This window comes from Arachis hypogaea, chromosome 1, assembly GCF_003086295.3.
Source record: "Arachis hypogaea cultivar Tifrunner chromosome 1, arahy.Tifrunner.gnm2.J5K5, whole genome shotgun sequence".
NCBI classification, from domain to species: Eukaryota; Viridiplantae; Streptophyta; class Magnoliopsida; order Fabales; family Fabaceae; genus Arachis; species Arachis hypogaea.
The window spans coordinates 103,662,949-103,784,308 of record NC_092036.1 but is presented as its reverse complement, the minus strand read 5'-3'; the positions used below and the strand labels follow the sequence as shown (position 1 = coordinate 103,784,308).

The following is a 121,360-nucleotide window of genomic DNA, read 5'->3' as shown; positions in this document are numbered from 1 at the left end:
TAACAGAATTTCAGTTGATGGGTTGGGACCACTTGCTTTGTCCATTCTGCAGCTTCTAATCTGTGTGTTTCTGGGCTGGAAAGTGGGTCAAAACAGCCCAGAAATCACCCCAGCGTCATTTGTATTTTTGCAGATCGCGCATGTGACGCGTCCGCGTCGTCCATGCGTTCGCGTCATTTGTGCAGATTCCAGTCCACGCGTTTGCGTCAGGCACGCGATCGCGTCATTGCGATTTCTCCATTCTGCGCGGTCGCGTGGGCCATGCGTCCGCATCGGTCTTCGCTGGTCATCTCTTTGGTTTCTTCTTTTTTCTACAGAAACTTTATCAAATCCCTCCGAATGCTACCTAAAATAAATAAAATTGCACAAAACTCAAAATAGCATCCATAGTGGCTAAAATATAATTAATTCTTAATTAAACTCAACAAATTAGATGCAAATTCACTAGGAAAAGATAGACAAGATGCTCACGCATCACAACACCAAACTTAAACTGTTGCTTGTCCTCAAGCAACAAAAACTAATATAAGTTTAGGATGTGAATTTGCATGAGAATGAGAGTTCGATTAAGCTCGTGTCTCTTTTTATAGTGGGGTTTATAACTGTAATCCTGAATAGATTTGGCATCTCACTCTCCTTTGAATCAAGAATGTTATTGTCATTCAGAATTAGAATCCGGATGATATTATGAATTCTCTGATCTTTACATTTCAGTTTAATCCTTGACACAGCAACATTTACTTTAATTTATTTTTCTTTGGTTCTTTGCACCTTGAGCCTAGCTGTGACTTTAAATGTTATGTCTCAAGAGTTACTTGACACAGAAACACCACAAGCACTTAACTGGGGAACTCTCTTTGAGTTCTGATTTTTTTTAATTACTCCCAGACAGTGGTGCTCAAAGCCTTTGGCATACTCTGTTAAATATAATTGGTCTCGACTTTAAGTGTTCTGTCTCAAGGATTACTTGACACAATCACACCACAAGCATATGACTAGGGAAACAACTCTTTGAGCTTTTAATCATGTCTGACCTCCCTAGTCATTGATGCTGAGAGCCTTGGGCCTTTGTTTTTATTTTATTTTTATTTTTTTTGCTGTTTCTTTTACTTCAAGGATTAAATTTTTATTTATTTCAGAGAAAGCATAATAATTCTCTAAATTCCTGTTCCTTATACATCAACATCCCTTGATTCAAATTCAAATATACACTGTTCATATCATGCATTCAAAAATCACAGAAAATACCACCACATTTAAGTAAATAAGACTATTCTTAAAATTAAACTCAATTTCTCATGCAATACATCACTTCTTTTTCTTTTCTTTTTAGATTCAAGTTCAGTGAGTGGTACATGAAACATCTTTTCAGCATATAAAAAAAAAAAGAAACTAAACTAGTCCTAGGATTCTAACTAATAAAAGATCATGCAATAAACAAAGCAAGATAGCAGAAAACCAGAACATAACATAGAAAAAGAAAGGAGGAATAAAAATGAAAGGAACTCAACCACCTTAGTTATCCTAGTGCTCGCTTTATTCTTCAGGTTGTGCTCCTCCGTGAAGATGATTCGCCTCCCTTTTGGTGCTAGAAAACCAATAAGCGCAGCGTCCAACAACACCAAACTTAAAGGTTTGCTTGTCCTCAAGCAAATAAGAACTGAAAATAGAAGAGACAAATATTATGAGGAGAGAAAAATAAAAGGATAAAAGCATAAGAGAGAATTAGGATTGGGAGAGAGAGAGAAAGAAAACTAGGCCGCGCAAGCGACGCGAACGCGTGGGTCACGCGTTCGCGTGATTGTGTTTTAGTTAGTTGACGCGGTCGCGTCGGTCACGCGGTCGCGTGACCCATGTTATGCTTCGGGTGCGACTGCAGCCTCGCGCCTGCACAACTCTCTGTTTGAATTTAAATATTTGCCAATTCTGGGGTGACGCGATCACGTGGGGCATGCAATCGCGTGAGTGGCTTCAGAAGGGAATGACGCGGACGCGTCGGCGACGCGTTCGCGTGATAGAGATTATGCGTCTAGCACCAAGCCAGCACCACTCCAGCACAATAATTGGTTGTGCACCCTTTTTACGTCGAAAATCAGGGCACGCGGCCGCGTGGGTCATGCGGTCACGTGGGGCGATTTGTGCTACTGGCACGCCTCCAGCCACGCTCCAGCTTGACTCTCTGTTTGTTTTTATTTTTTCGCCTCTCCTTGCGACGCGAACGCGTCGCTGATGCGATCGCGTCGTGTGGCAAATTATTTTTTTTATATATAGCTTGAGGTCTTCAGTTCCTAAGATAAAATAGCTGTATGATCAGAAAATTAGTAAGAACTCAATAAAAATAAATGCGAAACCTACTACTACGAAAAACAACTAAAAAGAAACGATCATACCACGGTGGGTTGTCTCCCACCAAGCACTTTTAGTTAAAGTCCTTAAGTGGACATGTGGTGAGCTCCTTGTCATGGTGGCTTATGCTTGTACTGATCCAGGAATCTCCACCAATGTTTGTAATTCCAATGGCTACCGGGATCCCAAACCAGGCGTATAACGCCTTTGAGCAATTTGAAGCAAGTGACAAGGCCCCAATAGTGTTGATTGTGGGAATGAATTCCAGGGTCCCAAACCTTGCTTTTACACCCGTCTTCTTGTGGATCACCATTGTTCCCACCTGGTGGCAAGCAATCTGAATTCTCACAGAGACATCCAAACAACCTTCTAGACCCATTTAAGTGAGCTCTACACCAATCCTTGCACTTCGATTTGGAGCATGCAACCATATTGGACCTTGCTTGACAACTCTTGCCACTAACCATCTTTCTCTTACTCTTAATGCCATAAAGAGCTCTAAGTTGACCATCCATTTCCAGTAGGCCATATTCAAGTGAGAAAGTAAAGGTTAAGGGTATGAATTTTACCCACTTGAATGTTGTATTGGATGGTAATGGCTTTGGGAGAGGTCTTGCAAGTTTCACTTCCTTGTGTTCTTCCTTGAATTCTTCTACCTCTTTGAAAGCTTCCTCAATTTCAACCTCTTCCTCTTGGTAGCTTTCTTCTAATGCAATCTCTTCTTCATTACTTACCAAGAGCATTGGAGGTTGTGCATCTTCCTCTTCTTCTAATTACTTGCTTATTTGGCTCATTTGCACTTCCAAGTTTCTTATTGAGGCTCTGGTTTCCTGCATAAAACTTGCTAAGATTGCTTCCAAATCATTGTTCTGTTGAGACTGAGAAGACTGAAACTGGTGGTTATTAGAATTATTCTGTTGAAAAATACCCTGAGAACTATGATTAAAATTTTGTGGCCTCTGAAGTTGTTCTCCCCACTCAAAATTTGGGTGTTGGGTGTTGATAGTTGGGACTTGCATGCCACTCATCTGTTGAGTAAGTAGACTTAATTGCTGAGTCATAAGCTTGTTCTGGGCAAGAATAGCATTAAGAGTTTCTACTTCTTCCATAGCACTCTTCTTCTGAGAAGTCTCAATATCTGATGGTGGCTTTTGACATGGTAGAAAGATGATGGTTCTTGGTAGTTGGAACATGGAGCACTGAAGTTTCTTTGGTTTTGGCTTTGCCAACCAAAATTTTGATAGTTCCTCCATCCACCATAGTATGAATCACTACTTGGATATAAATAGTAACCTATGTGATCTCTTTCCATTATTTTTCCTTAGCACAAAACACCAAAAAGGATTAAACGCACCATGTGGTAAAAAGGAAAGCAAAAAAGAAAGAACAGAATTCTAAGAATTAAAATAAAACTACTTAGAAATACCAAACTTAATTTCAAAAAATAATTTTTTTAAGAAAATAAATCAAAATATTTTTTTATTATTTTTTTTGAAAATTAAAATTTAATAAATTTTTTTATATTTTTTATTATTATTATATTTTTTTAAATCAAGTAATAAAAGAGAAAAAAAATTAAAACGAAACAAGGGAAGGGGGACAGGGGGTTAAACGAAAAAGGAAAAAAAATAAATAACGTAGAGGAAAACGATAAAAAATTAACGTAAAGTAAAAATAAAAAAAATAACCGAAATTTTTTTTTTCTTTTTTTTTTCGAAAATTTAAAGCAGAAATTTTTTTAATAAAATTAAAACTAAAATGCCTAATCTAAGCAATCAAATAACTAATAGTTGTTAATTACAATCAATTCCCAGCAACGGCGCCAAAAACTTGGTGTGGTATTTTATAACCACACTACTAACCGGCAAGTGCACCGGGTCGTACCAAGTAATACCTTACGTGAGTAAGGATCGATCCCACGAGAATTGATGGATTAAGCAACAATAGTATTTGATAGGCTTAGTTAGACAAGCAGAAATTGGTTTTGAGATGTTTAAAAGGTTTAAGTTCGAATTCAAAATATCAAAAGTATAGACAATTAAATAAATTGGGAATAAAATATTGAGAAAACAGTTAAGGTTTCAGAGTTATCTATTTTTCCGGATTAACTTTTATCACTAACTAATTTAATTATATTGGATTTAATTTATGGCAAACTATATGTGATTAGACCCTAATTCCTTAAACCTTCCTAGTCTCCTCTAAAATTCATTAACTGCCAATTCCTTGGTCAATTAATTCCAATTAAAGGGTACATGATCAAATTCTAGTTTGCATGCCACAAAAACTCTAATTACCCAAAGAATAAAAGGATTATATGTCACGTATCCCATTAAATCCAGATAATTAGAATTTAGGAGAATATGTTTTCAAGCTGTTGTTCAAGTATAGAGCTTTTCCAAGTTATACAAGAACTCAAATAGAAAGAGCGTCATACTTCCGTTCCACCCAAATTCATAAGATAAAGAACGAAAATAATTCTTAAATATAAATCCAAAACATAAATTAAAATAGAAAAAGTAATAAAATCAATCCATACAAATAGACAGAGCTCCTAACCTTAACAGTGGAGATTTAGTTGCTCATGGAATGTAGAATGTAAATTTGTATAGAATTCCCTAATGGAATCCCTCTCATGTAATCTAATGTACCTAATAGAAGAGAAGTCTCCCCTTTTTATAACTAATCCTAATTAATTTAAAATCTAATTATCTAAAAATAAAAGTAATATCTTTTCCTAAAAGATAAGATTTGAATTTAAATTCAAATTAATTAACAGAACTTCAGTCGATGGGTTGGGACCACTTGCTTTGTCCATTCTGCAGCTTCTAATCTGTGTTTTCTGGGCTGGAAAGTGGGTCAAAACAGCCCAGAAATCACCCCAGCGTCATTTGTATTTTTGCATATCGCGCATGTGACGCGTCCGCGTCGTCCATGCGCTCGCGTCATTTGTGCAGATTCCAGTCCACGCGTTCGCGTCAGGCACGCGATCGCGTCATTGCAATTTCTCCATTCCGCGCGGTCGCGTGGGCCATGCGTTCGCGTCGGTCTTCGCTGGTCATCTCTTTGGTTTCTTCTTTTTTTCTGCAGAAACTTCATCAAATCCCTCCGAATGCTACCTAAAATAAATAAAATTGTACAAAACTCAAAATACATCCATAGTAGCTAAAATATAATTAATTCTTAATTAAACTCAACAAATTATATGCAAATTCACTAGGAAAAGATAGACAAGATGCTCACGCATCACATACCATTCACATTTAAACATGCACACCTTGTATGTAGTGTGATAGAAATACTCAAATTTAATGTTGATGTGCAACACACCAAACTAATCAGAATGACCCTGCCTGAATATCCACGAACCCAAATTCTGGTGTTATCTGTTTTCTTTTCAATCAACCACTGTAAAGAATGGAACCGATATCCGTTAACATTGTATATCTGGTAGCTAATGGCCTTGTTCATTGGGCTCTAACTAAGTGCAACTAGTTCCGAATCTGTTGTGTTAGTTAGATACACGTTGATATATTCTGTGAACTAACGTGGGAAACTATTCATTGAGATATCAGCATTTGCCTCTTGGAATAACCTATATGATAGCATAGGAGTTGGAGGTTTTGATTAAATTAAGAAGTTAGTATCTTACGAATTGCAATATTTACGAAGATTTAAAAAACTCACATGAGGTACCATAAAATCTAGTCACAGTTAAGCAACACATGCAGGTGTGGGGCATCGATTTTCTTCAGCTCCAACCATTAGTCACTGCCTGCACCTATTGCAGCTCCTTCAGCAGCAAATATTGGGTACGTTGTTCCACTTGACAAGGATTCCTCCAAGTTAAGCTCTTTTTAGCCTTTTTCAATTTCGTAACACCTGTTGCATCAAACATTATCTCGTTATACTTCTCTTGGTTACCCTCCCAAGTCATTTATTTCATATTTAGTTCTCTCACCATCAGAACCCTTGTTGATCGACAATCGGACCTATTCAAATTTGAGACAGTCTGGTTAATTTCCCGTTCATCCACTTCTCTATATTCCATCCACATCCAATACCCATCTTTGAACCCGTTACGGTAGAGGTGAAGCGTTATATCCGCAGGTCCTAACCACTTACTAAGTCGACACTTTTCATACGGACACTAGAAACCCCTTCAGACATAAATGGTTTTATGCTAAAGACATGCACAACAAATGCGTCAACCTTCTTAAAGAATTCAGGTTTAAAATTTTTCCGTCCACCATTATCCCTATTATACATTCATAGACGATGACTTGGAATCATATTGAAACAAACATCTTGGAATTCAATGAACAACACAAATTATTATATATTTTAGAAATTTTGGCATAGTAGTGTACCCTATAATTACAATCTTTCGCTAAATATAATTATCATTTTCTGACAAATCAAACATGTTTTAAAATAAATTAAACAAAGTTTTGGTAGAGCTTCTCCTTAATTCAGAGACATTCATAAAAAATATAACAGTTTTCACAGAGAAAATAGCTGTAGGCATAAATTAGAAGAAACACGAATTCAATAACACATTAAATCCTAACCGTTCTAGTGCGTAATTCCTTATAACGCCACACAATTTTTCAGTAAACAAGGGTTTCGAGAAGGCGCCTTGATGCACCTTCTCCCACTTCTGTCCTAAAATGCTACCCTAGGAAAAGCAAGTCCAACATTAAATTTAAATAATTAATTATAGTTAGAGATAAAAAAATCTACCTGGAACATGGATGCACAAAATACGAAAGAAACAAAATTCAATTGATATCAGAGAAATGACACCCTCCTAATAAAAAAGAAAGCTTATTAAACTCACAAAGTAAAACTAATTAATTCAACAAACTACACAAAGTCTTTCAACAATGTCAATCGCTCTTAACAATCTCATTCTAGTTAACCTACTTTAACTTAATTTAATTTTTATTTATATTAAATTAACATAAGAAATCATAATTACAGACTTCATTACTCTAATTTTTAATCAATAATTTGATACTAAAATACATAACAAAATCCTAGATTCATAAAAAATCTAAAAAAAACTAAAACCCTAAACCAAATCCTAACCACAAATTTCATTATGCTGATTTAATCAATAATTTGGTAAAATACCTAACAAAATTCTAAACTCACAAAAAAATCTGAAAAACCCTAAAAAAATAAACCAAATCCTAATCACAAATTTCATTACATTAATTTAATCAATAATTTCATAAATTACTTAACAAAAAATTCTAAACTCATAAAAATTGTAAAAAATTAAAAAAATTATGCCAAAATTATATCTGATGGTGGCTGCAAGATGCTAGAGGCGTGGTGGTAATAGGTGACGGCAATGACAGCTACAATGTCACTATCATCGACGGCAATGACCACGAAGAATAGCGGAGGTGTTTTCGACGACTCTAGCGGTGACCGACGACTCCAATGGCGACAACATCCAATGGCAGTGGCAGCAGAGGCTTCAGCGGGTGGCAACAACGCCGACAGCTTCTCCACCGACGCGAGAGAGAGAGAGAGAGAGAGAGAGAGAGAGAGAGAGAGAGAGAGAGAGAGAGAGAGAGAGAGAGAGAGAGAGAGAGAGAGAGAGAGAGAGAGAGTGAGTGAGTGAGTGAGTGAGTGAACTCGCAAAAGTGAGGAGGAGGGGGTTCGAGTTTGAATTTTATCCCAATATTACCGTCGAATTTACTGGTGGAATGTTCCACCGATAAATCACGGAAAAGTATTGTTTCAATAAAGCGAGTTTCCGTCAGCAAAATCCGTCGATAGATCTTCTGGTAAAGTTGGCGCCACTAAAATAATATTTCGCGCTACTTATCACTGTTGGATTTAGAGTCGAAACATAAAATCCGATGGTAAACAATCCGTGAAAACAAATCTACCTTGTATTCAACACAGAGAACCACGCCAAATTCGACGGTAATTGATGCCGCTAAATCCGATGATACTGAGTGTTTTTCTTGTAGAGAAAGATGGACGATGGAATCTAAGGGTGAACAGAGAAAGAACATAGAGAAAGTGGGAGTCGCATGGTGCTGGACGGCGATGGCGGCTGACGAACAAAGAGAAAGAGGGAGTCACGACTGATGGAGGGGAGAGGAGCAACAAACTGGTTTCGGTGAGGGGGAGAGGAGGCAGCGACAGAAGGGGCAGGCAATAGCGAGGCTGACGGAGCGGCGGGAAGTGGAGGCGGTTAGAGAGAGAAAGGGAAAAGAGAGGAGAGAGAGAGAGAAAATTTCGAAATGAAGGGGGAGAAGATTCACCCTTTGAATTTTGGGGTTCATTACCGTCGAATTTATCGGCGGATAAATCCAACGGTAACTTATTTCGAGTTACCAAAATGCTTGATGGATTGTTTTAAGGGTAAATTCCACGCTAAATTTTGCACCTATTTTTTCATTTTTCCTTTATGTATTATCGTCCCAATAACAATCTGACCAAATAAATTCTATACTAAACCCGTCCATAAACTCGTCAGCAAAACTGATGCTAATATATAATATTAAATCCAATAATAAATCTGACGGTATTTAATATTTTTTTATAATAAACAATGCGAAGAAGATAATCAATTTTTGATATATAACTTTCTATCGGTGAATCCCATCCATTCAAATAGTTGACTTGCTGGTTCTTTCTGATATTGTCGTGGTGTGAGTGAGAAGAAACAAAGTCAGAGAAACAAAGAGATCAATTTCTTCACGTGGAGTGCGCCGCATCACTCGGGCGGTGGTGCTCTTTTTCTTCCTTCATTTATGAATCAGTCAAACCCTCCATTGACCCAACCCCCCCCCCCCCCCACATGCCTTCCTAGCAATGCAACTTACGTAGTTTTGTATTTTACGATATATATATATATGAAAAGAAAAAAAAATTATAAATTCAGCACTCAAACACTTATAATATATTTAGTGTGGGGGTATCTGTTACTAAGTCCATAGCTTTCAATATATATTGTAGCTTCCTATATTGTAACCTTATGGGTATAACATCTTTACTATTATATAAATAAAGGGTCACAGAGATGGTGAGAACTGAGGCACTGTGTTGATCTGAACTGCATCTTCTGGAGATACTTTATTGATGATTCATCTTCTGAATTCTCTTTCTCAGCTATCAATATTCTGCAGGTTCGAGTTTTATTTGATTATTAATTACTCTAATTTTTACTCTTATATAATAATTTGTTTCTATTTTATGTTTAAATTTTATCAGAACTTTAGAAATGGTTTTAGACTTAAATTGTTTCTATCGTCAATGATGTATTAGATCTCTTTTCTTCCACATTTTAATTCATAAGCTAGAAATTCATCAAAATACAAATTGATAATTTGAATTTTATAATCACGGTTGAGAGTATTTTTCATTTTTTTATGTATTCTTAATGTTTAAAAGTTTTATATTATTATTGAGTATTGAATATTGACATCTAATTATGAATTGTTATGTTATTAGTTAGTAGAATAAAATAAAAAATGCTCTCAACGAGTAAAAGATGCAAGAAGAAAAAAAATATGAATTTCTTTCAATAAACTTGACTTATGTTTTTAATTTTTATAGTTCAAAGCCCCAAAAAACACTACAAACATACCATACGAGATTTTGATTAACACAAACCTTAAGAGATTCATCCCATCTTTTTTGGATTTAGCAAAGGTTATAAAATTAGCTATTAATAGAAAACATAGATAGAATAATAAGTTAATAACTACTAGAATAATAACTACTAAAATTATAAGTTTAACTGCGGTAAGTCATCCCCAATTACTAGAAACATGAATCATTATGAAAGCTTTACTACAAAACCAGTGGTATGAAATTGTTTAGTATCTTTTTTTCTCAATTTCAAACCTAATCTCAGTCAAATCTAAGCCATGATTTTCGTAAAAATTTCCTGTTGAAACTAATCAGATTTATTCATGATAGATTTAGACGATTAGCTTTCCTATTATGCAGCAAAACTTTTACTAGCAATAATATTTATTAACTTGTAGAAAATTTATTGAAGCTTTACTAATAATAAATTTTTAGCTAAAATACTTACGGATATAGACCAAAAAAGAGAAAATATTACCCAATAGTTAATTTTTATATTTTTTTATTTTTTACAATTATAATTGTTTAGCCAAGAAAGATTAGTTTCCTAATAAAACCTTGGGGTGAGTATTTAACATTAAGGAGGAACTAGCTAGGGTTTAAAAGAAGTAAGGATTTTGAAGGTAATACATAATAATAAAGCATTAAGGCATAAGTAGAGAGGCGTGCGTGGTGGGTCAAAGGCGTTACTCCGCAAATTTACAAGTGACTCAGGTACAGCTACCAGTGACTGAGAACACACTATATTTGGAGAGGGAGTGTGTACGTGTTGGGTGTGTGTGGTGTGGGGACGAGCATGACGCACCATGTGACGCAACCAATGGGAACACAGAAAAATAAAAGGAATAAAAGTATATATAAAACCTTTTTTAAATAAAATCCCAAGAAATTCGAAATAGCAAAAAGTGAAGGCTTAACCCAAATTATAGGCGACCCTATAGCACCGGTCAGACTAAGTCACCCAAACTTAAAGTGAACCCATTTTCTCTTTCTCCATTCTCCCCCCTCTGACTGCGTCACTCTTTTCTTCTTTCTTCTCCACGTCTCTCTGTCCCTTTCTCTCTATATTTTTTCACCTCTTTTTTTCTTATTTATGGACACAGCAGGATGGGCTCTCACTCTTGATTCCTCTTCTTCATTTTCCTCTTCTAAGAGTTCTGCCATCCGCCACAGCAACAAAAGCCACGTCAGCACCATGTTCCCAACCTTGGGAGGGTTTTCTGCCACCGATCCATCCATGTCGTCAGATCATAACAATCGAGCGGTTGTGGGCGAAGTCGACTTCTTCAACACGTCATCATCCTCATCCGTTAAGAACCAGACTTGTACTCATGGAAGCCTTTCCGAGTTTAATCTCCACGTAAATGTATGCTTCATCCTCATCTCATTTCTTTCAATTATTCTACTCGATATGATTTTAATTTCTCTCAACCTTTCCTTGCGTGTAATAAATTGTAGACTGGTCTGCAACTCCTTACTGCCAACAGTAAAAGCGATCAATCTACGGTGGATGATGGGGTTTCATCAGACACTGAAGATAAGCGCCCAAAAACCACCCAGGTATTTCTATTTCTTTTTACGGTAATAAATTGTATCCATAGATATATAACAGAAAAAGATTAGCCCTATAAGGGAATTCTAGTAATTATTATGGTTATAGAATAGTATTTTTTATTTTTTAATATGACTTACTAAATTGTTTTTATTCTGATCTATTGAGATATTGAGATACATTTTTTATGTTTTAGCTGGTACAAGTGCAAGAAGAACTCCAACGTGTGAATTCAGAGAACCAAAAGCTAAAGGAGACGCTCAACCATATGAGAAGTAGCTACATGAATTTGCAAATGCAAGTTGCCGCATTAATGCAACACCAACAGAAACAGCAAGTTTCCGAGACCACCACAGAAAATCATGAGGTAATATTGAAGAAAACTCTCTATACCTGTTTGAAATTGATGAATCTGGTGATCGAATTGTTACTGAATTTAAATTCAGGTAGGAAAAGTAAAAGGTGATGATGAGAAAAAGGAAGGGCGTAGTAGTGGAGGTGGAGGAATGATACCAAGACAGTTGCTTGATTTAGTTGCAAGTGGCACAGCCGAAGTAGACGATCAAGTATCTAATTCTTCTTCAGAAGAAAGAACTCGATCCAGCACACCTCAAAACCATAAAAACAGCAATGGCAAAATGGAGAATACTGGAGAGGATTTAGAATCATCACAACAAGGTTGGGATAATCCCAACAAGTTTCAGAGACTGAACCCTGCCACAGATCAATCCACTGCAGAAGCCACCATGCGAAAAGCTCGTGTCTCTGTCCGCGCCCGATCAGAAGCCCCTATGGTACCTATCCAAACTACTGCCTTAATTTGTATAATTCAAAACGTTTAAAAATTAATTAATTAATTGACAAAATCATTCAGATCAGCGACGGGTGCCAATGGCGAAAATATGGACAAAAGATGGCTAAGGGAAACCCTTGTCCTCGAGCATATTACAGATGCACCATGGCAGTTGGTTGCCCAGTTCGGAAACAAGTGAGTGCTCTTATTTGATATAAATCTAAAATCGAATTGGAACAATAATTTTATTAATAACTACTTAATTTATTAATTTATTAAATAATTTTATTAATTTTATCAATAATTTTATTAAATTTTGGCCAAAATATAATTAACAAAAAAAAATAAATAATTTTATATTATTAAATCAAATCTCACACTATTAAAAAATCATTAATAACTACTTAATTATTATAAATCACATATCATTCTTCTTAGAAAATTATTAAACTTAATTAATATATTGTTACATTTATCAGGTTCAACGTTGTGCGGAGGATAGAACAATATTGATAACGACATACGAAGGGACGCACAACCACCCACTGCCGCCTGCTGCGATGGCGATGGCGTCCACAACGGCGGCGGCGGCTAGCATGCTTCTCTCTGGATCAATGTCAAGCGCTGACGGAATAATGAACTCGAGCATGATGGCAAGAGCGATTCTTCCGTCTTCAAGCATGGCAACGCTATCAGCATCAGCACCATTCCCAACCGTCACACTCGACCTCACGCACCAACCGAACGCGTTGCCTTTGCAGTACCACCAACGGCAACAACAACAACATCCTCACGCGCAATTGCCGCAAGTGATTGCACAAGCGCTCTATAACCAATCCAAATTCTCTGGCCTTCAATTGTCTCAAGATGTTGGTTCTTCCCAAGCTTCAAGGCTACCGTCGTTGCACCCTAACCAAAATAATCCCTTGCTCGCCGACAAGGTCAACGCCATCACCAACGATCCTAACTTCACGGCGGTCGTCGCAGCCGCCATTTCCTCCATCATCGGTGGGGCTCATCAAAATAACAACGCCAACAACTCCGACGCAAATCCCAATATCATCAACAGTGCTACAGTCGGCAGCTTTTCAGGAAATTAGAGTATTAAATTTCTTTCTACATACCTTTTCAAATTTTTTGGTCAGACGTTTTACTTCTTTTTTTTTTTTGGTTTAAATGTTTTACGTGGGAAAGGGAAAATGAATTAATTAGTGTTCATAGACTTTGTTGTCCACGTTATGGTGGTAGGGTTTAGAACATAAAAGTCTTCATTCTTTGTTTATTTATTTGATCTTGAATAATTTGGATTCAACATGTTCAGAGTAAATAGACATGCAAAGAAAAAATGTAATGTAAACATCATATCTTTAAATTATCGGTTTCATATTTTAATATACTGTATTAATATTTGGTCTGCATCTGTATTGATAATATTGAATAAGAGCCAGGAAATACCTACCTGTTAGTGCCTGATTGGTCAACAAATACGGCCCTTGCAGTAATTGAATTTGATAGGTGGACTAGGAGACTTCTCAGCAGTTACGTGTGTGTGCGTAGCCATAAACAACAACAGATCATATCATTTATTAGGTTATGAATAACGTATAGTAGGGAAGTCAACTGTACATGCTGCACGAAATATATGAAGAATTAGTAGGTAAGAGGTGAAATGGTAGACTTTGAAATTTGAATTGATTGGAAATTTGTAATACGTTTTTGACTTATGAGGCTGTTTTTTATTGGGATCACGTTCGTGATAGTGCCATCTTAATGGCATGAAATTGAACTACGTAGTATTTGATTATTGAAGTATTCAAAGCAAAACCAATCAATCACGTGACTGCATTTACACTAGGATTAGGGCTATTCATACATGTCAACGTTTGCTGTTTCCGCGATAGCACCGTACCCATCCACCGTACACATGGGTCTCTTCTTCGGCTTTTATTCGACTCAATCCACAGGAAGCTGATGACCCTTGTATATTTATTTTCTGTGCATTTACTTTATAGATTTAATTAATATGTCTTGTGGAAGCAGGGAAATTAAACAATAATATCCTTTGAATAGTTCACGTGCTTGCATGTGCCGGAGAAGATTAACTTGGATTTTATGTCAGCTCCCCAACCTTGGTGGAAGCAAGGAAGCTATCCTCATCAGATCAGCTAGTTTAATTTTTGGGGCAACAAGCTGCTTTATGTATACGCAGTACTTAGATTAAGATTTATAATTTTTTATTTTTTTATCAATAGTAAAAAGGAGAAAAATGTAAGTCCAACGCAATATATAAGATATAACATATTTAACTGCTAAATTGTGAGTTTAAGTGTTTAACTGAGGTTAAAATCTATATTTATTCCAATATAATGAAAAAAAAAGTTATTCGTAGAGTATTTATCTATAATCGATAAACCCGCAATATAAGTATTGCTTAATTCAATAAAATTGATGCAAGTAAAATAGACCCGTGTTCATATCTGTTGAAAGCATAAATTATTAGACTCGTCAGTATCTGAAATCACACAACATATACATCAAGAACTGAGAAATTTTGGTGGTGGTGGTTTAGCAAATGATATAACATATAACGGATGACATATTATCTGACATTTTGGTGAAAAACTAAGAGACAGGTTTGGATGATGTTATTGATTTTGTTTATCTGGTTATATTATTGATTTTATCAGCTGAAAATTATTTTAGTTAAGGATAGAAAAATTCTTAGCTTATACTAACTTTAGAATACGTTACTGATGTTAACATTAAGATAATTGCAAGGTTGCCTAGAGGAATAAAAGAGTTTACTTAAATTTTGATTTTGTTTAGGTCTATTCCCACAAAAATTAATATACCTAATGGTTTGTGTATAGGATCAAGATTGAAAAAAAAGAAAAAGAAATAATGCGATAGAATACGAAACCTAATAAGTTGCATTGTATGTTCTAATAATCCCAAAAAATGAATCTAATTAATTCTAAATAACTAAACATTATTAGTCAATTTTCAGGAAGATATATAATTTCTCTGTTAGAATATAATTAAGATCAATTAGCATATTGGATATTTATTATAGGATATTACATCTTTATTATTACGATTCTCTTAGCACTTATAAATATTCTTCTATATTGTATCCTTCTAGACAGCTTGAATAGACAACTTGAATACATTCAATAATACACTTTTCAAATTACTCTCTCAATCTCTTGTTTCTATCATGGTATCAATGCCATGGTATCCTCCTTAAAGAGAATATGTTGTTTTTCTTGTGGTGAAATCACCGTAGTTTTTGCTTTTTTTTTTTTCTATGCCATTTTTTCTTTCCCTTTTGTTATTCCTTTGATGCTTTTTCACCTCACCGACTAGCATGTTTTCTCTGTCTTGTGTTTTTTCGAGTCGAATGATCAAACAATATTGTCATCCGCTGTTTACCTATTCTCATGAAGAAATCATATAGTTTTCGCTCTCTTTCGACAGTTCTGTCTGTGTTCTCTCGTGGCAATTCCGTTTGCATTCTCTCGTGCCAATTCCGTTTGTGTTCTCCCATGACAGTTCCGTCGGCGTTTTCTCGTAACAGTTCCATATGCGTTCTCTCGTGTCAATTCCATCTGCGTTCTCTCGTGGCAGTTTCGTCTGTATTTTCTCGTGACAGTTTCGTCTGTATTTTCTCATGGCAGTTCCGTCTGCGTTTTCGTCTGTATTTTCTTGTGGCAGTTCCATCTGCGTTTTTTTCCGGCAGTTTCGTCTGCACTTCTTTCAGATAGCGGCAGTTCCATCTGCGCTTCCTTCAGACAAGCGGCAGTTTCGTCTGCGCTTCCTTCAGGCTTCCGGCAGTTCCATCTGCACTTCCTTCTGACAGCGGCAGTTCCATCTGCGCTCCCTTTCGACAGCGGCAATTCCGTCTGCGCTTTCTTCCGGCAGTTCCGTCTGCATCCATTCTATTAGTTTATGCATTTTTTATTTTTTTATTTTAAATATGTTTCAAACTCAAGTTGTCACTTGAGTTTGAGGGGGATGTTAGAATATAATTAGGATCAATTAGCATATCTGTATATTTATTATAAGATATTACATCTTTATTATTACAATTCTCTTAGCATTTATAAATACGCTTCTATATTGTATCGTTTTAGACAGTTTGAATAGACAACTTGAATACACTCAATAATACACTTTTCAGATTATTCTCTCAATCTCTTGTTTCTATCATTCCCAATTATTATGTTGTTTTGAATGACAATAAATCCTAGAGACAGGAGTTATCGAAAGTTGGAATATTGTATATTCGAAGATTAATCTTTATATATCGTTATTTGTATGATGTTTTCTAGAAAGTAAATATGGTTTACGAATATTATCATGAGTTATAAAATCATGAACACTTATAAAACGACACAATAAATATATTATATATAGAGATTTTTGAGAATTCGTCATAAAAAGGAATAGATTTTTAATTCTTAGTTATTTTTTATTTTAAATAAATTTAAAGATTTCCTAATACCTATTATTGATCCATATATAGTTATTTTAGGTACAAGTTTTAACGATAGGCACCACTAATATAGAGTTATCAAAAACAACTTTTTCTAAAGACGCCTACATGACAAAATCTAAACCATATATCTTAAAACCACACTTTTAACTACATAACACTTCAAACCGTAGCCCTTTACAAGAAAAACGTCACCTAATGAAAAAAAGTAAATTAGAAGATTTAAGAGAAGAAATAATTAAATTATCAAAATTAATAGATCAAAAACTAATGATTTTAACTAATATTAATTGTAATGACACCGAATTCTTAAAATCAATACAAAATGATTTTTCCCAAAATCTTTATTTTACTATAAGTTTTATTGAAGGACTTAAAAAACCTGAGAAAACTTATATTTCACATGGAATTTCTAAAAACTGTTACTATGAAAATGATTCTCCACATCTCTATCATACTTTCAACCCACAATTAAATTCTATAGTAGATATGTTTGAAAAAATATTAGTATCCATAAAATTTTAAAGAAATAAGGAAAAAGAGGAACCTAAAATAAACGAAATTAAACAAATATTAAATAAATATTTTCAGAAAGAAAATTCCAAAGAAGAAAAAATTCAAAATATAGACAATATAACAAAACTAAAAGTAAAACCACCATTAAAATTATGAACATTGATGAAAAATTAGAAGATTAAAAATGGCTCAAGAAAATAATATTATGGAACAAGAATTTCAAATAGAAGAAGAATTAGTAAATTCTGAAAATATAGAAAATGAAGAACACATTCTAGATTATTCAAGTAATGAAGAACCAGTAGTTCCAATACAAGTAAAAAATGAAGCTGGAACATCTAAGGATAATCAATCTCAATTTAAATGGAAACAGGTTTTGAAAATTATACTTTTATAAAAGGATTTAGTAAATAAAAATTTAAAGTATACAAAAATACCATCAAAATATGTTCCTAAAATCCAGGAAACTGAAGGGGAAAGAATGCTTGATTTAGACTGTAAAAAGAATGAAAAAGAAATTTTCGAGAACTGGTTGAATTCCTTCTTATTAGAAGCCTTTACTAATCCAAAATTTAGTGAATTATCTGAAGGAGATATCTGGAATTATATAGGGTTTCATACTAAAGGAACTGTAAGAGATTATATGACATCAATAGAAAACCAAATAATAGAAGAATTAGCGACAAAAACAACAGTTTACGATAAGATATTACATATAATGATGATTCTGTATAAAGAATTTTTTGGAAAAAATATTATAGATCATAGACAAGAAGTCTATAACAAAGAATATCAATAAGCAAAAAACCATTTAGCTAATATTCAAATATATGATTTATGCAATGTGGAATCTTACATATGTGAATACAGAATAAATTATTATAAACTAAAAGAAGAAGATAAAAACCATTATCTTAGTATGTATATAACAAAACTTTCATACCCTGCTAATGAATTTATAATGGGAAGATTTATAAGAAAAATAAATAGAGGAAAAATTGAAAATAATTTTGGCGGAGCAACTTCTGCAATAAGAGAGGAAATAAAAGAACGTTGTATGCAAGAAGCAATTCAAAAAAGATTTGAAAATATAATTAGAATTTGCTCTCAGGATAATGAAGAAATACCTCAAAAATATGGTTTTAATAAAAATTTTCAAAGAAAAAGAAAATATCAATTTAGAAAAAGAAAATACTATCCAAACTGGAGAAAAAAAAGGTATTTTAGAAAAAGAAATAACAATAAAAAACAAAAAAATAACTACTGCCCAAATAAAAAAGAAAATTGCAAGTGTTGGTATTGCCAAGAAGAAGGACACTATGCAAATGAATGTCCAAAAAAGAAAGATAAAAAAGACCTTACCAAACAATTAGAAATTGCTAAGTCTTGTTTCATGGAACCATTAGAAGAATCAGATGATAACTTAGACTATATTTTTGAATATGTCTCAGAAACAGACTCAGAGACTGAGCAATAATGCCACATTTATTACTATAAAAATAACAGAAAAGTTTATAAATGCTTTCATAGATACTGGAGCAACACAATGCTTTGCTAATACAAATATAAAACTTGATTGGAAAAAATTAAAGAAACCATTAAGAGTTAGAATAGCTGACAAATCAATACATAAAATTGACCAAAAAGCATAAATGGTTGAAATATTTATTCAAAATTATAGGTTTATTGTTCCATCCATATATATGATAGATTCTGGGATGGATTTTATCATAGGAAATAACTTCTTAAAACTATATCATCCTTTCATTCAAGAATTAACATATATAGTTTTAAAAGCTCCACACGATTCTTCAATAAATCAAAAATCAAAACGTATAAAGATACCAACTACTACTATAGATAAGATTTTAAAATTTAAAATATTTTCTATATTAGAAATATGCTATTTGAATTTATATTTTTAGATAAATATCCTAAAAAATAATCTTGAAATAAAAATAGAAGAACTTTTGGATGAAGTTTGCGCTGAAAATCCTTTAGATATTAAAAATACAAATAAGGAATTAGTAAGCATTAAATTAAAAGATCCTATAAAAGAAATAAATGTTCCAAATAAAACTCCTTATTCCGCAAGAGATAGAGAAGAGTTTTCATTAGAATGCAAAGATCTTTTAGAGAAAGGAATTATAAGATTAAGTAAAAGTTCTCATGCGGCTCCAGCCTTTTACGTCGAGAACAATAATGAAATTAAAAGAGGAAAACGAAGAATGGTAATAAATTATAAGAAAATGAATGAAGCAACTGTTGGTGATGCTCATAAACTTTCTAGAAAAGATTCTATTTTAGAAAAAATCAAGAGAGCAACTTGGTTTTCATCTCTTGATGCAAAATCAGGATATTGGCAACTTCGTTTAGATGAAGAAACAAAGAAATTAACTGCTTTTACTTGCCCAACAAAAGAATCAACAAGTGTGTTGCTCTATGAATGAAATGTTTTACCATTCAGATTAAAACAAGCCCCAGGTATCTATCAAAGATTTATGGAAGAAAATCTAAAAGAACTAAATGAATTTATTTTAGTTTACATTGATGATATATTAATTTTTACAAAACAGGATAAAGAATATCATCTTCAAAAATTGTTAATAATTTTAGAAAGATGTAAAGAAAAAGGATTAGTCCTTAGCAAAAAGAAATCAAAAATTGCAAGACAAGAAATAGAGTTTCTTGGGTTAATTTTATCCACTCAGGAAAAGCTAAAACTTCAACCAAATATTTTAGAAAAGGTAAATTTATTTCCTAATAAAATAGAGGATAGAAAATAATTACAAAGATTTTTAGGGTGTATAAATTATATTTCTGATCAAGGATTTTTAAAGAATATAACAGAATACACAAAAAACTTATTTCCAAAAATAAGTACTAAAAAAGAATGAAAATGGAAAGAAAAAGATAGTATGGAAATTCAAAGGATCAAAAAATTATGTGAAAAGCTTCTGGAACTCTATATTCCAGTAGAAAACGACTACTTAATAGTAGAAACAGATGCTTCAGACATAACCTGGTCAGGATGTCTAAAAGCTAAGAAAGCTATAAAAAGTTTAGAACAAGAAAAAGAATCACTAGATTCTAAATATTCCCCAAAGGAATTACTTTGCAAGTATATTTCAGGGACTTTTACTCTAATAGAACAGAGATATACAACTCATGAAAAGGAAACTATAACAGCAATTAAATCTCTTAAAAAATGGAAAATTGATTTATTACCCAAAGAATTTACATTAAGGACAGACTCAAGTTACCTAACAGGTTTCATTTGATACAATTTAAAAGTTGATTATAATCATGGACGATTGGTAAGATGGCAATTATTTTTGTTACAATATCCAATAAAAATTGAATATATTAAGGGTGACAAAAATATTATTGCAGATACATTGACAAGAGAATGGAGTTCGTTTACAACGCATTAAATCAAGAAATTCAAAAATATCAGCAAGAACTTGAAGAATGCAAGCATTGTCTGCAAATAAGGGCACATATCCAATCCCTCAAGAAAGCCATTCAAGCAATGAAATCAACACAACAAGCAAAACCATCAGAGTTCAACCAGTTAAGCATGGTGGACAAACCAAGTGAAGAAAAAATTTCAGAAAATAAAACAATTGCTGAAATTATTAAAAAATCCACACAAGACAAAAATATTATGTGATTTATAATGGCCCATGAAAGGAGTATATGATGTCTGGAAAAAAGCAGCACCATTTACACATCAATCAGAGATAGTTCATAAAAGAGGATTTTCAATACTAGAAGAGGCAAAAGAATCTTTCAGGGAATATGAAGCTCTTCATCCAGAACAAACCCTAAAAAGAGCAGATAAAGCTCCGATTCAAGCCCAGAGAACAGGAATAATGAGAAACATTCCTAAAAGAGCTGAAATCAAAGAAAAGAAAAGGGTCTGTAGATCAAATCTCAGAGAAACCCTTAATATAGTCCTAAATTGGACTAAAGAAAAAAGGGCAAGTTTGGGATACTATCCTATTGCCAAAGAACAGCTAACAAAGCTGGTTATTTTTCCAGAGGCTTTCCCATCTGACACTTATCAATTTTTCCAGTATGGATTAATTGATACAGTTTTAATTTTTAATGATCTAAAAATTATTAGTGAGTTTCCTGCAAGATTCTTTGATGCAGTAAAGATATTTAAAAATATGATTGACAATGTAAATCCAAGGGATATATCCCTAAAATTTACAAATAGTCAACCTATTTTTAATGAAAAAGAAGAGTGCTTAGTTCCAGCACACTAAGTAATATTCATGTCCGTCTTCCCAGGAAACTTTCAACCAATTGATCAAATTCAAGATTTAGCAATCTACAGTCTTGAAGGAAGACTAGCCAGCACATTAGCAAGGGTTTTTGAAAGAACTCAAAAAATAACGAGAAAATCTCATACAAGAATTAATTATAAAAGCAGAAATACTCTGCTTGTGTCCAGTAAAAGAAATGAAATTGAAGAAAGAGAGATGAGACTCTTGGTGGAATTTGAATCTGCATTCTATAATCTATCCGGACTCTTAGAAAAACTCCCTGAAGGGATAAAAAAGAATCTCTGCTATTTGATAAAAGACAGAGAAGACCACAAGTGCCAGCTATGTGCTTCAGAAATATCTGAAGAAAGCAATAATGAAATGGAATCCACCCACATGATAAAAGAAGAGGACAGTACATCCACCCACATGATAAAAGAAGAGGACAGCGCATCTGAAGCATCCCTCAACATTATTGTATAATGATGTAAGCGCTTAGGTCATAGAGCACCAACAATGTAGCTGGTGCAAGATAATAAAACAATGACGTAAGCAATGACGTCATAAGAAGGGTAAGGATGAGAATCGTCCATCAGACCAACCATTATAAATAGAGTGCTTAGGCAATTGAAGAAGTATCAGAAAATAGAAAGCAGAAGGTTAAGAGTACTCATATGCTAGGAAAGCAAGGAGGAAGCTGCCGAGGCGATTCTATAGTTTGACAAAAGAATTTCCTTAGGAAAAAATAGTTTTAAACTCCCCTCTGGAGTTAATATCTATAATCTCCCCTCTGGAGATAAAAACATCTTATGTAAAATATACTAAATAAAGGAAGTTTTTCTCCAGAAAGGTACGCCTTTATCCTAATCTCTTAATTATGAATTATTTAGAAAGCTTAGAATTAACAGAAGAATATGATTATTATAGATTAACTGCTTTATTAGATAATGAAAAACATGCTGTTTTAAAAACAGAACTAAATCTCAAATCAAATGAAAATTTTAATAAACAAAATCTTTTAAAAGAAGTTTTTAATAGAAAAAATATAATATACTATGGAAAAATTCAACTTGAAGCCCCTGTAAAAATAAAATCTGCTAATGGAGAACTTGAAATAGCCTTGATAAATGATGAAGAATTAAGTAAACAGATTGAGAAAATCAAGGATCAACATAAGAGATCTAAAATTGGATGGATTCATATTAGTACTATACAAGTTTTAATTAAATCTACATATATGAAAGGAATTAATTCACCAATAAGTTTAGCAATCTGTGATAAAAGAATTACTGATGACCCAATAGATCAAATAATTGGAATTGTTCATGGGAATTTGGCAAATGTAAATGTTAAATTTAATGCCCATCTTGGATATGCCATACCTCTATCAACCGAAAATCTTGGTAGATCTATAAGTTTAGCTTATAAATTTCATAGAAAAAGTTTAATGGAACAAGATGATGAACCATTTTCAATTACATATGCAATAAATTATGCTTTAACGAATAGTCATCATAGTATAATATTTAAAAATAGAAAAAGAATTTATGTTGATGAATTATTTCAGAAAATTGTAAAAACAGAAATACCAAAATATAAAGCTATTGAAAACCCAGTTTTATTATTAAAAGAACCATAAAAAAGATCGGTTTCATCAAATTTTCAAATAAGAGAATCTAAAATCAATAGTCCTTTAAGTTTATCTAAATTAAAAATTAAAGAAGAAAACTCTGAAATAAAAGAATTAACAAAAAAGTCGAAAAATTAAATGAAACCCTAAATACTAAATTATGACAATAAATAAGGAAGAAATATATGTAACTTATCCAGATAAGAAACAAGAGCTTTTTGAAAGAGAAAATCGTTTGAATTATTTGCAGTTTTCTGAAATAAATCAAAGAGCATTTAAAGCTCTAAAAATAATCTATAACAAGTTAAAAAAGGAAGTTGAAGAGCTAGAAAAATTAATAGAATCTCTGGAAAATAGTGATGAATCAATGATAGAGTTTGCAGAAATTCTAAAATAAATAAAGATAAACAAGAGAAAGTGTAAAAATAAAAGAAATTTTGAACTAGTAATAGATAATCATTTAACAAATACAAGAGAAATGATTAAATACTCTAGATTATGAAGTTGCAAATTATTGGATCTATACAAATTATAAACTTATTCGAAGAGTTAATAGAAATTTTGTAAAAAATTGGTGTCAGAGCCAAGTTAACGATTAAGGGTAACACTTTCTTTTTAAGCAACACTTTTAATGATACGTTTTTAAATCAATAACAACCATAAGATAGAAAACGTCTTTATAAAAAGTTGAAATTGGCAACTTTACCGTAGCATCCACCTTTAACGATATCAATCTTTTCATAAAAATATATATTGTTTTATTCTCTTAATGAACTTCTATTCTTATTTTAAGTTATCCACATAATTCTCTTCACTAATTATTAACACATTATTGTTTCTGGTGTATATTTTTGACATTAAATAACTATGATGAATTTTTTTTGTGATTTTAAATTTTCATATTATTACTATTTTATTTAATGGCAACAAAGTGAAACTATTGCTTCAGCAGTATATTGCAAAGTGCAAACTGATGGTTATGGCTTAGGAGTTAGGAGTGGGATTTGCCGTTTTTTGTTTTTCAAAATAAAATTAGAGTAAATTATATGGTGTCTTTTATTTTAGTATCTAAATTGTTTAAATTATCTTTTAAAGTAAAAACAAATATTTAAATTTATTAAATATTAACTAGTTACCTATTTTTGAGAAATTAAAACTTATTTATAAAGTATCATAGTAATCATCCTAAAATTAGTCCACTAGTTTGGTAAGTTTTTTTTTTATTTATTTTTTATTTTTTTGTCTACATAAACTTATTATATCCCAATTTTTTTTTAGAGAATCCTTAATTTTATGCATTATAATACCACAATACATTTACACTATACACAATTACTCACATGATACTAGAGTCTAGAGAGTTCCTATTCAAGTGTATTAGCTAAAATTTGAATATAAATACAGCATATTAAAAGATATATAGTTTACCCCTTGCAGAGAGGTTTTTATCTTTAGTTCGAATTGAAACTGGGATTTCAATTAATAGGATAATTGGGCTCTATACGTTGTATCGGCTCAATGATTTTCATTTGAATATTAAGGCCCAGGAGCAACGGTGAGCCCATGATATTATTGATTTTATAAACAACCAAATCAGATGGTGTTTCCTGACGAAAATTCCAGATGGAATTTGGGCCCCAAAAAAGATGCTTTGCTTAATTGCATTGCCTACAGGAATTTGGCGAACTTTTTCTTTTTAATATTGTATTACTAGAGGTGAAATTCTTCATTATGAACCAAACTGTGTGTTAAACACAACTATGGCCATTTACAAAACGTCAGTGACGTTTTGTATTTTTTTAATCAAAATAATATTTTTTTTAACAAAACGTCAGCGACGTTTTGTTCTTTCATGATCAAAAAATTTTTTTTATTACAAAACGTCAGTGACGTTTTGTATTTTTTTAATTAAAATAATATTTTTTTAACAAAACGTCAGCGACGTTTTGTTCTTTTATGATCAAAATTTTTTTTTATTACAAAACGTCAGTGACGTTTTGTACTACTACCACAACTGTGTAAAACACCAAAATGATCAAATACTTTTGTATTTCACATTAAAATTATTCATATATAAAAATTTTAGCCGAATTTGGCGTTCACCGCCAAATGGAACATGAGTCAGAACTCAGATAATGTGGTCGTGTCGTGTGTTAAGGAAGCCAAGCGCCCATCATTTTCTAATGAGAAATATTAGAGCACAATTAAAATTTATTATTTTTAATTATTAAATTTGGTTATTAATTTAATTTTTGTTAATTTAATAATTTAATAATATATTTATTTTATATTTTTAAATATGAATAATTAATTAATAATTAAAAATAATAAATTCTGATAATTCTTTATTTTTTTTTAGTTTTGAGGTAATTATACCGCTGAGGTACCCACGCCATCACCACCGTCTGCTTCTGCTTGTATTGAACGAGCCCTTCGTGATCCGTGATTACGTGGCACTCTCTTTATCCTTCAGATGTACGCCCAAGATTAATCCCGTATGAACGGTCCAGATTGAAAGATTGCACCGCCACCACTGCCAGTAAGCGTTGTTACGAGGCGAAAAGGAAGGAATAACAAAAGGCATCAGGAAGGTGTGTCACTCACTCTTTGCTACTGAAACTACCTCTTCTTGTCTTCGAATCTCCTTTTCTTCTCTCGGTAACCTTCTTCTTCTTCCTCCTTCCCCATTGATCTCTCTTTCTTATACTTGTTATTCTTTTTGTGGTTTTTTCTTTTCTCTGTGGTGTTTCAAAGGTTTGCATCATCTGTTACACTACTTACATCTTGATCCACTGCGTATTTATTTTTCCGATTCGTTTATTCGGATCATTGTATTTTATTCGCAGATTGTGCATGTAAGTTATAGATTATGTTAGTACGTGTATTTATATTGTAATTGTTCATGATATTCTGTTTATGCCAGCTGAATTTGAATGCATGCATGCATGTCATTTTCTAGGTTTTGTTTAGTATTAGTTCATCAAGGGATCTAATTTATAGTCTAGTTACAGAGAAGAGAAGAGAAGAGAAGAGGATTGATAATACACAATAATATTTGAAGTGTTGCACCTTTATTATTGTCTAGTTCTTTTTTTGATAATTTGAAAGTGTGGTTTTCAATTTGGATGAGCAGTTGAACATGGGCAACAAGGCGAATGCGGTTGTGTTATGGTTGTTTGTGTCATCCCTGTTGCTATCTGTGGTGTTGAGTGCGCCAAATGATGGTTTACGAAGGATTGGACTGAAAAAGGTTAAACCTGACCTCAATAATCGGCTTGCCGCTCGATTGGGGTCCAATGACGAGGCTTTACGTGCTTCTATTAGAAAGCACCATCTCCAAAACAATCTCGGTGGTGATGATGAAACTGACATTGTTGGTTTAAAGAACTACTTGGATGCTCAGTACTATGGTGAAATAGGAATCGGAACTCCTCCTCAGAAATTCTCTGTCATCTTTGACACCGGCAGTGCTAATTTGTGGGTGCCTTCATCCAAGTGTACCTTCTCGGTGAGCTTTTTAGTTTCATCACTCGTATAATATATAATCTGCACTGGTGCACTTGGATTTACTTGAATTGTTTGTGTCATTTGCTATTTGGTGCAGATTGCGTGCTACTTCCATTCAAAGTACAAGTCTGCCAAATCGACTACCTATAAGAAGAATGGTTTTTTTTTTTCCCCTCTTCCCATAAACTCTTAAGTCAATTTTGATTGTTTTGCTAGATTCTGCATTAAGTTTTTGCTTTCTGTTTATCTAACTACTCTTTTTTATTTATTTAGTTTTGGAGGAAATGATGTATTCCTTTGATCAACTAGAAAAAATGTTATATTCATATAGTGCTTCTATTTTCAGCCACTTGACATTGTGTGCCCGTATAATGGATGCTCGCATGTTCCCTCTTTCTGATGCAACATTTTATGTTATTTAGGGACTGCCGTTGCAATTCAATATGGTACTGGAGCAATTTCTGGTTTCTTTAGCTATGACAATGTCAAAGTTGGCGACATAGTTGTGAAGAATCAGGTATGCTGATCCTCAACCCCTTCTATGCTGGTAGACAAGGGTGTAATCTGCTTGGCTTTTTCACATTCTATGTATTATTAAGTGATAGAGTACCCTTTGATCTCCACCAGGAATTTATTGAAGCAAATAGAGAGCCTAGTGTGACATTTTTGGTGGCCAAGTTTGATGGAATATTGGGACTTGGGTTTCAAGAGATAGCAGTTGGGAATGCTGTTCCAGTTTGGTACTGCTAGCATCCAAATTTTGATTATTCATTTCTTCAAGTTCATCTGATCCCTGTTTCTTATCAGATATAATGTGTAACAGGTACAATATGCTTGATCAAGGTCTTGTTAATGAACCGGTGTTTTCATTTTGGCTGAACCGTAACCCAGAGGAAGAGAATGGGGGCGAACTTGTTTTTGGAGGTGTTGATCCCAATCACTACAAGGGAAAGCACACTTATGTGCCTGTGTCGAGAAAAGGATATTGGGAGGTTAATCATTAAATATAGTCTTTTCTCTTAAAAATTACAATGCATTTTTTGTTTCCCTTTTATTTTTTTACTAACTTTTATCCCTTTTTTTTTCTTTGCAAAAGTTTGATATGGGAGATATACTTATTGGAGACAAAAAAACTGGTATGTGAAGACCAAAAAATTAGTATAATTCTGCTAGTTTTTCTTATGACATGATAATAAATGGTTCATGATTTCAGTTCTAATTTACTGACCTGATCACATTGCTATCCAGGAATTTGTGCTGACAGCTGTTCAGCTATTGCAGACTCGGGGACTTCTTTGTTGGCAGGTCCAACGGTATGAATAAAATAAGTACTCTAACCATGTTGTTTCCAGTTTGTTCTTCAATTCCTTTTGTAGAATTTAGGGAGGTTAATGAAAGGTAGATAACGAATGTAAACTAGAGGTTTAAACAGCTAATTGTTTGTGGTTTTGAATCACTTTTAATTCTTATTGCTATGCTATAACACTGCTACAAGGTCAAAATATTGTCACTAGAATATTTGACAGAAAAATCATGACAGGAAATAAACCCAAAAGTTAATATCTTGCTAAATGCTAGGATTTTTGACATTTTCTACTCTCCTATCTAACTTATGCAATATATTTGTTTTTAGATTATGTTATAACTATGTGCAGACCTCATTTCTCCCCTGTATTAATTTCTTCAAATTTGGTTTTGGCCTTTTAGAGTTTATGTTTGGATTGTTTGTATTACCAAATGGAAAATGCTCATCAAATAACCAGATTATTTCTATGATCAAATGTGTTCTTGTAGACTGTGATTACTATGATAAATCATGCAATTGGAGCAGCAGGAGTTGTAAGCCAAGAATGCAAAGCCGTTGTTGCGCAGTATGGACAAATAATCATAGACCTGCTTGCGGCCGATGTGAGTGCAATTTGAAACTGTTGTTGGCATGCATTAGACAATTATGTATTTTACTTCTAAATTATGGCTTTTGTTTTCCCCTTGCAGGCACCTCCAAAGAAGATCTGTACCCAAATTGGATTGTGCACTTTTGATGGGACACGGGGTGTTAGGCAAGTCCCAAAGAGGATTTTCTTTTCACCAAATTCTTTGCTTCAGCAATCTAAATACCGTCATATATTAAATTAATGTAATTGGCGTGTCACATTGCTCATTTGTATTTTGGTTGTGGACTTGTGGTTCTTTTAGTGGGGGTATCGAGAGTGTGGTGGATGAGCATCAAAGATCATCATCTGGTGGCGGTATTGCTTGTTCTGCATGCGAGATGGCAGTTGTTTGGATGCGGAGCCAGCTCAATCAGAATCAGACAAAAGATCGGATACTAAACTATGTTAACCAGGTCAGTTAAGGTTTCTTGATCATGCTTTGTTCGCGAGTAATCTAATCTTATTGCTTCACCTCTTAATGGTATTGTACTTCGTGGATGCAGCTTTGTGATAAAATGCCTAGCCCGATGGGAGAATCATCTGTTGACTGTGGGGACTTGTCTAAAATGCCTACCATTTCCTTCAGTATTGGTGGAAGAACTTTTGACCTTTCCCCAGATGAGGTATGCCGTATATGGCATACTAAAACCTATTGGGTTCCTTTTCATGCGGGAATGGTTATCCTGTTTTGTTCTAAATATTTATTTGTTTATTTTTTGGTGTGTTCAGTATATACTAAAGGTTGGCGAAGGTGTTGCGGCTCAGTGCATTAGTGGCTTCACTGCAATTGATATTCCTCCTCCACGTGGCCCTCTCTGGATCCTTGGAGATGTGTTCATGGGGCGCTATCACACTGTCTTCGATTTTGGCCAAGGGAGAGTTGGATTCACCGAAGCAGCATAAAGGAATGTTATCATCTGGTAGTTTGGGTACTCTATCAATCCATGCTTTTGTATATATTAATGCTACTCGAAAAAAGTGTGTCCATCCTAGTTATAGGGTGTCCGTGGGACGCCGGCCATGAATGAGCCTCTGGACTCTGCATTGCACTCGGATGTTGAAGATGCTTCCGCATGACTAGTTTAAAATATGGGATGGCCAAAATGTTACGTAAATGTAAGGAAGTATCGTGTGCGTTCAAAATAACGGAATATTGACTTTATGGATAATGAATAATGATAATGAGTAGTTGATAAATTGGTTACGGTTTGCCAGTAGTGATAGCTCCTGCCTTTCTGGTATATAATATGCCTTGGTAAATAAGGATGCTACCGAACATGTATTACAGGTGGGAATCTGCCAAATTAAATGGTCATATGGCGATGGTTCCGAGGTTTGAACTTCGAACCAGTTTTTTCCAGGAGTTGAAGCAGCATGGCACGAGTGATTAGTTAGGACTTGGTAGAATTGTTTCGTTAAATGTTTTAAGTTGGAAAGTCATTAAGAGCGTGATCAAAGTCATTTAGATCAAAGTCATTTAGGTAGCGTTTGTGTACTGAGAGACAGACAAAATTTAAAATATATTTTAGTATTCTGTTTGATATAAAGGAGGAGATAGAAATTTTAGTATTTTTTTTGTGTAAAGTGAGAGATAGAAATTAAAATAAGAATGAAGTTTTAATTTAATTTGTATAAAAAATAAAATTAGAATTAATTAATTAAAATGAGAGTATTTTAGGTATAAAATGTTATTAAAATTTTAGTTTTTGTCTTTAAAAATTTTAGTTTTCTTTGTTTTTATTTTTTGAAGATAGTGAAATACTAAAATTTTAGAAAGAGAAATAGAAATTTTAATATCAATTTTTTAGTTAACAAATATGATAGTCTCTTAATTTCTGTCTCACGATTTTAAAACAAACAAACCGACTTTTTAGGAAGCAGAGAGATAAGGAAGCAGAGATGATTATTAGTAGGGAGTCGGTGATGGGTGGCACCATTCTTTCGACTTCTGCACACTTTCATTATGTATGTAGACGTCATCAAATTTCCAGCTGACATTGACCATATTAGAGAAATCCGAATGAGTTAACCAAGCCGTTATGAGTCTAAAGGGTCTTCTAGCATTGTTGGACACAGGAAATTGTTTCATAATACGTAATATTATCAAAGATATATTAATTCAATAGAAAAAAATATAGAAGTACATATTAGTTATTTTAATAAAAGAAATTATATTATATGTTGTTTATAATATTTAATAATATATTTACTAGTATAGTAGTTGAAAAGGTATATTATACCTCAAAATATGAGTTCAAATTCTATTTTACTTAACTTATACAAAAGTGAATTTGAGATATTAGCTTTTACTTTATTGATATAATAGTAAATTTTGTAATTGATTAATACTTAACAGCACATATTTTAAAAACTAAAAACTTTTTACTTGACTGAAACATGATAAGTGGGTCACTGTGAGATGCTAGTTTTTACTTTATTGATACGACACTAAATTTTTATCGATTAATACTTAACCACATCAACTTTGAAAACTAAAAACTAAGATAACCGATTAATACTTAACCACACCAACTCTGAAAATTAAAAACTAAGATAACGTAAAATTTTTTTTTCATAAAATGGAATGATATATACTAATTAATCCAGGGTACATCTGAGCTGATTGTTAGATTTATAAACGGGAAAGATGAGTCGTTTTTTAAATTCATTTTTGAAAGATTTTATCAATAAAATTACTCTTTCAAAATTTACAAATTAATTATTTTTGTCTTTCGATCATTCTATTAACCGTTTTCGTCAATAATTGATGATATAAAATGTTATTTGATAACATACATGATACTTAAAATGTCCAACAATAAATGTTTAAGAAAATTTATCAATTTAGTCGCTAAGTTATATTGGATTAAGGTTTATGTAATTAGAAAAATGGACTAAACTAATACACTTCAAATTTATTTTATTCGATGAATTGTTTTTGTTATTTTTCTAATTTTTGTTTTTGTTTTTTTTTTAATATTTCTTCCATCAAGATTCAAGAGGCAGGATTTGTGGATTATGTGGAGCAAATACAATGATATTTGATATTTAGGAATACGATGATGTGTGGATTACTGTGAGATGCTATGGAAATTGATTCCCTAAAAACAAGTTTTAACTTGCTTTGCTTTCTGCTCTTAACCTTAGCTTATTTTTTTTCTGTATGCATATGATTTCCATTCATGAAGGTCGCACTTTTTTATTGCTTCCACCAACCTAATCATACAAAGTGAGTCATATATACCATATGAAGTGTAGAAGGAGAAACACCATAGCTCGGAGCTCCATCTCCATAGCCACTACTCTCAACTCTAGTCAGGCTTTTGCTGTCAAGTCAGCGGACTTACATGACTACAAGCAACTCAAGACAACACAGAAAATTCTCTTCACACTCATCAGTCCTCAAATTGTGGCCTATAAAAGCTGTGATGTCACGATAGAGAATGGTACGTCTTTTAACAATGTTTTCATGGAGTACGCTAACTATCACTGAGGCAATTAGAAGAAACACGGGTGCTTACTTGAGGCTGTAGTGGCCCATTTCACCCACCAAATATTACTTGGACTTACCTTCACTCCTAAGGAATAATGCATGGCAATGTGAAGGGGCAGAATGACTTGGTGATAGCACAAGGAGCCAAGATAGCTGATTTCGGTTGCGCTCTTAGGTGGTGGCTGATGGTGAAGGTGTAATTGCAGGACACCGGCGTACAAGGCACGCGGAGTGAAGTAGGAATTTTCTACTTATGTGTGGACACTTGGGTGTGCAGTGTTGGAAATGATAATGCCACTATAGCACTATCTACATGATAATGACCTTGTTACGGTACTTTATCGGATTCGTTTCTGGGATGAGGTGCCGAAAATTCCAAACCATGTCTCAGAGGAAGAAAAAGATTTCTTGACGAAATATTACAAGAGAGACCCTAGTGAGAGGGGGTTGGTTGAGGAACTTCTTGTGCATGGATTTGTTCATGCCTTTAATGAGCATACTGATTATAAGCTCGAGTTGGGTAGCTTTGAGCCTCTGATTTACATACTCCCATGGGTGTGTTGGAGACTGAGCAGGACTATACACATACAGCAACATCCGATTGTTGTCATTGTTCGAAAAGTCCTGTTAATTCTACTTTTATCTATGCTTCCTTCACTGATACTCACCGGTACAAAAATAGGTGAATTTTTTATGGATTAATACTTAATAGCACCAACCTTGAAAACTAAAACTAAGATAATGTGAAGAAAAAATTTTCATAAAATAGAGTGGTATATACTAATTAATCCGAGCAGTACATCCGAGTTGATCATTGGATTTATGAACAGGATTAATAGTCAAATTAGTTACTGAAAGATGAGTTGTTTTTTAAATTTGTTTTTGAAAGATTTTATCAATTAAACTACTCTTTCAAAGATTACAAATTAATTATTTTTTGTCTTTCGATCACTCTATTAACTAATTTCATTAACAATTGATGAGATGAACTGTTAATTGCTAGAATACATGACACTTAACATGTCTAAGAATAATCGTTTAAGAAAATCTATCAATTTAGTTGCTAAGTTATATTAGTTTAAGGTTTATATAATTAGAAAAATGGACTACATTGATACATTCTAAAATTATTTTATTCGATGAATTGTTTTTGTTATTTTTTTTTAATTTTTGATTTTTTTTTTTGTATTTCTTCCCTCTAGAGATAGGATTTATAGGTTGTGAGGAACAAATACAATGATATTTAATTTTTAGGAATGCGATGATGAATGGATCACTGTGTGAGATGCTATGAAAATTGATTCCCTAAAAACAAGTTTTAGCTTGCTTTCCTTTCTACTTTTAACCTTCGCTTATTATTTTTCTCTATATATATGATTTCAATTCATGAAGGCTGCACTTTTTTATTGCTTCCACCAACCCAATCATACAAAGTGAGCCATATATACTTTATGGAGTGTGGAAGGAAAAACACCATAGTTCGGACCTCCACCACCATCGTCTCCATAGCCACTACTCTCAACTCTAGTCAGACTTTTGGGCGGACTTACATCGACAAGCAGCTCAAGACAGAACAGGAGATTCTCTCCAAACTCAACTATTCTCAAATTGTAGGCAATAAGGACTGCCACGCTAGAGAACGGAAAATGGTACATCTTTTAACAACGTTTTCATGGAGTACGCCAACCATGGCTTACGCCATTAGAAGGCACACGGGTGACTTACTTGAAGCTGTAGTGGCCCATTTCACCAGCCAAATATTACTTGGACTTACATACCTTTACTGACAAGGAATAGTGTATGGCGATGTGAAGGAGCAGAATGACTTGGTGACAACACAACGAGTCAAGATAGCTGATTTTGATTGTACTATTAGGGTTGTGGCTGATGTGAGGGTATGATTGCAGGACGACGACACACAAGGCATGTGCAGTGAAGCTGGAATTTTTTGCTGATGTGTAGACACTTGGATGTGCAGTGTTGGAGATAATAGCAGGCTAGCCACTTTGGCACTATCTACATGATAATGACCCTTTTACGGTACTTTATCGGACTAGTTTCTGGAATGAAGTACCAGAAATTTTATGCCATGTCTCAGAATAAGGAAAGGATTTCATGGCAAAATGTTTCAAGAGAGACCTCGTGAGAGGGGGGTTGGTTGAGAAACTTTTTGGGCATGGATTTGTTCATGCCTTTAATGAGCATATTGATTATGAGCTCGAGTTGGATAGCTCTGAGCCTCTAATTTACACACTCCCTTAGGTGTGTTGGGGATGGAGCAGGACTATACATAGACAGTCATATGTGATTGTTGTCATCGTTCAAAAAGTCTAGTAAATTCTGCTTTTATCTATGTTTCGTGATACTCACAAAAGTGAATTTTTTATCGATTAACACTTAATAACACAAACTTTGAAAACTAAAAACTAGGATAACGCCAAAAAAAAAAAAAATTCATAAAATAGAGTGATATATACTAATTAATCAAACCAGTACATCCGAATTGATTTAGATTTATAAACAGGATTAAGAGTTAAATTAATTTATAAACAGGATTAATTAGTATATATATATATATATGATTTCTGTTCATGAAGGCCGTACTTTTTTATTGTTTCCACCAATCCAATCATACAAAGTGAGTCATATATACCATGTGGAGTGTAGAAGGGGAAACACCATAGCTAGGAGCTCCATCTCCATAATCACTACTCTCAACTTTAGTCAGGCTTTTGCTGTCAAGTTAGCGGACTTACATCGCTACAAGCAACTCAAGACAGAACAGGTGATTCTTTCTACACTCAATTGTCCTCAAATTATGACCTATAAAAGACTGTAATTACAACTAGAAAATTGCTTAATACAGACAGATTTATAGATAGATTTGGTTTATATTACAGACGAATTTTTGGTTACTGATAAAATTACCGATGGATTTTGTCCTTCTGTAAAAGTCTTGTTGAAAATTATTTACCGACGGATTTTTTTCCGTCGGAAAATTACCAACGGATTTTCCCTCTGTAAATTCTCTATCTATTTTCCTTAGGCGTCGAACTTTCCGACGGATTTTTCGTCGGTAATTACAGACGGATTTTTTGACGGATTTTCTGTCTGTAATTACAGACAGATTTTTCAACGGATTTTTCGTCAGTAATTTGAGCCTTGGAAAACCACTCCAAGCTTTAAATACAGACAGAAAATCCGTCTGTAAATCTGTCTGTAAGATAAAATAGAATTTTTTAAAGATTTTTTAACTACAAAATAAATATAAATTTAATAAATACAAATTTTTATCTAATTTGTATTTGAATATTTATAATATTTCAAAAAATAAACAAATTCATCGTATTATCAAACTAAAAGAAAAATACTATAAACAAGTAAGTCAATATAATTCAAAATATAAACAAAATGTATTGATACATCAACTACAATCCTCAGTGTATTGTTCAACTGTACTAAATTTATCAGCTATAATTCATAACATTGTATTATATGAAAAAAATTACATTATGCAAATCTCTACAAGCCAATCAACCAGTAGCCCACGCATGTTTTTGAATAATGTCGTGTTGCTTTATATCTCTTAATGCAATTGAAAAAGGGCTACACTTCTTGCCTGAAAATATTTCAAAGTACTGCATGTCAGTAAAAGTACACAACAGTAAAAAATACATGAAAAAATGTCAATAGTGAAAGTTATTCACTTTGTTATGCCACAAAAAACTCATTACTCAACATCCTAATAAAAATTATGTCAATTGAATGCATAAGGATTAACCATGATCAGTACAATATGAAAATATTTCAATATATAATTTATTAACCCTCTGAAATAAAAGACCAAACAAACAAGTTTTATGAAAAAAAAAGGCCAATGAAAACAATTGTTCAGTCTTTTCCAGCTCTGTGAAGTAAGCATAACTGCAACATTAATATAAAGAACAAGCCAATCTAATAAAAAATCAGGAACCAAAGTCTTCAAAACCAGGTTGTTTAGATTGATAATTGAAGAAAACTATATCTTGGATTGTTCTACCCAAGCACCCAATATTACAGAAGGCTAAGAGTACCAACTATTTCTTTGAATCATCATACTTTAAGGTGCTGGAGATCAAAACACGAGCAGAATTAACATTCCTTAACGAGCCAAAAAATATGAACTAGTTAGTTAGTTAGTTCTTAGTCGTATATTAACCTGAATTGCAGCAGAAACAGGTCCAAATCATTTTTAATAATTTTGGAAGAAGGACAACAAAGTGATCAAAGAAAGTGTTCGGTTATATAAATCATTTTTATATCTCTTTGAATTATCCTAGTTTTTGAATTCTCATGTAGGTAAACCAATCCTTCAGCTGTCCCAATAATAGTGTCATATCTCTTCTCCCAGTTTAGTTCTCTTCCCTTGACTCTATCTAAAACAATAGATTGGGTAATATTAGCCTTTCATCAGGTACAAAATAAGTTTTTCACAACATTAGAAGAGTAACACCAATTCATCATGATATGCAATAATTGAGACAGATGGTTCAAGAAATGAGCATTGTGAGAGGCTTTTGAGGGAACAAATGGTTCAAGAAAGAGCAGTGGAGGTTGCAAGGGGCAATTTAGAGCAGTACTATAGGATGATTAACCGAAACTATGGGGACTTTATGAAGCGTTACCTGTAGCAACACAGGATACATTCTGATCTTTTGTCTAATTTTGGGAAGGATGTTGAGAGACTTCGATATGTTAAACTTCACCATGCTTTACAAAAATTTAATCTTTTTAGGCTAGTTTCACACTTGAACTACTGCTATGATTGACAATGAGATAAGAATAATGAAATAGAATCAAATGGAACATTTGGGATAAATAATCAGCATCACAATAAGGTTGTTAGTCTTACAGCTAATTTAATTGAGCAAAGATTAGGATCTTTTTTTTTAAATAGCAATGTAAACCTGGAGATGACACACATGGAAAGAAGAGAAGAAAAACAAAGAGGCAATAGAAGAGCTAGGGTGACAGAGTTGCAGAGTTGAAAGCCTCTTTCTTAAAAGAGGGAAGGATCCTACTTTTCCAGTAACTGGAAATTTAGAAGTCCAACAGAACACATTTTTGCACATCATTTTCATTGTTAATGAAAATTTATACAGATCTTTCGGGTGAGTTGTTGCAAACAAGAATCAACATGCGATTTAAACCATAGAGATGCATACAATGATTTCAAATGTTTTAATATCGTACTATGTCTTGAATATTAATTAATAATTACAGATAGAAAGATAAGCCAAATTATGGGATTATAAGTACGTACAGTGGGCATAGGCACTGTCCAACCCTTTTCCGGACACCAATCCAATGAAGGGCGACCAAAAGTTACAGCAAATAAATTAGAGTTTGACCATCGGAAAAGAAATGAAGTGCAACTTAAGAATATAAAAATAAAAAGAACTTGTGCTCCACAGCATATGAACGTGCAATAAGTTGAGTTTTAACTCCGAAAAGACATACTTTGGTCAGGATAGTAAATATACTCCAACAGGTAGGTCACCATATCATATTTCTGGCGAATCTCTCTAATCTGAAAGAAAAGTGGTAAAAATTAGAAGGTTTTATATATACAAAATGTTATATTCTTAATATAAACTCAATTCTAGATTTTTCTCAAGAAAAATAATGAGCATTAATGGAGAGCCTACTGCCAATTGCCATATGTTTTGGGAAAATTTGCATGCATAAGTACTAAAAATAAATGACTCCTAACATTTTTCATATACATACAGAGAGACACACACACAATCTTGTTGGATAGTAACTAAGCTCTACACCAAACCATACAAATATCTATGCATTTATTATAGATTTAACTTAATATGAACAAAAAAGTATATGTATATAGTTTACAATATAGTACTTTATCATAAGTACGAATCATCATAATATAATACTAGTACAAATACATATCACAAGAATAGAAATCATAAGTAGGTATCTTATTCGATATTGTTGGTATTCTTTAAGGGAGAGGGCCGGATCAAAGTGCTATTAATTAGACTAAAAAAATAGCACTAAAAAAACTTGGCCACGCTCCACAATAATACCAGTGACATGTGGTATGGTCGAATTGTATAATTAATTACTATATATATATATATATATGATATAAACAAAAACAAGGATACTTCTTTCAAAAAAAAAAAAAACAAGGATACTTGTACTGATAATTATGAAACTTGGCATAGTGTATGAGGGATTTAGGGCCTGCAAGGTGAATCAAAAATTCCAACTCCAAAGGAATGAATGGTTAGAAAAAGCATCATCATCACAATATTGTTATCCTCAAAAGTTGTTGGTGGTGTAGTAGTATACAGAAACTCACCTGAGTGCACATTATCTATCCCTCCATAGTAGAGGCCAAAATCCAGGTATACAGATAAGAAATAATAAAATAAAAGGAAAAAGAAAAAAAAAAGCAAACATGATAAGCTTTGTCCTTTGGATACAGATAATGTTCAGTTGCTTCAAACCTTATAAAAAAATTCCAGGTGCATGGAGAATGCAAATCTCAAATGTGCTGTACTTAAAGGCTTAGAAAATAATAGTCTCAGAGCAATAATAGAGAGAAGATTTTTCAGAAGGCTAGTTCTGCATTTTCTGGGTATTAACCATTTGATTTATAAAGCTTCTCTTGCTTTTGCTGCTATAATTATGCCAGAAATGAAGGAACCTGAAGTTATAAGTTATAATGTATTGTGATATGTGATTTATTGTTCTTTATGTGAAGCATCTAGGACTTTGAAGCTGCCTAGTGGAGTCATAATTCAAGGTAAATCAAAGCATACACAAATGGCTATAAAAGTAAAAGTAAAAGTGATGTATGTATAACTTACACACGGATCACACTATTATCATTGCTACAAGTAACATAAAACCATGTACGTGGACTGACAAGAGTGGAATCCCAGCTTTGAAGAACACCAGCAGGATCTGTCAATCTGTTCTTCAAGGAATTCAGGGCATCACCTATCATAGAAGCAATATTTAGGTGCAACATCCTTATTGTTAAATAAATTGGAGTAGAAAAATTTTCAGCTCAAATTCGGTCACAGTCACAAATATGAACCAATTAGCCAAACAATGCTAAAAGAATAAACAACAAAGCAAATGGAATTAAACATTAAAAAAGTATATGAAACCAACTAATAATCAGCCAAGAATAGAACAACATAATTAATTTAATTTATTAACTTATAATTTAATTTGTTTTTTAAATTATTGTTGACAACCTGCAAAACATGAGGGAAGATACGAGGGTCATAGGAGAGAATCACGGAAACAGAGCATTCAGTTTCAACACCCTGGGTTACTCTTTCCAACTAGCGCCGTCATTCTTTTTCTCTTCCCCAAGAAGCATAGCCGCCTACTTCCTCCACCGTCTTTACCCAATCACTCAAGCTGTGTCGCCGTCGTCACTCCTTAACCGTTGGTGCCGCTTTTCATTCACTAAGTAGCCGCCATTGATGCATCACGTCCTCGAATGCCTTGCATGCATGTCACGTTGATCATCATCACTTGCTTGAGACCGTCCACATCAAATGATATAAATCGTGTCTCTATCCTTGTTTTTCCTCGGTTCGTGCCGCTTTTACTCTAAAAAGAAGAAGTGGCCGTGGCGGCGCAAATATTCTGTAAAAAAAAAAAGTTCTCCATGGAACGCTCAAATCCGGAAGGGGAACCGAATAGCACAGTGATCAATGCTAGTGAAGGCAATGATGAATTGAATGATGATGGCGTTGTTAATCAAGAGAGTTCCTTGGTATGTTCTATGTTGTATATGTTAGTCTTGAATTGATGAATTGTTATATGAAAACCTGAAGTGTGAATGTTTCTTTTCCATGTTTTTTAGATGTTTCTTAAATTTATTTCTTTAAAAAAAATATCGGACACTGACGTTGCTAGTGGACATGTTAATAAGGTATGATTGCAATTGAATACATTGGGTTGTGGAACAGACTATAATTAGCTAATGTCATTGATACTGAAAATTTCAGTAGAGATAGACATAGATAGTGGATATGGAAATTAATTGGGTTGTGTGGAAAACATGTAAGATCTATGTTGGAAAAGACAAAATTATTAGTATTGTATGTTGCTCCTAAATGTGCGAATAGTCCAAGATCAATTTCAATCTCACTATGTTGTCCGTCTATGTCATAATGCATGCAATCAATTACATGTTGTTATTGATTCATTGATTCCTAATAGAATTTTTTTATTAAAATGTGTGTTGTGAAGGCTTCTTATTCATGGTAATTAGATTACTAGTTTTTGGAAAAATCTGGAGAAATAATTTGTTTATAGAAATAAAGTCTGATTGAGTGCTATATGTGTTTCCATTTATTTGTTGTTATGTTTTATTGGATTGCTTCATTATATAGTAATGGTCATAAGTGGATTAAACCTCTGTTCCGATTGTCTTTAATTGAAGGTCGACGAAATCACCGACGTCATGGTGACGAGAAATGATGAGTTGGATTTAAGACACGAGGTTTGAAGTATTTCTTATTGTGTGTTAGCACGTTATAGTTACCACTTTGATACTATCTTTAATTTGTATTTTGGTTATGTGAATTGGCTTTACAGTTGCTGGATCATAGTGGGCTCGGTGAAGAGGAAATCCCAGCCATAGGAATGAGATTTGATTCGCTGCATTTGGCACAGGAGTTTTATGCAAGTTATGCAAAGAAATTGGGGTTTGTAACTAAAGTCAGGAACACGAACTTTGACAAGATGCAGAAGGACGCAAAAATACGCATTAATCAATCTCTTCACTGCACTCGAGAGGGTTATCGAGAATCTCGTGTTAAGGCAGCAACTAGGTCAAACAGAATAACAGCCACGAGATGCAAAGCAAGAATGTATGTCATGCTGGACAGGGAGAAGGAATGTTGGGTTGTGTCCAGGGTAGAATTGAGGCATTCTCACCCCTGTTCGGCTGATAAAGCTGTCCACTATCATGAGTACTGGGAGCTGACCATGCATGCCAAGTGCGTCATTACGGATAACAACGAGGCTGGTATAAGACCCAACAAGACGTATCTAGCACTTGCAAACGAAGTTGGTGGGTCTTCAAACTTGAGATTCTTAGAAAAGGATGTCAGAAATTACATTATAAGAAATCTCCGATGCTCCGATGACAATGCGGACTTCAATGGGATGATGAATTATTTCGTTCGAATGAAGGAAATCAATCCCAACTTCTTTTATGCCATAGATGTTGACGATGCTAATAAATTTAGGAGCGCACTCTAGGTAGATGCAAGGTGCAGGATTTCGTATGAATATTACGGAGATGTGGTGTCGTTTGACACCACGTACAGGAGAAACAAGTCTATATAATTATTGGTGAATTGCAGGAGCAGTTATTTGTTAAATTTGTCATGTTACCTTACATTTGCTTTTTATGTATTCTCAGGCATGGTCTACCGTTTGCTTCCTTTGTCGGTGTAAACCACCATGGGAAGTCAACCCTTCTTGGTTGTGCTTTTCTTGGCAATGAGGAGATCCCTAGTTTCGAATGGGTGTTCACGCAGTGGGTGAGATGCATTGGGACTGCGCCAAAGGGTATCATCACTGACCAGTGCAAGGCGATGGCTGGTGCTATAAGGAAGGTCCTACCTGATACTGTCCACAGATGGTGCATTTGGCACATAATAAAGAAAACACAATTCAAGCTTGGTGGCTACGCTAGGTACGAAGAGTTGAGTGCAATGATAAATCACATTGTGTATAACTCTCCTTCGAGTGAATCGTTTGAAGTTGATTGGGCTGCTTTCATCAAAGAATTTGTGTTAGGCCATAACAGATGGTTAGCAGGACTGTGATCGTTAAATTAAATCCCGTCTGTTGGTTTCATGTTGCCTATTTATTCATCTAATTTTATTACTGTCGGGTGTTTCCGTTCTTCTATTTTTTTCTTAAGAAACGTAACTGAATTTTATACCTTGTTATGTCAGTGGATGTTCTTTTCAATACACATACTAATGTTTCTTTTCATAGTGTGTCTGGATATTTTTTTATCTGTTTTATCGATGCTTTGTAAGCTGTCATCCTGTTGGATATGAGCGACACTCTTATGCTATTTATTTTTCCCTGTGCAGATCTTTATGCGAATCGACGTAAGTGGGTGCCAATATTCTTCAAGAGTGAATTTTGGGCCAGCATGAGGAGCACACATCGGAGTGAAAGTATGCACGCATTCTACGGTGGATACCTTCATTGCAAGAGTGGATTGGTTCAGTTCGTCCATGAATACGATAACGTAGGAGCAAAAGGAGCTTGAAGATGATGCTGCGGACTCGAAAGGAGTCATCCCATGTATAGGGAGCACATGATTGAGCGACAGTTTCAGCAGGAATACACCAGTAATATGTTTCGGACCCTTCAGCTGGAGGTAAGGAAAAAAACCGATTGTGTGGTTCGATCAACTGAACAAAATGGAGATACAATTTCTATTAAAGTGGATGAGCAGAAGGTATTTTGTGTTGTCACATCCTTGCGATCTGGTCATACTATAGAGTTGACACAGTACCGAGCTGCTATGTTCTTCCTCGATGGAGTAAGAATATCATCCGCAAGCACACTTACATTAAGAGTAGCCATGACGTGGCTCGGAGTAATGAAAGCCACAATTTGTTTAGGAATCTGTGTTCGGAGTTCTATAATGTTGCTCAGGAGTTTGTTTCTTGTGAAGAGGAAGCAGCCATCTTGCGAGCTGCCCTTTTGGATGCAAAGTTCAAGCTGACTGATCACCGTGCCAGCATGCGTTCCACTACTCTTGATGGGACTCAGAATACGATGCCCACACGGAGCACATGCGATGTTATTTTACATGACATACAGGGACCCTCGAGGGTGAAAACCAAAGGACGGCCTAAGGGTAAGAGACTTGGAGCAGAGTTGGACAAGTCAATTAAGAAGTCAATGGAAAAAAGGAAGAGGAAATCACACCCGGTATGTGTCAGAAGTGACGTCTATGTTAAATTGTTTATATGTGATGGTGTTCCTGTTTCTCATAAGTTATTCTCTTTGTGTTGTGGATCTTGTAGGATGTTGTTGACCTTCAGACAGATAATGATTGCCAAGGTTCTGTAGACAACAGATTTGAGGATTCTACTATATGGAATTCATCAGATGGTGGCGTATTCATGGACCTGTTGAACTCTTTTAGGCATTTATAGCCATGTTTCTTGGCATGAGTAATTTGTCATACTTAGCTAGATTTCTTGTTCCTTTAGACACAATTGAATAAACTCTTCATTTTTCTGTTTTGTCACTTTCATTTATCCTGTTTTGAAGTATTCATTAAAAGAATCAAAAGTACAAATGTTGTTATTGTTCCCCAATATTTGGTTAGTATGGTTTTGAAGAAATGAGGTATCACTTATTTGTTCGCAAAAAAATAAATGTATTAAATCTGGACCGAAAATTGCCATTTAGAAAAAAAATCCATTCATATGTCAACGAAATGCACGCTGTCGTTAATGCGTAACACATGAAACATAGGAATCATATTCAAAACCATCCATTTTACAAGAAAAAGAAACATTCGTATGCCTATCAGTAGCAACATCCAATTAAAATCTTGGTTAAAGTATAGACGGATTACGCCCGAAGGCCGTGCAAAGGTTATACTTCCAGCAACGTCACAATTTTAGCAACAGAAAATAATGATAAAAAAATTAACGCCTCAACTTTGTTAACACCACGCTAGTAAATCAAATGAACTGTCACTTAAGCACAGTCATGCACAAAAGGGTTATAACAAAACACGAGCCGCATACTTTTGAATGAAGTACTCACAAGTTCAAATGACTAAGATATTATAGTTGATAAAGCAGATTCAGAATCATCCATCCTACAAGGAAAAGTAACATCCGTGTGCCTATTAGTAGCAACATCCAATTAAAATCCTGGTTAAAACTAATTGCTTGAGAATCCTGAAATACCTAACATACGAAACCTGCTGAGGAGTATCTAACAAAACACGAGCAATTCACTTCTCAATTAAGTATATACAAGTTCAAATTCCTAAAATATGATAGATCAACAAATAAATTCAGAACCATCCAATTTACAAAGAAAAGAAACATCCTAGTGCCTAGCGTGAGCACCATCCATGCAGAGGATTTGTCTTGATTGTCACAATCAACTTGACAAATTTCGCAACATGAAAACATGAACCTGCAGTGAAACAGGCTTTATTAGGCTCACACGAAACGAATCTAAGTCGGCAAATGGGTATATGAATGCCTATAACTCTATCAGGAGGCCATGGATAAACTAAGGCATGTATATTGATTTTTTCTTACCTATGCATCTGTCTTCTTCCGTTGTCTCCCTCCCTTGGCTGGCTTTCTAGTGGGTAACCCCGCACGCTGCAGCATGCTCCTCGTGCTTGGTGTTGTGAAGGGTGATTTCACAGCCTTAGTCTTTTTCCTAGGCTGGTTGCGGCGCACAGGAGCGCTGTCCAATGCCTGCAGCGCCATCCCAATTTGTGAATTATGAGGACCCAAGACTATGTCTAGTATGTTCTAATTCCCAAGACTATATTGATACGACTCAGCCAGATGAACCATGATGGCTTGCTTTACAGACCAATTTGGAACACGCCGCAAGAATCCGAATCCAATCTCATCAATCTCCGCAAGCTTCTCAACGGAGTTATTATTAGATAGCATTCTCATCATGTTATGAATGTAGCTGGGTGAGCATCGGGACTCTAACAATTTCTGTTAATTGTTACACAAACGGTAAGTCACACATACGATAATATGAATGGTAAACTGCGAATGGTAAAAATCATGTTACCTTTTTCCCCATGTTGGTTGGTTTTGCTGCAAATCAATCCTGCTATGGTCTCACAGAAAACAGCCCCTAAACCTTTAACGGAAACTGCTATACAAACATCATATGCAACATCAGAACAGTTCTCTATTAATACAATATCAAACCAACATTCAAAGTAGTAATTCTAACTACAGAAACATCCATTCGCTAGTTATAGCAAATCAGCAACATCCAACAAAGTGGTTCCTAAAGCTAATCATAGATTACAAAACAAGAATAAACGATTTCAAATTCTACGTTCTAGATATCTAATAAACACCAAGAGATGTAGTAACACCACCAACAAATATTGGCGAAGAAATCAAATTTACTTGCTAGTTGTTTATTAAATCAGTTCAGACCCAATCTCAGTTAGAAAAAAAATTACAATTAGTGTTCTTTTAATTAGCTTGAGTGACTGATATGTCAATATACATATTCTTAATTTATTAAGTGCACGTGCATATATGAAAATTGAATCCTTGCAAAGAACCATAAGAAATTAAGAAATTTGAAAAATAGTGCTTGGAGTTCAATTTGAAAAAATGCATACCATAAGAAATTTGCAGTTGTAGCTATTTCATGTAGAAATGATAGGTGCATATAGATTTAATTTCTACGATAATAATATTTGCAAACAAAAATTAAGCTGTCCTGAACAAATAAAATCATATTTAATATCAGTCATCACAGAACTCAGCAAGCTATGTCCACCATTATGATTCACTCAATGTATGTATAGTGTATAAAGCTCATCATATATAATACAAGTACCAATTATTTAATCTTTATATAGGCTTAACTCTGGCAATTGATGAATTACCTAAATTATATTAGTGAAAAAAACAAATTTTCTTGCTGGTGGTTTATAAATTCATCTCAAACCCAACTCCAGTTAGAAAATATATCACAATTACCATTGAAGTACCTATCTTATTCCCAATGAATTTTTTTTTTAAAAAAGCACTCCTTAACCAAAGATTACAAATAAGCCCATAACATAAAGCTCCAAAGAAGAAACACCCTTCAACAATAAAACATGTATAAATAAAGACACGGTCTTTAAATATATGTTCCATTTGGTAAAAAACTACATACACCCAAAAAGGTCAAAAAGTAACAATTACAATAACAACAATAGCACCATTCACGTGTTCCTCATCAGCAAATCATTTTTTGTTGCTGGTGGTTTATAAAATCATCTCAAACCCAATTCCACAAAGTAAATATATCACAATTACCATTGAAGTACCTATCTTATTCCCAATGAATTAAAAAAAAAAACACTCCTTAACCAAAGATTACAAATAAGCCCATAGCATAAAGCTCCAATGAAGAAACACCCTTCAACAATAAAACATGTATAAATAAAGAAACGGTCTTTAAATATATGTTCCACTTGGTAAAGAACTACATACACCCAAAAAGGGTCAAAAAGTAACAATTACAAAATCAATAATAGCACCATTCACGTGTTCCTCATCAGCTTCTTTGAATTATCATCAAAGTTCAAATTTTATTTTTATAGGAAACTTACAAACTCCAACAGATTTCATCTAAAATCTCGTATAAATGTTACTCAGAAAACCAAACTTTTTTGGATTGGGTTTTATCTATTAAGAACATACCCAAATTCAATTAGGGATCAAGAAAAACATATTTACCTGTGATCAAACTTCCGAATAACATGAAAAGATGCAGCTAATACTCTTGACAACCACCAGTGATGCACCGAGGTTATATTACCTGATCAAAACCAAGATAGAAGAAACACCCACTCAATTAAAATTCACCATTACCACTACACAGAAAACTACTTCCAATTCTGTTTTCAAAACATGCATAACAAATCAGAGAAAACATCTACCATACCTGATAATTGGTGAGACGATCAGAAGATGCTGGGCTGGAGAACTAGAGGAACACCGGCGGATGGTGCAGCTGCAACAGGAGGCTTCCGGTGCGCCGGGTATACTTGCATGCAGCCGCAGAGTTCCCGGAGGCGTGGAGGCGCGAGGCGGGCTGAGGCTTCAGCGCGGGATTGCGGCGGCCGTAGAAGACAGAGAAGAGGGTTCTGCGATTTTCCCGGTGGTGTGACGCGTTTGAAGATGTTTTTGAAACTTCTGGTAAAACGGTGAAAGTAGGGTTTCTGATGAGGGTTATTCTGGTTTACCGTGGGTTAATTTTTGGGATGTTGGAGCCAATTGGGCTTCCGGTTCCAAGCCCAAATGCCGTTGGCTGATTCTTGGCTTATAGAGAGTTGGTTCCCTAGCATTATTGTTAAACATTTTTTTGTCTGCAAGAATAAAAGCACTTGTAGATTAATTTGTAGAAGCCTTGGTCTCTATGATTAGGATGTGATGATGATGTCAGAGACCCTTTAATACAGTTCCATATTTGAGTCTTTTTTGTTAACCATGATCATTTCAAATACATGTCTAATTGGAGAATATAAGGTGTAGCAGAATATCAAAGGCTCATAAACAGTAGAAAAATTGTGGCATTTCCCTTATAATAGAAAAGGAGCATAAATACCTGAGCATTGGCTTTAAGAGTGAGATTTTCAAAGACGTCGCACTTGACTCTTGCATTGAGCCTTCCATCAGTCAATATTCTCCCCAACAGCATCAACTAAATCAAGCACAATAATTTCATTGTTAATGAGTGTTGGAATCTACAACAACGAAACGAAACTAAGAAAAATCAGAGGGGGGGGAAGCACCTTGGGATGATCAATGAAGGTTGCACCAAACTCATAGTTAGCGGTAGGGATCTTAATAGTCTCTGTTGACTGAGAAGGGATCTCAGTAGGCCCCATCAAAAGGCTGGTCGCAATCAGATTCCAACCAGGAACTAAATAAACAAATTAGATAAATATTTTTGCATAATTTAATTTGAAGTCAGCTAAAAGATATGAAGAGGTACCTGTGATTGAGGGAGAACTTCTGGTTGAGCATCTTGGTGAAATTAAGTCAGCTTGTAAGTCAGCTTCTCATTGATTTTCTTCACAATTTCGGGCAGAGTTTTGGATATGATCATGCCTTGAACTTGAACTAGCCTTTGTGCCAGAACAGGAACACCAACAATGGATTTGTCAATCTTTGAAAGCATTGGATGAGACTCAAAAAGCCTCTCTTCTTCAATCCTCGCCTCTTCATAAGATTCATCGCCAATCCTGTTCCTGATACAGACATAACCAAGACCAATGTTAACATCATCAACAGTTACCTTCTCCAACAAGCGTTCAGGAGACTTATCAGCCTTTGTTACAACAGCCAAGGTTCTCAAACCAGTTTTATCCACAGACTGAGACATTCTTATGGATTCACAAGTAGTAAAATCAACGGTAGCAGAAAGAACATTCAGAATAATGCTCTTTTCAGGCCTAATATACTCCATGATAATATCCTTGATCTGATCATAGATATTTTCAGGCTGGCCATGAACAGGAACCCTAGTTATACCAGGAAGATCCACTATTGTTAAGTTCTCTTCCAAACTAATACTGACAAAATATTGTAAACAATTATAATTCAGATTCAAACCAATCATAGTCCTCAATCAAAAGTTTGAATTAGAAACTAAAAAAGAAACTAAAAAAGCACATAGATCACAATAAGCAATGAGAAAGCACAGCGATTACGATAAGCAACAAAAATCATATGAATTTTGAGTTGAAGTCTGGAAAAAATATAATGCTGCCATTACGAAGATCACCTTGAATTTAGAATGCTTGAGAATAGGAGCATCGCCAGTGGCTCTCCGATGAACAACCACTGCCACAAAACCAAAACCCTAGTTCACGCATCCTATCGGTTCGAACAGGGGGAAAGAGAGAGGTGGAACCGCGGCTGACGGTGGAACCGATTTTGGTCGCCACGGAGCTAGGGCTTGCGCGAAGGTATGCGAGCCAGAACTGAGGGGGATAAAAGGAGAGAGAGGCGCGGCGGTGGTGGAGCTTGAGCTTGCTTTGTTCTGCGAACGAGAAAGAACGAGAGAGACATGGGCTGTATTCTACTGGTTCAGTGTTTGGTTCAGTGTTTAAAGAAGAGGAGAAGAAGGAGAAGTTAGCTGCGGCGGTTAGAGTGGCCAGCGGTGGCGCTGTGGGGAATGCTAGGTTTGATTTGTGTGTTGTGAATGAATGGAGCTCGGGCATAAACTTAACCCCAACTATCATAAACCTAAAATATCAACATTTCCAACGAAAAATTTTAAATTACAGACGAAAAATTCGTCTGTAATAATTTAATAAAATGCAGCATTTTGTCCATTTAATTATAGATGGATTTTTCGTCTGTAACCATTTTTCACAAAAAAAATAATTTTTTCGACAGAATTATCGACGGATTTTCTTTTCCGTCTGTAATTTATGCTAATTCATTTTTTTGTTTTCCGACAAAAATTCCTTCTAAAATTCTGTCTGTATTTTCGTAGAAAAAATCCATCGAAAATATTCGTCTGTAATAATTAGTTTTCTAATAGTGAATGTCACATTAGAAAATGGCACGTCTTTTAACAACATTTTCATGGAGTACATTAACCATCACTAACGCAGTTAGAAGGAACACGAGTGGCTTACCTGAGGTTGTAGTGGCCCGTTTCACCCACCAAATATTACTTGGACTTATCTTCACTCCCAAGGAATAATGCATAGCGATGTGAAGCGGCAGAATGACTTGGTAATAGCATAAGGAGCCAAGATAGCTAATTTGAATTGCACTCTTAAGGTGGTGGCCGATGATGTGGGTGTGATTGCAGGACGTCGGCGCACAAGGCACGTGGAGAGAAGTAGAAATTTTCTGTTGATGTGTGGGTACTTGGATGTGTAGTGTTGGAAATGATAATAGAAGAGCCACTCTGGTACTATCTACATGATAATGACATTGTTAAAGTACTTTATCAGATTAGTTTTTGAGATGAGGTGCCAGAAATTCTAAGCCATGTCTCAGAAGAAGGAAAGGATTTTTTGGCAAAATGTTTCAAGAGAGACCCTAGTGAGAGGGGGTTGGTTAAGGAACTTCTTGGGCATGGATTTGTTCATGCCTTTAATGAGCATATTGATTATGAGCTCGAGTTGGGTAGTTTTGAGCATTTATATACTTCCATGGGTGTGTTAGAGACGGAATAGGACTATACATAGACAACAACATCCAATTCTTGTTGTCATCGTTTGAAAAGTCCTGTTAATTCTGCTTTTACCTATGCTTCCTGATACTCACTGATACTAAAAAAAGTGAATTTTTTATCTATTAATACTTAATAGCACCAACTTTGAAAACTAAAAACTAAGATAACATGAAGGAAAAAATTTCATAAAATAGAGTGATATATACTAATTAATCGAAGAGGTACATCTGAGTTGATCGTTAGATTTATAAACAGGATTAATAGTAAAATTAATTACTGAAAGATAAGTGTTTTCTAAATTCATTTTTAAAAGATTTTATTAATAAAATTACTCTGTTAAAGATTACAAATTAATCATTTTTGTCTTTCGATTATTCTATTAACTGTTTTCATCAATAATTAATAATATAAAATGTTAATTTATAGCATACATGACATTTAACATGTCCAAAATAAATGTTTAAGAAAATCTATTAATTTAGTTGTTAAGTTATATTGGGTTAAGGTTTATGTAATTAGAAAAATAGATTAAACTGATACATTCTAAATTTATTTTATTCCATGAAATATTTTTGTTATTTTTTAATTTTTTTTTTTTTTGTATTTCTTCCATCTAAAGACATGATTTGTGGGTTGTATGAAGCAAATACAATGATATTTGATGTTTGGGAATGTGATGATGCGTGAATTAATGTGAGATGTTATGAAAATTGATTTCCTAAAAACAAGTTTTAACTTGCTTTGCTTTCTGTTTTTACCTATGCCTCCCAACCTTAAAAACTAAAAACTAAGATAACGGTGAAAATTTTTTTTATAAAACAGAGTGATATATACTAATTAATTCATGCGGTACATTTGAGTTGATTGTTAGATTTATAAACAGGATTAATAGTCAAATTAGTTATTGAAAGATGAGTTTGATTTTCTAAATTTATTTTTGAAAGATTTTATCAATTAAATTATTCTTTTAAATATTACAAATTAATTATTTTTGTCTTTCCATCACTCTATTAACCATTTTTGTTAATAATTGATGTTATAGAATGCTAATTGACAGTATACATGACACTTAACATGTCCAAAAATAAATATATATGAAAATCTATTAATTTAAAAGCTAAGTTATATTGAGTTAATGTTTATATAATTAGAAAAATAGACTAAACGGATAGAATTTCATAAATATATTTAATCATCTTTCAATTATTAATAGAATGACATAAGAACAAAAATAATTAATTTATAATATTTAAAAAATTAATTTAATTAATAAAATCTTTTAAAAAATAATTTAAAAAATGACTCATTTTAAAGGACTAATTTAAATTATATATAAAAGTAACCATGCTAAGTGGATGCTGATAACTGTCCTGAAAATTGAGATACTACTGCATGATAAAGCATACACAAGTGAAAAATGGAAGTGAAATTTCAATTATGGAGCAATCTGCAGACATTAATTAAGGCGTCTAAGGTACAATACATCAATACAATAACAAATTCTAGCAAAGTTAGGCAACCAAGATAACTAAAGTTACATTAAACACCATCTTCATGCATTTCTCTGTGGTCAGTCAAATCTTAAGTGGTGACGCCTAACAAACAAATCAGCACTATATTTCTGTCATCACATAAAAGTATTCACTATTTTCCAGGACTAGATTTTGCTCTGTTGTTTTTGCTGTATTTTCTTACATATTCTTCTTGGAGACTGAGTGTGACAATCTCCTATCCAAGACTTGTAGCTTCTTGCGGAGGTTGTGATTCTCCTCAAGTACACGCTGGTACTCAAGAAGAAAACCCTGAAATTGTTTTCTCAAAGCAGTTACATTGGCTTCTGCAACATCAACGTCTTTAGCTTTAGAGTTGAGATCAGATTCTAGCTGTATAATCTCCACTTTCAATTTGTCTCTTTCTTCTTCCAATGCTTTAGTTGCCTCCAATCTTTTCATTACCACAAGATTCTTTCTTCTAATTCGGAGTTCTCTCATGCAGTGATGTAATCTATCTATTATAACTGCAAGAAAAAGGACGGCACCTGCAAATTATTTGCCAAAACTGAATGACAAATAATCCCTTTGAAATTCAGAAGATTAAAGGATACTAAACACAACATAATTATGGTACTAATGTCCTTGTGAACCAAGTGCGATGTTGAAAAACCATATACCAAAAATAGCAAAGATACCAATGAGAGTAGTTTGGAGGAGATGATTGGCCATGAGAAGCTGATCGGTGGGATTGAGATGAACATGGCCATCATCATGGATTTGTCGCTTCTGAATGTTGATTATTCCGTAGACGCCGGAAAGAAGGAGGGCTACAAGGGAGGCGGCGGCAGTGTTGAGGACGAGGGGTCCGCGGGCACGCTTGAGGCGGTCAAGGGTGAGGATGAGAAGCTTTCTAAATGGGGTCTTGAATAGAAGAATTACAATCACAACCGCCTCCCAAAATATGAGGAGGAACAACACCTCAATCATCACTCCTGATTCTTCTTTGTGCCTCAGATCGCAAGTTTCATTGGGATCACATCCCACTCACTCACGGACACATCATCATCACATACTATGTGACCTAATGTTTTTTTGTTTGAATCAAGATCTATCTCTGTTTTTTGGTCAACACTTTGAGATGATTGTTCATGCCCTATTTCTTGAGTTGGGCCTTGATTTTTTAACTCTTAGTAATACATTGGTGTGTGTTGCAGTTTTCCACCTCATATTAGAGAAATATGGTTTTGATGAATAATATCGAGGGTCCATCTAGTGTAAAGATGGATATGTACAGATTTTTGTCGTTTTGTGGCTGAAAAAGTGTGTCATTAAAAGTGTTGTTTAAAGAAAAAGTGTTACCCTTAATCGTTAACTTGACTCTGATACCAATTTTTAAAAGTCGATTTTTTCTGTAATTTCTTTTTCGAAATTTCTATTAACTCTTCATATTTTGCTTCGAATAAGTTTGTAATTTGTATAGATTCGGTTGGTGGTGCTTTATAATTTGCAATTTCATAATCGAAAGTATTGACCATTCCTACTATTACTAATTCTGATTTTTATAATTTTTCAATCTTGTTTTAGTTTATAATGTTCTTTTTTGCATGGATTATTGTATATAAAATCTTTTATCTGTTTGTCTTTTTCTTTAATATAATTTTTCAAATCCTCAAAAAGTTCTTTTATTTCTACACTTTCTGTTGTTTCTAAATATCTTTTTAATTTTTCAACTTCATTCTCCATTTTTTCTTTCAACATATAATATGGTTTTCCAGGCATTTATAAATTTTTTAAGTTTAGCTCCAACTTGTTTATATTTGTTCTTATTTCTATTCTTTTTATTATAAGGTCATTAATTTCGAACTGAAGATTATTTAATTCCCTTTTATATTCCTTTATTTTACTTTTTAATTTTTTCGCCCTTTTTCTTTTTATTTTATTTTCTGGTTTTTCAATCTTTGTATGCTTCATTATTTATCTTAGAATTTCTGCAAATTCTATCATTGATTCATCACTATTTTCTAGAGATTCTATTAATTTTTCTAGCTCTTCGACTTCTCTTTTTAACTTGTCATAAATTATTTTTAGAGCTTCAAATGCTCTTTGATTTATTTCAGAAAACTGTAAATAATTCAACCGATTTTCTCTTTCAAAGAGCTCTTGTTTCTTGTCTTGATAAGTTACATATATTTTTTCTTTATTTATTGTCATAATTTAATGTTTAGGGTTTCATTTAATTTTTCGACCTTTTTTGTTAATTCTTTTATTTCAGAATTTTCTTCTTTAATTTTTAACTTGGATAAACTTAAAGGGCTATTAATTTTAGATTCTCTTATTTGAAAATTCGATGAAACTAATTTTTCTGATGGTTCTTTTAATAATAGAACTGGATTTTCAATAGCTTTATATTTTGGTATTTCTGTTTTTACAATTTTCTGAAATAATTCATCAACATAAATTCTTTCTTTGTTTTTAAATATTATACTATGATGGCTGTTTGTTAAAGCATAATTTATTGCATATGTAATTGAAAAAGGTTCATCGTCTTGTTCCATTAGATTCTTTCTATGAAATTTATAAGCCAAACTTATAGATCTTCCAAGGTTTTCAGTTGATAAAGGTATAGCATATCCAAGATGGGCATTGAATTTAACATTTACGTTTGCCAAGTTTCCATGAACAATTCTAATTATTTGGTCTATTGGGTCATCAGTAATTCTTTTGTCACAGATTGCTAAGCTTATTGGTGAATTAATTCCTTTCATGTATGTAGATTTGATTAAGACTTGTATAGTACTAATATGAATCCATCCAATTTTAGATCTTTTTTGTTGATCATTAATTTTCTCAATCTGTTTACTCAATTCTTCATCATTTATCAAAGCTATTTCAAGTTCTCCATTGGCGGATTTTATCTTTATAGGGGCTTCAAGTTGAATTTTTCCATAGTATATTATATTTTTTCTATTAAAAACTTCTTTTAAAAGATTTTGTTTATTAAAATTTTCATTTGATTTGAGGTTTAATTCTATTTTTAGAACAGCCTGTTTTTCATTATCTAATAAAGCAGTTAATCTGTAATAATCAGATTCTTCTGTTAATTCTAAACTTTCTAAATAATTCATAACTAAGATACTAGGATAAAGGCGTACCTTTCTGGAGAAAAACTTCCTTTATTTAGAATATTTTACATAAGACGTTTTTATCTCCAGAGGGGAGATTGTAGATACTAACTCCAGAAGGGAGTTTAGAATTGGTTTTTCCTAAGGGAATTCTTCTTCAAACTATAGAATCGCCTCGGCAGCTTCCTCTTTGCTCTCCTAGCATATGAGTACTCTTAGCCTCCTGCTTTCTATGGTTTGATACTTTCTACAATTGCCTAAGCAACCTATTTATAATGGTTTAGTCTGATGGACAATTCCCATCCTTACCCTTCTTATGACGTCATTGCTTACGTCATTGTTTATTATCTTGCACCAGCTACATTGTTGGTGCTCTATGACCTAAGCGCTTACGTCACTATGCAATAATGTTGAGAGATGCTTCAGATGTGCTGTCCTCCTCTTTCATCATGTGACCTTCAGATGCGCTGTCTTCTTCCTTTATCATGTGGGTTGATTCCGTTTTATTATTGCTTTCTTCAGATAACTCTGAGACACATAGCTGGCACTTGTGGTCTTCTCTGTCTTTTATCAAATAGCAGAGATTCCTTTTTATCCCTTCGGGGAGCTTTTCTAAGAGTCCAGATAAGTTGTAGAATGCTGATTCAAATTCCACTAAGAGTCTCATCTCTCTTTCTTCAATTTCATTCCTTTTACTGGACACAAGCAAAGTATTTCTGCTTTTATAATTGATTCTTGTGTGAGATTCCCTTGTTATCTTTTGAGTTCTTTCGAAGACCCTTGCTAGTGTGCTGGCTAGTCTTCCTTCATGGCTGTAGATTGTTAAATCTTGAACTTGATCAATTGGTTGAAAATTTTCTGGGAAGACGGACATGAAGATTACTTGATGTGCTGGAACCAAGCATTCTTCTTCTTCATTAAAAATAGGTTGACTATTCGTAAATTTTAGGGATATATCCCTTGAATTTACGTTGTCAATCATATTTTTAAATCTCTTTACTGCATCAATAAATCCTGCAGGGAACTCACTAATAATTTTCAAATCATTAAAAATTAAAATTGTATCAATTAATCCATACTGGAAAAACTGATAGGTGTCAGATGGAGAAGCCTCTGGAAATATAACCAGCTTTGTTAGCTGTTCTTTGGCAATAGGATAATATCCCAAGATTGTCCTTTTTTCTTCAGTCCAATTTAGGACTATGTTAAGGGTTTCTCTGAGATTTGATCTACAGACCCTTTTCTTTTCCTTGATTTCGGCCCTTGTAGGAATGTTTCTTATTATTCCTGTTCTCTGGGTTTGAATTGGAGCTTTATCTGCTCTTTTTAGGGTTTGCTATGGATGAAGAGCTTCATATTTCCTGAAAGATTTCTTTGCTTCTTCCAGTGTTAAAAACCCTCCTTTATGAATTATCCTTGATTGATGTGTAAATGGTGCTGCTTTTTCCCAGGCATCATATACTCATTTCATGGGGCCATTATAAATTACATAATATTTTTTATCTTGGGTGGATTTTTTGATAATTTCAGCAATTGTTTTATTTTCTGGAATTTTTTCTTCACCTGATTTGTCCACCACGCTTAGCTGGCTGAACTCTGATGGTTTTGGTTGTTGTGTTGATTTCATTGCTTCGATGGCCTTTTTAAGGGATTGGATCTGTGTCCTTATTTGCTGACAATGCTTGCATTTTTCAAGTTCTTGTTCGTATTTCTGAATTTCTTGATCTAATGCGTTGTAGACGAACTCCATTCTCTTGTTAATGTATCTGCAATAACATTTTTGTCACCCTTAATATATTCAATCTTTATTGGATATTGTAACAAAAATAATTGCCATCTTACCAATCGTCCATGATTATAATCAACTTTTAAATTATATCGTATGAAACCTGTTAGATAACTTGAATCTGTCCTTAATGTAAATTCTCTGGGTAGTAAATCAATTTTCCATTTCTTAAGAGATTTAATTGCTGCTAGAGTTTCCTTTTCATGAGTGGTATATCTCCGTTCTGTTGGAGTAAAAGTCCCTGAAATATACCTGCAAAGTAATTTCTTTGGGGAATATTTAGAATCTAGTGATTCTTTTTCTTGTTCCAAACTTTTGATAGCTTTCTTAGCTTTTAGACATCCTGACCAGGTTATGTCTGAAGCATCTGTTTCTACTATTAAGTAGTCATTTTCTTCTGGAATATAAAGTTCTGGAAGTTTTTCACATAATTGTTTAATCCTTTGAATTTGCATACTGTCTTTTTCATCCCATTTCCATTCTTTTTTAGTACTTATTTTTGGAAATAAGCTTTTAGTGTGTTCTGTTATATTCTTTAAAAATCCTTGATCAGAAATATAATTTATACATCCTAAAAATCTTTGTAATTATTTTCTATCTTCTATTTTATTAGGAAATAAATTTACCTTTTCTAGGACATTTGGCTGAAGTTTTAGCTTTCCTTGAGTGGATAGAATTAATCCAAGAAACTCTATTTCTTGTTTTGCTATTCTTGCTTTCTTTTTGCTAAGAACTAGTCCTTTTTCTTTACATCTTTCTAAAACTATTAATAATTTTTTAAGATGATCTTCTTTATCCTGTTTTGTAAAAATTAGTATATCATCAATGTACACTAAAACAAATTCATTTAATTCTTTTAGATTTTCTTCCATAAATCTTTGATAAATACCTGGAGCTTGTTTTAATCCAAATGGTAATACATTCCATTCATAGAGTAACACACTTGTTGATTCTTTTGTTGGGCAAGTAAAAGCAGTTAATTTCTTTGTTTCTTCGTCTAAACGAAGTTGCCAATATCCTGATTTTGCATCAAGAGATGAAAACCAAGTCGCTCCTTTTATTTTTTCTAAAATAGAATCTTTTCTTGGAAGTTTATGAGCATCACCAATAGTTGCTTCATTCATCTTCTTATAGTTAATAACCATTCTTCGTTTTCCCCTTTTAATTTCATTATTGTTTTCGACATAAAAGGCTGGAGCCGCATGAGGACTTTTACTTAATCTTATAATTCCCTTTTCCAAGAGATCTCTACATTCTAAAGAGAACTCTTCTCTATCTCTTGCAGAATAAGGAATTTTATTTGGAACATTTATCTCTTTTGTAGGATCTTTTAATTTAATGCTTACTAATTCGTTATTTGTATTTTTAATATCTAAAGGATTTTCAGCACAAATTTCATCCAAAAGTTCTTCTATCTTTATTTCAAGATTATTTTTTGGAATGTTTATCTGAAAGTATAAATTTAAATAACATGTTTCTAATATAGAAAATATTTTAAATTTTAAGATCTTATCTATAGTAGTAGTTGGTATTTTTATACGTTTTGATTTTTGATTTATTGAAGAATCATGTGGAGCTTTTAAGACTATATATGTTAATTCTTGAATGAATGGATGATATAGTTTAAGAAGTTATTTCCTATGATAAAATCCATTCTAGAATCTAACATATATATAGATGGAACAATGAACCTATAATTTTGAATAAAAATTTCAGTCATCTCTGTTTTTTGGTCAATTTTATGTATTGATTTATCAGCTATTCTAACTCTTAATGGTTTCTTTAATTTTTTCCAATCAAGTTTTATGTTTGAACTAGCAAAGAATTGTGTTGCTCCAGAATCTATAAAAGCATTTATAAATTTTTCTGTTATTTTTATAGTAATAAACGTGGCATTATTACTCAGTCTCTGAGTCTGTTTCTGAGACATATTTAAAAATATAGTCTAGGTTATCATCAGATTCTTCTAAAGGTTCCATAAAACAAGACTTAGCAATTTCTATTTGTTTAGTAAGATCTTTTTTATCCTTCTTTTCGGACATTCATTTGCATAGTGTCCTTCTTCTTGGCAATACCAGCACTTACAGTTTCTTTTTTATTTGGGCAATAGTCACTTTTTTTCCTTTTGTTTTTATTGTTATTTCTTGTTCTAAAATACCTCTTTTTTCTCCAGTTTGGATAGTATTTTCTTTTTCTAAATTGATATTTTCTCTTTCTCTGAAAATTTTTATTAAGCCCATATTTTTGGGGTATCTCTTCATTATCCTGACAGCAGATTCTAATTATATTTGCAAATCTTTTTTGAGTTGCTTCTTGCATACAACGTTCTTTTATTTCCTCTCTTATTGCAGAGGTTGCTCCACCAAAATTATTTTCAATTGTTCCTCTATTTATTTCTCTTATAAATCTTCCCATTATAAATTCATTAGCAGGATATGGAAGTTTTGTTATATACATACTAAGATAATGATTTTTATCTTCTTCTTTTAATTTGTAATAACGTATTCTATATTCACATATATAAGACTCCACATTACATAAATCATATATCTGAATATTAGCTAAATGATTTTTTGCTTCTTGATATTCTTTATTATAGACTTCTTGTCTATGATCTATAATATTTTTTCCAAAAAATTCTTTATATAGAATCATCATTATATATAATATCTTATCATAAGCTGATGTTTTTGTTTCTAATTCTTCTATTATTTGGTTTTCTATTGATGTCATATAATCTCTTATAGTTCCTTTAGTATGAAACCCTATGTAATTCCAAATGTCTCTTCCAGATAATTCACTAAGTTTTGGATTAGTAAAGGCTTCTAATAAGAAGAAATTCAACCAGTTTTTGAAAATTTCCTTTTCATTCTTTTTACAGTCTAAGTCAAGCATTCTTTCTCCTTCCATTTCCTGGATTTTAGGAACGTATTTTGATGGTATTTTTGTATATTTTAAATCTTTATTTATAAACCCTTTTTTGAAAGCATAATTATCAAAACCTGTTTCCCATTTAAATTGAGATTGATTATCTTTAGATGTTCCAGCTTCATTTTTTACTTGTATTGGAATTGCTGGTTCTTCGTCACTTGAATAATCTAGGATGTGTTCTTCATTTTCTATATTTTCAGAATTTACTAATTCTTCTTCTATTTGAAATCCTTGTTCCATAATATTATTTTCTTGAGCCATTTTTAATTGTTTAAAAAGCATTGTAACTTCTTCTAATTTTTCCTCAATATTCATAATTTTAGTGGTGGTTTTACTTTTAAATCTGTTATGTTGATTATATTTTGAAATTTTTCTTCTTTGGGATTCTCTTTTTCCTTATTTCTTTGAAATTTTATGGATACTAATATTTCTTCAAGCATATCTACTATAGAATTTAATTGTGGGTTAAAAGTATGATAAAGATGTGGGAAATCATTTCCATGGTAACATTTCTTAGAAATTCCGTGTGAAAAGTAAGTTTTTTCAGGTTTTTGAAGTCCTTCAATAAAACTTATAGTAAAATAAAGATTTTGAGAAAAATCATTTTGTATTGATTTTAAGAATTCGGTGTCATTACAGTTAACATTAGTTAAAATCATTAATTTTGATAACTTAATTATTTCTTCTCTTAAATCTTCTAATTTACTTTTTTCCATTAGGTGACGCTTTTCTTTGTGAAGAGTTACGGTTTAAAGTGTGACTTTAGAAAGTGTGGTGTAAGCAAATCTTTAAATCTGTACAGATTTAGATCTGTACCATATAATTTCCTTAATATCGATTAGCAAAGTTAATCCTTGGGCTCAAATACCAAAATAAAGAAAAAAAAAACTCAATTCTACACATTAAAAAGTAAAAAAAAAAACTCGCTGCTTCTTAATATTTATTTTCAATTTATAATAACGATTTTATATTTTTGAATAAACTATTAATTCGGCCTTGTCCATTTCTCAAAATGACAACGCGATCCCTCAAGAAAAAAATGATCCACTTTGGTCTCTATCCTTTATTTCGTGACACAATGCGGTCCTTGTGACTATTTCTCCGTCAATTCTGAACGAAAAATGCTGACGTGTCAGGTTCAAAAATGAACAGAAACTTAATTGTCTATAAATTTAAATTTGTTAAGAGTTTATTTGTCTTTATATTTTAAACGATATTTTTTTCAAATTATTTTTTTATTCATTATATTAATATGCTTTTTCAATAAATTATTGAACATATAGTATGATAAATACAAACTAATTAATAAATTATTCAAATTAAAAAAAATATCATTTATTATGAAACTAAATAAATAATTCAAATATAATTTTTAAATATATAAATAATAAACATTAAAATCAGTTAATACATCAATAATAACGCTATGATATTAGAGTTATTAATTTAATGCAAAGATATCAAATAAAATTATTAACTTAGTTTAAAGAGATAAAAAAATTAAATTTGTTATTACACAGAAAAATTTTACTATATATCAAATAATGTGTTCATTAGTTTTCACTTTATTGTAATATCTGGTAAAGGATTTATATTTGTTCTAGGTTTTTAGGAAAAGTGGAACAATTCTATTCAGTAGGAACAAAAAGAAGTGGATCTATTTTATTCTATATCCGATAAATAACAATACGCAATGGTGGTGTGGGAGGACGTTGACCAAATGAATAAAAAAAAGGGGGATAGTTATTACAAACAGGTTCTTTGAATGATAAAAAAAGATATGTTTGCATTCACGAATAAAAACACTCATATAGGAGCAACCTCCCCTTTTTTTATTTATCATTTATAAAAATTATCTAGATCATAATACTTAATTTTAAGTAAAATATATGTAAATTTAATTGAATTTTAATATACATAAAATTTTAATCAATCCACATTATTCTTATATTGATAATTCTTATTGATGCTTTGAGTTTGCTAAGTATATATATATATATATATATATATATATATATATATATATATATAGTATTAGTTGCCTATTCATAGTGCAATGCAAAAATATTAAATAGAATTATTAATTTAATTTAGAGAGATAAAAAATTAGATTTATTATTACTCAAAAAAATTATTATATATCAAATAATGTGTTTATTAGTTTCTAATTTATTGTAAAAATTATCTAGATCATAATACTAATATTATATCATAAGATTATTATTATTAATGTATTAACCGTATTTTAGTGTTTATTAAATATTTAAAAATTATATTTGAGAATTATTTATTTAGTTTCATAATAAATGATATTTTTAAATTTGAATAATTCATTTAAAAATAATATTAATATAATGAATACAAAATAATTTGAAAAAGATATAGTTTAAAAGATAAGGACAAATAAATCCTTAACTAATTTAAATTTAGAGATAATTAAGTCCCTGTCTATTTTTGAACCTAACACGTCAGCATTTTCCGTTTAGAATTGACGGAAAAGGAGTTACAAAGACCGTGTTGTGTTACGAAATAAAGAACAAGGACCGAAGTGGATCATTTTTTTCTTGAGGGATCGCGTTGTCATTATGAAAAATTGACAGAGTCGAATTGGTAGTTCACTCTATATTTTTACAACTAGAGAATTTTTTTCACCTTATATTATTTATTGCACTATACAAATGAACGGTAAAAAAGAATATATAGACTAAAAAAGCTTGCTAGCAAACACCTCATTATCACCATCACATTCATAACAGTCTGCAAACTGTGTTTGTTCAAAGCGGGTCATACCAAACTGTAGAGCCATTTTGATTTCAAACGAGTCTCTATTTTCTCTCAAAACAGGGTCTCTCTCATTCACACTCAACTCTATACTCGCTTCCTTGAACTTAAAAAAACCAGCAGTTTCTCCATACAACTTAAACACCATTCTAACTTGACTACCATGTTCCAATGTGTTTAAAACACTTGCCAATGCTCCACAAATCACACTAATCATCAATCCTCCATTGTTCACTAATGAAGAACAAGCTGATCCCAGAGCTACAAGCCGTGTTACTTCTCTCTATACATATATAATTTCAATTCATGAAGGCCGCATTTTCTTATTATTTCCACCAAACCAATCATACAAAGTGAGACATATATACATTATGGAGTGGAGAAGGAGAAACACCATAGCTCGGTCTCTACCAGCCTCGTCTCCATAGCCACTATTTTCAACTCTAGTCAGATTTTTACTGTTAAGTCGGCAGCTTACATCGCTCCAAGCAGTTTAAGACAGAATAGAAAATTTTCTCCACACTCAACTGTCCTCAAATTGTGGCCTATAAAGACTGTGATGTCATGCTAGAGAACGGTAAGTCCTTTTACAACATCTTCATGGAGTACGCTCCTCAAAATACCATCGTTAACGCAGTTAGAAGCCACACAGCTGGCTTACCTGAGGCTGTAGTGGCTCATTTCACGCACCAAATATTGGATTTACATACCTTCACTCTCAAGAAATAGTGAATGGCGATGTGAAAGGACAGAACGTCTTGGTGACGATATAAGGAGTTAAGATAGCTAATTTCGATTGCTCGTAGGGTGATGGTTGATGTTGAGGGTGTGATTATAGAGACGTCGGCGTACATAGCACTTGAGGTGGGACGTGGAGAGGAGCAGGGATTTCTTGCTGATGTGTGGGCACTTGGATGTACAATGTTAGAGATGATAATAGGGGAGCCACTTTGACACTATCTGCATGATAATGACCTGTTACTGTATTTTATAAGATCGATTTCTAGAATGAGGCACCAGAAATTCTAAGCCATGTCTCAAAGGAAGGGAAGAATTTTTTAGAAAATTTTTTTAAGACGAAATCTCGTAAGAGGTGGTTAGTTGAGAAATTTCTTGAGCATGAATTTGTTCATACCTTTATTAAGCATATTGATTATGAACTTGAGTTGGGTGGCACTGATTTGCATACTTCCATGAGTGTGTTGGAGACGAGTAGGACGATAAAGACAGCGACATTAGATTGTTATCGTCATGTTTTGGAAAGTCCTGTTAATCCTAAAGGCAGGATTAGTGAGTTGTGTGGAGTAGATAGAGAGATGTTTGATGCTTAGAAAAGCGATGATGATGGATCATTGCAAAAAGTAATAATTACTGCAATAAAGAATTATTATTATACACTATAGAAATTGATTCTCTAAAAATAAATTTTAGTTTGTTTTATTTTCTGCTTTTACCTATGCTCCCTCACTGATACTGATACTTACTAATACTCACTGATACTCATAAAAGTAAATTTTTTATCCATTAATACTTAATAGCACTAATCTTAAAAACTAAAAGTTAAGAAACGGTGAAAGAAAAAGATTCATAAAATTGAGTAACATATACTAATTTAAAGTAAAAATAAGTATGCTATTCTTGTTTTGCTCTTGTCCAATAAAAATTTGTCAATAAATATATATTTAGGTTAATAGTTAATTTAGTCATAGAAAATAAAGATTTTTTGATTTATCTTTAAAAAATTTTATCAATCAAATTGTTTTTTCAAAGATTACGAATTAATCTTCAGTTATTTAATTAACAATTTCTACCAACAATTGATAATGTAAAATATTAATTGATAGTATAAATGATGCCTAACATATCTAATTGGATATTGATCAAATATGTTTTAAAAATTTATCAATTTAGTTAATAGATCATATTGAAAAGAAGATTTATGCAATTAGAGAAAATAACTAAATTAATATATTTTCAGAAATATATTTGGTCAATATTGGATTAGATATATGAGATATTATGTATGTTGTCAATTAACGTTTTACAATATTATTTATTGACAAAAATTATTAATTAATTTGATTGAAAAAAAGGGGACGAATTTAAAAAATATCTTATCCTTTAAGAACTAATGTTATTATTAATTGATTTGTATTTACTATTTTCTTTTATTTAAACTAAATATATACCCTCTATAAATAAGTATATCTTTTATTTTTGTATCTTTTAACTATACAGATAAAACAGTTTAAAAAAAGTGAAATAGAATTAAATACGTATTTATTGAGTTGTTTTACTTTATTTAATACGTACTCTTCGAATTAATATATATTTATTAAATTTTTTTATTTTTGACATTTATTTTTTTAGAGACAAAAATCATCTAATTTAAAAAATAATAATTAGAACAATAATTTTTAAAATTGAAAAACAATTATAAAAATACCGATAATAAAAATTAAAAAATAAATAAAAACTTAAAAAATATTGACAAAAAAGTTAATTTTTTTATTTTGTTTTTTTAATTCAATATTTATTTATTTATTATTTTATTAATAAATTATTTTTTTTAAAAATGTGTACATTAATAAATTTTAATAGTAATTAATTGATTCTTTTAGTATAGATCTAAAGAATCAATAACAAAAAAAAAGTAAAATAGAATTAATTTTTATTACAATTTTATTATTTGTTTTAACTGATATTTTTTATTATTATATAATGACGTAATATATATATATATATATATATATATATATATATATATATATATATATAGGGGAAAAAACCAGTATAAGCCAATGCCATCTCAAATTGACGTATATAAGCCAAACTAAAAATCGTTTCAATAATGCGCAGGATCTTGTATATATATATAATTCGAACCGATATGATTCGAACTGCAAATGAGAGTAATTCGAATCGGGACAGTTCGAATTACTACCTGAATTTTCTTCATAAATTGAACCAGGTCAGTTCGAACCTTGAGTGCACATAATTCGAACCAGGGAGGTTCGAATTATAGAGAGAGAGTCTGACCTTAGTAATTCGAATCGGGCTGGTTCGAATTACACAAACCTTAGTTCGAACTGGGCCGGTTCGAATTAGTGGGAGAGAAACCTTTATATAACCGTTCTAAACGTGAGTTGGTCTCATTAGATGGAGTAATATCGGACAGGCACAACGGCATCAAGGCTGCGCTTGAGGCCCCTGACGGAGGTTGGCTACCGCCATCTGCGTACCGTGCATTCTGCATACGACACGTAGCGGCTAATTTTGCCCTTACCTTCAAGGGCAAAGACGCTAGGAGGCTTCTAGTGAATGCGGCGTATGCGAAAACCGAGGTTGAGAAGCTGATCGGTGGGATTGAGATAAACATGGCCATCGTCATGAATTTGTCGCTCCTGAATGTTGATTATTCCGCAGACGCTGGAAAGAAGGAGGACTACAAAAGAGGCGGCGGCAGTGTTGAGGACGAGGGGTCCACAGGCACGCTGGAGGCGGTCGAATGGGATCTTGAATAGGAGAATTGTAATCACAATCGCCTTCCAGAATATGAGGAGGAACAGCACCGCAATCATCCCTCCTAATTCTTCTTTGTCCCTAAGTTTTATTGGGGTCACATCCCACTCGCTCACGAACACATCATCACATACTATGTGACCTAATGTTTTTTGTCTGTTTTTGTTTGTGTCAAGATCTATATCTGTTTTTTTGTTTTTGGTAAAATTTGAGAGATAATTGTCCATGCCCTATTTCTTGAGTTGGCCCTTGATTTTTTGACTCTTCATGACCATACATTGGTGTGTGTTACAGTTTTTCACCTCATATTAAAAAAATATGATTTTGATGAATAATATACAAAGTTAATCTTTGAACTTAAATCAATTCTACACCTGAGCAAAATAAAAGGGAAAAAACATCAATTTTACACATTAAAAAGAAAAAAAAGTCACTTCTTAATATTTATTTTCAATTTATAATAAAAAAATGCTAATTGTCCTTTAACTTTTCGTTTTTATTCGATCTTTTAAAGAATTTATTATTATTTAATTAAAGTAAAAGTATGTGGAATCAAAAGGTTATCAGGCAAAAACTAAACAAAACCACATTAATTTATATTAATAATTAATTAATTTTAAATTTTTTAAATTCAAAATTTAAAAAATTTAAAATTAGTAACCATAATTAAAACCTATAAAAACCTTTCCCTTTTCTCTCACATTAACCTACTCACCTCCAACAATTACACACAGACCCCTCTTTCTCACCGTCAGGTCCTCTCCGCCTCCCCATCGCATACTAAATTTATTAATCAAGGTTGTCGTCTAGCAACACTCCTCAACGACTCGATAGTATGAAGTAATATATTTTTACTAAGAACCCGAGAAGAACAAAATATAAATTCTTTCCATCTTTCTAATTCTTAGTTAACCTTTAGAGTATGGTTTAATTGTCAAAACTCTAACTTGTTACCATTATTATAATGAACTGTGAATGCTTAAGAAACTCATTTCTTTATTCATTCAATTCTCATGACCAAGGTTTTATTTAACTCAGTCATTATAATCATAGAGTTCAAACTCTTTACCGAGAGTTGACAGATTCCTCATTGACTAATCATTAATTCTACAAGTATTTAAATCATACCCAATATCCGTTCAACTAGCACCCTAGAGTATTAGGTGTCCGGAATCAAAGTATAATAAATACATTTTTAATTACTATGACAGTCACAGGTCAAAGGAAATTCTATTACCATGTTCATCTTGAGAATATCCTATTGACAAATATGCGGTTATCCTATTGACAAATATGCGGTAATTATAACCATTAAGATTTCTCAAAGTGATTCAGTTCAATGGTCATATCTCTCTCTATATATATATATATATATATATATATATATATATATATATATATATAATGATCTTTTCGGATTATTAATGTCCTTTTAATAATCCTATGACCAAGAATAATTTAGATTAAATTATAAAAAATTTATCTCTCAATATTATGATCACTATCACAGTAAAAAATCTCTAAATTTAATTAGGGACCTTATTATATTAACATTTTAATATAATAACAATAACAAATTATTTGACACATGATTGATTAGATTGTGGTCATACTATTTATTCCCAACATGGAAGAGGTGGATAAAGACCCTTACAGTGTCAAGTTCGCAATAAATTTGACCACACAACTGTTAATTGTTGGTATAGGTATGATGTTGATTATGGAAATTCAAGATCTGATGTTGCTGCCTCAAGTTCACTCTCTCATGGTCTAGGAGCAAATCTATCATACGCAAATGCAATGATGCACAATAAAACTAAATTTGCAACTCCTTCAACACTTCAAGATCCCGATTGGTATCTTGATTTCGAAGCATCGCATCACATGACCGCTGATGCACTCAATTTCACATAGAAGATAGAATATGGTGGATCTGTGAGAGTAACAATTGGAAATGATTCAGGTTTACTAATTAGCCATGTTGGACATTCAATTTTTATTCCAAATTTGAGTAGAAAACATTTCTTGCTTAAACAATTACTGTTAGTTCCTCAAATTTCAAACAATCTCTTAAGTGTCTATCAATTTGTAAAAGACAATAAAGTTTTCTTTGAATCTCACAATGATAATTGTGTTGTTAAATTCAAGGCCTCCAAAGAGGTTATACTCCAAGAAATGGTTGATCGAGAGTTATACAAATTCTCCGATTTTCATCCAAAGTCAAATAATACTGTTGTTGCACTTCTTGCTTCTATTCTGGGTCCTAAAGATGCATTGTTGTGGAATGCTCGTCTTGGGCATCCATCAACACCAATGATGAATAAATTTGTCAAGTCCTGTAACATTTCTTTGAATTCAATAAACTTTGTCTGTGCTGCTTGCTGCATTGGCAAAGCACATCAGCTTTCGTTTCCTAAATCTTCCTCATCTGTATATACCAAACCTTTAGAGCTAATATACACTGATGTATGGGGTTGTGCCCTAATCACTTCCACAAATAATTCAAAGTATTATGTTCACTTTATTGATGCATTTTCTAGAATTACATGGATATATTTGATTGCATCAAAGTCTCAGGTTAGATCTGCATTTAAAAATTTTAAATCCATGGTTGAATTACAACTTGACACTAAGATCAAAACTGTACAAAGTGATAATGCAAAGAAGTTTATCAATTTGGCTAAGTCTTTGTAGAGAACAAGTATAGTTTGGAGATTTTCTTGTCCCTACAAGCATAAAAAAATGGTACAGCTGAATGCAAGCATAAACACATTGTTGAAACCGGTTCGACACTACTAGCAGTAGCCTCAATGCCAAAGAGATTTTGGGGATATGATTTCATGATTGCTGTAAGGTCAATCAACTCTTTTCCTACACCAGTTCTAGACAATTCGACTCCTTATGAGAAATTGTTCAATTGTTAAGCCTGATTACTTGTCATTAAAAACCTTTGGTTTCTTGTGCTACCCATACTTAAGGCCTTAAAATTCTCACAATATTGATGATAGGTCTGAACCTTTTGTATTTTTGGGTTACGATTTGCAGCAAAAGGGGTATAAATGCTTTGCAGCTAGCAGAATCATAGTCTCCACTCACGTGATCTTTGATGAAACATATTTTCCATTCAATTTTGGCTTTGCTTCCCCTGATGTATTCACAACCAATTCTCCACCTTCTAGACCTCAACTAGAAATTATTTTTGATTACCTGAACCTGCCACTTCACTATCTGAACCTTTAATAACCCAACCTTCCATTAATTATTCAAATCGATTTCACTCACTAGCACCCTTTGATGTACCTTCTTTTTCTTCCATAAACCTCACTTCATAAAACTTAGTACCGAAAGCCTCAACAATTAATCCTAAACCTCTTCCATGAGCTACCTTACCATAAAATCAATCTCAACACCTAATGATTATACATTCTAAAAATGGAATTTTCAAATCCAAGTTTTTCAGGCCTAGGTCACTATCACTCTTGAACCAAAGAACTACAAAGAAGCTCCTAGTATCCCACATTAGAAGCAAGTCATGGAAGATGAATATACTGCATTGATGAGAACTAGGACATGGAGTTTAGTGCCACTGCCAGAAGGGAGAGTTTCCATTTGCTACCATTGGGTTTTTTTAGTCAAATATAACTCATATGGCTCATTATAGAAGTACAAAGCTTGCCTTGTTTCCTAGAGGTTTAGCCAACGACCAGGAGTTAATTTTAAAGAAACTTTTAGCCCATTAATTTGCCCCACTTCAATTCGGTTAGTCTTCTCTCTCGTAGTGTCACATGGTTGGAATATTTATCAACTTGATCACAATGCTTTTCTCAATGGAAATCTTCATGAGGAAGTCTATATGATCTAACCATCGGGGTATAAGGGGTGATCCTAACATGATTTATAAGTTGTTAAAGTCATTGTATGAGATAAAACAAGCCCCACGGGCTTGGTATGACAGGATTTTTGGTGTTTTGCAGCATCTTGGCTTCACTACAACCAAGATTGACTCATCATTATTCACTAAATCCATTAATGATTGTGTAACATATCCACTTCTCTATGTGGAAGATATAATTGTGACAAAATTCAGACAAATGCATTAGTGAAGTAATCAGGTAGCTCAGTTCCAAATTTGCTTTGAAGAATTTAGGAAAATTCCATTATTTTCTTGGGTTAGAAGTCACCCACACTGCTGATGGAGGATTGGTACTATCTCAAGCCAAGTATGTAGCTGATATATTGAAGAAAGCTAAGATGATAGGATGTAACTCCTATGCCACCCCCATTCCCTCTTCTCTCAAGATGAGTAAAATTGGTGGTGCACTATTTTCTGACCCTACGCTATATCGATCTATTGTTGGCAGTTTTCAGTATCTAACGATAACCAGGCCAGAGCTAGCTTACTGCACCAATCGAGTCTGTCAATTTATGCAAAGATCACTTGAGGCTCATTAGAAAGTGATAAAGAGAATCCTCAAGTATATTAGTGGTACTGCAAACTATGGTCTTCAATTTTGGCCTTCTAATGATCTCAATCTTACTGTATACACTTATTTTGATCAGGGGTCTGATCCCGATGATCGTAAGTCTACAAATGGTTACTGTGTTTACATGGGGTCAAACTTAATATCATGGTCCTCTTGCAAGCAGCAACTCGTGTCTTACTCGAGCACCAAGGCAGAGTATCAAGGCATTGTTGATGCCATTGCTGAGACCATCTTCATTAGAAATTTGTTGAATGTTATTCATGTTCCTGTTACCTATCCCCTAGTGATTCTTTGTGACAATTTGAGTGTTGGCAGCCAGTCCTATTTTCTACTACAAATCAAATCATGTTGAACCGGACATCCATTTTGCAAGGGATCATGTTGTCAAAGGACATGTCAAGGCGATACATATTCCTGCTGCTCAACAGGTTGTAGACATCTTCACAAAACCCATCTCCTCTTCTTTGTTCAATGAGTTATGAGACAACCTCAGAGTTGCAGAAAAATTCACTCTTTGTTTGAGAGGGTATGAAAGAGATAAGAGTTAGTTAGCTTTAGATGAGTCGGCATAAGTTGTTACAATTTTGTTACAAAATGAGTAAGAGTTAGTTGTTAGTTATACCAGCCAGCAAGGTAGTTGAGTATATAAACTCTTGTAATAGCTGGACTTATATCCAACTTCATTCATTTTCACTCTTTATCAATTTCTCTCTTTCTCTTCTTCTCTGATCATTATTATGAACTCTATCCTGATACCTTTATGGTATCAGAGCTTTAAGTTCAGTCATGACTTCTGCAAATTTGATCTTGGCACAAATAGCGCAAGCTTTTTTAAGCCCTATAGCAATGAAGTTAGATGAAGACAATTATCTGCCATGAAAGGATCAAGTGGATTCGATGATTTTTACCATTATTAGCTCTGGCCTGATACCTTTAGCTTTCATTTCAATGGTAGCAATCCAGTTCACACACAATAGTTGAGGTGATGGATATGCACCATCTCCCTTTGGAGGCATGATTTTCAACTTGATACATTACAACTGAATTGGATACATTAATGCACGAAAAATTATGAGAAAAATAACAGCTTTTCAATCACATATTTATTACGACCAAACTTTGATGTTACAATCTACAACCATTTCTTATTACTTATATATATATATATATATATATATATATATATATATATATATATATATATATATATACACCACAGCTTGGGCCTCCACCACCACTGTCTACATAGCCATAACTCTTAACTCCAGTGGACCTACGTAACTTTGAGCAATTCAAGATAAGACATGTAACACCCTAGTATTCAAATCCTTATGCTCGAGTCATAAGTCAATGATAATAAGATGGTACGAATCAAAGAAAAATTATAATACATATATAATTGGAATAAATTATTAAACGAGAAGCTTGAAAAAGGAGTAAAAGAAAATCGCAATCGGAAACACATGCATAACGAAAAGCATCGCATTCGGAAAGAACTTGGTAAAATAGAACTTAAAGGTGTATATATATATATATATATATATATATATATATATATATATATATATATATATATATATATATATATATATAATCATATGTATAATAGTCACTAGTCATGACATGCGAAGTTTAGGTCGGCTAAGGTTATAGTAGTAAAAACAGTTGATAACAATTTCTATCTCTCCCAAATATACATCAAGACCTCTATAGACAAAGTTTCCAAAAGAATTATATATACGTATACATCATTAATTTTTCCAAAATAAAAGGGAGTGAAATCTAAATATATAAAATACAGAACAAAACTCAAAGTAGACTTCGCCGTCTTCCAGACGAACTCCAGCTCACTATGGAGCACTAGGACTTGCATTTGAAAAACAAAGAATATATATGGAATCAGAACCCCCAACCTATGAGTTTTTAGAACAGTAAAAATGTCAAATAAATACAATATAAGGTAATAGGAAACTCACTAAGCAATCTTATGCTTCCACACAATGGTCTTTCCATCCTAGATTCTCATTAATCCATGATTAGGCAAATTTCCTAGAAAATTCTACTCTAATTCATTTTTTATCATTTTCTCCACAACTCTCCAAATTTCAAACAGAACAGCCCTTAGATAGTTCAAATTCAACGATTATAAATCAACTCATCATACTTCCACCTAGAGTAAGTGGGACGAACCATTGCATCTACCTAAGGAGCTCAAATAATCTCATTCAATATTCATATTTATTATTCAATCATTTCATCATTTCATCTCATCAAGGGCAGCCCTAGCATCAACCGACACCAGAATGAAGGACCTCTCAGTTATGCAAACACAAGCAAGACAAACAAATAATACACAAGTAAATTCAGGTAAAGCAATTAGCACATAATCATTTAATATGTACAGTTAAGCAAGTCAAGACAAATAGCAAACCCAAACAAATCAAAACAAATGCAAATTATGTATGCCTGTCCTATGGCCGATGAGTTTTATCTGTCAGTTATACAGCCAAACCCAACATGTCTGGAGCAAGTGGAATCACTCCACTGCGTCTACCCAGACAAGTATATTTGGCAAGTGTAATCACATCTAGAAGCAAGTAGAATCACTCTACTACGGCAAGTGGAATCACTCCACTACATTTCAATCACATCTAGGAGCAAGTAGAATCACTCTTTTACGGCAAGTAAAATCACTCCACTGCATTTTTCAAGCAGGTACATTTCAATCAAACTCACTTTCATTTTCATAGTCATTCTCTTCATATCTCAATCATAATCAATCATTCATCACCTCTTAATATCATAATCATTCTCATCATATCTTAATCAAATTCATTCATCGCACTCTCTCTCAATATCATAACCATCCTCATCATATCAAAATCAATCATTCATCATCTCTCACTATCGTAATCATCCTCACCATACTTAGTCATCATCAACCATTCTCATTTCTCACTATCATACTCATTCCCATCATAACTCTCATTACATTTAACCCATCTTCCCACAATTCACTCTCTCAACTCACTTGGTTTCGTTCCTAACTCCTCTACCTTTTATTACACCAACTCTAGACTTATAACAGGATTTATAGAAGTTTAGAAAGCTCAAAAAATGGTTAAAAATACAAAAATACATTTTCTGCAAAATTGGATGGTTATGCATATGCATGCCTTCCGTGTACGCATAAGTCCAATTTTTTGCAGTGTCGCGTACACAGACCACAGTCGCATACGTGCCAACCCAAATCGTCATTAGATTCTCTTCACTCTCATATGTCCTCAAATTGTCACCTATAAAACTATGACATCACGCTAGAAAATAGTACGTTCCTTTACAGATTTTTCATGGAATACTCTCGTTAGAAAAATATTATGCAATTCAGAGGCACACAACTGGCTTATGTAAAGTTCTAGTGGGGTATTTCACTCACAAATATTATTTGGACTTACGTACCACTCCCAAGGAGCCAAGATAGTTGTTCTTGTCTTACCAATATAGGAGAAATGACATATTTTATTTAAAACTAAAAGGTTTGCCATGTTCTATGTGCCTATCTATATTTGTTTATGTCTTTATTAATAATGTATTGACCAATTTGAAATTGAGATATATAAATTTTGTGTATATAATAAGGTAGCAATACACAGTAGAATGGGAATGGAGTACATTGCCCAAATTGAAGTTAGATTTATTCTTCTTTAAAACGTTAAATGAATCTATGTCTTCGCTTTGTCCAAATTGAAAAAGAGTTACTAACTATGCTCAGTATATATAGTAATTAATTAGTATTAAACATATTTAATAAGTAGCTTTTAATTTTCTAATGACAACCTATCTACTACAGAAGAGATGATATAATTAAGGGTTAAGTACGATTTTGGTTTCGAACGTAGAGGTCGAAAATTTATTTCGTCCTCGGCCTTTTTTTCGCTACAAAATGGTCCCGAAAGTTTAATTCAGTTTTAAAATCGTTCTTTGAACAAAAATATCCCTCCCCTATTCTTTCCCAAAATCAACCAGAAGCAGAAGCGCAGAGGCATAAGCAAACACAGAAACAGAAGCAGGCAGAAGCAAAAAGTAGAAGCAGAATAACAACAATCAAACAACAACTAGAAAAACAACAACAATAATAACAATAGATAATAGAATCAGAACAACAACAAAAACAGAACCAAAAGCAAAAATAGAAGCAGAAGCAACCAGAAGTATCAACAACAACAACAACAATGAAATAAACAAAAGCAAAACACCTTCCTTTAAATTTGAAAAATTAAAAAAGAAAATGATAAAAAAAATTTAAACAGCACTGCAGGGACCTCGAGGTGGTGGTGAGGGAGGAGAGGTTGCGGCGGTTAACTGCAAATCGCGAGGGGAGGAGAGCTGCAGTGGTGGTGGTGGATCACGTGGAAAGGGCTACGGCAGCGGTGGCGACGCCGTGAATTGCAACAAGAACGGCGATGCGGTGGTGGCAGGATGCAAATCACGACGAGGAGAGAGCTGTGGTGGTCGACGGCATTGTGAATTGCGACGAGGGCAGATGTGTGGCGACAAGAACAACTTCCTTCCTCTCTTCTCTTTCTCTCTCCCTTTACTCTCTCTTTTCTTGCCGTTAGTGTGAGTATGTGCTCAGGAAGAAAGGAGCAGCAGCGGCGAGGAGCAGCGGCGGCGTCCCGTGGAGATTCTCCACCTTCCCTTCCCCCTTTTCCCGTTTTCTTTATTTTATTTTATTTTATTTTATATTTTTTAGTTAAGGGTAATTTGGTAATAAAAATAAAAAATTTGATAAAAATGATGATTTTAAAATTAAGTTAAACCTTTGAAATTATTTTGTAGCAAAAAAAAGACCAAAAATAAAATAAATTTTCGACATCTATATTAAGACCGAAATCACACTTAACCATATAATTAACTAAAACACACATTTGGTAGCTACTAGTCACTTAAACAAGGAGGTTTACTATTCATTGTGTTCACTTGTCACGTGATGTTTTATGTTATTGAGACCAACGGCCGCGGTTAGGAAGAGCTGTCAAATATAACATTCCAAAATCATTTCTTCTTTTATTTTGACCAAATTTTCCACCACGTGTACTCTTCTGCATTATAATTAACATTCACATTTTTAAATAAATAAAAGCTTTCTTATTTGAGGCCATAAATTTCTCCCAGGTCACACACACATCACATTTAATTTTTTTTTTAACTTTGTGTTAGAAAAACACTTTTCATACTCGATATAGATAACATTGTTTGACTGTGTGCTGTTGGTTGAAATAATAATAACAATAGTAATAATAATTTACATGAAAAATAGGTATGTCTAATTGTCTATTTTGATTTTCTCTTGTCTAATAAAAATTTATCAATAAATAAAATAGATTGTTCCAATCATAATATAAAAATTTTATGGTTTTTTTATGGATTAATGGGTTGGTCATGATAAAATATTTTTTATATATTTATTTATTTTAAATTTTCTAAAAAATTATTGTTATTAAGCTAATTAAAATAAAAAATTTCATAATTTAATAACTAAGTAATCATAAGAAAAATGAATTAAAAGCTTGATTAATTATTTCAAAAATAAATTAAATATTTATTTAAATAAATATTATTTTCTTCGTCCTAAAAGCATAAACATATTGACATATACACAAAATAAATAAATAAATAAATAGCATAAACAAAAAGGCCATAATTAGTAAAATTTTAGACTAATAAACAATAGTACTTAGTCTTTCTTCCTTGTTGTTTTTTTTTTTTTTGTTTCTTTTTTATAGTTAACCAAAAAAAAATTAGTGAGCAAACTACTGAGATGTATTCAAAAGATTTAAATACTAATTACTAAAAAAAAATTAAATACTAAAAAAAATATTTCTTATTTTAGAAATCAACATAATAAAAACATTTTTAAAAATTTAAACATGTAACAAAAATAATAAAAAAAATATTTTTCTTTATATAAATAACAAACAAATAATGATCAACATTTTTAGTGAAAAAAAAAAGTTAGCTAGTGAACAAATATATGATAATGCAAGAAAAGAAATGTTGATCACTTAATATTCTTCTTAGTTGTTTTTTTTAGGATATTTTTATTATTTTAATCTTTCGGGAATATTTTTGTGGGTATCTAAAAATGTGTTGAGGGTATTTTTGAGAGTTTTTTCCTTAATAGGTAGGATTTATGATTAAGAATTAGGGTTTAATTTTTAGAATTTAAAAAGATTAACTGAAAATTTTGAATTTTTAGTTAAATTCTTTATTTAATGGCAGTTCTTCTAGTAAAATCAAAATCAAGAATCAATGTCATAAATAAATAAAGAAAGAGTATATAGAATCAAGAGGTTATTAGTCAAAAACTAAACAAAATCACATTAATTTATATCAATAATTAATTTTAAATTTTTTAAATTTAAAATTTTAAAAATTTAAAATTAATTAAATAAACATAATTAAAACCTATAAAAGCGATCATCTTCTCTCTCACATTAACCTATCTACCTCCAACATTCCTCTCTCTTTCTCTCACCAATGCTGCTGGAAGCGCCGGCGACTTCCATGTTCTCCGCAACGCCCTCAACAAGCACACCGACGCCGGAGGCTGCCACCCTAGTGCGACCACCTTCTACCCCGTCTTGAACATCCTAACGCGCTAGAAAGCCATAGACCACGAGCGGCGCGTGGTGGATTTCATGTCCACGCTTGGCGTTAATGGCCTCGAGAAGATCGGCCTCGAGAAGATCGTTCTCAGAGAAGTTCGTGGCTTCTCCGTGGAGGTCATCATTCATTCTCATCAATCCAATCCATTCTCACATGCATTATGTGTGTTTTTCTTAATATAATACAATATGGATCTTGACGATGATGCAGGTATATTTGTACGGAAGTCAGGTTACATTTTGAAAGAATGAACTTGGAGACAAATTACTATTTGTCAGTATTAATTATAAAAAAACATTCATTTAATATGAAAAAAAATCTTAATACTTAACAAAAAAAATATCAAATTATATTTTAGCAAAAATAATTAAATATTTATAAAATTTAAAAAAAATATAAAATTTTTAAAGAAATAGACACATTCACATTTGTCATATAAAAAAATTCGAAAAATATATAAAAGAATATCTATTTAGTATGAAAAAGAAACATTTTGATACTGAGCAGAAGAAACATCCATATATATTAACTCGTAGAGATTTTAAATTCACTCAAAATATTTAGCTGATTTTTTGCTAATACCCTTTTGATTCCTAGCCTTGCTCATAAATAAATAAATCAATCGTATTATGAAAACACCAAACACACATACATACCCTCAATAGACTAGTTCTTGAATATTGATATATATGCTGATTAAGTCTGCAAGAGATTTAGTCTAACGAAATCTTAATTCTCAAAATTATCTATCTGAGTGCACAACATTAGTTTGGGCAAAGACAGTTACTTAGCTTGGAATTCAAGCATTCAACACAATAAAACGAATAATGAAGGTGTATATATATATATATATATATATATATATATATATATATATATATATATATAGTCAATTAGCCACTGCATTGAAGAAGTAAAAGTTACCCACGTAAGTGAAACATTACGACAGTGCATACTGCATACTGCACATATAATATATATATGGTAAATGCTATCCTATCCTTTCTAAAATAACATGTAAGTTATCCTCTCTAATATGTCATATTTTAATTGGGTGTTTATTTTAACCTGAGTTACTTTAATCTTATGAGAGTTAATAATATCTTGGAAGACGGTAACGGCTAATAAGACGATGATACTTAGGAGACACAACAACGATGACAAAGGAATGGGGAGGAGTAGATGATACTTAGGAGACACAACAACGATGACAAAGGAATGGGGAGGAGTAAACACAATTAGAGAAAGTTGGAATACTTTTCTGGAAGAATGATTTGGGAACAGAAAACAAGACGCCCAATGAGACGGTGATTCTTGGGACGACGATGAAGGAGTACAATGGGGAAGAGTAAACGCAATTAGAGAGAGTTGGAGTACCTTATTTGAAAGAATGATTTGGGAAGATAAAATAAGATAGCCACCGTGATGTTTGGGAGGCGTAATGAGGACGACAAAGGTACCTTTTCTAGAAGAATGATTTGGGAAGAGAAAACGGAACACCAATGAGACGGTGATGTTTGGGAGGAGCAACGACGACGAAAGAGTGGAAAAGGTAACTCAGGTTAAAATAAACACCCAATTAAAATGTGACACATCAGAGAGGGTAACTTACATGTTACTTTAGAAAAGGTACGGTAGCATTCACCTATATATATATATATATATTAAAATTTAACCACAAAATCAGTCAGAATTTATTTTAATAAATATTAAACAAAAAAAATTAATTTTTTTTGTTTTTTTAATATTATCAATAAATTTGTATTATTTCTTGGATGGCAAGGTGATGAGTGAGACATATAGACCGCAATTGAGCCAATGGCTGGAAATTTTGAAGCGACCAATTCATCAAGACCTATCTAATTTATTTGTTCAGTCAACAAGACTTAAGTTTAATTTAATTATTCAACTTCCTTAGCTTAGATTATATTCTTTGATTTGATTAATTGATTTGACCTCTTCCGATCCTCCTTGTGTCATTTCCCTTCAATATAAATAGATTAATAGTATTAGCTTCTTTGGTCTAATAACCTCTCCTTCAATGATGGCTTTCATTTCCACCATTTCCATACACCCCTCAACTCTGCTTTCTTCTCGTTTCATCTCCTCAAAGAGACTAATAAATGCAGCAATCCGTATTCCAAAGCTAAATAGCAGACCTTTCAATAATAATAATCTCTCGGTGCCAAAGATACCTTCTTCAAGAGATCTCGTTCAAGATTATGTGATGAGCACCACACACTCAAAAATGTTACAGCATAATCATAACATTAAGACCCTTGAGCTCTTATCAATCTTGGAGGCCGTAGCTGAGAGAGCTGAGATTCACAAAAACGTTGGGGAACAACGTGATAATTGGAACAAGCTCCTTCTCAACAGCATCAACATGATTACACTTGCTGCAGCAACAATGGTTGCTGTTGCTGACAGTCACGGCGGCGGCGGGGCATCATCCATTTCAGCACTCAACCTATCTTCCACCCTATTGTTTTCTGCAGCAACTGGAATGCTTCTTGTGATGAACAAGATCCAGCCCTCGCAACTCGCTGAAGAACAACGCAAAGCAACTAGGTCTTTTAAGCAGCTTCAGACTCAAATCGAAACCACACTCGCTCTTGGAGTTCCAACCGAAGAAGATGTCAAGTCCTCAATAGCAAAGGTTTTGGCCATTGAGAAAGCTTATCCGCTTCCATTGTTGGGCGGGGCTATGCTTGAAAAGTTTCCTGCAAAATTCGAACCTGCTGTTTGGTGGCCAAGAAGGAACAACAAGACCAAAAGTGATCATCAAGAAGGAAAGGCTCTGATGAATATGAACGGGTGGAGTGAAGAACTAGAAATGGAACTTAGGGAGGTTATTGAAGTTGTGAAGAGAAAAGATGTTGAAGATTATGAGAGGCTTGGAAACAAGGCACTGAAAGCAAACAAGATTCTGGCCATTGCAGGCCCCTTGCTCACTGCCATTGCAGCTGTGGGATCTGTGTTTGTGGCGGGGAATAACGGTGCAGGTGTGGTTTCTGCCATGGCTGGGTCAATGGCAGCTGTAGTCAACGCTTTTGAGCATGGCGGGCAGGTAGGGATGGTGTTTGAGATGTACAGAAACTGCGGTGGGTTCTTCAAGCAATTAGAAGAAACAGTTGAAGCCACCCTTGAAGAGAATGATTTTGACAAGAGAGAGAATGGACAAGTGTTTGAATTGAAGGTGGCTTTGCAATTGGGAAGAAGTGTGTCTCAGCTCAGAGAACTCGCTTCTAAATCAGCTTCTTGTCGAGTCGAAGGGATTTCCATTGATGAATTTGCAAGCAAGATGTTCTAATCATTTATTAACTATATCTATATTTCTTAATTAGAATTATAAATGTACATATATGTTCGTTCATTCATTCTGTGTGTCCATTTTAGATTTTTGCTTTAAATTTTGTAAACAAAGCAGTCTTAGATCAATATACGTATTCTTTTTCGCAACTTACATTTGGTCCCCTAGGCTATTTGATTTCATAGTCAATTACGATAGGTAATTAACAAAAATCTAATCAACAATAAATCAACAAATATTTTTAAATTATATTTTATATTAATTAATTGTGATTTAAATTTTATTTTTTAAAAAATATAAAATTAATTATTATTAATTATAATTATTTAAAATTAATTGATTAAAAAATATTTATTTATAATTTTTCTTTGGTAATTTTAGAATTTCTGTCTCTGACAGCTTTTATTTTAATTTGTTTTATGATATAATATTATACATTTGACTTGACAAGCAGTTATTATCATAAATTAAAGCCGACTTATAATTAATGCTTATATATATATATATATATATATATATATATATATATATATATATATATATATTAAGCTCTATGAATTCATTTGGCGTCAACAAATTTTACTTTGGAGTAGAGAACTACTGAGGAGAATCCATTCAGATGAATGATATTAACGAAAAAGAAGACCTGGCATACTTTTTATCTTTAAACAGTTGGAATTCATTAGAAAGTAGGAAGGGGTTTTACATCAGGACTTCATGCCTACCAGATATTTATTCACCAACTTGCTAACGCATTTATTTTGAAACAAATAAAAAATTAAACACTACTATTAATAAATTTAATGTATAACTGATATTAATAAGTATATCAGTACTTTAATTTATATAATTAAATGCATGCTCTGCATGTGTTTAACCGTTCAAACGAACACATCCAAAGCCTTCATCCACTTGCCAACGGTTTTTGTAGTCTAGCTCTGGATATTATTATTCCTTTTGCGGGTAGGATATCATCATTTAATATATTATTAAGATGTCGTTTTACATACTTAATTTTACAATTGCTTGACACATAAATTATAGAATCCACTCTTTCACCTTTCACCTTAGCTTAAAAATAAGTTAAACACAAATTTTCTAGGCACTATAAAATTTTTCTATTATTAATATGATACTATTTATAAGATCTAGTTGGTCCCAACATATCTATCCCAAGCTAGCTCATAAAAATATATTTTAAATCATATTCAGATAAATTTTTACCTACATTTTAAACAAATCTATTAAATTTATTTTAGAATTTTTAAGTTAATATTAAAAATAATTCCTGAAATTTAACATTTAATTCAATTTAATCTCTAATTTTCAATTAATTTAATTTGTACCCTAAAACTTTAAGGTATGACTCAAGTTGGCCTTCCATCCATTTCCGTCACTAAAAAAATAATATGCACGTTTAATTGACATCTGACCTAATATCTCACTAGTTCTAAAGCACACCTCTATATTTTAATCTCTCTCACTTTTAGTCTCTCACAAACAGCTGAAAGCTCACTACTCACCCTAAGACACCAACCATACCATCAGAGCTCACCTCAGCAGCTCAGCCCACCTCCGTTCACCGTCAACGCACACTCATCGCTGTCATTACTATTGAGATAATAGTATGTCCAAATCCAATCTATCATGATTCGCTCTCGTGTGAGTGGGAGATTGTTGGGAATAATGAGTATGACCACAATCCAATCAATCATGTATCAAATAATTTATTATTGTTATTATATTAAAATATTAATATAATAAGGTCCTTGATTAAATTTAGAGATTTATCATTGTGATAGCGATCATAATATTGAAAGATAAATCTTTTATAATTTAATCTAAATTGTTCTTGGTCATATGACTATTAAAAAGGACATTAATAATCCAAAAAGATCAATATATATATAATGATCTTCATTGGGTGAAGATTAATAGATCTCATTTATTAAATTATATATATATATATATATATATATGGTGCATATAGAGATATGACCATTGAATTGACTCACTCTGAGAAATCCTAATGGTTATAATTACCACATATTTGTCAAATAGGATATTCTCAAGATGAACATGGTAATAGAGTTTTCTTTGACCTGCGACTATCATAGTAATTAACAATGTATTTATTATACTTTGATTCCGGACACGTAATACCTTAGGGTGCTAGTTGAATGGATATTGGCTATGATTAAATACTTGTAGAATTAATGATTAGTCAATAAGGAATCCGTCAACTCTCGGTAAAGAGTTTGAGCTCTATGATTATAATGATTGAGATGAATAAAACCTTGGTCAAGGGGATTGAATGAATGAAAAAATGAGTTTCTTAGGTCATTCACAGTTCATTATAATAATGGTAACAAGTTAGAGTTTGACAATTAAACCATACTCTAAGGGTTAACCAAGAGCTGAAAAGATAGAAGGAATTACTTTGTTCTTATAAGGTTCTTAGAAAAATTTAATAAAATATTTTATTATAAATATAACTTTTATATTAAAAAATAATAATTTAATCACAATTAAATAATTAAAATAAATTAACTATTAATTTATTACAAAACCATCTCAATGGAAATAAATACATCACATGCTTAAAAACAATTTGAATTAATTCTATTAATTCACAAACTTTAAGAAAATAGAAATAAAAATTTAAACACAAAAAAGCCAAAGTTCTGATACCACTGAAGGATTACCATATGTTCATAACACGCAGCGGAAGAAAAGAAAGTAATCCTAAAGATCTATTTTGTGCTTAAATTTTATTCCAATAATGTAATTTATAGATCAGATCTAAATACCTGTGTACACTAGTAAAAATTATTTTCTCCTTCGATGGTACGAAGGCGCTATATATGCATATCCACACCGAGACTAATCTTTGCTGTCAATTCTTTGACCAATGGACATCTGATCTAAATTGAGAAATCTCTTGCAACTATTTGCATGCCATAAAATTCTTCTCCAAGAATTAGGCTCACATGCGTTTATGTGTGTAGAGGTAAAGAAATAAAACTCTTGTGTTTTATTCTCTCTCCGTCATATTCCTCTACTCTTAACATACATATATATAGTATGAGATTTGTTATTGATTTTAAATTTGATTCTCAATTCAAATTTAAATCATATCTTAAAATTCCAAATTTGAATCCTTCAAATTTATGAATCATATTATAATTCAATTTAAAATAGATTCAGTTAAGATCTCATCCAAATTTAGAAATAGAATAAGTAATTATTCTCAAATCTCATTTAATATTCTCAATTATCATACTATTATTATATTCTTGGTGCTAGCAAAGAATATAATAATATTCCATTTAAATTAATATAATTATTTATTTGATCAAATCAAAATAGTAATTAAATAATTCTATAGAGCAAAGATTAGAACACTCGTTAGTGTGTGACCCCATAGGTTCAATAGTAAGCGGACAGTAAATTAGTCATACTAAATTTACTAATCAAGGTTGGCGTCTAGTAACACTCCTCAATGACCCGATAGTATGAAGTAATATAATTTTTACTAAGAATCTTAGAAGAACAAAGTAATTCCTTCCATCTTTCCAGCTCTTGGTTAACCCTTAGAGTATGGTTTAATTGTCAAACTCTAACTTGTTACCATTATTATAATGAACTGTGAATGACCTAAAAAACTCATTTCTTCATTCATTCAATTCCCTTGACCAATGTTTTATTCATCTCAGTCATTATAAATTATAGAGTTCAAACTCTTTACCGAGAGTTGACGGATTCCTTATTGACTAATCATTAATTTTACAAATATTTAAATCATACTCAATATCCATTCAACTAGCACCCTAAGGTATTAGGTGTTCGGAATCAAAGTATAATAAATACATTGTTAATTACTATGATAGTCGCAGATCAAAGGAAACTCTATTATCATATTCATCTTGGGAATATCCTATTTGACAAATATGTGGTAATTATAACCATTAGGATTTCTCAGAGTGAGTCAGTTCAATGGTCATATCTCTATATGCACAATCTATATATATAATTTAATAAATGAGATCTATTAATCTTCATCCAATGAAGACCATTATATATATATGTATTGATCTTTCCGGATTATTAATATCTTTTTTAATAATCTTATGACCAAGAACAATTTAGATTAAATTATAAAAGATTTATCTCTCAATATTATGATCATTATCACAATGATAAATCTCTAAATTTAATCAAGGACCTTATTATATTAACATTTTAATATAATAACAATAACAAATTATTTGATACATGATTGATTGGATTGTAGTCATACTCCTTATTCCCAACAATTACGCCTCTCGTGGATCCTCTGTATCATGAGCTCGCATGTCACCACTCTCCTACGTCTGTGCTCGACTGCTTGCGTCTCGTCGTGCCTCCGCCGGGGAGTGCTCGAGGCTTCGAGCTGTGCTACCTAGTTTCTGTAATGTGTCGTCGTCGTCTATCATCACTGCACCCAACCTAACGTCTCGTTTGCTCACGAAAATTGCTTCTGCCGTCCTTCATCTCTACTCACCTCAGTCGCTCGGGTCTCTCGCTGCGCCTCCCTCTATCAGTGATGAGTGCTCGAGCTGTGCGTGGTTGTTGTTACTCGTCGTTCATAGGTGTTGCTAGCTGCACTGCTCGATTATGCCGCTGCAACGACAATCAACAGATAAGTTCTTTTCAGTTATTCTAATATTCTATATTAATTTTTAATAATTGATTCATGGATGTTATTTCTATTAATTTTATTATTGATTAATTTATGAATCTGATTAGAATATAACCAAAAAAAAAAAGTATTCAAGTGAAGATATTTGGAGGTTCATACTAAAGATCAACAAAGAGCAATGAAATTTTGTTGTCGAAGCTTGATTTAACATATTGAACAGATGAATCAAATAAATCATGTTTTGTATAATCATTAGTCTAATATGCTCGAAAACCGGATATATTTTGTAAATGAGTTAGAAAAGGTGAGAGAGATAGTGCTGAAATTGAGGCATGATTCCGTAATCCAGCATTATTACGGGCGGGTCTCAATGTCATAAAGAGTACCATCATATTTGCATATAAATTGAATTCACAGATTGAAAAAGTAATAAATTAATTGAAGGAGAAGATAAGAGAAGAGAGTAACCTAACTGAAGACGACGCTTTGAAGAAGGTTTGAAGCGTGCATGTCATTTTTTTTATGACAGAAATAAATAGAAAAGTCAACTTGAGTCACATTTTAAAATTTTAATATACAAATTGAGTCAATTGAAAATTAAAAAACTAAATTTAGTTAGAAGACAAATTTCAAGGAGTATTTTAAATATTAACTCGATTTTTTTTTACAAATAGTATAAATAAAAAGTTTAATATATTTTAAAGTATGGTATCTATGCATAATCTTTATATTGCAAAGAAGAAAAACGGTAATCTGGAGTAAGAAAATCTTCAACTCAGTATTCTGATCCTGTAAATTTATGTTCACATTATCACATAGGTGATCCGATCCTAAACTGATCTCCATAACGAATAATATAACAAGAAATGCTTAAGCATGACTGCATTAGCCACCATATCTTATCGAAAACCCCGGGTTCAAATACATTGCAACATCAGCATGTGCCTTTCATTCTATGGTTGACTATTTCCTATTATTCAATTCTTTTATTCTTTCATTTATATATAGTCATCTGACCAAGAAGAAAGATGTGCATCGCAGGATGAGTAGATATGCTCTCTTGTGAGGTTCCAATAGTGAGTACTATATGAAATGTCGTGTCTACATTTACACTTGTTCGCCAAAATGCACATCCTACTTATTAATACTAAATACAATCTTGACATAACAAAAGAAATTTTACATGTTAGAATACATCAGGGGCGGAGCTAGAAAAAATATTAGAGGGGGGCTAAAATTATTTACACAATAAAATAATATTAAAATAAAATTTTTAGGGGGGCTAAACTGAAATTTACATATAATTTACATGTAAAAAATTAAAATTAGGGGGGGCCGTTGCCCCCCTTTCCCAGTATGTAGCTTCGCCCCTGGAATATATATATATATATATATATAATTCATAAATCCTTGCTTTTTTAATATTGAGCGTTGATTTAATTTTTTACAGTATTTCTAAAGCATTATAATACTCTAACGACCATATTTCCTCATTGATAACTGTACTAATGTTTTTAGATGGACTAATGCTTATGTTTATTCTTATTCGATTCTATTGTAAATCTCAGTTTTTGGGTATGCAGTGTGCACGAAGCATAAAATAATATTATTTGTATATTAAAAATAAATTAGTCAACAAATTAAAATAATTAATTTTTATATAAATATATGTATTGTTAATTTATTTGTAATATGTATATGATATTTTAATATATATTTTATATGGACGAATAATTTGATGATTGTTTTTTTTATATATATCTAATATAGTTGATAAAATAAATACCGAATATAATTAAGGAGCAAGTGTCTAATTAATTAACGACCACAAATAAATAAATAAATAAGTCTCTATAGTTTAGGTGAGTATGTAGTTTGAAACCGAGGGCATGGAATAGGATTGGTGGTAGTAGTAACCGAGTAACTATTTAGAATTTGTCAAAGTTTTTGTATTTGTTTAGGTTTATGTCAAACCCCAACAGCCAGTCAACATTTAGTTTCTATATCTGACCCCTGCCTCTCATTTTCACACTCATTATATATAATTTGGGACACTACCTAAGTTTCATTCATCCAATGCAACTCACAAATTAATTAAATCCTTATGTTATATGGCTTCTTTACAGGTTTCGTCTTTGATTTCTTCATCTTCTTCACAAAAACAAGCAATGTTACAAGCCAAAGCCGCTATCCATGTCCCTAACTTCCCCAGAGCTCCAAAACTACCATCATTACCAACCACCAATACTCTCTTTCAGGAACTCAACAATGGCTTCACTCACTCATCATCAATTTTACCAGTACTGCAAGATAACAATGATTCAAGCAACAATGTTAACTGCAGTTGTTCATCAAAATCAAAAGCTACCATGCATCAGCTCTATGCGATTCTAGAAGCAGTGTCAGACAGGGTGGAAATGCATCACAACGTGGGGGAGCAGCGTAACAACTGGAACACCCTCCTTCTCAACTCCATAAACATGATCACTCTCACCGCCACCGTCATGTGCGGCATGGCAGCCGCAAGTGGCGCCGCGGCCGGTGCTCCAGTTTTGGCTCTGAAACTATCCTCTGCGCTTCTGTTTTCTGCAGCCACGGGAATGGTGGTCATCATGAACAAGATCCAGCCGTCACAGCTTGCAGAGGAGCAACGCAATGCCACGAGGCTGTTCAAACAGCTTGAGGCCGAAATCGAAACCATAATCGCTCTTGGAAATCCCAGCAAGGAAGACGTGAAGCGTTCAATGAAGAAGGTGTTGGCACTTGACAAAGCTTACCCTCTTCCCTTGCTTGGAGCCATGCTTGAAAAGTTCCCTCAGAAATTCGAACCCGCTGTTTGGTGGCCTTCTTCAAAGAGAAGAACCATCCGATTCAACGAAAAAAAGGGAGAGATAAATAATAATGGATGGGATAAGGGTCTGGAAATGGAAATGAGAGAGGTGGTTGAAGTGATGAAGAAGAAGGACGTGGAGGACTATGAGAGATTAGGGAATTTGGTGTTGAAAATCAACAAGACTCTCGCCATTGCAGGTCCTTTACTCACTGGAATTGCGGCGGTTGGGTCTTGTTTCGTGAGGCAAGGTTCATGGGCAAGCGTTGTTCCTCTCGTGGCGGGGGCATTGGCCACGGCGGTGAATGCATTCGAGCATGGTGGACAGGTTGGGATGGTGGCTGAGATGTATAGGAGCACCGCAGGGTTCTTCAGGCAGACACAAGATTGGATCCAAGAAACCATTGAAGAAGAGATTGAGGAAAGAGAGGATGGGGAGTTGTTTGAGATGAAGCTGGCTTTGAAATTGGGAAGGAGTTTGTCACAGTTGAGAGATCTTGCTGCAAAGTCGGCTTATTCTCGTATAGAGGGAACTCCCATTGATGAATTTGCTAGCAAGATCTTCTAATTACATTATTATTAGGCAAATTAACTATATCTTGATTAATTATTTTTTGTATATACATAGTAATCCTAACCTGGAAATGGAAAGTGTTAGTACTTTTGGGATATTCTTGCAATGCCTGCTGTTATTATAATTTTTAATAATTTCATTATTGTTCGTCAAAAATTGACAATCGTACCGTACGTGTTGACATTTGAAGCTGAAAATCAAAATGGATTCGAAAGTCATATAGCAACATTCTTGTGTTCGTTGAAATTTATTTTATTTATCGGTGATTGTTAAAATGTTTGTCTAATCTATTTAAAAAAAATAAAAATTAATATTTAATTTTAAAAATATAATAATAAATAATTATTAAATATTTAAATTTTATAATAAAAATAAATTAAACAAAAGTTAGACACCAAATTATAAATTCCGTTAAATTCACCTTATTTGTTATCACTAGATTGTACCGATCGAAGATGATTTGTTAATTATGAAAGCATACATCGTATATACTCCCAAGCAACAAAGACGTGAGGTGTACATAAAAAAATTATTATAAAATTAAATTTAAAGAAAAAAATAAATTTATCTTTAACTTTTTGATTCACAATATTAAAATTTTTAAAAATTTAAAAATATATTTAAATTTTTAATTTCTTTAAAATTTAAATATATCAATTTCTAAATTTAATTTATTCAATTTTAAAAATTTTCTCGCTTGGACATCCTTAAAGACCTACCTAACTCTCTAGGAGATGGCAATTCAGATTTGTTTCAGCAATAATTTATGAAGAAGATATAAAACAAAAACTTCTTGTTATATTTTCTACAAAAGGTTTCTAATAAAATGAACTACATAAATAAAACAACAAAAGCATTTTATTTTATCTATTATCTTATTACAATGAGATATAAGAAGAGTTTAGTACATTTTCTTTTGAAAGAATTGAATTTTCAATTAATTTCTTTTATTAATTTGACAATACACAATTAATTATTTATATAAAAGTATTTTATACTAAAATTCTTCTTAAGATATTCTTCATCATTTATAACTTATAAAAAGTATATTTTTATTTCAAATATTTAAACTAAAAAAAATCTTAATTAGAATATTAGGCATTTATCATTTTTACTAACCTTATATTTATAACTATTATACATATATAATTTATGTCACCAAAAAAATACATATCTATTTTATGTATAAAGAAAAAAGAGAATTAATTAATAAATACACTAATTGTCAATGAATAATAGCTCAAATAACATAATCTCTCTATACTCAATTAAAAAGTTGCGGGTTCGAGTCTTTTATCTTTAGTAAAAATAAATAAATAAATAAATACCCTCATTTTAACGGTCAACGGGAAAAGATGGATGCCGTGGTCGGAGAAGAGAAGGCTGTGGTAGTAAATAGCAATGTTTAGTCGGTGAAAGAATACACGTAACGATTACTCAGAGAGAGCCAAGAAATCCGGGATATTTTGATTGAGAGATGAAAGCGATCCTCAGAAGCCCGAAGCCATTCGTAGAATTCGTGGTTCCGATTATGCCATGCCCCTCGCCTCACATTCCTTAATTTCATCTACTTTTCCCCAAATCTCTATTTTCGCCTAAGTTCATTACTCCCTCACCAGGTATCCATTCTTCACTCCATTTCTCATTTATCCATAATATTATTAACCAAATAAAACGCAAACTCTCTTCTTTTTTCTGCTTAAGCTTTTCTATTGTTGATTATTGTAGAAGGGAACAGTATCATGGTTCAACCATGCTAACGGTGAATGCTCCCAGAGCTATTCTAAAGTGCCATTCACATCAAGATTCAGCACCATCACTGCACCAAACTTATAATTATTATAAAACAAATAATGTTAATTTTATAATAAATTGCAATTCTGCTTTTCCTAAACCACCTTCTGCTACTCCCTGTGGCAATATATTTCATAGTTCCTCCTTCTCCGGCAAGTGCGATAAGCACCACAAGAGCCTTCATCTATGGCACTGCGGGTTGCACGATTCCATCTCATCGGAGGATGAATATCGATCCTCGCGCAACATAGCGATCAGCTTGTTTAGGCGTTACCGGAACTTCATTGATCGTGGTGGAGGTGACAATCTAAAAGTATGTCCACTGCCATAACCTAATTAACTTGCTTCTCTATATTCAAGTAACCGATTTATTTGTCTTAATTCTTAGGAGTTCATCACTGCGGGGGTAAATGCGTATGCACTTGGATGCACTGATGAAGGATTGAGGAAAGAGCTTACTGATATAAAGGACTCTGGCACTGAAATTGAAGCAATGTCAAGTTACGGTGGAAGCACCAGCTTGAAATCTAAGATCATCTCAGAGGAGGTAGTTTTCTGCTTTGAATTTTAACTAGCTGGTTCATCAGTTGTGCTGGTCCTAGATCTATAAGTTGTCTTAATGTTCATGCAGGTTGATGAGTGCATTTTTTGGTTAAGCATTATATTCATCACAATCTTGTGTACACCACAACCAACTATTGTTAGGTGGTCGTCGACGCCTCCAGTGTCAGATGAAGTGAGACTCCAGTGGAAAGGCTTCTGTGCTCTTATAGCGAATGCATATTATATGAAGGGAATGGCTTGGTGAGACTCTTTCTTGCAAACACTTGTTATCTTTCCTTATCTGAGTGTAGTTAATTGAGTAGTAACTTTTACAAGTGAGAAAAAAGCATGTTGGATGTTCACAATATTGCTTACATTGTTTTTATTGAAGGCTTCCGGTAAAGACTCTTCAACTTGAACAAACAGCTGTGATGGGTCAAGCTGAGGAACCATCGGTTGTTGCTAGCCGGATGAGATTAGTCTTTAGCACACTTGAGGTTAGCAATTTACATTTTACATTTGGCGATCAATTGTCTTGAGAGGGAAGGGAGTAGCCAAGTAGGGACTGTAATGTGTTTAACCGTTCTGCATATTGACTATTGATTGATCAGTACTTAATATAGCCTATTAGTAATGGTTTGTTTACTTAGCTTTTTTCGCCTCTCCTAATTCTCTCAAAGGAAGAAATGAGATTCGTGAACAGAGAATGACATGTATGTTTTAGAGACGATTATTCTTGTGTGTTTTGGTTAGCCTTGTTCATTATTACTTACACATATGGTCAACTGGTTGTTGCAGGTAGTGAGTCCACAGTGGCCAAAAGTATAAAAGCGCCAAAAAAACTCAACTGGTATCCCAGCAACTTACCCTCCTCAGTTCCCACCACCCACCCACCCTCTTCTTCCCAAAAAAAAGAGTATATAGTAAAGAAAAAAAAAATCTCCTGTAGTCCACCTAGGTGGAATGTGCTTTACTTTGTACATTTAATAGACTAATATATGATATATAATGCCTTCTATGTGTTAGCCTCATGCATGATACGAATCTGGTGAAAAAGTTAATTATCAACCTCTACAACAAAAAGTATATTATTTTTCCCACTATCTAATTTTAGTTTAATGCTAAATATTTTCTAGAGTATATACTCATTTAAGTTCTCAAAATTTTCAAACCAGACATTTTAGTCTCCAACTAAAATTAATTACTCGATTGGTCTCTAACAATTAATTCCGTCAGTCACTTAGGTCCTTGGCTCCGTCAACTTTAACGGAAGACAAAATGGTCCCTGAAAACTCTAACATGGGACAAAATGATCCCTGGCAATTCTAACAAGGGACAAAATGATCTCTAACCCCTTTATTCGAAAACGACACTGCTCTTTCCCAAATTTTATCATATCTCGCATAACCCTAACATTCATACTCTCCTTCTTCACCTTTACAGTCTTCTTTTCCATCTTTTCCTTCCCCCTCTTTAACTCCAAGATTAAACCATGGTGTAATTGTCACACGTGTTGCACTTACCTCAACATGCCATGGACCACACACTTCTTAAATTTTTGTGGCTGGTACATCCACCTTCTTTACACTTCACTCACCAAAAGCATCCACTTCCACGTCTTTGATAACATCACCTCCAACCCCGACAACATCCACGACATCCTCAAGACCAAGTTCCACAACTACTCCAAGGGCGCGCCTTTCTCCATTCTCCAGCAAGCAATATAGATTGTTGGACATTAGGACATCATGAGAAGATTCTCCTTCGACATCATATACAAATTTTCAGCTTTGACCTCGCATCCAAGCTATTACAACGAGCAATGTCGTCGTTGCCGCTCATATGGAAACTGAAGCAATTACTGAATATTGGTTCGGAGAAGAAGCTGAAAGAAGTAATCGGAGTGGTGGATAATGTGGTCATGGAGATGTTAGGGGAGAGGATGAGGGAGATGGCAACGACGACAACGAGTCTTAACAAATCAGACTTGCTATCTAGATTCATGGGATCCATCGAAGACGACAACTAGTTGAGAGACATAAGCATTAATTTCCTGACTATGAATTGGTTGAGAACAAGTTGAGGATTTTTTTTTCTTGTGAACATTAAATTTATAGAGTATGCATTGTGTAGTTTGAAGTTACAATATTAGACTGTTAATGTTATGCGAAATATGATGAAAATTGGGAGAGAACAGTATCATTTCCGAATAGAAGAGATCAAAGACCATTTTGTCCACCAGGGACTATTTTACCTTCCGTTAGAATTAATGGAGTAAAAAACCTAAGTACTTGACGGAATTAATTGTTAAGGACCAATCGAATAATTAATTTTAATTGAAAACTAAAGTGTCCACTCTAAAATTCTTTGAGGACTACATTACGTTTCGGTTTTACGTTATGCGATTCTCTTTCTAATCATTTTTCATTTTTTTTCTTCCTGCAATTGAAAATCCCACATAACGTAAATGAAAGCAGTCTTGCCACTTTGGTATAAGACTATACATGATATTATAATGCGTGAAACATCTCATTAGCAATACCCAACAGACATATTGGGGTGGAGGGAGTTACAATGACAACCAAGAAGGAGAAAGTTCCATGTCACCCTCTCGAGATGAAATACCAAATTTAAGTATAGCCTCGTCAATAACAACAAATTTATCAAGGAAAAAAGTGGTCAAAATTGGACTGCAATAAGCCAGGATCTTAATTGAAATTTGTAAATTATCATGACAAATCCGTGGATGCAATAAATTCACCAGCATCTTTGAGTATTTTCCTTGCGCGCCAATAGATTGCAGTAGCCTTTTCTGATGTTCCCATCTGCAAAATAAACCCCCCAAAAAAAGTCATATACTTCACTATTCAGTTTGATTGATAACCATCCCAAGCAGAAGAACTTTACCTTGGTCTCCATTCGGTAGTAATTTTGCCACAAGCTGACATTTTGGTCATAAGTTGCAAGTGCAGATTCATATAATTTCCTGGCATTTACGAGACCATCTTTATCACCTAATGATGCATAGTTTGCTTCCAAGTCAATGCAGCTTTTATATAAAGCAAGCCCGGGACGTGGTAATGCTACATATCTGCAATAAGAAACCAATTCAGGAATCAAAGGAAACAAGAAAGAGAATCTCCCAGAAATGAAGCATGTTTAGTTATAAGTAAAACATCGCGCTGAACTAATGCCACACAGCACATACCGCTTATATATATGTCTGGCCTGCTGAATTCCATCCTTTTGAAGTATAAAGTTCACAATGGCAGCTGAAAGGGAAAACCCATTTTCACTGCCACCATCTCTGGTCAAAATTACAACCGATATCTCCACTAGTTTATCAAAATACTCTCTTTGATTTGCATAGAATTTAAGTCCCTGCATTTGAGTGACAGAACAATATAGATACCATAAAGTGAGGTAATATGATTGAAGCTGACTTTATATGCGACAAGACTGATTGAAGGGAAGTGAAAAACTGGTTGTGACAGCATACCTGTATCCACAAATTCTCTGACTTGGAAGCACTAACTTTTGTCAGAATTTGCCTAAGGAGTTCAAAGAGGGATTGCAGATCAGCATCACTTGGCAATGTCGAATTCATTGTGATACATCTAATTTCTATAGTGATCCTTAATTCCCATAACTGAACTGATTCAGCAAGTTTTCCACTGCTAAGTTTTCTAGCTAGTTTCCTTGCCTTATCCAATTGTCTCAACTGCAAATACAAGGACACGTGTTTGCAAGCAAGATATTCAGTAATGCACTCCATTCTTTCAGCCCTTTCATACACTTCAAGTAAATGGGATGTATATTTTACTGAAAGACCAGATGATAACCTATTTTCTCCTTTAGGAGCTACAATACCCATTAGAAATTCTGCATACATGCTAAACATGACACCTGAAGGAACAGATTTTAAAGCCTCCTCATAAACCTGCAAAATCAAAAACAGCCCAAAGTTCAATACATCAATATGGCATACAAGACAATGATCCAATCAATATTTTCCTTAGAACATCCTTCCTTGTCGATAATGTTAAGTTCAAGGCATTGACAAATCTCAGTCACTTAATTCAAATTACTATTGCTCATCTAGTTCAGTGCTTACACAGGAACATACCTGAACTGCTTTTTGCACCCGGGGATCTAGGACTTCTTCGCTAATATCCACCAGCATATTTTCAATGTCACATTCTTGCCTTGCAAGCCAGTTCCAGAATTCTGGTTTTGTTGAAAAATCCCTCTTCATATCATGCAATATATCCTTTCTTAAATCTTCATAATGCGCTAAATTTGTACCCTCCAATATCTCAAAAAAGCGCTTCCTAAGACTGAGACTTGAAGGAACAGCTTCAAGTGCTCCTTCGTAGACAGTTCGATAGATGTTCAAACCATGCTCTTCAAATAATTCTTGTTTCTGCCTCAACTCACCACCCTCAACATTCTGCTCATCACTATTATCTTTTTCATCAAGGGTCATAAACAACTCTTTGTTCTCATCTCTCCACTGCTTCTCATCAGCAGTTCTAGGATCACGAGTGAGAGTCCCCTCATCCTCGCCCAAAGCAACCTTGCGCGCCTTCAACTTATTTAGGTATACAAGTTCCATCCGAAGGTACTCTACCCAAAGGTCTTCTGATGTTGGACAAACTCTGAGACCTTCCTGCATCAAAGCACGAGCAGCTGCTACATTCAAGTTATTATCAAATTCCCAAGCCGCAGTGTAAATCCAAACTCCAGGTACCTTGGGATGAAACCTAATAACCTTTGCCAGTGCCTACAAAATTTCAAAAGGCCAAAATGCTCATACCACCTAAGCATAAACAAAATTAAACTCTTAAAACAAATCACAATTCATAAATTCGTCCTTTAATAATCCTGTGTAATGTGCACACCAAATTAAAAAGTTATTATCTATGTCTTAAACAATCAGGTATATCTATAATTTTAGGTTAAGATGAAATGATTAACAGGAAGCTACCTTCTTCATTCTACCGTTTTTCCTCTGCCTGCAGAACTCAAGGTAGCGAAACCAGAGATCAATGTCGCCCTTGTAACGCTTCAAAGCTAGCTCATAAATCTCCACGATTCTGCGCCTACCAGCGGCATCGGACTTGGACTTCTTGAGATTCTTGTTACCCTGCTTCTTGAGCTCGCGAGCCACCGACTTCTTGCGGAGGCCGCGGAGGGCGTCGAGCTGAGTCTCATAGTCCACGTAGGCAAGGAAGTCCTGCTTGAGAGGACACGGACGCTTCAGCCTGTACTCGAATTTGCGGCGCTGTTTCACGATCTCGGCGATCTCGAGGCGGCTGAAGAGGCCGCGCTGCTCGAGGTCGTCGAGCTCATCGAGCATGCTTTCCATTCTGTACTGCACTACGTCCGCCATGGCTCCTGCTTCGTATGGGACAAATTATGTGCGACTCCGTTCTGATGAATGGAGGAAGACCACCGTCCACCGCGAAGGCGCGAATGATGCTGTGCTTCGTTGATGAGGTTGAAGAAGGGTTTTAGTTGGATTGGGCTTTGTGGGCGTATATTCAGCTTCACTAGATTTGTTGGTAGATTATAGCCTAAAAATATGAAATTGGCCCAAATAAAAAGAAAAAATTTCTAGATATTTTGTGTGGTTTGGTGGTGCCTCATACACTTCATGTGTATCCCCAGGTGGCTGTGCCACTAAATATTGATGAAGATAATTAATGGTTAAATTATGTTCCTAAAAATTAGCCCCTAATCAATTATTGGCTTTAAAAAATAAATTTTTGATATCTCATAAAAAATTATTATACTATTATAAACAATTTTAATTATTCGTCTGCCACAAGTTTGATTATTTTAGGATTATTTTAGCTGATTATTTGATTGGAAAAAAATTATAAATTAATATATATAAATATATAACAACTAATTTAGTAACTATTTTTAATATACAGAACATTTTGTTAATTGTTATATATATGTGTATATGTTAATGGAAAAGTATATGGAACCAACTAATAATCAGTCAAGAATGGAACAACATAATTAATTATAATTAGTTTTATTAATTTATAATTTAATTTGTTTGTTAAATTATTGTTGACCACGTTAGTGTTAGGAGAGAATTACGGAACAGATGCTTTGATTATTCATTAGTTGATTCCATATAATTAATTATGTTTTATTAATGCGTAACACATGAAACATAGAAATCATATCCAAAACCATCCAATTTACAAGAAAAAAAAAACATCCGTGTGCCTATTAGTAGCAACATCCGGTTACCAGTTAGCTGATTCTTGACTTATATAGAGTTGTTCCCTAGCATTGTTGTATATTAATATACCAACTTGACTCTTGGCTTGTTGAATTACCATATTAGAATTAGAATTTTCGAAATTAGGACCTTTTGTCAATTGAAATATAAATTCGTATCTCTATCTAGCTTTGATTAATTTCTATTAGGCACATGATGTAATATTTCAATAAGGATTAAAAGAACTTAATGCGTACAACATTTGGCAGCAAACTGCAAATATTATTTAAAAAAAAGGAGAATTATTCGATTGTGGTTGAATTTTGTTGGCCAAGCAACATTACAAGCATAGATCACAAATTGTGCACCATCCGTTAAAAAAATGAGCAGCTGAAGATGAGTTGTCGATAGTAAAACTAAAATCCCCGCAAATATGGTAAGCATAAATTAATAGAATTAAATGGACATGAATGGTGTCACCCTGTCGTGACACGATAGAAATGTAAGTAGCTAGAATGAAATCAGAAAGGCCTAGTGCGACGACCAGTTGCCCTGCCACAGAGAAGTGCATTCTTTGGCACCGGATATTCGTCCCTCCATGATCCTGAAGGTGTGTATACTCTGAGATAAAATTGTTGTCCCAAGTATTGCCTTGCCCAGTTCTCAGACCTTATGTTCCACATTCCCACGTTGTCCAGTGGCATGTATATTGCAGTCCATGACCTTGGATATACCTGTGTTGTGCATCTTGCTACTGTGTCTCTCAAATTGTAGCTTCCTCTACTATTAACCGTCCACTGCCCACTCCCAAACCTATTCAATTCAATTCAATCCACACAAATTCTTACTTTTTGTAATAACAAATTATATAATGCAAGTGTACTGTATGATAAGCTTACCCTACAACAAAGAACGAATAGCCATCAATATGCCATGACTGCACAGTATCCTCCCAGTTTTGGAACACAATCTCCACAAATTCATGGAAGTTTGCCCCCATCACTGCAGTTTGGAGATAACCGTTTCCCCCGGTGGGGTTGGTGGGCATGCTTCCCACCCAGTAGACTCCACCAATGTTGAAGTAGTCCGCGAGTTTCAATGGTGTATCCGGCTGAACATAAGACACACTGTTTACAGCAAACCTCTGCTTGCCATTGATATAGGGAGCAGAGTTTGCGAGCATGATGGTTCGAGTGGGTATGATCATTCCATAGTGGTAAGATCCTTGGGGATTTGGTCTTGGTCCACTTGCTGTCAGGTTCCACCTGGTTTGAACATGGAAGCATGTTAGTTATTAGTTAATTTGATCAAATTGCTTGTAATTCAAGAAAGGACTATCGCAATGATGTGTGTATACCGGATGCTTCTGGCCTGAAAAACAGATGAAACGATATCAGTGGTGGGGCCTCCAGGAACAGGACCCGATACCCCGGTGTGAGAATTGCTGTAGTGAAGAACAGACGTAGTTGTGAGGACCCGTCTGGTAAAACGCGTAGATACAGCAATGTAGTAATCCTTGGGAGGCTGATCGGCAGTGACGAGCACGGAATAGGACTGTCCAAGATGGATGTCAAGGGAGGAGTAGGTGTTCTGGAGAGTATGAGATCCTTCGACCTCCACAAGTTTCATCTTGTGGCCTTGGATTCTGAAGTTGATGGATGTTGTGAGCCCCACGTTTGATATTCTGAATCTGTAAGTCTTACCTTGATCTACTGTGAATGTGTTTCCATTCCAACCGCGTCCGTTGATGAGAAGCCCATCAGGGAATGGAAGGTTATGCCCATTCTCCAGGAGGCGTCTCAGTCTCTATAATTATCAAGAATTACATAAAGAAGAAGAAAGTGTATTTGAGATGAATGTATAGAGAAGGGGGACCGGGCTTACATGGTGATCTAGCTTGAACCAGTCTCCAGCAAGAATGTAAAAGTCACCAGCAGGAGGAGGAAAAGGGACGGGAATCTTAGGGCGGCTCCAGATTCTGATGGCGCCAAATGCTCCAGCAGCTTTGTGCATTCCAAGAGAAGGGAAGTAGAAGAAGCTGCCAATCTGATCTTTGACTTGGATATTGTAAGTGAAGTTCCTGCCAGGTGGGATTGGACAGTTTGTGCCAGACACTCCATCCTGCCATGAATTCCTTCTGTGTTGTAACCCATTCCTGCACCACAACTCAGCATCACTCCACATTATCAACTATCAACTATGCATATATGTCAAATAAAATGCTAATTTTGTTAGGTCTTAAGTCGAAGGGAAATATACAAATTCATGTCTTATTTTTTTTTAATAATCCATATTTGTAGCAATTGAAATACTTTTGTTCTTTTCAAAATTAAAAATGATTGATTAGAATTATTTTGAATCCATTTCTCAATCAAGAACCAGAGATGCCTTTCTTACGTATCATTGGAAAGTAAATTAACATAAATACAACAGTAAAAAGAGCTGATACAAAGATATGTAAACTATAAAAACCAGTCAAGGTAGATTATCTACACTAGCACTTCCCCTAAAGAAATCTGCAACAGAGGATCCTATTTCGGGAATACTTCTATTCTGTTACAATTTTGACTGCTCAATAACCAATTTGGTCCCAAAGTAAAGAATAATCAATTACACCAAAAGATGCTGTCAATACAGTCAAAATTCTTAAATTGCCAGCTACTCCGTGTATTTTTTATTTTTTATTTTTTTATCTACTTGTGGATCCATCTATATATTCCCTCAGTTGACAGCTACTCCAAATAGACCCATAAAATTCATGTTTATATGTTAATTAATATTGGAATGTGATTTAATTTGACTACAAAATACAAATCACCACCGATAATGGATTCTAATTTCTAATTGGCTGTTTGTTTGAAAGGGGTTTACAATTAAAAGAGAAATTTGATAAAGTGCCCAAAAAGACAGGCTAAGCCTCTATGCTCTCATCTCATTTCTAAGAAATTTTTAAATTAAATAATAATAAATCCCTTCGCGAGCTAATATTATTAGACATCTTTTTTTAGTTAGCACTTTGTCAAACAAACGACCCAAAAAGATCAAATATGCAAGTTTGTATAGGGAAAAAAATGACGCTTTGAAAAATAAGTTCCCTATATATCCAAACAAGAGAAGATAATGCACGTGAACAACCAGTAAAGTGAAAGCGAAAAACATGGGGTGTCTGAACTAAAAGGGAAGAACCTTTAAATATTCTTAATAATAGATGTAGTAGCATACATTCCCCTGCATCTTACTTTTAATGAGAAACAAGAAATAAATAAAAACAACTATGAAGATAACACGCAAGAATGTTAAGACTTAGACAAAGAAGAAGAAGAAGAAGTGTACCATGAAATGAGGAAGGGTTCTCTGAGGTAGTTATAGACACTGATAACCAAGTTGTCATTAGTAACGGCGTCAATATGAGGACCCGGGAACTGGCCGTTAATCAAGATCCCCTGCAAGAACGGAATTGAAAAGCGGTTATTTAGTTAGTAAGTTGTTAAGGAAAGAAAAAGGGATGGAGGAGTACCTGTTGTTTAACACCAAGGGGGTAGATGTCACCATAGGTGACCTTCCAAGTGAAGAACCTGTAGGGGTCTTCAGAGTTTACAGAACAGGATAGATGAAGAAGAATGAGAGAAGAAAAGAGAAGAATGCATGGCCTCATTTTTTGCAAACACACTCAACTGGAAAGGAAGAGTGTTGTTCGCTTGAGATTTGGAAAGCGTAGATCTGTCAGTTGTTATGTATACCGAAGGCGTTCTATTATTTATTTATGTTATTAATAATTGACAACACAACACACTCACAGACTCACTAGGCGTAGGTTATTACATCTACAACTAGTAATAGACTAATAGTATTCGCAATTTAGCGCAATTCTACGAGGACAACCAGAGCAAATTAATGTGATTCTCTCTTTTGGCCAGTGCACTGCATCCCATTCAACTAATGAAGGAAGAGTTTATGTACAAATTAGTCTCCAAAAGTTTAATTATTTTTTAAATTTGTTTTTAAAAAAATTATTAATTAAATTAATTTTTAAAAAATTATATCATTATTTTTGTTTTTTTTCACTCAATTAATAATTTTTGTTAATAATTAATGTTATTATATATTAACTAACAACATACATAATATTTAGTATATTGAATTAGACACTAATCATATATATTTATAAAAAAATATTAATTTAATCTTTTTTTAATTATATAAATCATAATCCTAATATAACTTAATGATACTAAATTGATAAATTTTCATAAATATATTTATTTAACATCTAATTGAATATATTAAGTATCATGTATCATATGAGTTAACATATCATATCATTAATTGTTGATAAAAAATATTAATTAAGTAATTAAAAAATAAAAATAATTAATTTATAATTTTTGAATAACTAATTTAATAATAAAATATTTTAAAGAGATATTTAAAAATTAGACATTTTTTTAGAGACTAATTTAACTTTAATCTAATGAAGGAAATTATATTGCATTCAATATTTTGAGCCGTCGCTTTTTTATTTAAGGCCACATTTTTTTTTTTAAAGTTGGTGCTATATGATTGGTATCTTCATGGATAAAAGTAAGAGTGAGATAATGCCATTTTTTAATTATGTAATTTTTAATATTAGTATCTCTTCTTGTTATTCTATCTTTTTTTGTGATAATAAAGTTTCATAAAAATTGAGAAAAATCTACGAATAATAAAAAAAATAAAACTCACATATATTTATATTTTCATAAAATTTATAATTAAAAATTATTATATAACAATTTAGTTAAATATATTAAATTATTTAATAATTTATAATTATTGTTGAAAGAAGCAAAATTCTTCTTTTAATTTTAAAGTCAAAATTTATAGCTAATGGTTAAAGTAATACCAAAAAATGACATATGAAAGTTTCAACTTAATTAACCATAATTACTAATATATAACTTGATAAGTTTAGAAAAACAAATTGATAAAGTAGTAATTTGGATAATCAATCTAACTAGGTTGCGATTTTTGACTTGGTCAAAATTAAATAAGCTACCTTAATTGTAATTTTTTACTTAATCAATGAACAAGTTGCTACTTAATCATGTATTGAAAACAAATTATACATAGAGGAGTGCTACACATACAAGTCATTTGACTTATAAGTCTTATAAGTTGGGCCAAATCTAACACGCGGAACCATCTTCGCGTGTTTCATCTTCATTTCTTTTTTTGAGTTTCTTGTTAAATTTATTCGATTTCCTTCGTGCGTTCTCTCTTTGCCTTCGATCTCTGTTTTTTTCGATTTTCATGGTTTCTGAAATCAAGTTTTGAATTTTTTTTGAAGAGGATGGAATTTCAAAAATACACCCGAACGATTACAAAAATACACCTAAACGATTACAGAAATACATCCAAAGGATTACAGAAACACACCCAAACAGTTACAGAAATAAACCAAACGATTACAGAAATACACCAAAAGGATTACAGAAATACACCCAAAGGATTTAAAAAATACACCCAATATAAGAGAGACAGTATATTTCTTCTTAAAATATTTTAATATTTTGCTGGTTAAATATGAGGCACATAAGCAGAGACAATCTAGACAAAAAATACAGAAGAACAGTAAAATAGTACCTTAAATAATGTTTCTTCATTTTTTCTGGTGATTTTGACGAAGGAGAAAGAGAAAACGAAAAGAGGAGAAGAAGTTTCAATAAAAAAAGAAGGAGAAAGAGGTGGTGTTGATGACGACGATAACGAGAGAAAAAATTAGAGGAAGAGGAAGAGGAAAAGGAAGCACGGAGAAAGGAAAAAAAAAAAGAAAAAGAAACAAAAAAAAACGTAAAAACAATGTGAGTATAAATAACTTGTATGACTTATATGAAAGAATGCTTGTATGTGAAGAATAATCCTTATACATAATAATAAAATTAACTTGATATTTATGAACTTATCATATAATTTAATAAGTTGATAAAATTATATTGATATTTATTAACTTGATATAAAGACATATTAAACAAGTAGTAATTTGTTTATTTTTCATATCACTAATTTTAACAAATTTTATATAAATAATTTAGACATTTGTTAATGTATACTAAATTTTTGCATAGAATTAATGAGTAAAAATATGAAAGAAAATAAGTAAAATCTCTTATATGAATAATTTTTTGAATTAATTTTTATAATATATAAAAAATTATTATAAATTATTATATATTTTTATAAATATAATCTTTGTTATTTAGTCACATTAACTTTAGTTGTGTTATAAAAAAATAAATTTCATAAAAGTAAAGTAAAACTATACTATTTGTGTTAAGGGCAGCGCGACAAGTGAGAAGAGGAGAAGCGGGTCCTGGGTTATTTTGTTCGGAAGCGAAGATGAAAATAAGAAATGGGATTGAGTTGTGACTTGTGAGCACGGGGGTTGCAGAGTCTTAATAATGGACCGTCTGGATCAGATCACATGTTTCCCAAAGTGGTGCCCATTAATCTAATCTAAATCCATTTTATACTTTGAGCACCCTGGAAGGCTGGAAGGTGCAAGCCTACAACACAGCACAGCACAGCTCATGTAGTATTTCATTTCATCCAATTTTTATACTCACTCAACATCGAGGTTTGATGAATTCACATGCGTCTGTACTCTGCTCTGGACTGTCAATTTGGATTCCCTCGTCTAACATAAAATATAACCAGTAAAGGACAAACTTATTCTTATTGTTTTATCAAGTTCACTATAAATTTAAATTTTTTAGTAATTAAATTTAATTAAATTGGTCTAAATCTAACAAAAATTAATTAATGAGAAAATAAGAGCGTATCTAACTCCACAGTAATATAAATGAGTACTTATGAAAGATGAAAACGCTGACATATGTATTCACACTAAATCGAAACTAAATTTGTACCTACACAAGATGTCTTTGGAGGGTTGAAGTGCTATATAGGCTACTTTTGTAAGACATCTTATGTGGATACAAATTTAGTTTCAATCTAATATGAATATATATGTCAGTATTTTTATTTTTTATAGATACAAATGGTTATTTATTTTTTTGTATTTATTATTTTTTTGGTATTTATTTTTTATTATGAATACTTTTTTTTTGTATTTACTCTTTTTCTTATAGTCATTTTTTTATTGTTACTATTGTTACTTATTTTTTTTTTCTATTCTTTCTGATGATTATGTAATATATGTGTTTTTTTATTTGATTTTTCTAATTTTTTATTTTTATTTTTGTTAAGACGATAAAATAAAAAGAATTTAGAAAAAGAATAAAAGTAAAAAATGAATAACAAAAAAAAAAGATGACGATATGAAAAAAGAAAAAAGGAAGTTTTGAGTTACACAAAATTTGTTGAAAAATAACATCAAAACCTTTAATTTTAAGAAGTTTCTTAACTCTGTTGTCGAAATTTTTTAACTATGACACAGATTTTTGTTAAGAGGGTGAAAAAAAATTACGAAAAGAAGAAAAAAAAGATAATTATGATGACTATGACGATGACGACGATGATGAGATGGAGTTTTAAGTTATACAAAACTTATTAGAAAATAGCACAAAAAAAATTAATCGTGATAGAGAAGTTTTTTAATTTTGGCACCAAAACTTTTTAATCATGATATAAGTTCTTGTTAAGATGATGAACAAAAATTATGAAAATGTGAGAAGAAAAAGAAAACGATGATAATGATGACCACGACCAAAAAGCGGAGGAGGAGGGAGGAGGGAGTAGTTTTGAATTGTGAAACATTTATCAGAAAAAAATAACACCTTAATTTTGATATTGAATTTTTTTAATTGTAACATAAAAAATTTTTAACCGTGTTATTTTTAACTAAATGATGTACTTTTCTTACTATTTAACTAGTTGGTTAGTATTGAATTCATATATAAGAGGTTTAGTCATTTATGTGTCATTTACAACAAATTGATGTATTTTTTATTCTAAAATATATTTAATTGTATTTTGTTGGTTCAGTGAGTTAAGATTTTGGACTTGTGATTTTTTAAAGATTTTTTTTGTGTCTTTTATAAAAAAAATTTATGTCATTTTTAACAAAACGATGTATTTTGTTATCACTTAATTGATTGTGTGGTATTAAATTGAAGAAGAAGAAGATGAGAAGAAAGAGTTTTGAGTTATACAGAATTTAACAAAAAATAGTATCAAAATTTTTAAACCGTGACACAAAATTTTTAACCAAGACATAAATTCTTGTTAAGAGGGTAAAATAAAAATTATAAAAATGTGAAAGAAAAAGAAGAAAGATGACGAAGATAATATTAATGATGAAAAAGAAGAGGAAAAGGAGGAATAAAACTTTTAATTATGACACAAAATTTTTTAATTTTAAATTGAAATTTTTTAAGAGTGTCATTTTATAATAAAATGAATCATTAAATTAATTTTCTGAAATTTAACTAAAAAAATAATGATAATAGTGATGGTGATAATGATGAAGTAGAAAAAAGAGAAAAAAAAAGAAAAACAAAATAATTAAATTAAGAAAAAAAAAGTGGTGGTCACAACTAGAATAATAATAAAAAAAAAGAAGAAGAAAAGAAAAAGAATAGTTAGAGTATAAAAAATTTTCGTGCATAAATATAAAATAAGTTATAATAAATTGGTTAAGTATTTTGATTGGTTGAAAAAAAATTATTATTTTATATAAATCCTTTTTATTTGTTCATCTTATTCTATAATTTATTAAAGATAAAAAATTATTTGATACCGTTGCAAGACAAATTTATCAATTTGTTGAATAAACAAATTGAATGGAAATTATTGTTATAAGGTTGTATATTTTTATTAAAGATTTGGATCCTCTAAAGTTTGAATTTTACTTTAGAGAGTAAAGTGTGATCTCTCACCATTTATTTCATAGGTGAGACAAAAAATAAATATGAAAGAGAAATCATTCCAGAGTAAAAGATTGCACTTTACTCTCTCTAAAGTAAAATTCAAACTTTAAAATATCCAAATTCTTTTATTAAAAATTTCTGTTAAAAAATAAATAATCACAAAAAACTTATTAGTTTACACTTGGTGGCTTCATGCTGTTATTAAAAAGTTTAATATGTTATCCTATATCTCCTATCAGTACTAGAAAGAAATTGACACCATCACCTGAGAAAAAATTACCATAGTAACAAAATTGGTCGCATCTAAAAGGTTAAGAATACACTAAATAATATTAAAATTAAATTGCAGGGATAGCTCAGTTGGGAGAACGTCAGACTGAAGATCTGAAGTTCGCGTGTTCGATCCACGCTCACCGCATTTTTGTATATTGCTGTTTTGTTTAGTTTCATGGTTCCATAGTCGGTGGTAGCATAGGTGATGGGTGCCAGGCTGCCAGCAACAAAAGTAATTGTATTGCTGCAATTGTTCACGTGATGAATGGGAAACAAAAGCTGCCTGGTAGGGTTACAAGCATGGATAGGGGCCCGGACCCGGACGAAGATTCTGGGTCATCCCTAGTGATCATAAATTAAGGTTACGTTCCTTAATATGTATGCAATATGCCATCGGTGGGGTGTTGTTCCAATCTAGGTAAAACCATTAAAGAAATATTCATCATTCTTCTGCATAAGCTAAGGGTGGAATAAACTATATCCATTTATTTAATTGTTGGTTAAAAGATGCTACACTAAATGATTGACCGCATTATGCCGGTGATTATATATACATTAGTAGTTCAGTCATAAGAAAAATCAATTCAATTATCCCGGAAGATGCTCGCAAAATGGAATACTAGTACTATACAAAATCATCATTTAATTGTTATTGTGGTCCAACTACATACGCGGTCTTAGCTTGGTGATTGTTCATATTACAGTTCGTACAAAAGGGCAACGGTAGATGTTGTCGGCAAGAACATTACTGTACTATGCTACGTACGCCAATAGTATAATCTTGCATTGAAAACTATGCATCAGGATCATTACTGTGACTTCCAACTTCACAGGATTGCGGGGTCAGCCATATAATAGCAACCTTAATGCTGTCTGAAATATGAAGAGAACTGATGGGTCCACTCAATCTATGCTTATGCTTGAGGCAAACACACGAGAGAATAGTTTATGTAGAGCTTCCTCATGCATACAGGCACTCACATCTCCTAATTCATTCAGCTTCCATGGATTTTACATGAATTTATGGTTTAGTTTTATCTAAATTAATAGCATCATTAGCTCCTCTATTGTCTGGGGGAATGGGGATCGCTTTTTTATTTAAATAAGTATAAGAAAATGATTAATTCTCAGAATGCCATGGATGGAAAATTGAAACAAATTATGCGTGGCCATCTCAAGGGCAACACACACGAAATGGAATTGCACTCCATTCCAAGAAAGTCTCACACGAAATGGAGCCTCCAATTCACCTGCATCACCCACGAAATGTTGCTTCTAAAGTAGGCAGGGCAAACGTGAAATGGAGCGTGTCAGTTCTCCTTCAAAGCTGGGGGTGCTGGAGACGAAATGGTAGCTTCCAACGCAGGCAGGGCAGATGCGAAATGGAGCGAGTCAATTCTCCTTCCAAGCTGGGGATGCTGGACACGAAATGGTGATTTTGTGTGGCCCTGCCTACGTTGGAAGCTCCATTTCGTGGGTGATGCAGGTGAATTGGAAGCTCCATTTCGTGTGCGCCTTCCTTGGAATTGAGTGCAATTCCAGTTCGTGTGTACTGCCCCGAGATGGCCATGTACAATTTGTTCCAATTTTTCACCCATGTGTATTCTAGAAATTAATCATTTTCTTATACTTATTTAAATAAAAAAAGGCCAGTGAGGGATCTTCAACTTTTGTTTCGGGTTCCCACAACCCACTTTCACGGCAAATTAGACCATGTATGGGTGGCTTATGATGGAAGAAGTCGATATATGGCTTCCATTTGTAATTTTATGATTGAGTGAAATATTTTGGGATTAAGCGAATTGAGTGAAATAATTTGAGATTAAGTGAATTCCATTCATTTTTACTAAAAGCCTCCAAATTTCATTCCTCCTAATTTTGAGGTGTAGAGTGGAATCCATTTATCCAAACAATAGAAGAAACATATTATCCACTCATTTGACTCGATTCCACTCCACTCCTGGATTTTACATCAATTCGAAGTTCAAACATGGCATTGGTATTTTTATTTTCTAGTGATAAAAGTGGGGACAGTTCACGAATGTATATATGCTGGCATTTTCAATATACGAATCATTCATGAATGTGTATTCTACCAGTGATGTGATAAGCATAGGAACTAGAGAATAGAGAGAAAGACACGCAATTCGTTGAAAATATAAAACCAAAACGAAGGCAGCATTCTGCAGTCTGTACCCACCTAGAATGTCAACTACCTCTCCTTTAGTCTATACAAAAACTGCATGCAAAACATGCCATTCAGTGAGATTAATGGTTCCATTGGCCGGATTCTTCAGAGCGCATTACTTGTTTGAAATTGTCAAGAGCAGGCCATAATGATCACTAGGCAAAACAGGGAGTACCAGTTGTTTTATCTCTTTTCTAACTTTCTTCTCTTTGGTGTATATCACACCGGGTATTGCATCCTTCCCAATCATGTCAATACTAGTTATCATAAGATCATGGAAACGGCATATAAACCGATCTAACCGCTTCTGGAGAGTACGGTTACCCGATAACATCTGGTTCGATTTGGTATCATATGTCCAACCAATTTCCTTTGGCCTCAGCTCAGACCAGGCATCAATCCACTCATTTTGTAAAGGATATTCACCATCCAATTTATCATCCCAGTTCATGTCACCCCCAAAGATAACATTTGGGTACTTCTTGAGAAGGCTCAGAGCCTCATTGGCCTGCTGCACTCGTTCCTTGCTGTACATCTGATCCCATTTTGGTGGAGCCGGGCAGGGGCTTTCAAGATGGCTAGTAGCAACAACCAACGACTTGCCACCTGCAACTTCGACCTCAGCAATGCACAGTTCTCTTCCCATTATAGAATTGCTAAAGGGTTTGCTGCTGAAAGATTTCACTGGCAGCTTGCTTAACTACAATTAAGTTGACGAGTATGTTACTAAGGCATAATAACTCCTTTAAAAGCGCTAAATACGAAAACAAGAATACTACATTCACAGGCTAAACTATAAACTAATGTGTGTGTGTGTAAACAATAAAATGCACATAAAAATGTTTGGTTCTATTACCTGAAGAATCCCCTTAATAAAATGCACAATAATAGAAAACTATGACATGCAGATTAATATATATCATAACATAATCAATGCAGCATGTGATCAAAGGTAGAACTAAACTACAATTGGGGCATTAGGACAAATCAGGCAGATTAATATATATATATCATAACATAATCAGATAAAAATGTAGTAAAAAGTATGAACTTTACAAAAATGTAGTTAAAAAGTCAGGAACTTTATACCAGCATACAAAAATATGGTCTTGAATAAGCCTTGTCAGAAGAAACCGAACAACGATACGCATTCCACCAGCTGGACTGCTTGAAAATGTCAAATATATTTGGAGTAACCTCCTGAAGCACAATTGGGTCAAAATAAGACGAACCCTAATAAACTTAAATTGCATTTAACACACACACACACTAGAAGTAAAGAACTAAAGAATAAGAAAGTGAAACCTGCAAGCAGATAAAATCAGGGGAATGCAGCTGAACAAGGTCACCAATTGCTTTCATCCTCTTGTTCAACTCCAAATCCTCCCTAAACCATACATTGTAGCTTAATATCTTCAATGTAGTGAAATCTTTGCCCGAAGCAGCATTTTTTCCCTCAGGAACAAGCTCATCATCACTACTGAGATGGATGGAATCATTGGAGGCTTTGGCTTTTACGTCTCGAAATGGCGCTGGCTCAGCAGAATCGTCGTCATAGGTGGCCTTCCTCTTACAGTGTCGAAGAGGGAAGAAGACAGAGCCCACAGAAGCGTCGTTCTCAGCGTCTTGAAGTGTGTCGTTCAAATCGTCGACGTTGGAAAGGGAGAGAACGGGGCAGCGAGTGTCGCAAACTTCGCAAGCAGAGTTTTTGAAAGGGTTGAGAAAAGTGCAAGCCTTGCACGACCACTTTGGGGGCGAAGAAGAAGAGGAAGACGGAAGAGGGGGCGGGGAGGACGAAGAGGAGCAGATTTCGCATTGGGATTTTTGGGAAGGTGGGTTTACAAAGGTGCATTTTTTGCATGCCCAAGACATTTTGATTGGAATGGAATTGTAAAATACAGGGATTAGGGATTGTTTCGGAGTTCTAGGGTTCAAGAGAAGAAACCTCACAGAGATTAACGACGATGATATTGATGAAAAACAGGAGATGCAGTGCAGCAGTGGTACTCGTTTCATTTCAATTTTGAAATTTAAAACCGCTTTTTGCAATGCAATTGAAACGACAAACTCGGAGGGAATGTTTGTCCAAAACGGCACTCCTTCAATAATATTATACGTAGAAATAAAAAAATGACCATTCTTTAAGTCCTTTTAGGGACATTTAAGACCAAAATAAATATATACAAAAATAATATGTGCAATGAAATAAAAATCAAAGATGCTCTTGTTAAAAAGTTTGTTAAAGTCTCCAACTCTCCAAAGTTACATAGTTACAATTAAAAACTTCTATCTAATTGAAGTACGTTGTTATAGTAATTTTAGAATGTTAGATTTAATAGTATTTATATAATTTTTTTTGAGTGTTTGAAAATATTTTAAATAATTTTAAAATATTTTAAAATGTCTTAAAAAGTTTTAGAATATTTTAAAAGATTTTAAAAGATTATGAAAGGTCATAGAGTATTTTAGAAGAGTGTAGATATATAAAGAGTGGTATGAAATAATCTAAAAGTATTTAAAAAAATATAATATGATAGATATTTGTAGTGAAAGTTCTAGATGATTAATCTAGACTATTAATTAAATTTAATCCTAACCATCCATTAAAGAGGTGAATGACTATAAATAGAAATAAGAGTTAGAGTTTGAGTGTAGTAGTCATTTTGTAATAGACACTTGAGTAATAAAATATTTTGTCCACCAAAACTTTCTTTCCCTTGTGTTCTTAGCTTTCTTGCTAAGTATTGATGGTTAGGTTGACTTGATCTTAACTCAAGAGGTTGTGTAAATCTGAGTGTCGGCACAGTAGTATTAGAGTGTGTCCAAGACCATGACAATTTGGTATCAGAATAAGGTTCGAGAGGGAGTACAAGTGGTTTGTGGATATGGCTTCTAGTGTAACCATGGAGCATGTTGAGTCTCAAAAGGAAAGGGATGCTATTTCTTTTCAATTGGGAGGCAAGAAGGTCCGTTCTTCAAGTAAGCCTAGAGGTAAAGACTCTAACTTCATAGAAAAGAGAGTTTCTATGTATGAGATTGTTCTATCATCTATGGATGAGCGCTTCCGAAGAATAGAACACGACAAGGAGACCATCGAGACTCACGTGTTGGGAGAACTAGATACTTTTAAAGAAAGTAAGCTCCAAATAGAAGAGAAGCTTGAGTATTCTTTGAAACTATTTGAGGAGTTTCGAGTTTTGTTTGAGGAGGCGAGATCTCGACCAAACATTATAAGGAAGACGATAAATATTGATCTCTCAAAGCCAAAAGAGTTCAAGGGAGTGAGGGACGCTCGAGATATGAAGAAATTCCTATGACAAATTGAGAGATACTTTGAAGATCAAGGGGTGGTCGAAGAAGCAATAAAGGTACGCACTACAGTTCTCTACCTTCTGATAATGCTACTTTGTGGCGAAGGAGAAAAATGCATAAATATGAAGAAGGGTGCTTGCAACATAGCCACATGGAAAGATTTCAAAAAAGAGTTAAAAAGACAATTCTTTTCTAAGAATGTGGTCTATGAAGTAGGGAAGAAGTTGAGGGAGTTGAAGCATAAGAGTATGATTAGTGACTACGTAAAGGAGTTCACTACTATTACGCTTCAAATCCCCAACTTAGCATCAGATGATAAGTTGTTCTTCTTCATTGATTGACTCCAACTTTGGGTAAAGTAAGAATTACAGAGAAGAAATGTTAAGGATATCAACAAGGCCATTGTGGTGGCCGATTCACTCACTGATATCATCGGGGAGACTCTAAACCCAAATCTTCCTCCAAGTCTAGTTCTACTAAAGGTGGGAGAGATAAGGAGAAGAGTTTCTCAACCAATAAGAAAGGGAAGTACTTTTCAAAGAAAGAGTACGAGAAAAAGAAGAAAGCTTTTATGCCCAAAGGAGGATACGTGTGCAAGGGATCTCACTAAATGAAGGATTGTCCCAAGTTAGGGACTCTAGCATCTATCGTCGAGGAACGAGAGGCTCAATTGCAAATAACTTAGTGTATTGGATATGTCAAACTCATGAATGCCGTGAAGGACAAAAAGGCATACACTTCAGAAAAAAAGGCTTGATGTATGTTAAAGCCTTTATCAATGAAAAAATCGTCATGGCTATGATCGATACTGGTGCTACACACAACTTCATCACACCTGATGAAGTAAAAGGCTTAAGTTGAAGATCACCGAAGGGAATGGCTAGTTTAAACCCGTGAATACTAACGGTGAACCTCTTAAAGGAGTAGCAAATGGGGGTTGAGATGACTCTTGGTTCTTGGAAGAGTCTTGTAGATTTCTCAATAGCACCCATAGATATTTTCAAGATAGTCATCGTGCTTGACTTGCAAATGAATGCAAATATAATACCTATGTCATACTACGACATAGTATGCGTCATGGGGAAAAAGGTCTCCATGCATAGTCCATACGGTCTCTAAAATTGGAGAACTACTGATGTTCTCTGCTATGCAACTCAAGAAAGGGTTCAAGAAGGGGGAGATTAATATTTGGCTCTATTACAAGAGGAGACAACATTTAAAAGAAAAGACATTTTTGAATTTGTATTTAAAAATTAGCAACTTGATCTAGTTGTGAATATTGTTTATAGCTTAGCATATGAGCTTTTAAATAAATAGCTTTTAATTAATATTTGGATTAGTTCTGATTCATGCTTGTTTCAAAGTTGGCTGATGATATTTGTCAATTGATAATAGCCTTGCAAACTTTGACATATGATCAAACAAGTTCCTTAAGATACAAAATTGTTTGAAAATTATTGGATGTTTAGCATTATTTATGCAAAAAGCTTGTTGGTATCAGCTTATGAAAAGCAAATATTCAGGGGAAACTTAGAGATCAAAAGAAAGGGGGAGCTTCAAACCAAAGAAAACATCAAAGGGAAATTTCTAAAAACTCTTCTAATTCCATTTCAATTCATTTAATAATGTTTGTCATTAAGGAGGATATTGTTGAGTTTAGAAAACTAAACTATAATTAAGATGATGACTAAACATTATTGGGTTATTGTCAAATTGTTTGTGTGATGTGTTTTGTTTAGTGTGCAGAAAATAAATAACATATGGCCCACATACACACAATCATGGCCCAAGGGTTATTTGCTCCATCACAAATTTTTTCTATCAGAAACAAAAGCAAAAACAAAAAAAAGGAAAAGAAAGCAATTGGTCCAAGAAGCAAATGCTCAAGTCCAAATGCACACATAATGGTCCAAGGATATATAATTATTACCATCATAAATAATTCTTGGCTGAAACAAACAAGCCTCTAGCCAAATAATGAAAGATAGAAAGCAAGCCCATAATCAAACCAAAGCCCAATGATGGTCAACATTCAAATCTTTCATTCACTTAGACGGTAACTAAGTGATTCAAATTCCATTTCATTTGAACCATTCACTTCACCCACCGAACCGAAATTCTTTCTTCTCTCTATTCTCTTTCTTTAACGTCACATCACTCTGAAGTAAGAAGAAAGAAAAGAAAAGTTATGGAGTTAGGGCAAAGTAAAGAACAAAAAGAAGCTTCCAATAACCAAGTTGGGTTGGTCTAGTGGTTAGCTCATTAGTCCGCTTAAGCAAGTGTCGGGGTTCGAATCCCGCCTTGTGCATGCAGCAACCCATTGGCCAGCGGCAAACCCTTAAATGGAGCTCAGTACCGCGGCGGATTAGTCCTTGACCTATCGGGTTGAGGGATACCGTGGGAAACAAAAAAAAAGAAGCTTCCAATTTCAAGAAGGTCAAATGGGCTATAGTAAAAGAGAAGATCTCATCAGAAAGAAAATCACAAAAAGGAGATTTCCCCATTTATGCTTCATCAAGGATTATTGAAGAAATCAACTGGGTCACAAGCACCGTTATGGAAAATATGAAGAAGGTGAAGTCAATAGTGCTCTGCTTGGAATTAAGGTCAAGAAACAAGCTTGGGGTCAAAGCAAGAACGCACAACTCAAATTCAAGATGCATAAAGAAAAAGGTTGAAAGAGAAGACTGAAGATAAGGTTGCATGTCACTGCTTCTATCCTCTCTCTCCTTTGTGACTGTCACTGCTGCATCTGTATATTGGGAGAAGAGAACCAACATGTGCTAAAGAAGGTTTCAAACCTTAGAAGCTTCACTCCTCTATAATAGGAGTGAACGGCCAAGGATTGGAGCAAGGAGTGAGAGCACACGTTTGGGTTTCCATAGCTCTCTGAGCTGTTTATTCTTCTCCTTCATGGTTTTCATTGAGTATTTCTTTTTCTCAATATAGTCTTCCTATTTTTTATTGGTAAAGAACAAAATGGTGAGTTTTGTAAGAAAAAGCCAATGAGTGGAAAAAGACAGAGAGTTAAACTTGAAGAAAAAGCCATAATTATCTCAGAAATTCTTTGTATATTTTTCTGTTTTGCTGTCATGATCTTGAGGAGATTCCCTTGTAAGTTGGATTAGCACTTTACTGCTGCAAGCTAGGGTGGATCCTAGTCAAGTTCAGGTTGGGTTAGAATCTGGACTTGTCCCAGATAGGATTGGGTAGATCATGGGGAGAATTGGTGAATGTAATTCTGTTCCAAGATAGTGAAATTTTGTCACTATTGTGATGGAGACTGGATGTAGGCTATATTGCATTGGGTAGCCGAACCAGGATACATCTGTGTGTCATTTTCTATTCTCTTCTCTGTTTCTGGTTCTGTACTATAAAAGAAAAAACAGAAGTATCTACTACCACATTAAGAGACAAAACCATAATCTATCATGTTTTCTACTCAAAGTTTCTCTACTGAACTCAAGGTTTAAAGTTAAAAAAAAGGAGGCCAAGATTCAACCCCCTTCTCTTAGCCACTGATAACCATCAGAAGAAAAATTGTTCTTTTACAAGAGACGAAGTTCACTTCTTGGGACACATCATTAAAGATGGAACTCTCTACATGGATCAAGGAAAAATGAAGGCTATCAAGGAGTGAGAGTTGCCAAACAAGATATCTGAATTAAGGTCATTCTTTAGATTGGCTAATTACTATAAGAGATTTATCAAGGGATACTCCATCAAGGCTGTACCATTAACTGATCTTCTCAAGAATAATTACTCTTGGGATTGGTCAAAGCAGTGTTAAAAGGCCTTTGATGAGTTGAATACTGCTATAATAGAAGGACCAATACTAGTACTACTCGACTACTCAAAGGTGTTTGAAGTCCACACTGATGTTTCTGACTACGCTATTGGACGGGTTTTGATGCAAGAAGGATATCCTATTGCCTTTGAGAGTCGTAAGTTGAATGATACAGAGAGGTGATGCACCATCCAAGAGAAAAAGATGACCACGGTGGTGCATTATTTGAGAACTTGGCGTCACTACTTGTTTGGTTTACATTTTATCGTTAAGACAGATAATGTGGCTACAAGTTATTTCCAAACTCAGAAGAAGTTAAGTCCCAAACAAGTTTGGTGGCAAGATTTCTTAGTTGAGTTTGATTTTGAATTTGAATACAAGTCAGGCAAGGCTAATGTGGTAGTAGATGCATTGAGCCGTAAGGCTGAGTTGACAACAATTTTCATGGTCAAAGGAGATATTGTGTATACCATCAAGAAAAGGTAGCATCATGATCCATTAGCCAAGAAGTTGGTGGAGTTGGCTAGAAAAGGTAAGACAAAAAAATTTTGGCTAAAAGACGACATTCTCTACACAAAAGAGAGAAGACTATACATCCCTAAGTGGAAAAATCTAAGAAAAAAGTTAGTGAGAGAATGCTATGACACCAAGTAGGCTTGTCACCAAGGTCAGCGAAGGACCTTTACACTTATTGAATTTTTCTATTCGGATAATAACTGCTTACACCACACTCTCTTTCTCCCTCTTACTCAAGGAAGAGCCTTGGAGTTTATCATATGATTAAGTCTTGGGAAGAATAAGCAGATGTCACTTGTTCTTACCTCGACAAAGTTGCAAAGAGGATAAAGAAATGGGCAGATAAGAAGAGGAGGCCGGCAAGCTATCAAGTTGGAGATAAGGTAATGATTAAACTTCTTCCACAGCAATTTAAAGCCTTTCGCAAGGTTCATAAGGGCTTGATCCACAAATATGAAGGACCATTTGAGACTATTGGGCGTGTTGGAGAGGCTGCTTATAAAGTACAACTCTCTCTCTCTATGAAGATCCATCACATCTTCCTTGTGAGTATGCTTAAATCATATCATGGAGACTGAGAGGAATCAAGTAGAGGTAACTCGAATCGTACTCTACCCGTGTTGATTAAATCCTTTGATAAGAAAATCGAAAAAATCTTAGCTAATCAAATTTTAAGACGCATAGGAGTACCACTAAGTATCCAATACTTGATCAAGTGGAAATGACTCCTGATAAGTGAAGCTAGTTGGGAAGTTCGCGAAGATTTGTGTCAATTCCAAAAATACCTAGAGCGCTATCATGAACAAAACGCGACGAGGATGTATGTGCAATAGGTGGAGGAGAATGTTACAGTAAATTTTAGAAGGCTAGATTTAACGGTGTTTATAGTTTTTTGGAATGTTTGAGAATGCTTTAAGTAGTTCCAAAACGTTTTAGAATGCCCTATAAGGTTTTAGAAGACTCTAGAAGGTTATAGAGTATTTTAGAAGAGTGTGGATGTATGAAGAATAGTATGAAATAATCTAAAAGTATTTAAAGAAATATGGTAGGATAGATATTTATAGTGAATGTTCTGGATGATTAATTTGGACGGTTGATTAGATTTAATCCTAACAATCTATTAAGAAAGTGGATGACTATAACTAAGGGTGAAAGTTAAAATTTGAGTGTGTGAGACATTTTATAACAAATGCTTGAGTAATAAAGTGTTCTTTCATCCAAAACTTCATTTTTCTTGTGTTCTTAATTTTCTTGTTAAATATTGAAGATTAACTCAAAAAGTTAATTTTCTTAATTTCTCTTGTTAAATACTAATAAGTTGACTTAATTTTAATTCAAAAAGTTGAGAAAGTTCGAATATCAACACAGTAGTGTTGGTGTGTATCCAAAGTCATTTTTATTTTACGTTTTTATTTTTATTTTTTTTAAATGACTTACTACGTTTCTTATTAAGAATTTAATTTTAAGATATTACTTGTGTAATTTCTTTAAATTATCATTCAATAGTATATCTTAACACACTATATATTCCTTTAAATTTTATAATTAAGGTATATTAAAATTAGAGTTTGTTTAGATACCATTTAATTATTACAATTTTTTATTTTTTAATATGTTAGAAAAAATTTTAATAATAACATTTGACAAACTTTTAATAATAAAAATAAAATATTAAAAAATTTAAAATATATTTTTTAAAAATTATAATTTATATTTTTTAAGAGAATTTTTTTATTAAAAAATAAATAAATAAATATTTTTATATTATTATATCCAAACATAATTATTAAATAAATAAATACTTTTATATAAAATATCTAAATATAAAATTATTTTTATTTTTTTAAAAAATTAATTTTCCGTAAAAAAATCACCCAAATAAACCGTTAGTCTCTTGCATCTATATTTTTTATTTTCTGCAAAGAACGGGTCGCTGCACTGGTTAGAACCTTGAAATGAAAACATAAAAAGCATAAGAAAAGCGAAGTAGGCCAAAATCAATGACGATTATGGATACATATTCTAGACAAATTAATTAACAAATATAATTTGAAGAAACACATACGTTAATTACAAGAATTCCACCAAAATTATTAACCCTACTTTTTTCAACGAAGAAACATCTATCCTTAAGCATTTAGCTCTGAAAATCATCCACAATACCTTTTCTCTTATGACTTCATCCATTACTCTAAGGAATTTCAAAATTTCCAAAAAATAATTGAGTTATTTGCACCTCACAAAAGGACTAACAAAAAAATGGGGAAATATGCAGCTAAGAAAATGTGCAAAATGTTGCTAAAAGCACTTATTTTGAGGAAGCTGAATGTTCTGCACCTCAATAACTTCTCCCCAGCACTGCTTGATTGAGTAGAGTTCACCACATCCTTTGTCTTGTTGCTCACTTTCTTGCTGCATCAAACCAAATGAGGATCACGATTTAGAAACGATAATATTAAAAATTATTGGGTTCAAAATTTGAGGGTAAATTAAAATAATAAAAGAAAAGAACGATTCTCGTGAGGGAAGCATGCATGATGACTAAAAAACAAAGAGGAGGCAACTAGGCAGACTTTTGTTTCTTACCTTCCTGGAAATATACAGCTCCCGTGACCTGCAAGGTATTCCCCACAACAAAAAGTAAGAATCCCACTAATCTCTTTTCTTATAACATAATAATAATAGTAAACCATGGACCCCATTTGCATACTTAAATTAAGTACTTTGATGATTCATGTAACAGTAAGATATTGCACCGTAAAAAAAAACTTGGAAACATGACAAATTACTACGTTTAAGTGAATGTAATCTAGAAACACGGTCCAGAATCTTTGCAATTGTCAGAGGGAACAGGATGCTCTCAGATAAACAAGAATTCAACTAGGGACATGCCATGGGGGCATGGAGTGTTTTTTGTTTGTTTCGCACTGCCCTCAATGCTATTACCAACCAGTCCACTCTATTTCATTTCAGCTTTGCAGTTTGTGTGGGTGCCACACTCGAATGCACCTTCATTTCTATGAATCATTACCACAACCCCAATTCAAAGTTCTAATCATTTCCCTGTCCCCAATTATCATCACTAATAAAGTTCCTTACATTAGTCACGAGACTCAACATTTCACTGATTCATTCTGCTAATATTACCATAAAGTAACTAAATTAGGCAAATCAAGAAGGACTGTTTGTATTGTTAACTGTAAAGTGTAAATCCATAATAGCCAGCTTAAAATATGAACAAAAAACAACACCAAGACAAACGAACTGAATGTGAATATGGTGAGAAATTAAAGAACAATGCAATGAATACATAATTAGGCACTTACTGGGATCTGTTGTAGTGATCATAGCTACACCTTTGAAATCACAAGTCCCAGGAGCCTTCCCTTCCTTCTGGAAATAGCTATCAAAGGCATAAGAAGCATGGCTCTTCACATTGTTAGGCTGATAACAACTCTCACCGGGCTGAATCTCGGAGCAATTAGCCCGGCCCGGCCCACAAGCCCAATCAAGTGCAGCCTGCAAAGTCTTGGTATCAAAACCATCCATGGCAATGCAGTATGTCTGATTGGTAGTATCATTGGCCATAAAGGTGCCAATCCCGGAGACATGAAGCAGATACGCCGGCGTGGTGTTTCCATAGAAGAGTCCCCAATTCGCCTCCGAGACCGGCGGCGACCTCAGGTCCTCATTGAACAGCTCGTAGATATACACACTGGAAGTTGTTTCCGGATGTAGAGGGGTTCCGCCGTGACCCAAAATATGGCTAATCAAGTTTGAATTGTAGGTGTCTGCATTGTCCTTGGTAGCATAAGGTTCTTTGGAATCACCCTTTGAAGGCCACCCTGTTTCGGTAACAAGGACCACGACATCAGTGATGTTAAGGTTCTTCATTGAGAAATAAGCAGCATCGACCATGGCATCAAGGACATTGGTGTAGTGAAGCAAGGTGTTGGGGTCAACCATTTCCTTAGAAGGAGTCAAGGGTTTGAAGAGAGCATTGTCGATTGGAACCACACCCTTGTTCTGCATGAAGACGTAGTAAGGGTAAAGGTTCATCATCAAGGGGGAGCCGGTTCTGGAGAGAAACTGAAGGAGAGGGACGATGACAGAGGAGAAGCTCTGGTTGAAGAAAGCCTGAGAAGGAGGAAAAGGGTCGAGGATAATGGAAGCGGCGTGAGGGGTTGAAATCTTGATGTGCTGGTGGAGGTTGGAGGCGACGAGGGCGCTGTAGAGGGACTGAATGGCGGGGAGGATGAGAGGTGCGGAGGAGGGGACGGTGGTTAGAACTTCGTCGCCGACGGAAATGGCGGTGATGAGTGTGTCCGGGTAGAAAGAGACGACGTTCCGGTCGATCCATGAGGCGGCGGTGGTGTTGGAGGAGCCAATGGCGAGGAGCTGGTTGTTGGGGACGCTGATGATGACGCGAATCTTGGTGCGTGAGAGTGCTTTGAGTATGTCTGGGTTTGCATCGTAGATTCTTATGTGCGTTATCTTCTGAAGCTGAAGAAACGCAACCAGTTGCGATGGCGGTAGAAGGTTGGAGACGTCCGTGCCAATGTTGACTCCCACGTATGGCTGGTCGCTTTGGTTTTCCTGCGCTGCAAAATCAAGAAAGTGGTTAGTGTCAGTTGTTCAAACTTCAAAGGTAGTTGTGTTTTGTTTGAGTTAGCGTACCCACCTAGTGATGGTGTCGGTAGTTCAGTGCAGAAAAGGAGGAAGAAGAAGAAGAAGAAGAAGAGAAAGGTGTTAGTGCGAGTGAGCTTAGAAATTGCCATGGAGTGATGGCAACTTCACTCCCTCGTGCTCTACTGCTTCTTCAGCTCCTACAGATCCTTGCATTATCTGAAATGAAATGTAATAATAATAGTAATGATGGATGGTAGGTGGGAATTTCTTTGGTTGGGTGACGGAAGAGAAGGGGAAGAAGATGAGAAAATGGGAATTGGGTGCTGCAACTCACTCACTCACTCAGGTCTTCAATCTTCTCTGTGGAGGAGCGTACTGCCACTCCGGTGCTCCTTCATATCCACTGGTCCACCACATTTCTCATCTACCCACTCTATTCCCTCTATCTGTATTAACTATTAAGTAGGTAACCTTACCGGTGGCGGTGAAGCCGACACTACAAGAAAAAAGAATATATATTTCACTTATTGACTCCAGGGTAAATGCTGTGGCATAGTAACTTTGAGTTCCAGTTATAAAAATTCGATTTAGCTTTTTATTTTAATAAATTGAAAAATCTCCTGAAACAAAAAGTTTTAGTTAAAAATTACTAAAATGTATTATTTTTAGTTTTATTTAATGTAGTCGGTAATAAATAAATGTTAAATAAAATAAATTTAGATTGTTTGACTTGATTTTTTTTAGTATTACCGTTAATAAATATATTAAAAATTTGAATTTTGTATGTTTTGATAAAAAAAAACATTAATTGATGATCTAAATAATAGCTAACATTTAAATATTTAAGAGGAATGTTAGGGG

At 33.4% G+C, this 121,360-nt stretch overlaps 12 protein-coding genes and 1 non-coding gene across 20 annotated transcripts; 7 read left to right on the top strand and 6 right to left on the bottom strand.

The window, feature by feature from the left end:
- The first annotated feature begins 9,205 nt into the window (after nucleotides 1-9,205).
- On the top strand, nucleotides 9,206-13,729 carry LOC112705950 (WRKY transcription factor 6). Of its 2 annotated transcripts, none has more exons than XM_025757001.3 (7): nucleotides 9,206-9,500; nucleotides 11,073-11,332; nucleotides 11,425-11,526; nucleotides 11,715-11,885; nucleotides 11,965-12,312; nucleotides 12,393-12,506; nucleotides 12,791-13,729. In XM_025757001.3, exons 2-7 carry the CDS (start codon nucleotides 11,162-11,164, stop codon nucleotides 13,409-13,411), a joined length of 1,527 nt encoding a protein of 508 aa, XP_025612786.1. In that variant the 5' UTR covers nucleotides 9,206-9,500; nucleotides 11,073-11,161; the 3' UTR covers nucleotides 13,412-13,729. The 2 variants fall into 2 exon arrangements, with proteins under 2 accessions (XP_025612786.1, XP_025612779.1); XM_025756994.3 differs by having other exon boundaries at nucleotides 9,247-9,500; nucleotides 11,070-11,332.
- Nucleotides 13,730-25,743: 12,014 nt separating this feature from the next.
- Nucleotides 25,744-29,864, top strand: LOC112705938 (aspartic proteinase). 3 transcript variants are annotated; one of them, XM_025756986.3, is made up of 13 exons: nucleotides 25,744-25,884; nucleotides 26,360-26,734; nucleotides 26,831-26,891; nucleotides 27,156-27,250; nucleotides 27,361-27,473; nucleotides 27,557-27,725; nucleotides 27,830-27,869; nucleotides 27,982-28,046; nucleotides 28,528-28,641; nucleotides 28,729-28,793; nucleotides 28,930-29,080; nucleotides 29,171-29,290; nucleotides 29,397-29,864. In XM_025756986.3, exons 2-13 carry the CDS (start codon nucleotides 26,366-26,368, stop codon nucleotides 29,568-29,570), a joined length of 1,536 nt encoding a protein of 511 aa, XP_025612771.1. In that variant the 5' UTR covers nucleotides 25,744-25,884; nucleotides 26,360-26,365; the 3' UTR covers nucleotides 29,571-29,864. The 3 variants fall into 3 exon arrangements, with proteins under 3 accessions (XP_025612771.1, XP_025612763.1, XP_072057748.1); XM_025756978.3 differs by having other exon boundaries at nucleotides 25,870-26,081; XM_072201647.1 differs by having other exon boundaries at nucleotides 25,880-25,980.
- Nucleotides 29,865-31,914: 2,050 nt separating this feature from the next.
- On the top strand, nucleotides 31,915-36,830 carry LOC140183794 (mitogen-activated protein kinase kinase kinase 18-like). Its single transcript, XM_072232995.1, has 4 exons — nucleotides 31,915-32,113; nucleotides 32,251-32,354; nucleotides 32,464-32,680; nucleotides 36,685-36,830. The coding sequence occupies exons 1-4, from the start codon at nucleotides 31,915-31,917 to the stop codon at nucleotides 36,828-36,830; spliced, it is 666 nt and encodes a 221-aa protein (XP_072089096.1).
- An 11,097-nt stretch (nucleotides 36,831-47,927) lies between these two features.
- Nucleotides 47,928-49,016, bottom strand: LOC140184001 (dynamin-related protein 4C-like). Its single transcript, XM_072234043.1, has 2 exons — nucleotides 48,754-49,016; nucleotides 47,928-48,490 (listed from the first exon to the last, which is right to left on the bottom strand). The coding sequence occupies exons 1-2, from the start codon at nucleotides 48,783-48,785 to the stop codon at nucleotides 48,004-48,006; spliced, it is 519 nt and encodes a 172-aa protein (XP_072090144.1). The 5' UTR covers nucleotides 48,786-49,016; the 3' UTR covers nucleotides 47,928-48,003.
- A 2,558-nt stretch (nucleotides 49,017-51,574) lies between these two features.
- LOC112705911 (uncharacterized) lies at nucleotides 51,575-52,876 on the bottom strand. Of its 3 annotated transcripts, none has more exons than XM_025756940.3 (2): nucleotides 52,352-52,876; nucleotides 51,575-52,201 (listed from the first exon to the last, which is right to left on the bottom strand). In XM_025756940.3, the coding sequence occupies exons 1-2, from the start codon at nucleotides 52,641-52,643 to the stop codon at nucleotides 51,855-51,857; spliced, it is 639 nt and encodes a 212-aa protein (XP_025612725.1). In that variant the 5' UTR covers nucleotides 52,644-52,876; the 3' UTR covers nucleotides 51,575-51,854. The 3 variants fall into 3 exon arrangements, with proteins under 3 accessions (XP_025612725.1, XP_025612742.1, XP_025612716.1); XM_025756957.3 differs by having other exon boundaries at nucleotides 51,575-52,180; XM_025756931.3 differs by having other exon boundaries at nucleotides 52,334-52,842.
- Nucleotides 52,877-78,930: 26,054 nt separating this feature from the next.
- On the top strand, nucleotides 78,931-80,413 carry LOC112705902 (probable F-box protein At4g22030). The gene has a single exon (XM_025756920.2). It carries the CDS (start codon nucleotides 78,993-78,995, stop codon nucleotides 80,262-80,264), a length of 1,272 nt encoding a protein of 423 aa, XP_025612705.1. The 5' UTR covers nucleotides 78,931-78,992; the 3' UTR covers nucleotides 80,265-80,413.
- A 6,308-nt stretch (nucleotides 80,414-86,721) lies between these two features.
- LOC112705895 (probable F-box protein At4g22030) lies at nucleotides 86,722-88,446 on the top strand. The gene has a single exon (XM_025756909.3). It carries the CDS (start codon nucleotides 87,057-87,059, stop codon nucleotides 88,341-88,343), a length of 1,287 nt encoding a protein of 428 aa, XP_025612694.1. The 5' UTR covers nucleotides 86,722-87,056; the 3' UTR covers nucleotides 88,344-88,446.
- Nucleotides 88,447-89,696: 1,250 nt separating this feature from the next.
- LOC112705887 (uncharacterized) lies at nucleotides 89,697-91,711 on the top strand. Its single transcript, XM_025756896.2, has 6 exons — nucleotides 89,697-89,968; nucleotides 90,078-90,456; nucleotides 90,532-90,690; nucleotides 90,775-90,947; nucleotides 91,078-91,183; nucleotides 91,485-91,711. The coding sequence occupies exons 2-6, from the start codon at nucleotides 90,103-90,105 to the stop codon at nucleotides 91,512-91,514; spliced, it is 822 nt and encodes a 273-aa protein (XP_025612681.1). The 5' UTR covers nucleotides 89,697-89,968; nucleotides 90,078-90,102; the 3' UTR covers nucleotides 91,515-91,711.
- A 1,461-nt stretch (nucleotides 91,712-93,172) lies between these two features.
- LOC112705880 (uncharacterized) lies at nucleotides 93,173-96,362 on the bottom strand. Its single transcript, XM_025756884.3, has 6 exons — nucleotides 95,674-96,362; nucleotides 94,813-95,469; nucleotides 94,186-94,626; nucleotides 93,895-94,067; nucleotides 93,594-93,777; nucleotides 93,173-93,511 (listed from the first exon to the last, which is right to left on the bottom strand). The coding sequence occupies exons 1-6, from the start codon at nucleotides 96,076-96,078 to the stop codon at nucleotides 93,416-93,418; spliced, it is 1,956 nt and encodes a 651-aa protein (XP_025612669.1). The 5' UTR covers nucleotides 96,079-96,362; the 3' UTR covers nucleotides 93,173-93,415.
- An 826-nt stretch (nucleotides 96,363-97,188) lies between these two features.
- On the bottom strand, nucleotides 97,189-100,857 carry LOC112705865 (L-ascorbate oxidase homolog). The gene is made up of 6 exons (XM_025756860.2): nucleotides 100,445-100,857; nucleotides 100,261-100,370; nucleotides 98,812-99,082; nucleotides 98,285-98,733; nucleotides 97,827-98,192; nucleotides 97,189-97,740 (listed from the first exon to the last, which is right to left on the bottom strand). Exons 1-6 carry the CDS (start codon nucleotides 100,580-100,582, stop codon nucleotides 97,449-97,451), a joined length of 1,626 nt encoding a protein of 541 aa, XP_025612645.1. The 5' UTR covers nucleotides 100,583-100,857; the 3' UTR covers nucleotides 97,189-97,448.
- Nucleotides 100,858-106,139: 5,282 nt separating this feature from the next.
- Nucleotides 106,140-106,212, top strand: TRNAF-GAA (transfer RNA phenylalanine (anticodon GAA)). The gene has a single exon. It is a non-coding gene; the product is annotated as a tRNA-Phe (tRNA).
- Nucleotides 106,213-108,100: 1,888 nt separating this feature from the next.
- Nucleotides 108,101-110,386, bottom strand: LOC112705872 (uncharacterized). Its single transcript, XM_025756873.3, has 3 exons — nucleotides 109,561-110,386; nucleotides 109,345-109,455; nucleotides 108,101-108,955 (listed from the first exon to the last, which is right to left on the bottom strand). The coding sequence occupies exons 1-3, from the start codon at nucleotides 110,269-110,271 to the stop codon at nucleotides 108,371-108,373; spliced, it is 1,407 nt and encodes a 468-aa protein (XP_025612658.1). The 5' UTR covers nucleotides 110,272-110,386; the 3' UTR covers nucleotides 108,101-108,370.
- Nucleotides 110,387-117,857: 7,471 nt separating this feature from the next.
- LOC112705852 (glucan endo-1,3-beta-glucosidase 1) lies at nucleotides 117,858-120,979 on the bottom strand. Of its 3 annotated transcripts, XM_025756837.3 has the most exons (5): nucleotides 120,838-120,975; nucleotides 120,552-120,715; nucleotides 119,197-120,471; nucleotides 118,457-118,484; nucleotides 117,858-118,282 (listed from the first exon to the last, which is right to left on the bottom strand). In XM_025756837.3, exons 2-5 carry the CDS (start codon nucleotides 120,646-120,648, stop codon nucleotides 118,108-118,110), a joined length of 1,575 nt encoding a protein of 524 aa, XP_025612622.1. In that variant the 5' UTR covers nucleotides 120,649-120,715; nucleotides 120,838-120,975; the 3' UTR covers nucleotides 117,858-118,107. The 3 variants fall into 3 exon arrangements, with proteins under 3 accessions (XP_025612622.1, XP_072057717.1, XP_025612631.1); XM_072201616.1 differs by having other exon boundaries at nucleotides 117,858-118,278; nucleotides 120,552-120,979; XM_025756846.3 differs by lacking the exon at nucleotides 118,457-118,484 and having other exon boundaries at nucleotides 120,552-120,979.
- Nucleotides 120,980-121,360: the final 381 nt, after the last annotated feature.

What these genes read in the sequence shown, in the direction of transcription:
- LOC140183794 (XM_072232995.1), top strand. Translation starts at nt 31,915, where the DNA reads ATGAAGTGTAGAAGGAGAAACACCATAGCTCGGAGCTCCATCTCCATA. An exon ending in TGATGTCACGATAGAGAATG is followed by an intron (nt 32,114 to 32,250) that starts GTACGTCTTTTA and finishes TTCACTCCTAAG; the next exon opens with GAATAATGCATGGCAATGTG. An exon ending in GGTGGTGGCTGATGGTGAAG is followed by an intron (nt 32,355 to 32,463) that starts GTGTAATTGCAG and finishes ATGCCACTATAG; the next exon opens with CACTATCTACATGATAATGA.
- LOC112705895 (XM_025756909.3), top strand. Translation starts at nt 87,057, where the DNA reads ATGGCTTCTTTACAGGTTTCGTCTTTGATTTCTTCATCTTCTTCACAA.
- LOC112705938 (XM_025756986.3), top strand. Translation starts at nt 26,366, where the DNA reads ATGGGCAACAAGGCGAATGCGGTTGTGTTATGGTTGTTTGTGTCATCC. An exon ending in GGGAATGCTGTTCCAGTTTG is followed by an intron (nt 27,474 to 27,556) that starts GTACTGCTAGCA and finishes AATGTGTAACAG; the next exon opens with GTACAATATGCTTGATCAAG. An exon ending in TAGACCTGCTTGCGGCCGAT is followed by an intron (nt 28,642 to 28,728) that starts GTGAGTGCAATT and finishes TTCCCCTTGCAG; the next exon opens with GCACCTCCAAAGAAGATCTG.
- LOC112705880 (XM_025756884.3), bottom strand. Translation starts at nt 96,078, where the DNA reads ATGGCGGACGTAGTGCAGTACAGAATGGAAAGCATGCTCGATGAGCTC. An exon ending in GGGTGCAAAAAGCAGTTCAG is followed by an intron (nt 94,627 to 94,812) that starts GTATGTTCCTGT and finishes TTGATTTTGCAG; the next exon opens with GTTTATGAGGAGGCTTTAAA. An exon ending in ACTACCGAATGGAGACCAAG is followed by an intron (nt 93,512 to 93,593) that starts GTAAAGTTCTTC and finishes TTTATTTTGCAG; the next exon opens with ATGGGAACATCAGAAAAGGC.
- LOC112705865 (XM_025756860.2), bottom strand. Translation starts at nt 100,582, where the DNA reads ATGAGGCCATGCATTCTTCTCTTTTCTTCTCTCATTCTTCTTCATCTA. An exon ending in CCCTTGGTGTTAAACAACAG is followed by an intron (nt 100,371 to 100,444) that starts GTACTCCTCCAT and finishes CCGTTCTTGCAG; the next exon opens with GGGATCTTGATTAACGGCCA. An exon ending in TATTCGTTCTTTGTTGTAGG is followed by an intron (nt 97,741 to 97,826) that starts GTAAGCTTATCA and finishes TGAATTGAATAG; the next exon opens with GTTTGGGAGTGGGCAGTGGA.
- LOC112705872 (XM_025756873.3), bottom strand. Translation starts at nt 110,271, where the DNA reads ATGAAACGAGTACCACTGCTGCACTGCATCTCCTGTTTTTCATCAATA. An exon ending in CTGATTTTATCTGCTTGCAG is followed by an intron (nt 109,456 to 109,560) that starts GTTTCACTTTCT and finishes ATTGTGCTTCAG; the next exon opens with GAGGTTACTCCAAATATATT. An exon ending in GACCATATTTTTGTATGCTG is followed by an intron (nt 108,956 to 109,344) that starts GTATAAAGTTCC and finishes ACTTAATTGTAG; the next exon opens with TTAAGCAAGCTGCCAGTGAA.
- LOC112705950 (XM_025757001.3), top strand. Translation starts at nt 11,162, where the DNA reads ATGTTCCCAACCTTGGGAGGGTTTTCTGCCACCGATCCATCCATGTCG. An exon ending in AGCGCCCAAAAACCACCCAG is followed by an intron (nt 11,527 to 11,714) that starts GTATTTCTATTT and finishes TTTATGTTTTAG; the next exon opens with CTGGTACAAGTGCAAGAAGA. An exon ending in CCCGATCAGAAGCCCCTATG is followed by an intron (nt 12,313 to 12,392) that starts GTACCTATCCAA and finishes AAAATCATTCAG; the next exon opens with ATCAGCGACGGGTGCCAATG.
- LOC112705887 (XM_025756896.2), top strand. Translation starts at nt 90,103, where the DNA reads ATGCTAACGGTGAATGCTCCCAGAGCTATTCTAAAGTGCCATTCACAT. An exon ending in CTAAGATCATCTCAGAGGAG is followed by an intron (nt 90,691 to 90,774) that starts GTAGTTTTCTGC and finishes ATGTTCATGCAG; the next exon opens with GTTGATGAGTGCATTTTTTG. An exon ending in TATATGAAGGGAATGGCTTG is followed by an intron (nt 90,948 to 91,077) that starts GTGAGACTCTTT and finishes TTTTTATTGAAG; the next exon opens with GCTTCCGGTAAAGACTCTTC.
- LOC112705911 (XM_025756931.3), bottom strand. Translation starts at nt 52,643, where the DNA reads ATGATTGAGGTGTTGTTCCTCCTCATATTTTGGGAGGCGGTTGTGATT. An exon ending in TGGTATCTTTGCTATTTTTG is followed by an intron (nt 52,202 to 52,333) that starts GTATATGGTTTT and finishes AATAATTTGCAG; the next exon opens with GTGCCGTCCTTTTTCTTGCA.
- LOC112705902 (XM_025756920.2), top strand. Translation starts at nt 78,993, where the DNA reads ATGATGGCTTTCATTTCCACCATTTCCATACACCCCTCAACTCTGCTT.
- LOC140184001 (XM_072234043.1), bottom strand. Translation starts at nt 48,785, where the DNA reads ATGCTCCTATTCTCAAGCATTCTAAATTCAAG. An exon ending in TCAAGCATTCTAAATTCAAG is followed by an intron (nt 48,491 to 48,753) that starts GTGATCTTCGTA and finishes TGGTATAACTAG; the next exon opens with GGTTCCTGTTCATGGCCAGC.
- LOC112705852 (XM_025756837.3), bottom strand. Translation starts at nt 120,648, where the DNA reads ATGGCAATTTCTAAGCTCACTCGCACTAACACCTTTCTCTTCTTCTTC. An exon ending in ACTACCGACACCATCACTAG is followed by an intron (nt 120,472 to 120,551) that starts GTGGGTACGCTA and finishes TTGATTTTGCAG; the next exon opens with CGCAGGAAAACCAAAGCGAC. An exon ending in AGCTGTATATTTCCAGGAAG is followed by an intron (nt 118,283 to 118,456) that starts GTAAGAAACAAA and finishes GGTTTGATGCAG; the next exon opens with CAAGAAAGTGAGCAACAAGA.